The sequence below is a fragment of the Eublepharis macularius genome, chromosome 17, assembly GCF_028583425.1.
Source record: "Eublepharis macularius isolate TG4126 chromosome 17, MPM_Emac_v1.0, whole genome shotgun sequence".
Lineage (NCBI taxonomy): Eukaryota > Metazoa > Chordata > Lepidosauria > Squamata > Eublepharidae > Eublepharis > Eublepharis macularius.
The window spans coordinates 13,692,748-13,833,656 of NC_072806.1; the positions used below are offsets into that span (position 1 = coordinate 13,692,748).

Below are 140,909 nucleotides of genomic sequence, written 5' to 3' on the forward strand. Positions count from 1 at the left end.
CATTAATATATTAATAGCAGTAATATAAACAATGTTGACAATATCAACAGTAATATATCAATACAATATTAACATAACATATTAATATAATATATAACTGTGTGTGTGTGTTTTGTGCTGTCAAGTCGCCTCCCACCTATGGCGACCTTATGAAGGAAACACCTCCAAAACATTCTACCATTAACGGACTTCCTCTTATTAATAACGTTAATAGATACTTGTGTACATATGGAGAAAGAGAAAAATGCCAGTTTTCTGCCCTGAGCATTTTTTGCTGTGGTTTCAGCCGCCGCAGCCATTAAACCGGGGCAGAATTGCTGTGAACCAAACAAACAAACCAATCAGTGTCGAGGCCACTAAAAACAAAAACATTGTGACGCTAAGCCTTGTGCGCATGCGCCTTTCACCCCTTCCCTCTCGCCCCCTCCCACGGCTCTTTCCCACCATGCCTCACGGCATTATGCCGCTCTATCCCCCTGCTTTTCGCCAGGCCGCGCGTCTCTGTGGTAAGAGGAGTCCTCCGCATAGCATAGGTTTCTTCCGGTCAAGGAAGGCGGGGCTTGGGTTGTTTCCCTTCACGTACGGGCTGGGCCGGAAGTGAGTGCTTCGCTGCGCCGTCTCTATGGTGACGGCGGCGAGGGGCGGGCCTCTAAGCCGGAAGTGGGGACCGGGGAGACTGGAGCAAACAGGGTGGGTATGGCGAGCCCTTCGTCAGCTGCTGAAGGGGAAGATGGCTGTCAAAGCGCTGCGAGCTGAGGGGGGAAGGAGGGAGCCTCCCCACGGCCAGGGGAAGGAGTGAAGGGGGGAAGGCGTGAACGGTACAAAACAGCTTCAGGGAGGCCTGTCTGCAGGGGATAGGGTTGCCAACCTCCAGGAGGAGACCTTGGAAGGGTGGGTTCCATGGCCTTATTACCCCACTGAGGCCCCCTTCTCCAAACCCTGTCCTCTCCAGCTTCCACCCCGAAAATCTCCACGAAATTTCCAACCTGGAGCTGGCAACCCTAGCAGGGGGGTATCCTTATGGCGAGAGGCATTTGCACAATAATACAGGAGGTACTTCCTTGGTGGAAACTGGCATGTTTGGGGGTGGGCTTACAGAGTTTTCCCCTTCCCCTTTTTTTTGCATGTGTTTGTAACAGGTTGAAGCCTGTCCATGAGAAGCTTGGGTGCTTTTGTGGAGAAGAGGTCATAACAGAGCCTCCTTCTGTGCCGGCAGTCTACTGCTGATTTCCTGGGGTTGTGTGATAAGTTTTCTTCCCCTCCTCTTTTGTGCCTGATTTCAGAGTCCTCTTAGCCGGCCCGACTTTTATAATTCAGACAGTACTTAGACTGCCTATGAAGATAGTTTCAGGCGGATAGCCATGTTGGTCTGCAGCAGAAGAGTGAGTTTTGGGTCCAGTAGCACCTTAAAGACAAACCAGATTTCCAGGGTATGAGCTTTCGAGAGTCAGAGCTCTTTTCTTCACATACTTCCAAAGGGAGCCGTGACTCTTAAAGGTTTATAGACTTTCTGTGGTGGTCTTGGTGTTCAGAGGATTTCCATTTAGTTATAACAGTTAGCTTTCTAATGGCCCTACAAGGTAGACTTGTGGTGTTATGTCTGTCTACAGACTAAGGGGGTGGAGCAGAGAGAAAGTGGACTTACCTATAGTCAACCTGTGAATTTGTACTTCATAGTTCTGATTTTTAGCCCTCACTAGGTTAAATGTGATCAGCTATGGGTTTTTTTAAGATAATGAGTTATGTGGATCTTAGGCTGAGACTGCAAGTTGATTCTCATATGTTTATTGTTCTGTTTTTCTGGTTTTGTGATGTGTGCATTCTCTGGCATAAAATACGCTGCATCTGGATTTTTTAAAATAGGTGAAATCAATTTAGATAATTGGGATTAGGCCAAGAGGTTGGCACACTGTCCTTGAAAGGCATCTCAACTTCCTGAATATTAAAATATGTTTGAATCTTTGTTCCTGTTCTGGCTGTTGTAGCCCTGCCCTATGGGAAATGGAGGAACAGCAATTACCCCACCTCAAAGGCAACTCAAAAAAAGAGGCTAGTTTGAGCCTATTGAGTATAGGAAAGACATGTTAGAGGTTTGTGACTTTTTCTCCCTCTCCCAGAATATTAACACTGAATGAAGCTTATGGGGGAAAGATTCAGGGTATCTGTGATACATATTTATTTTTAAAAGCTCGTGAGTGCAAGGTAGATTGATGGCCACTAGCTTATATGTCATTGAAAGGAAATTAAACGCATTCAGGGAGGGTCAGTCTCTCTGGCATGATGGCTTAACGGAACCTCTGTGTTAGCTGTCGGTATGCTGCTGAACATGGGATTGGGGACGATGACAGCAAGAGGAGCCAATTGCTTTCATGCCATGTTTGTGGGTTTCCTAGCTGCATCAAATTTAAAGCAGTCTAAAGCCATAAAAGCATTAATGGAAACAGCCGTCAGCCGAAAGCAGCCTTTTAGATTTCTAAATTCTATTTAAAAACAGTCATCAATAAAGTACATCTAATTAATATGTTAATGCTAACCAGGGATGTATCAGCTTAACTGCTTGAGTCAGCAGTTTAAAACTGCTTGCAAACCGAAGGCTATCCTGGAAGAAAACAGTTTTTGGCAAGCATTAGGAAAATATTAGAATCTGGGCCTGGCAGACATCCCTGGAAGGATGTTCCAGAATTGCATAGTAATAGTGAAATGTACCACAAAAAATTGCATTTCTTGCCACAGTGTTTTGTCTTTGAGAAAGTTTAAAATAATTGAAACACATATAGATAGAAGCTTGCATATTGTGTATTTCTGATGCTGAATTTAAAAATGGAAACCATCCCCTGGTGAGCTGGTTTGAAACCAGGCAGATTGCCATGTGTTCCTATTCATGACTAACATAGAAGGTACTGAGGCCATGTAGAGTGACTGTGTCCGTTACATTTTTATTCACTTTTGGTTGAAGTTGTTGGTTCCAAAGCACTATTTTTCAAACTGGTTTGGGAAACTGTGCAGCTCCTCTAAAGCTTATCAGGGTTCCTCAATGAGAGATCAGCAAAGTGGTGGAGCAGCTGGCTTGACCATTACCAGTTGCCCACCTAACCTACAGCTTCAGCACGGTTTTGTTTCCAGTAGCAATGTGTGTTAATGTGGGGCAAATATAAAGCCCTATGTGCTTGGCCAATGTACCCTGTGGACTGAGTGTGTACATTAAAGCATACATCAGAAACCTCAGAGCTCCATAGTAGATATTCAAGGATTTCTCGGTGGCTGAAAAGGTTGCCTAAAAAGACTGAAACTTCTGAAGAAGGGAGCTTTGATTCTGGAAATCTTACACCCTGAAAATCTTTTAAAACTAGCTACTGAATTCAGATCTTGCTCTTCTACTGCAGACCAACACAGCTACCCACCTAAAGATTGAACATTTTTATTCTAAAACATGTATCTCTGGCTAAATTCCATAGTGTATGCAAATAATTGACCAGCAGTGTTTGACGGACAGATGCCTATCCGAGGTATCCTTCCTAGGCAATATCTAGAATCGAGGGTTTAATGTTACCTTTTTTCGTATGTTTCTTGCTGTTCAGGTGGCTTGGCAGCAGGATGCCTATGTAGAGCTTTCTGTCTCGCTTCTCTACAGTGCTTGGCATAATTCCCCCCCCCCTCCCTGATTTTGTATGTACTTTTCTGTGTAGATGTGTACTTTACCTTATCTTGAGCATCTTTACACCACCCTTGAAATAGAAACTCCAGAAATAAGCTGATTTGATCACCTCCTGCTTCTCCTTTCAGATGAAGAATAGGGGAAGGTGGTGAATAGTGGCAAAAAATGAATATTTTTATGCATCTAAAGCATATATCAGACGCCTAAAATACTTTCTCACCTTACTTGGCCTGTAGGAGTAGAGCAAGATCGTTCCATCATGAGGTGATTGAGAGCAGTGTAGTGGTTTGAACATCAGACTGGAGGGACCTATGTTTGAGCTGTCACCCGGCCGTAGAGTTCACCAGGTGCCCTTTGTTCAGGTATTATCTCTTGGCCCAGCCTACCTCACAGGGTTCTTGTGAGGATAAAATGGAGATAAACTTCAGACACTGCTCTGAGCTCCTCGGAGGAATAGAGGGATAAGAATATCAGCAGAAAAAAAATGGACCACATAATTTTAGATTACACATGGAAGATCACATTTTTATTCTCCCTATAACAGCAAGCATATAAAGGCTAGCTACAGCCTTTCTCGTGCAAGCTTTCTTCTTTTCAGGGAGTCCCCACCCCCCGCAATCTGGAAGAACGTTCTCACATGGTACGCCCTACCTGTAGTAATATAACTCATTCTCTCACCTTACTCCATCTGTACCATTTTTATTTTTGAATGAGGAGCAGGATCTCAGGGCAGCATATGTGAATCTCTCACACTCCCACTATATCACAGCAACCCTCTGAGGAAGAATAGGGTGGGGAGTGTGTGGGTGACTGGCCTGCAGTTACCCATTGAGCTTCATGTGTGAGTGAGGACTTTAATCTTGGTCTCCCCAGTCCTTATATGATGCTCTAATCACTACTCCAAACTGGCTGTCCCTTAATTTTTCTGCCTCTGTAGACCCAGCCGGACACACACATTTTTAGACTATGAGACATCCAAGGCTTCTAGTTGCTGTTGTTTGAAAATGTGTGGTTTGCACCTAGGAATCCAAAATGGTCCTTCATCCTGTCCTCTCAGGGTTTATGGGTTGGCTGCTATAAGAATCAAAATGTCCTTCTTCTCTCCCCACCCTGAGTTTTCTGGAAATTCCTGTCTTACATTTCTGCATTTGTGACATTTGAGCACAATGGTTATTCAGCAGTAGTGTCTCTTCCGTGTCCCCCTGGCTATACATGTATTTGTCTTTGAGTTTGGAATATCTGCAACTTCCTTGTCAGCCTCCCAGTTATGTTCTTAATTTCATTTATATTTTGATTAAAAAGACTGTTCTAGTTTTGCACACAGTTTGTTAATAACAGAAGTTAGTTTAGGTTTCTCTAGTGGTACCACCTGTTGCTGTGTTCATTGGATTTCTTTCTTTTTCACTTTTTCTTTGGGTTTCCTTTCACTGACCAGCAGCTTTTCATACAAATGTTCTCCTCTGCCTTGGCCTCCTTACAGAAGTGCTGTTTCCAGAAGCACCCCCACAATATTGTCCTCTGTTTGTCCTGTTTTCATGTTTTCCCCTGTTTTGCAGAGATTGTCCTCAAACCTAGTTTTGGTGCAATCTTTTTGGAGAGATTGCAGTCAGAGCCCCTTTGGTCGCTGTGTGCATGGGAAGATGTGCATGTAGTGGGTTCTGCCCACACAGGCACCATTTCCTTATGTTAGTTCCTGCAGCTGCTATTCTTCTCTCTTCTCCTGGAGGACTTTGGGCAGGAGGGTTTCTTAAAAATTAGAGATGGGCATGAACCAGGAAAAAAAACATGCAGTTCGTGGTTCGTCACGTTTCACAAACCACAAACTTTCATGAACCTGCTCTGGTTCATGAATTGGCTCGTTTTAGTTCGTGAAAATGTCACTTCCTGGCCAGCAAATCACCGCTTCCGGGTCAGCACAAGGTCACTTCTGGGTCAGTACAAGGTCTGCAGGAAGTCCATCCCCTGTTGCCTAGGAAACATATTGATCAGCGCTAGGCTGTCTGCAGTGATGAACTGAAAAACAAACCAAACAAACCAGCCTAAAGTTTGTGGTGGTTCATCAGAAATGGGATCTGACGAACCGCTGGTTCACGAACCACAAACCGGCTTGGTTCGTCACGAATTTTGGTTCGTATTTCGGTTTGTGCCCACCTCTATTAAAATGTAATAGCTAGGTTGTTTTAGCATAACAACATAACAATCTATTGCAACAGTATTTTAATCTGGATCAGCCTGAAGGTCTCTCTAGCCCACAATCCCATATGCTTTGGAAGTTCTCGAGGCTGAAGCCCTTCCCTTGTCCCCTGCAGCTGGTATTCAATTACACAGCATCTGTACGTGAAGGTTCTATTTATGCATCGTGACTAAGCAGCCATTGATGGAGCTGCCCTCTGAATGTGTCTCCTTTTAAAGCTGCCTAAGATAGCATCTGTTGCTAAACTCCTATGGGCAAAAGGAAAGTTGTGACCAAGATTGTGGGTGGGGGGAGCTGTAGGGTGCCCAGGACCGTGACTGCCATACTTCTCCACCTGCAGTCCCTACTGCCTACCCTTGCCCATTAATCCTGTGGAAATCTTCTTTGCAGGTCCTGTGAAGAAAGCAACATGGAAATGAAAAGGTTGAGCATCTCCTTGGTTGCATTTCTGTTTCTCGTCCTGGTCTTGCAGATTTTGTCCGCTGTTGACTTTGACCCATATCGAACCCTGGGAGTCAGTAGGACGGCCAGCCAGGCAGACATTAAAAAAGCGTATAAGAAGCTGGCCCGGGAATGGTATGTGAATCAAGAAATGCATTTTGATCTCACTTCTAGGCCAAAAGCTGGTGACCTGTTGCCTGCGAGGCCTCTCGTCCTTCACTGTCTTATGTTCTTGCACAGTAGTGGAAAATGTGCTTTGATTGTGAGGAGATAACCTAATGTAAGGTCAGGAGGGGCTTTGGGAGGAGACGGGGCAGAAAAAAAAAGCAAGACTGTCTATGAATAACAGTCGGAACGAGTCTTCCACTAAATCAGATTTTTTTTTTTCTTTTGCTAGTGCAGTTAGCATAAGGTCCAATTAGTTTAGGAAATATTGGGTTGGATCCAGACTGAACAGGCAGAATTCATTCATTCATTCTTTATTTATGGTCATTTGACCAGTCCTATTACACACTAAAAACAAAAAGGCATACAATAGAACAAATAAAACAATTTGAAATTAAGATCTAGTTACAGTACAGTATAATTTCCAAGACCTGAATATCACCAAACAGTATCTGGCTATTTGTTAGGTAATCTTGGCATTCTTATCAGATAGGAGATAATCAAGTCTAGCTTTTTCAGTGCGACCAGAGATTTTACCTAATAGCAGTGTGATCATCTCATCCCGTGCTTCCTTATAATATGGGCAGCTAAAAAACACGTGCTCTATAGTTTCTACCTCTCTTGACGGACAGGAGCAAAGCCTTTCCAGATTGGAGATTTTATTGTATCTGCCTTCCAATACTGCAGAAGGAAGGGCCAAGCACCTGACTAAACAGGCAGTTTCCATTGATTCCTTGTTCCTTAGGGTCTCTTTGTCCCCCAGAAGCACCATTTTGTGAAGGTCAGTTGGTCGCAGTAGGAGGGATCATAGCCATAATAGGAAAGTTCCACTCTGTGGATAGAAAATTTAGTCCACAGTTAATGAATAATGTGTGTTGGGATTGGACTTTACAGATGGCTAAAAGTGAATTATAGTTGGCTGCCAAGCCCAGTCACCAGTCGTGGAGCCCTGGTAGGGAGTATAAGTGCTGGTGTGCTAGCAGAGAGGGTGAGAGCATGAGATCATATGAACACATGAAGCTGTCTTATACTGAATCATACCATTGGCCCATCGTGGTCAGTACTGTCTACTCAGACTGGCAGTGTCTTTCCAGGGTCTCAAGCAGAGGTCCTTCACATCAGTTACTACCAGATCTTTTAACTGGAAGTGCCAGGGAAACTAGGGGTGTGACGGGCAGAGGGATCAGGGCCAATAGGGAAGCCCAGAGAGTGAGAGTGCCAGGAAGGAGGGTGGCTTAGGAGAAAAGGCCAAAAAATGCCGAGGGACCAGCTGTGGCAAGGTAAGAGCCCTTAGGCATTAGAGAGGCGGAGTGGAATTTTGGAGGAAGGGTAGGGAGAGATAACAAAGCTTAGAGGGGCTGATCCAAGAAATGGAGGATGTATGTTTGAATGTCATGTATTATTTCCAAGTTACCAGTCAAAGATATTTGGCCACAGGTGCCGTTTTTTTAAAATACAATACTCATTTTGGCCACAAAACCTTTAGGACATCTTGTAATGTTTTCACAGCATCTGTGTGCAACAAACATCCTATGCACAAAAACACGCATTTCAAAATTGACCCCCCCCCCATGAGTCTCATTTGGTGGAATAGATCCAGAGGAGTTAGCCGTGTTAGTCTGTAGTAGCAAAATCAAAAAGAGTCCAGTAGCACCTTTAAGACTAACCAATTTTATTGTAGCATAAGCTTTCGAGAATCACAGTTCTCTTCGTCAGATGCATGGAGGGCAGAAAGAAACTGGTCTAACAGCAAACTCCTTTGAACCTTTACACAAGCAAACTGATCCCCACATCAAAAGGAGCTGTCTGCATCTCCATATCAAAGGAGTTGTTTACATCCCTCCTCTCCTCCTCCCCTCCCCTCCTCTATATTTGACCAGTTTCTTTCTGCCCTCCATGCATCTGACGAAGAGAACTGTGATTCTCGAAAGCTTATGCTACAATAAAATTGGTTAGTCTTAAAGGTGCTACTGGACTCTTTTTGATTTGGTGGAATGGGTCTCTTCTGGGCATTGGACTGGCTGGTCCTCAGTTGGCAGAAATGTGGCGCTTTTGCCAGTTTTGCCCCAGTTGTGCTGTAGGAGCATCTCTTGCTGTGATTGTGTCATGCTTCATGTTGTCTGCTGACCCTTCATTTTGAAGCAGATACGTATTCAGGTGGAGGTACCTGTGTGTGCGTGTGTATTACTAACTCTTACAGTTGTCTACATACAGGGCTTTTTTTCTGGGAAAAGAGGTGGTGGAACTCAGTGGGTTGCCCTCAGAGAAAATGGTCATATGGCTGGTGGCCCCGCCCCCTGATCTCCAGACAGAGGGGAGTTTAGATTGCCCTCCACGCTGCTGCGTGGAGGGCAATCTAAACTCCCCTCTGTCTGGAGATCAGGGGGCGGGGCCACCAGCCATGTGACCATTTTCAAGAGGTTCCGGAACTCCGTTCCCCCTCGTTCCCCCTGAAAAAAAGCCCTGTCTACATACAAGATTATTCCAGTTCTTCTGTCTCACTCCCCGGACAGTCCCTTCATAGAATGCCTTGCCTGGTATCACAGTTGAATGGGGTTTTGAACTGGCATCTCCCAAGCCCCATACTTACTCTTTCTATAGGTCCACTACAGTGGACTGTATGTGAAATAAAAGGCTGAAAGTCTCACAGGGAGGCGCTATGGTTCAGTGGTACAGTGGTGCATTGCACGCAGAAGGCACTGGGCCCAGTCCTTGTTTTCTCCAGTGAAAGAACCTCAGATAGCAAGTGCTGGGGGAAAGGCCTCTCTCTCTCTCTCAAAAAGCCACTAGTCAGAATGGACAATTCTGAGCAAGATGGACTGATGCTCTGATCTGGCATGATTTTTTAACACAGCATTTGGCCTTTATGGGGTGTTCAAACATGGTGTGGTTCTAACCCATGTAGCTGTCAACAGCCACCTGGAAATGTGTGGGCAGAGTCTGTTCAAGTCTCAGAAACAATAAGGGAGCTATGCAAGGCTTTCTTTCGCTAAGAGCTCTAATTCCTTGTCTCCGTTTCCTGCCTCCATTCACCCATTTGCGTATGAAATGAACTCTACTCGGATAGGGTTGATTTCTCCCCCCCCTTTGCGCAGGAAATAAGCCCATTCAAATGTCAAATGGATTAAGCTTTGCATAATGTTTCTTCTGTCTTTGTTGCCCCCGCAGCTCCTGAGCTTAGAGCTGGCAGCCTCGGATCAAACCACTGACTCTCATTTTGTACTGTCATTCTAGGCATCCTGATAAAAACAAGGACCCTGGAGCGGAAGATAAATTCATACAAATCAGCAAGGCCTACGAGGTATTAAATGCTGAGATGGATGGGGGGTGGGCCTGTTTCAGACAAAAATAAGCAAGAGTCCGGCAGCACCTTAACAGACAAAAATAAAAAGATTTATTCTGATGGAAGCTTTCATGGAATAGAAAAAAACCACTTCCTCAGAGGCTGTGCAGCAGGTCCTCATTCGGTAGACCTCTTATGTAGGAAGAGTGGAAGAAATAAACAGCAGGGCCATGGGGGCCGGGAAAAGTACAGAGTAAAATGTGATTGTGTAAAACTCACATCCGTTCATGAAAAGTACGCAGACCATTCACCAGTTTTGCGTAATGCCTTGCATTAGAGAAGAGTGGCAGGGGATGTGGTGTCAAGTCACAGCCACCTCCAAAAGGTTTTCAAGGCAAGAGGCAAACAGAGGTGGTTTGCCATTGCCTGCCTCTGTATAGCAACCCTGGACTTCCTTGATGGTCTCCCATCCAAGTGCTAACTAGGGCTAACCCTGCCTGCGCTCTGATGAGCTTGGATCGGGCTATTGTAGGCCTATGCTGAGTAATAAATCCGAAGCCTTTATCCATTGCAGGGCTGGGGGGTGGGTGGGATGTTATGTTGTCAGGATGGACAATGTCTCCCTATTTTTCTTTACTCCTCTGGAGACCTAGTCTTGTAGCTGCTTTTGTTTTACTCTGTATGCTACAGGCATGACTTTCTAAGCATTACTAGGAAGGGAGTGGTTAACAAGGAAGAGCCAGTTCCTTTTGTGGCACCTCTTGGAAAGTTAGGGACATTACACAGAGTACAAACTAAATTAACTCTTGAATTAGGATGCCTAGTCTACCAACTGCAAGATGACTCATTGCCCCAGCTAACTGTGCTCTTAACTTCTTGGAATCTGTCAGCCAAACTGGACAAAACGTAGGGAGGTCTGTGGACTGGTTACCAGAGGGGTTGGTTGTTAAAAGTAGCCGGTGGAAAGGGGTGGTTGGGGATCAGATCAGAAGATACAATGGGAAAAGCCAGGATAAGTTGGTGGAGTTGCTTCCCTATGCAAGCTGACGAGGGGCAAGCCCTGTGCTTTATCTCTCCCACCTGGCCATCCTCAGACACTCAGGTATCCACTTGGAAAGTGTAACTTCCAGACAGGGCCTATCCAGTTGAACATCTGCAGGTTCAGATTGTGCGGTTGGTTTTGGGGAAATTGCTGGTGCAAAACAGGCTCCCTCTCTGCATATGCTCAAGGTCTATTTGTGTACTTCACAGCCTTTGTTTAGATGCCTGCTGGTGTCAGAGGCAGGGTGTGGGCATGCTTGATGAATGTGGAAGTAAGGCAAACTCTTGCTGCCCAGCATACACAAGGAACTGGTGTGTTTTGTGAACGTTAGGCTGTTAAAAGTGTACTTTTGTAGGTATTGCTTAAACCCTGGATTTATGATTGGGAACTTAGCCTTGGTGGTTCTGTTTTAAACAAATTGAAAATAGAGATGGATCAAGATGAGTAGCCATGTTAGTCTGTCTATAGCAGTAGAAAAGAGCAAGAGTCCAGTAGCACCTATAAGATGCTATGACTCACAAAAGGTCATATCCTACCACAAACACAGAGAGCCAGTTTGGTGTAGTGGTTATGAGCGCGGGACTCTAATCTGGAGAACCGAATTTGATTCCCCACTCCTCCACTTGTAGCCAGCTGAGTGACCTTGGATCAGTCACGGCTTCTAGGAGCTCTCTCAGCCCCACCCACCTCACAGGGTGATTGTTGTGGGGATAATAATAACATACTTTGTAAACCGCTCTGAGTGCGTGTTAAGTCATCCTGAAGGGTAGTATATAAATCTGTTGTTGTTGTTATTAGTCTTATAGGTTCTACTGGACTCCTGCTGTTTTCTACTGAAAATAAATACAAACTCATGTTTAGCCTCACTTAATGCAGAGTCTTTACCAGAGAAACATGATATAAAGTTCCTGTTTTTTAACCCTTACCAGATCCTTTCCAACGAGGAAAAGAGATTAAATTTTGATCGCTATGGTGATGTAGGGGAGAACCAAGGCTATCCCCAACAGCAACAGCACCAACAGCGCCAGTTCCACCACTTCCATGAAAGTTTTTACTTCGATGAATCGTTTTTTCACTTCCCGTTTAATTCGGACCGCCGGGACTCCTCGGACGAAAAGTACTTGCTGCATTTCTCGCACTATGTCAACGAGATCATGCCGGATAGCTTCAAAAAGCCCTACCTCATTAAAATCACATCAGACTGGTGCTTCAGCTGTATCCACATCGAGCCTGTATGGAAGGAGGTGGTTCAGGAACTGGAAGTGCTGGGTAAGAAAAGAACAAGCGGCAGATCACTTAAGAGGGCTTAACGCTTGTCCCAACCCAAGGGCAGGTAACATGCAGTTTCCCGACTTCATAGAATCGTGGAAGGGGGTCTTACAGACCATCTAGTCCAACCCCCTACCCAGTGAAGGAACAGGCAGAATCATCCCCAACGAGTATTCATCCAGCCGCTCCTTGCAGACTGCCAATGAGGGGAAACCCACCCAATCCCCAGAGAGCTGATTCCACTGTTGAATTACTCTTAACTTGAAGAAGCTTTTCCTAATATCCAACTGGTACCTTCCCTCCTGTAGTTTAAACCCATTATTGCGAGTCCTACCCTCTGTTGCCAAGAGGAACAGCTCCCTTCCCTCTTCTAAGTGACAGCCTTTTAGATACTTAGAAAGAGCAATCACGTCTCTCCTCAGCTGTCTCTTCTCCAAACTGAACATTCCCAAGTCCCTTAGTCTTTCCTCGTTGGGCTTGGTCTCCAGGCCCCTGATCATCCTGGTTGCTCTCCTCTGCACCCGTTCCAATTTGTCCCCATCCTATTTGAAGTGAGGCCTCCAGAACTGCTTACAATACTCCAGGTGGGGGTCTGACCAACATGGTATATAGTGGGACAATGATTTCCTGGGATGCGCATCATGATTTTGGAGGATGCCTTTGTTGATACACCGCAAGATTGCATTTGCCTTTTTTGCTGCTGCATCACATTGACTGCTCATATTTAGCTTCCCATCCACCTGCACCCTTATCCCTGCCTACTGAAACCTCTTTTGTTGCTACCAGAAGATGCACAAGCTCCGGCTCTGCTCAGTCTCCGAAGGAGGAGAATCTGAGGAGCTGCCGCTGAAAATGTCTCTTTATGAACCTTTGCAAAACATGTTATTGGTTGCTCTTAAAGCTCTTGGTGAGTTGCAGCAGCGGAGGTGGTCTTTCACGGTTTTTGTTAGCTTATCGCCAGCATGTTGAATTGAACCAGGAAAGCAACAGGAATGTTTTTTCACCTAATTGACTCTGGGTCCATTTTCAAAAAGGGAGGGGGGGGGCTGCATCTTCCCTAGGCTGGCCCTGTATAATTCCACAACTGTGCTGAGACCACTGGTGTGCTGTTCTTGGGAATAAAATTAATTGAGTAATGAAAGACTCCTGTGAGCTTCAAGAACCCACCCACAGAGAAGCCTGTGTGATTCATTGTTCTAGCCGTCCTCATTGGGTTTTGCTGGGAGCAAAGCTGATTCTCTGAATCAGACGCAGTTGGGTCGTTCAGTTTCTCCTGATGATGGAGGCACAGCAGAATAAACCCTCCTCAGAGAAGAGGCAGCCTGCCATAGCTTTGCTCTGGGCTTGCCTCTGTTGAATCAGGAGATGTAGGCCCAAGGCAGTGGCTTGTGCAAGGAAATGCCTGGCGGTGGTGGCTAGGAGGGGAGTTCCTACTCGAAGAAGGGTGCCTTCCATTTTAATCCTGAGAAAACAGATGCTTTGCCACCTCCATCAGAACTGGGAAATGCTGCTGGCGCTACAGTTCTGAGCTCCAAGCAGTCCCCTGGCACGGTCTCCATTGGCTCCAGTGCCATTGGCAAAGGGAAGATTTGTAGCTACAAGTATTTTACTGCCAAGAATCAGAGGCATTTAGCAGTTCTGCTTCAGGGAGAGTTGCAGCCATAAGGGGGCTCTTGTGGCCAGTTGCCAGGCTTCTGAGATGCCACAGCATTCCTTGTTTGGTTCCTCACCAAACCCCCAGAGGGATACAAAGGCCTGAAAAAAATGCAAATGGGAAGCGTTTCCTTGTTGGTGTAGCTGAATTTATCTAAAGCAGAGAGATGGGTGATGTCCATGCAGTCGCTGCAATCTCTGAGTTGCAGCCGTGGTTCATGCAGTAAACCTTTCCTTGCAGTCCCGCTGTGAGCCAAGCTACAAGTGACTTTTTTCACGTGGAGAACACTTGATTGTTCTTGCAAGGTTACCTGGGAAGTGAAGTCCGAGTGTCCTTCCCTTCTCTGTTAGAATCGCTGCCTGAAGAGCCAGAGAAAGCTGGTGGCAGCAGCAGCTTTTGCAAATGGTTTCTCCAATCATAATCCTGCTGGACAAGAGGGCTCCCAATGAGTGTTTGGGGGCGGGCAACTGCTACTTTCTTCCTGGGGGTCCTGCTCCTGGGGAGCTGCTCTGGAGAAAGCCGCCGCATCGGTGAAGCTCCAGCCGCAGCGACAGTGGAAGAAACTGCTGCTGCTCTAACATGCCCTCATTCCAGTTTTTCTCCAGGAGCTCAGGAGCAGGGGAAGGGCATGTTAGAGCAGCAGCAGATTCTTCCGCTGTCGCTGCGGCTGGAACTTCACCGACGCAGTGGCTTTCTCCAGAGCAGCTCCCCGGGAGCAGGACACCCAGGGAAAAAGTAGCAGCTGCCCACCCCCAAAGATCGTTGAGTGCAGGCTTGTGACTGGAGGAACGATTTGCAAAAGCTGCTGCTGCCGCCGGCTTTCTCTGGCTCTTCAGGCAGCGATTCTCACAGAGAGGGGAAGGACACTCGGACTTCAGTTCCCAGGAAAACTTGCGAAAATAATCAAGTGTTCTCCACGTGAAAAAAGTCACTTGTAGCTTGGCTCTGTGCCTGCCTGATTCTGCAACATAAGGTGCAATCACAGCTTTCTAGTGGTTTTCCCTCCCTGTGGTGCCCTGTGTCCGAGCTTAGCAGAGAAGACAAATCTGCTTTGCTTTTGCTAGGATGTCTTTCATTACTAGCCTCTCGCCTCTTTCAGGAGTAGGAATCGGCGTTGTTCATGCTGGTTACGAGAGACGCCTGGCACATCACCTAGGAGCACACAGCACCCCCTCAATCCTGGGACTTATCAACGGGAGAATAACCTTTTTCCACAACGCAGTTGTTCGCGAGAATCTGCGTCAGTTTGTAGAGAGCCTTCTTCCTGGGAACCTCGTTGAGAAGGTAACTTGCTTTAAGTGATTTTTTCTCTTTGAGGTCAGTTTTCTCCCAAAGGTCAGTTGAGCCCAGCTGCTGGTTTTCTCCAGATGCCAATCAGGCATCTCAGGGAAGCTGGGAATGAGGGCAACAGCCTCCCAGAATTTGCTCTCTCCCAGAATTTGCTGATTAGAGGTACACTGCTTCTGAACAGGGAGGTTCCATTTATTCGTGGATGGACTTATCCTCCATGGATTTGTTTTGTTCCTTTCCAAAACCATCTGAGCTAGTGGCAATGAGTTCCTTAGGTTTAATTAAGCCTTGTGAGAAGTGCATCCTCCTTTGAAGCTGCCTTATGCTGAGCTAGACCATTGGTCCATTGGCGTCAGTATCGTCTACTCAGACTGGCGGTTGGCTCTCCAGGGGTCTCAGGTAGTGGTGGCCCTTCACATCAGGTACTGCCTGGTCTTTTTAAATGGAGATGTTGGAGATTGAACCTGGGACCTTCTGCATGCGAAGCAGAGACTTTTCCACTGAGCCAGAGCCCCCAAGTCAACATTCTGTCTATTAAACTTTATTGAGTGAGAAGATCCCATAATAGTGAAAAGTCTGCTGGGTTTCACGCAAAGTGCAACTTTTTTGCAAGGGAAAATTGAACTGGGGAGAGCCCGGTGGCAAAAACCTTTGTGCTATTTTTTCACCCAAATATACCCCTGCTTCTTCTGCTGCATAAAACCTGTCACATGCAACAGCTGTAAACATGGAATGCCTTTGAAATACAGTTTTAAACCTGCATCTACGTCTGCCACGTAGTTTCCCTCCCAGCGTTTAGAAACTGAAAGCGATTATTTCTGTTTTACTTTGAAGATTACAGATAAAAACTATGTCAAGTTCCTGTCCAACTGGAAGAAGGAGAATAAGCCGCACGTGCTTCTGTTTGATCACATGCCTCTCGTCCCTCTGCTATACAAGGTAAAGGTTGCTTCGCTGTGCAGCAGAGCTTCATAATGCCATCTTCCTAGGTCAAGAGAGGCTTCCTTAATATAAAGCAGTGGAGATCTTCTGGCTTACTTTCTGAAGGGCCGTGATCTTCAGAGTCTCCTTGAAAACTCCCTGTACCAAAGTTGCCATGGATCCCAAAGAAGCCTTCCCTAACAGTGTCATGGGCTGGGAAATTTGTTGGAGATGAGTAGGGCTTTGGGAACAAGTAAGACCTGGGTGAGTGGGGAGAAGACTGGAAAGCCGTTCAGCAGAATGAGGAGATGAGAACCAACTGGCTTGGTGAAAATGCAGAGCAGGGAGAGGGTGAAACCAGACAGAGACAGCAGGATTTGAGTCCGACGGCACCTTAGAGAGCAACAAGATTGTCGGGGTATAAGGTTTTGAGAGTCAAAGCTCCCTTCTTCAGATACCTTCTTCCTGGGCAAAGACAGGAGGTGTGAACTGCAGAGGCTGTGTTTGGCTAGTGGGATCCCATACCTAGGTGCATGTCAGAGTGTGAAACAGGGTGTAGGACACACTGTGCTGCATTGGGAATATGTCACAATCTAGAGTGCTACATCCAGTTTGCCTCCTTTCATCACAAATAATGCCATTTGAATTTTTTTTTTACAGTCCTTGCAGTTTCTAAATTGTGTTTGGTGGTGGGGTCGGGGTGGGGCTCCCTGCCCTTTCTGAGTCAAGCTGCGTAAGAGCGGCAAGTGCAATTCTGTGCTACCCACCCCTTTGCCCAGGCTATAGTGGGACAGCAAAATATTCTGTATTAACCTCACTGTGTGTGGATGTCTTCCAGCTGACTGCTTTTGCATATAGAGACTATTTATCCTTCGGGTACGTGTACGTTGGTCTCCGAGGGACAGAAGAGCTGTCCAGCCAATATAACATCAATGTCTACATGCCCACCATGATGGTCTTCAAAGAACACGTCGACAAGCCTGCTGATGTCATCCAGGTATGCAACTGCCATGAGAGGCTGCCTGGAGACTCTAGCGCTATGCGAGTTGTGTTGCTCAATAATGTCCATCAGAGGCTCTTGTGGTTCTTGGTGGTGGAAAGTGCCCTTAAGTCATAGTTGACTTATGGTGACCCCTGGTGGGGTTTTCAAGACAAGACTAATAGAGGTGGTTTGCCATTTCCTGCCTCTGCAACCCTGATCTTTGTTGGAGGTTTCCCATCCAAGTCCTAACCAAGACCGACCCTACTTAGCTTCTGAGATCTGATGAGATCAGGCTCACCTGGGCTATGCAGGTCAGGGCCTTGGGGCTCTTAAAAGCTCTGCATTTACTGCAGTGGATGCTTTCAGGAGGCAAACGTGATGTTCATTGAATTAGCAGATACATAGAAGAACACACACACCCCCGCCAAATAAACAGTGGGGTTATAAGGTAATGAAATGCAGGAGGTATGGACTGTGACACTGCTGGGTAAAGCACGATTGTGTACATGCAGTGACTATTCACAAAAACAGCAAAGCAATAGATACACATCTTCCTTAGGTATGCTTAGCTACTTTGCCTTTGTGTTTGCATATTCCATAGATGTGTGTTGCCCATATTTATTTATTTATTTACCTGCCATTCTTCCCAATACAGATCCAAAGCAGCTTTCTTCTTCATATCTAGTCTGTTGCCTGGCCGTTTCATTCTCCCTTTTTAGTCGCTGCTGCTACAGGGCAATTATTTTTCTTTCTGACAACTGTTTAATAGCTTTTCCTCCTCTTGAACTGTAAATTTAGCTCACTGTGCCTTCAGTGTTTTAAAAAAGAACACTCTTTGGGGTTTTGGGAATCTGTAGACATAGGGAAACCCATTAAAAGGCACAACTGAAGTTCTGCAATTGGTTACCGACACTCACGTTTAGGCTTCACTGGTGTTTACCTGTTTTCCTTTCTTCTAGGCCCGGGGTATGAAGAAACAGCTTATCGATGACTTCCTTTCCCAGAACAAGTTCCTGATGGCATCCCGGCTCACCAGCCAGAAGCTTTTCCAGGAGTTGTGTCCAGCGAAAAAGTCTCACAGGCAGCGCAAGTAAGGCATGCAACAGAGACAGCTCCATACTGCCGGTTTATGAGGCTCCCACCTTTGATTATAGGCTTTACTTGTGTTAATTTTGATCAAAGGGAGAGGGCTGTTCTTAAGAACTTCACCAGTCAGGACTGGTTTTCCAAGCTCATGTTGTGCTTTCCTCAGATCTTCCCATAATTGAGTGATTCTTTGTCATAGTAATCCAGCATTGAGAGTAGGATTTGCCTGGCTCTTAAGGGTGTCCATTGATGTCATCCCATACCCATGGAGAAGCTGACGAAAAGGCCCAAAAACATCGGCTCACAGCTTCCCCCAAGCTCTGCTGATGGAGAGACCTTGCCCGACCTGTAGAGCTAACAAAAGAGGCTGCCCTGGGTTGCTTGAAGAGGGGCTTGATAGTGAAGGGGGTTGTGGCTCCGTGGTAGAGAATCTCCTTTCCATGAAGAGGTCCCAGATTCAATTCCTGGCATCTCCAATTGAAAAAAGAATCAAGGCAGTGGGTGATACGAAAGCCCTGGAAATAAGACTCTGGGGAGCTTCTGCCAGTCAGAGCAGTCAATACTGACCTCACCGGACAATAGTCTGACTCAGCCTGTAAGGCAGCTTCATGTGTAGTTCTGCTTCCAAGCCCAATCTGGTCGCTCGTGGAGGAGATCGAGCCTCCCTTGACATATGCCTGCCCCTGACATGGTTCCACAAGGACACTGGTCTTCTTCGTTTCTCAGGAGATCTTGAATTCTCTCTCCTTGGTGGCGGTCTAGGTATTGTGTGGTTTTGATTACCGGCGAAGGAGACAAGTTTGCTGCTAGCTACGAAGCATTTCTGGCCTTTGCCATGGCCAACACCAAAGACACTGTGAGGTTTGTCCATGTCTACGGGAGCAGCCAGAGGGAGTTTGTCCATATGTTACTGACAGACGACGACAAGTTTTGGGGGAAGTCTGCTGTGAGTATTCTGTCTTCCCAAGCCGGATCTCTCTAGCTCTTCTATTTGGTTTTTAAATGTTTAGTTTAACTCACCCCATATCTTTCAGGATAGGTCTGTTAAAGAAAGAGTTTATAAATAACCTCAAGCTGAAATGGGACAACCCATTGTGCTTCATAAAAAGAATGTTGCTGGAACCAGTAATAGTTAATCAATCATCAATGCCAGCGATTCATTATATTGAACAGATGAGACTTAACCTTCTGTGAGAGTAGGGGAGATTCAGGTTAAAGTCCCCTCTCAGCCAATAAAGCAAATGGGGTATCCATGGGTCAGTCATGCACTCTCAGCTCGACCTACCTCACAGGGTTGTGGTGATGCTAAAATAGTGCTACTAAGATGGGATTTCAGGAATGAGTCTTGAGTTATTCCGGCAGCCACAACAGGCCCAAGGTATCATTTCTCCTCTTCTGTCTTGTGACTAAGGATTCCTGCAAACTCATGTTCCAGGCACTGGGATCAATGAACACTCCAATATATGAGGGACCCCTCCCCCCCAAAAAAATCTTAAGGAAGTTACTTTTGATGCTTTGGTTTGATGGTGGACTGATAACAAGTGTCTGCTTTGCCCGTGACTGTTATTAAAGAACTTTTCAAAGCTTGTGGCCTTCCCCACCAAATTGCTGTCCGTTCCTTTGTCTCTGGTCCAGGTGGTCATCTTGGAGAGGCGAAACAACGTGGGGCGAGTGGTCTATAAAGCTTTGGAAGAACCCTGGAGTGGTCGCAAAGAAGACAACTTCATCCTGCTGGATATTTTGGACCAGCTGAGGACAAACCCCGAAGTTCTGTCTTCTGATACCATCTTGGCAGACTTGAACGATGAGCTTGCTCCTGTATGTAATGTTGACAGTTCTAATATGCATCTATGAATGTTATTGGGAGAGGTCAGTTGGTGGGGAGGGGACGGTGGTCCTATTAATTTAGCTCCCCAAAGCTCTAGATTCTGCAACCAAGGGTGGGTTAACGGGATCACAGCCCCATCTGTGGCATATTTGCTCTGCTAACAAAACCTGTGTAAGAGCTGCTGCTGCTAAGCCCTTGCCCTCGAGGTTGTGTAACCAAAAGTGTTTTGTCGCTGTGTGCGCAGAAAGGAGGGTGTGCTTTGCAGTGCTGCTTTGTGATGCTAACCACACCTCTTCTCTTCTGCCACAGGTTTTCTTTCTCCGCTGGATCTATTCTGCTGCTGACTATCTCTCAGAATGCTGGGACACCCTCTTCCATAGCAATTGGTATGGGTTTCTGGATTCAAAACCCCCCAGTGCTGTCGAATTTGCATTTTTGTGTCTTGGTTGCGCAGTCCGTAAAATAACTCATGATATTTAAGCCTCTTGAGAGGCCTTAAGGAAAAATTGGCTGGAGTAGAGGAACCAAGCATCCCTGTCCCTCGAGAAGTTTCCTTAGTTAAGGATTGCCTTGGTCAGTCAGCCCAAGAACTCCAGCTTTTTGGATCACAACCTTGCTATGTTACCACAATTGCAAATTCTGAATTTTGCAGAATTAGAAGTATTTGGGAGGGGGGGGTCTCAAGTCTTTAGGGTACAGACATTTAATCCCTCCGCCGGAGGAACCACCATTTTTTGGGTTCCTGAGACACTTATAGGCAATAATTATTTCTATAGCACTTGCTACAAGTTGTCAGCAGGAGGGCATCTTTCACCCCACCTCTTCCAACCCTCTGGCCTACTTACTAGTTTGGTTTAGATGGGGGAAACCTGGGAAGACTGGTTAGGAAGCCCTTGCTGCGCAGGCATCTTCTTCCATCTCTGTCCTCCCTTGCAAAGAGCAGCCATGTTAGGAAAGGAGGCGGGCAAGAGTGGGAAGTAGGCAGCCTGTGCCCAAGAAGCAAACAGGACGAGCCGTCAAGGTGGAGGCGCAAGGCACTCCTAGGAGATCAAGGAAAGGAAGCGGACACATTTGAGGTGTTATGAGAAAAATGGGGAGGCGGTGGCTGCAGAGAGACAAAAGGAGGCTGACCCCTGAGTCAGCTCAGTTTCACCCTCGTGTGGAAGCTTGATTGTTCTGCAGGTAGGAAGCTCCCGGACCAAGCAGAGGCAGGCTTTGGGTGCTATTCTGGGGCTGGCCTTCACTTGTGGCATTTCTTGCAGGCGAGAAATGATGCCCCTCTTGTCGTTGATCTTCTCTGCCCTCTTCATTCTTTTTGGGACTGTTATTATTCAAGCATTCTGGTAAGTGGCCCCCTTCCCCTCTTCTTTGTTTGCATTTTGATCCCGAGTTCCAAATCGATGTTGACTGTCACTTTTCATTGTTGTTTTTTTCTTTCAGCGACTCAGGCGATGAGAGAGATTCGCCTCCTCCCAAGAAAGACGAAGTCCCCTCAAAGAGCGAGAAAAACGACACAGGCTTCACAAAAGATAACAGGTTCCTCTGCATATTTCTTCCAGTTTCTCTTGAACCGAGGCAGGGAGGCCCTAGAGGGCGCTAGGCAAAAAACAGGCAAGAAGAGACGAGCACAAGAAGCGCAGGTCCTTGGCGTTTCTAACCAGCCCAGTGTTGTCTAGCTGGGCTGCCTCTCCTGGGTCTTTTTCATACAAGAGATACTTATATTTGCAAATGACAGGATTTGAATCCGGGACTCCGTAGGCAAAGCATGTTCACCACCACCAAACAGTGGCCCTTCATCACTGGGATGTGAGTGTATCTTCAGTGACAATGAATATTTAGACCATAGGTCCTTAACTGCAGTCAGCCTCTAGCCAACTCCTGCCGTCTTCCCAAGGGCTGCTACCAGAGATTCCTAAACTCAGTGTCCTTTTGGCTGACTTGAAGCAATGCTCTAACACATTTAACCTACCCACAATGTGGTGTGGAAGATGACTGTCCCCTCTAATGACCAGTCCTTAAACAAGTCTCTGTCTCTTGACCGAAGAGAGCAAAAGCTTGTTTGTTTGTTCCAGTTTTATGATGAAAACCTTGTAACCCCAGCCAGAAATCACTCTATTTTAATTAAAGCGTTTGTTTAAAATAAATCTGATGATGATAATTGAAACGATTAAAATAAAAAAATGTACAGAAGACGTAGGCCAGGGAGATTAAAAGTAGCTAGGCATACATTTCTTATTCTACCTGACTTGAATTTAAAATTAATTGTAATAATTAAGATTCATCCCAAAGCCTTCGTACTTCTGAATTATCGTCACCCATAACCCCATAAATTGTCTCTGATTCCCACCCACCCCTCAGGATTCCAAAGAAGGGTTTTGTTGAAGTGACTGAACTAACGGACATCACCTACATGAGCAACTTGGTGCGCCTGAGGCCTGGACACATGAACGTGGTGCTGATCCTTTCCAACCCCACAAAAACGCCCCTGCTTCAGAAGTTTGCCCTGGAAGTTTACACCTTCACCGGGTGGGTACAGGATGCCTTCTCAGCTGTGTGTTAATTCCCCGCTGCGGAGAAGACAGAATCATGTTCTTTTCAGGCCTGGAAGGAAAGAGCGATGGACAGCATGAGTATTGAGTGCATGCCTGCAAGATGCGGCCCACAGAGTTATGTGCTTGCACTTAGGGAGGGCTGTTTTCCCCCCTGCCAAATAAGAGCATGACTGCTGGGGGCGGGGGGGGGGGGCGGCGGCATTTTTTCCTCCTGTTTTGATCATGGAGCAGAATTCCTTTCCATTCCTTGCCCTTTTCAAGGCCAGCCTCTTCAAAGCTTTCAAGTGAGGTTGGTTGCTCTTGTTTTTCATCCTGTGGATAGAAAATTAAAGCTGAGAAAAAAATGACTGGAACCCAGTTCCAATTTTATGAATTTTAAAAATTAGGGTGTTTTTTTTGTTAGTGGTGGTTTATTTTCGGGTTCCTTTGTCCTGTGCAATAATCCAGAAGGTTAAGGATGATCGGGCCAGTCAAAATTGGTCTGAATCCTGTGTCGTCATAATGCCAGCTTTCAAAAATGTTGCTGCTGGTTCTTGCTTGTACAGGATTGAGCCACCATTGGGGCAATCATTTCCAGCAGGGAAAGGAAAGTGGGTGGCAAAGTGCTGACTTGAAGGGGGGGACCCCAAGGCATACGTAGCACTGAAGTGTTCGGGTACCTTTTGGGCATGCTGCTTTCCTGCACTTACGACTAAAACTTTTGTGATAGCCAGATGGCCTTGGAGAACTGGACACCTGTCTTGGGTTGGGAGGTAGACCCGTTTCAGAGTTGATGATGCCTCACCCCTTCGTGGCTGGCTTGGGCAGTTCTTTGGTGCTCCACAAATCGGAGCTCTGCTCCATTGGCTTTTGTAGGGTATACTCGCAAGCCAAACAGGACAGTGGGTGGAGGACATTATTTCAGTTGCTTACAGTCCTGCTTTCTGGGGCCGCTTGCACTTTCTCTCCCACCCCCTTTATACTCACAACAGCCCTATCAAATAGATTGGGCAGAGTTTACTGACAGAACCCAAGGTCGCTTAGCGAGTTTTGTGGCTCAGCAGGGACCTGAAATTGGTCAGATCTGAAAAGTCTTAAGTGCAACTCCCTGACCTCTAAATTGCACCGAGAGTTGCAGATGACTTTACCCCACTTTCATACAGTTCTTTTAGCTCATTTTTGTACTTCCTTTCTGTGAAGGCACTCAAGCAGGCTACAGTGTAGAAAAAGAAAATAACCCAATGAAAGGTGAAAAAAGCCAAAATGATAAACCAACAGAGCACCTTTGAGGAGGAGACCTGCCTTTCCCTGCAGCTGTGAACACCATCTGAGACCACGAGTCATTCCAAGTGCATTTTCCAACACCTTTCTGCATGTTCTCTCTGTGTTTCTTTTTAAGGCTTCGTACATTTTTGCTCTCCCTCTTCCAGTCAACCCCTTCTTCTCCTGTTTTCCCTCTAGGAGCAGCTGTCTTCATTTCTCCTTCCTCAGTCTGGACAAGCACCGGGAATGGCTAGAGTACGTGCTAGAGTTTGCACAGGATGTGGCCCCCATCCCAAATCAATATGACAAACACTTCCTGGAACGTGACTACACGGGCTACGTCCTGGCCCTGAACGGCCACAAAAAGTACTTCTGCCTCTTCAAGCCTCACAGATCGGACGGGGACATGGATGCCCTGGGGCACTGTGATGATTCCGACCTGGCGGAAACCCGAGGGAAATCCTCCTCTTCCAGTCCCCGGGCCAGGTCGGTCAAAAGCAAACTCGACAAGCTATCCTTGTGGATGGAGAGACTCTTGGAAGGTTCCTTACAGCGGTTTTATATCCCATCGTGGCCTGCACTAGACTGAAAAAAAAATGGGGATGTTGACAAAGAATCTTATCACTGCTGCAGACTCTGAAAGAGGACAACCATAAACACCTTGTTTCCGGGAATTACGTTGTGTCGACTAGAGGGTAGCTTTTTAGAGAAAATTCTCCTAGGCCCAGTGAATTAGAAGCGTCTTTCCCATGTTTTTCAACCTAGGAGCAATGGAAATAAAAATGCACTGACTTCCACTCTGGTACCAAATGGTTCTAACGTTCTGGAGCTACGCAACCGAAGACCGACAGTAGCCAGTGACGGACTCTCTTTCCTGCTTTCCCGGCCTCCTTCGTTTCTGCCGTTGGGTTTTTCTCCGATGTCGGTAGAAACTTCCGGCCTTGCTGCTATGGGAGCTCATTTTGTGTACTGATTTTTTTAATTATTATTATTGTTTGGTTTTTCATTTTTACTTAAGTGAACCTTGTTCAAAAGCAGTTTGGGCCACGCTGCTGCTCCTCTTCCCATGCTTAGGCTGTGGCGCATCCTACCGGGCCCATTCTGCAGAGAGCTCGCTGCGTCTTGTATCAAGAGTTTTTACCTTGTGGCTTCCCCCACCCCCCCAATGAAAAATTATTTGGGATGCGTTTGGGGGTATCTCCCTTTTGTAGCAAAAGACTAAGGGGGTAGGAAAAGGCAGTGGGAGGTAATGTACTGTCTGCATGCTCTCCAGGCTCCTGTGCAATAAACCTACGTACGGAATTCACCAGCTAAGCCATCATGAAGGGAGGAAAGGGGGGGGGGGATATCTCAGCCATAAGTATGTCTGAGACAAGGAGCCATTTCAAGTATACGTTCTGTTGCCTTCTTGAGCGTTTTCTGTTCATTCTTAAGACTTGTACAGCCATACCGCTAAAACCATGTTTTTAGATTGCAAGATTATCTCCTGGTCTCAGGCAACAGGTGAAAGAGATTGCGAGTCACTCGCCAGGCACCATTTTCAAAACAGCATTGGTTCATCTCTAGGACAGTAAATAATTACCCTTCCATTGTGTCGAGGAACTTCAAAAAGTCTGTTGCCTCTGTCCAGTTAGGTTTAACGTGCTTTCAAAAGTTTTCAGCTACAAGAGAAATTTTATTTGGGGGGGGGAGTGGGGGATTCCTCCATCCCCAGCTTGTTCAGTTTCAGCCTCTTTGAAACCAGTCTTAAGTTTAGGTTTTATTTGAATTTTTATTTGAACTGCAAGGTGGTGTCTCTGCCCCACCCACCCCTTTTCAAAAATGCACCATTCAGGATAATTCAGAATCAGTCTCCTTCAGCTAATTTGGGACTGAGAATCCATGCATCTGTTCCACAGCTAGTGGTAGTGGAATTCTGGACAAGAACCGCAGATTGCCCTGAACACTCCTCTGTATTAAAAAAATGGGGGAAGGAATCACTCCCCATACAGGAGAGAGAGAAAAGGCAATGTAGCCCTGCCCCTGGGGTGTGTGATCACCCCAGAATGGAGTTTTGTTTTTAATGTGGGAGCCATTCAAGCGCCTCCTTCCTGTTGCTTGGAGTGGTTCAGCCCAGAATTCTACCTCTTCGTTCTTTGCAAGCTGTAGATAGGCTGTATATACGTTCTTTGCAAGCTGTAGATAGATAGCTGTAGACAGCCCTGGATTGGCCCACCCATCCAGCAAAGGTGGGGGGCAGGGGAGAATGAGCTTGAGAGAGTAGACTGTGTTGAAGGGTGGGGAAGACAGCATTTCTGAATGCTTTTCCATGCAAAAATTAAAAAAAAAAACTCCTGAAGACTAGCACAGTAGGAAACTTTCTCTCTGGTATGCTAGTTCTTGTAATTAGCAGGGGTGTTTTTTTTTTACTTAAAAAAAAGCTAGTTTTGGTCTACAGTCCAAAATTCTATCACCTCATTTTCTTGAAGGTGTAAACTGGTTTTTAATGACATGGCAGGTACCTGGAAGGAGGGATGGCTGCTTTCCACTTCCATATATTTTGTAAAATAATAATGTGCTGCTTTTCAGCATCTATGCAGTTAGCACCCAAAGAGGCGTGGTGGTATCTGCCACATCTGTAAAGCTGGCTTGGTGGACTCTGCCCAGCCCCTGTTCAGAATGTAGTTGCTCCCTGGTTATCCAGGGACATGGGAAATCCTGGCTTTTTACAGTGGGGTAAGGCTGTTCCCAACACATACGCCTGTGGTTTGGTGGCTTTCTTCCTGTATAATTCTTCAGTTTTTAACACACACACAGTTCTGGAACAGCTGCTGTAGCAGCAGCGACTGTCCTTGTCCGGTCCCACTACAATGGCCAAACTTGAGAGCAAGAAGACGACTTTCAGGGAGGGAGGGATGCTTTGAAGCATCAGTCTGTGAGATCACTCCAGCAATACTCGTCTATTCTGGCTCCATAAAGAGGCCAATAAACAGAGCCATGTAGGAGTTAGAGAGAAGTGATTGAACTATGTGCTCCAAGGCAGTAAAGCTGACCGCTTTGCTGTCCTGGGGTTGAGGAACTCGTGTGCCTCAGTCGTGGAGCGCACTGCCAGCAAAGGAAGGATCTCGTAGCGCACAGCACTGCAATAATGATATAGTCTGCCAGGATCAAATAATAGGCAAAGCTCCTGGATGCATTCAGTTTTCATAGGAATGCATTTCAGGCTTCCTAGAAGAGGGACCTCAAAGATCTAAGAGCAGCGTCCTGCAGAAAGATCGAAAAAGTTCCCCAATGCTGAAAGTCAAGGAAGCCGCTATCACGGATGTTTGGTACAGAGCCAGCATGTGACCTACCATGGGGGGGTGGGGACAGACTGCCTACCCGCCTGCTGACAGGTGGTGGTTTTCAGTAAGGGGAGAGGCCCCTGACCAAAGCAGCATCGGGAAACGGAGGTTCTTGCAGCCCCACTGCAAACATTACTTACGGTGCTGCTTATCTTTGCATAGTGGAGCAGGCTCTCCTCCCCCACTGCATATCTCCCAGGGCCAGGTTCAGGTTTTCAGGGACTTCAGTCCTCCTGTGGGTTGCCCCCCGCCCCCGCTTCCGCAGGCTCTGCCTTGTACAGTAGACCTTCCTGCCTGCAGCAGCTGCTACCGCCATTGCTACTGGCTCCTTAGCAGTGGGACAAGGCTGGGCTGCAGCCGCCAGTGGCTCACCCGTGTGGGGGCACTGAAGCCCAAAGGATTTTGCAAAAGAAACGTGTGTCCTGCCCTGACATTGACCTGACACCCTATCAAATATCTCACATATATAGCTGCTCCGACTTTTTTGGCTGTGAGTGGGGAGATACTAGGGAGGAATCAGGCACCCAATTTGGAACGCCCCGTTTGAATGCATGTGTGGCTGCGAGAGGAAGTGGGGGGGGGGGGGTGCTCTTCCTCCACTTTACACACTAGAGCCCCACTGTCGGTATCTTTAGGAACTCTGGCCTGCTTGCCTTTTGCCAAAAGGTCTGTACCTTCTGCCAATGTTAGCGAACCCATTCATAGAAATTCGTGTTGGTCTGGAATGAACTGATACTTTCCCCCCCTGCTCTGTCATCGTATCCCATGTTCTAAAGAACAACGTGCTTCCACTGCCTGGGTCCCAAACATAAAACCCCTGGAATCTGAAGTGAAGCCTCTTCAAAAGGCAGAAGGAGGGGGTTGTTTAGCGCCCAACTCCACAGGCGCCGTTTGCTTTTCCTTTGACGTAGATGTGATAATCCCCGTAGCTGCCTTTTGACATCCATTTTGTCTTCTCCTTTCTGTAAAAGGTTGCCAGGAACTAGTTTGAATCAGCCCAAGTGGGATTGGTTTGAGAAGGCGAAACATTTTGCACTTTTGATACTTGGGGGTGGGGGGTGGGGATAAATAATTTATTGGGCAAAACTGTCTCTTTTTTTTTTGGTATTGTGAACAAGCACTGATTTTTTTTGTTTTTGCTTTTTAAGACTTAACAGATTCGCAACTGAAATAAACTATTTTAATGTGTGATTGCATGGCGGTTTGGATTTTTGCATGATTCTGGCTATCTTGGCAGTTGGGTACATGATACTGTTAGTGGGTGTTGTACAGCTTACAATCTAAATTTCCTAGAGGGGGGAGTGAGCCTCTTAGTAGAGTTGCAACAGCGAGATACTTCCGAACTTCCCTGATCCCTTTTGGAGTAATGGTTTTCTCTGCCCCTTCTTGCATATCCCACAGTCCAAATAAATTATGCAATTTAACAATCCTGATTTGTATGCAGTCCCACATTTGCTTTTTGTGCAAAATATTACATTCTCGGTCGAGGAGGGGACTTGGTTGGCTCTGTAACTGGCCCTACGTTTGGGATGAATGTTGGGTGTCCAATGCAATAGATCTCCCAAACTTGGTTAAGCAAGGCCAACTGCTCACAATTTTTTCTCTGTAGCAGCGAGAATGAGAAACAGTCATATTTGGGAAAACAGAAATTGTCAGCAGAAGGAGAGGTACAAGGATTGGGTGAAGGGCTACAGGCAGCTTCCATGTTAGGTGTCTTCCTGGATGCTAGCAGCATCTTCTGCTTGGAACAGCTCATGTTGTCTTCACTCCAGGGAGAACACACAACATTTCAAACAGCAGATTGGCTCCTAGGAGAGCTGTGTTACCTAGAAGGAGAAGGAGAAGCGGGGGGAGGGAAATCCCATAAACTTGGACTTGAGCATTTCACTACTTATTTACAGAAGCAAAGTGGCATTACAAAATGCCAGCAGTAGTTTTATGGGTAGGTCAGGGGACCATCAGTGGGGGATCATATCCCTTTCAAGATCTTGTTCATTGGGTTGACCACATCCTTGGTGCTAGACCCCGGAGTTTGTGGGAAGGGGGAGATGGGGGCAGTGGCTCGACATTGTACATGTATCTGTGCTGGCAGAAGTTGGAAGTATGTGGTGGATCCACTCACCAGAAAGGTCATACATGGGGGCCACTTCAACAAGGTCACAACCGACGATATTAAGCCCTTGGCAGCCGTGAATGATCTCCAATGCCTATTTTGAGAGCAACAGAGAGGAAGTTATCCAATGGGGTGGTTGTCTAGCCTTAGAACCAACAAGGCAGTCTCAACAATACCTGTAGACCAAGCTCAGCCCCTTGAGATATACCTCGAATATACAAAGGAAGCCTCGCTTCTAAATCTGCAGTGGCAGTCTTACCTGGGAAGGAGTGAGACCAGCAATTTCTGGTGTCCCAGTGCCTGGAGCATAGGCAGGGTCTATTCCATCAATATCGAAGCTGATATAGACAGGCCTGTCTCCCATTTGCTTTCTCACTTCAGCCATCAAAGGCACGAGTGACTTCATCCAGCAATCTTCTGCTAAGACCACTCGGAAGCCCTGTTGGAAACGAGAAAGTGCAATCTTTCGAAGTGAGACTCCTGGCCCATCTCGCATATCGCCATCTTAGTGACGAGGTCTCAAGTCTCTTCTCTTGCATATATGAATCATCTCTCCTGCCCGGAGCAGCTGAGATTTGGCACATGATCCCTGCCCAAAAGGATATGTGTTAATGCGCATGTGTTAGGGAATCTAAGCTTTCTCTCTGTCTTGGATTGCTGATCATTCTTGCAAGAAAGGAGACTCTTGGGAGAACACTCTAAGCCCAAACTGGGTCAGGCAGTCTTGGTTGCTGTCATGTTGGAAGAAACACGCCATTGACCTTCCTCTCCAACCCTAGTGCTATGGGGCTTACCTGATCCCAGCAATATTGATAAGGATCTCTTGTGTAGGAGGAACCTCGGATCCCAATTTGAGCAACCCGTTTGCAGTCCAAGAGCCCTTCGTCCACGCAACGCCGGAATGGTGTCCCGTGGTAGATCTTCTCCCCTAATGCTTTGTCTCCTGTGTCCGTGTGGGCATCCACGTGTACCAGCCCCACAGGGCCGTGCCTAAGGGAAGACAAAACAGACCTATATATGCCACTAAATGCACTTGATCGATCAATCGAGAGAGATCTCCAAGGCTTTTGGGTTGACATTTCTGAGGGATACCTCATCTTGGATCTCAGGAAGGACTTGCCAGCCCCCCCCAAAAAATGTGGCAGGATTGAGCCCCAGAACCTTTCCCCCTTTCAATGCAGCACAGTGCATCTCAAGCCCACAGCTACCAAATGGATGCCCCTCGTGACTCACTTTTCTGCAATGGCCTGCAGGATGGGGTATGTTATTGTGTGGTCTCCACCTGCAATGGAAAAGATGGCATGAAAATTCTTGGTCTTGCAAGCAGAGCTTCTCTCCCTTCTCAGCTTATGCCAGGCATTTGTTTTTCTGGCAGTGTTGTCAACCGCCTGGTAAGGCCCAGAAAACTCTTCAGAATTACAATTTCTCTCCAGATAACAGAGATCATTCCTCTGGTGCAAATGGCTTCTTTGGAAGGTGGACTCCACTGAGGTTCCTCCCCTCCCCACGATCCACCCTCCCCACATTTCACTCCCAAAATCTCCAAGAATTTCCCAGCCTGGATCTGGCAACCCAAAACTACGTAAATAACTAAATATCAGGAGTCCCAAATTCAACATGATATTGTTATGAAGCACAGCATACAGTGCAGGGGAAACGAAATTTTAATTTGTCCAAAACCATCAAGAATACAATCTGCTGGAGGCAGGTGATGGTGACCCAGCGACCCATTTGTTAGAAAACAATGTCAGATATGGAAATGTGTATCCTATTACTCAAAACATAGCTGTGCTACTTTTCACAAGCAATCTTTACTCTTCCCTGAAACAAACCACATCTGGCATTGAATGGAGACCTTTCGATTCGGACAGTTCTGTTCCAAAGGAATCTGGACTGCGGTCTGATCAGTTTCCAGCCTGCATCCTTACCCATTGTGAGGGGGATGCAACCACCCACCACGATTGTTCGGAAGGCTTCTCGGATTAGCCTGCAACTGTCCTTTAAGTCATACAGGTTGACATTCACGTCCCCGATATCAGCAACCATGAGGGAATTGTAAGGATCTGCTCCGGTGCTTGGGTTGAATCTCCTCACCATTGCTGATTCGGCTCGAATGTGGCGAGGGCCAAACCTGAAAGATAAACAGCTGCCAGTGCCTGTGATATCCATCTCTTTAGTCTCACTGGAAGCATCCAGTTACAGAACTGATGCCACAGATTTGGTCTTCCTGGCCATTTCCTCCATCATACAGTAGATGCCAAGAACAGCCTGGAAGCATAGTGGAAGCTACCATGCTGAGATGCATAGGTGCAGATTTGGACTGCAACGCACAGAAGGAGGAAGTTTAAGTTTTTCTCCTACACCATTTTCCTGACCTGAAATGAACCCACAGAGCCGTTGACTATCCCTGTGGAAAATTCTAGGTCTAAGCCATCAATAAGTTTGTTCAGTGGGGTAACAAGTGGTTCCCTAGTTGTCAGGCTGCAGCCAGCAACCCTGGGAACAAAAAGGGGATTGGGGCCTGGCACACCGGTGTGACAGCAGTGCTCCAATGTCACTTCCAGTGAAAACCAGAAATGATGTCACTGTAAGATTTTCAAAACATCTGTGGTAAAACCAAACCCCCGTTTTCTCCCACAGGCATTTCAGGTGTCAGCAGGCAAGGCAGAGGCAAGCCTAAGTCTGGCCCATAGTTAGGCATTCCTGTCGAGCCAATCAAGAGCTATATGTGGTAACTTTCTACCACATAAACCTCATTTCCCTCTGGGGCCTACCATTCAAAGCTGGTCCCTTCTTTACATCCAACCAGAGACCGTCCCTATTTTCTAGTTTCCGGCAAATTGCTAGTAACATCTAGCATCTATATGAGTTCAAAAGTAAGTCATAATTACCAAAGTAACTGCAAAGCTATTTCTTATTGAGATGGGGTTGTCAGATGGGATCCGGAACAATACTTGACCCCGGGGAAAGGGGAGGGGGCAGCACTAACCTGTTTGTTTCTTTTGAGTGCTCAGCACGCATGCACTCCTGGTGTGTCTGGTGTCCCCCAAAATACTGGACTGTCCAGGTGAATTCCAGACACCTAGCAACCCTATGTGAGGATTTGGCCACCATTTTAGTTGTAGTGATAAAATGGTGGCCAACTCTCATGAGACGGTGGAATCTCACAATGAGAGCTTGCGAATATGCACCTGCAGTTTGCCATGCTACTTTTGGAGCCTGCTCCCAGCTGTGTTATTTTGAAAGAGAAGTGGGGTAGAAGAGAGATAAAAGAGCGTTCTCCCCTCTGGATTCTGGGGATGGTGGCAGCAGGGGCAAGAGAGCAAAAGAGCAGAACAGCTCAACAAATAAATCATTAGCAGAATTGGAAAGTATACCACTTCCCACTACTGAGAGTTGACATGTTGATTTCTAATCCATAAAACATCTGCACTAGTTATTGCGAATTCTTTATTAAAACTGGCACACACAAGATCTCACAGCATGTGATATACAGAGGAGTACACAGTGCGATGGTTTTAGAGCACTGGCATCAACCTGCACATAGTTCACACTCGGATTACTGGCAACTGTTCACCTCTCTCATTTCTTTTTATAAAGTCTCTCTAAGAATCCCTTTAGTCCTCTAAAAAACTTTACCTACCATTCCTTTCACATACTGGTTATCCCAGCGTCCCACCTACTTCTCCAATATGCCTTCCCTCAAAGATTTCATTTTTTTCCCCCAAGAGCCGTATTTGGTTCTGTGCTGTGCCAGATTTGGCGCAGAAGCCATCAATTGCAGACCTTTGGTCTTGGCGCAAGAAGTAGCTCAGTAGGGGAATGAGCTGTTCCAGCCATATTAAACTTTGCATCCTGCTAATCTGGAGAGGGCCACACAGCACAGTTGCAAACCCACATCAACTGCACACATGAAAGCATGCAACTCCACCTTGCAGGATTCAAGCATTGGTTTACAAATTGTGTTCTCCTGTGGGTTCAGCAGCTGAGCCGAGATTGCAACCTGGGATTTCATAGCTCTCTGAGCAACATTAGCGCCCTGCTACCCAAAACACTCCCCCATGCTTACCTGGCCCCAGGACGGTTGGAGGTGCCAGTGTCAAGAGGGACTCCCACAAAAGCAGCATCGAGACCTTCTGATGACGTCCGGATGGGCAGCTTGAACAGAGAACATACCCCCACTGGCCGAGCCACAAACTCAGCACTGGGGGGCATGTTGAATTCGGAGAAAAACCGTGGTGGGGTGAACTTTTCGAAGAAGGCATTTTTCCAATAGGATCCACTGCGAGCTCTAGGAAGGGAGCCAGGCCAGGCCGAACCAGCTGCCGTCCTAACTTGCTGGCTAGTTTGGCTGTAGCGAGACTCAAGCCTGCCTGCCAAGGTCATTCCCGAGAGTTTCCGAGTGCCAAGAAAAAAGCTCTTTTTGCAAACCATCATCCGAAACTGGGCTTTGCTCCCCCCAAAATAGAGGACCTCCATTCTGCAGGTGGGAAGTAGAATTAGGTAATAGAGTAGTGGCTACAGTTTTAAAGGCACAGATGTCGCACTCAGGACGAAAACACTACCCGCCCACCTCCCGCCTATTCTTGCTTGCCTCCTCTTCGGTACGTTCAAAGGGCAAAACCATTGTACACAGAATTCTTTTATACTAGAACTCCAACACCAGGACTTGCAACTTTTAAGTGCAAATCATTTTTTCTCTTTTGCTCTTTTTGGCAATTCTCTTTTGAAACAAAGCTGCTCACGCTCCTCCAAATATATTCTATTTTCCAGGTTCCAAGTGGGAGATTTATTAATTTATTTACTTATTAGATTTATATTCCGCTTGCCCTGCAAGCAGGCTTGGAGCGGATTACAACAAAAAGATATGAAATCAACAGGTTGCATAAAGTTATAAAAACATCAATAACATTCATTTAAATAGCAGCACACACATTGCACAGCCCTCCAGTATCAACAAATCTGTGGGTGCAGGGTGGCCGACTGATAAGGCAGCAAAACCAGAGGGGGCATACGCCCCTCCCCTTATATACGGATGTGAGAGTTTACCTCTGAAGAAAGCCAACAGGAAGAAAGTTGACTCATATGAAATGTGGTTCTGGAGGAGAGTTTTATGGGTACAGCGGACAGTCAAAAAGACAAATAAGTGGGTTCTAGATCAAATCAAGCCTCCATTCTTCCTAGAAGCTAAAATGATGTGAGGCTATTGTAATTCAGTCACCACATGAGAAGACTCTCTGGAAAAGTCAATAATGCTAGGAAAAGTGGAAGGCAGTAGGAGGGAGACCTAAAATGGGATGGCTTGGCCCACTAAAGGAAGCCACAGTCTTGCGTTTGCAATACCTGAGCAAGGCTGTTCATGACAGGATGTTTGGGAGGTCTTTCATTCATTTCATTTCATCTCATTTCTTTTATTTAGGGTCATAGCGTCACCATAAATCAAAGCGTGTGTGCACCAACACACACACACCGAAGTGGAATAAAAAATAGGCACCTGAAGGAGCTTCAGTTCAAACGCTGAATGCGCCCCTACTGAGTGCAAAGTATACCACTTCTGAACGTGGAGGTTCCTTTTTGCCATCACGGCCTCTACGAACTTGTCTCTTTTCCTTGCTGGTCGCCATCACCTCACCTTCTGGTTTTGAATTCCGCAAATTCATTATGTTCTGCTGGTGCAAATAAGTTTTTTTTCTTTTTGCATGTCCTGAATCTGACCTCGTGCTGGTGTTACAGAAGGTGGGGTCCCGCACATTGTGCAATGTAGGAATGTTCAAGCATCCACCGGTTCAGCTCACAGCCCTCTCACCCATCCCAAGCAGGGAGCTTTTGGTTCAGTAGACAGTTAAGGTGGTTGTGAACAGTTCAAGCCCGCTCACCATGTTGCTTTTTGTGCAGTCATACAGTGTGTATTAACCTCTCACCGTGCCACACTACATCAGTTGTTTAAATGAAGAATGAACAGTCATATACTTTTGATAAATTGTTTATTTTTAATATATTTTTTTTAAAGTCTTATGTGGTACTCTACTGTGTCCCTGTTAGGAGCCATCAGTTGGTCTGGATCAGCAGCACATGAGCATTTTGGCAGAGCACTGTAGGAATTGTCAGATTCTATCATTGCCGTCATTTAATTAGTATGCTATTTGTAGAACTGGCGGGCAGGGGGGATCTGTAAGGATTTGCGAAATCCCGTTTCCCTCCATACCAGCATCGAATCCCTCCCCTGTTGTTCTGCCTCTTTCCAATCCACCCAATTGCCTGGTTCCCCCCACCCATCCCAGGCAATACTGGCTAGGTTTTTTTTTTTTGCATGATAGCTTGCATTTAATTACCTGATCCAAGCATCCATGATCATAGGAGCGAATCCATTTCACCTACTGTGCAGGTGCAAAAGGGCACGTGTCTGGTGCCAAACTGTAAAGGCAAGATGGGTTCAACTTAATAATAATAAATAGTAACATTCGATTTATATACCGCCCTTCAGGACAACTTAACACCCACTCAGAGCTGTTTACAAAGTATGTTGTTATTATCCTCACAACAATAATCACCCTGTGAGATGGGTGGGGCTGAGAGAGCTCCTAGAAGCTGTGACTTACCCAAAGACACCCAGCTGGCTTCAAGTGAAGGAGTGGGGAATCAAACCCGGCTCTCCAGATTAGAGCCCCGTGCTCTTTAACCACTACACCAAACTGGTTCTAAGACTTAAGACATGGATCACAAGTGACAATCATGGCCAAACGTGATTGAAGGTTTCAATTTCCTTAACATAACCACCACATTTTGTTAATGAAAGGACAACTATGTTTTTTGCAGTATCCTTGGCTTTTGTAGGGACCTAAATGTCTGCTATTCTTTTTGTTCTACTTCCTTGAAACCAGTTATACCAGCTGCATGGGACATGTTGCAGAGGCTTTTATCAGCATGGAATGAATCACACGCCCTCCCCTCTTTTTTATCTGATTTTAGAGTCCAGTAAGACAAATTGTTCTGGATAACTCAAAAGCGCACACAACAGTTTTGTGACATTTTAGTGGAGCCTAATAAAAGGTATTGCACGGCCCCTGATTTAGGACCTTTCTGCAAACCAACCTGCAATCCGTATAATCGTTCCTCACATGCAGAAACTGTAGTTTTGGATTTTATAAAGTGGCTTTCCCAACATATAGGAAGAATTATTTGTGTTTCTGAGAAGTAAAAAAGGAAATCCATGTTTACATCCAGGGAAAACAGTCAACTTGATTTACCAGGTACAGTTAGCCAGGGTCATGTATATTCATTTTTAAGTACCAAAAATAAAATAATCTGAATTCTGCCATGTGTATGACCCATGTAACGTAGACAAAGAAAACTTCAAAAATCTGCTAAGTTTATCTTCCTTTTGCTACCCTTGGGAAGGGACAAAGATCCCTTCCCATGGGTAGCAAAACTACCATAAAGATTCTGCAATGCCCCTTCCTTCTCACAAAGCACACGCTTTTGTTTTTTGACTTTATAACTTGATTTTAAATGAAAGTTGAGATTCTCTGGCAGCTGAATTCTGTCCCCAGTACAGAAGTGTGTGTGTGTGTGTGTGTGTGTGTGTGTTCATACTATATATAGCCATGCAATGAAGCATCTGCACAGAAACCCCAAAACACCCCCCCTACCTGAAGCATAAGGTCACAGCCTGGGTGGGACTGGTGGATTGACTGTCCCACCTGGAGTACTGGTTTCCTTACTTAAGTCTCTTTTTTTTAAAAAGGCTTTTAAATTTGTGACACTGCAGCTGCCAATTAAAAAATTGGAGCTGATTTTAGAACATTATTTTTTTTAAAAAGCTGGGGTGTCAGGTATTTCCCGCCCCCGCCCCAAAAGTGGAAGGGCTAGTTCCAAACTCTGTCCCCCAACTAACCTCTTGGTTCAGGAGAAATTTGTCAATGTTTAAATGATTCTGGAAAAAAAACCCTCTCATTACTATTCCTAAAGCACTACGGCATTATTTAAGGAAGTTATTTATTTAAGGACGGTGCTCTTAAACGGGCAAAAGGTTCTGAATTAAACCAAAACAACATTTGAATAAACAAAGCAAAGGAAAATAAGTGGCCACATTCAACTCCCGTACTTCTGACGGTAACAAATCAGACAGGAAAACACAGAGGTTTGCCATAAGGTTCTAGAACTTTGTGTCAGGGTGTCCCAGAATTCCCAGTCTTTTCTTTGATGTACCCACTAAAACATGGTAACCCTCTCATCTATTGAGGAAGGCTGTCTATGTTCAAGAGAAGCAGAGGTGGGACTCAGCCTGGGGTGTGCCCCAGAATCTGCCCTCCTTCAGGGCATGAAGTTCTAATTGCAAAACAGAACGCTGAAATCCTCTCAAGCGCAAGAGAATGGGACGTTTTATTGAGCCAAAAGGCTGAAATAATTAACTTCTCCAACAACTGGCAATAAAACACTTTACAGTTCATGAACTATAAGTTCTACTTTAACAAGACCATAAACAGAAGCAAGACTCTAAAGTCAGTCATCTGTAGAACAACACCTCGATATCCTCTCAGGATGAGAAATTATTCTGTAAACCTGGCACAATGCCCAAGTTTAGCAGAATATTCTCTACTCAACGCTGGCTTTCCCATTTCTTTCTTCTGATCTCTTCTCTTCTATCCTTTCCTGAAGACCTGAGCATCCAATCATGCCATCAGCTGAAGTGAGAAGGATCCCAAGGGTAAATGTGCCCAACTCTCCTGGCACATGGCACCACCAGGCTACCAAGTGGCAGCTGCAGTCATCACATGAACTGACTTCCCAAGTAGGTATGGCAGAAAAATGGTCAGCGTTGCAACCCAGAAATCAATTGGGCAGAGCAGTTTTGGGATTTCTGACGCCGCTCAACTTTCCTCTTATTATTTCAAAGCAGTTCTGAAACGCTGTTGTGATAACATCTCTTGGGGGTTCCATGAAGAAATATAAATTTAAATACCTACATTAACCACTGAATAAGGGCATACATTCAACAGTTTGTTTTTTCAGAGGCAAGGAGAGACAGATCAGTTCGCCCTCCTCAGCCAGAAAGCCTTCTCCTTCGCACCTGCAAAAAGCAGAATAATGAGTAAACAGCCCCGTCTGTCTCATGAGAAGGAAGAACCTTACTCATGAGTTGATCAGCTGGCTGCAGCCACCCACTTGGATGAAATCCCCTCCAAATGGCAGATCTTATTTTCTTTTCAGGGTGCAAACCAGCTAATTAGGAAAGGCCCTATTTCAAGTGTGAGGGTGGAAAGAATCTTCCTAGTCAGCGATCTACTTATGAGCCAGAACTGGAATGCAGCGCCTACTCATAAGCAGGTGGGCTGGTAAGGATCTCTTCTAAGCCAGTCGATCCACCCTTTTGGACGGGGTCTGCTCTTGGGAAAGCGAGATTCCTTTTTCAAAAGGAACGACTTTGTAAACAGCATTGATCAAATCCGTGCAGGATTCAGTACTTCAGAAATGAATCCTGGGAAAAACAATGGTATGTGAATGCACCAAAACGGATAGACAATATTCAGATGCCTAAGTGAGATTTTTGATTTCTTTCTGTTTGTGGAAACAAATTCATCTTTAGAATAAAGCACAACTGCACAGTTTTGTTATCATCACTGCTCCACAGACACTCTTGAACTATGACTTCCATTCAAAAAGAAAATAAAGAGACTCTGGTTTAAAAGCAGCAACAGCAAACAAATCACCCCGTTTCTTTGAAAGCTAACAGTAGCAGAGATGGTGACGATTTCTGCAGATAAACCTAACCTGCTCCTTACCTAACCTGCACCTAAAATACTTCACTTCTTGGAAGCTGCTTTTCGCCTAAAGTATGTCTAGGCTTGCAAAAGAAAGGGAGCTGTGTCTAGCTAAGTGCTTTTAGTGGAACATCAAGAAAGTACACCGAAGGCTCAAGAGAAGCAGATGGCAGCTCGTCCTGTCCCAACTTTTCTCCAGGAGTGAAGCAAGGCAGCTGCCTCCCAGAGATCTTCGTACTCCAGGTTCGCCAAGAAGCATTTCTTCAGCTTGGTTTCGACCCGGTTTCCGTCTCCAAGTCCATCCATCAACAAGGTGGCCGCTGATTGGTGAAGAAGCCAGCCAATCATCTTGTCGAGTCTCAGGTCCTTGAGGCTGAGAATACCTTCACCCCACAGGCTCAGATGAAATATGTTGGCCGCAACTCTGGCCGAGAGTCTCTGGAAGAGGAAGAGAAATGGAGCATGAATGGGCTGAACTGAAATTGCGGGAGTAGTGGATAGGGTTGCTGGACTGCAATCGGGGAGACCCAGAATCAAGTTCCCCACTTGGTCATCAGGCTCACTGGGTAACTTTGGGCCAGTCCCTCTCTTTCAGTCTAACCTACCTCACAGGGGCGGTTGCTGGGAGGATAACGAGGAGGAGAACAATGCATGCTGCACTGAGCTGGGGGGGGGGTGGGGGGCGGCGAGAAAGGGAGGAATAAAAATCTCTAACATTTTTCAGGCAGGCATCTGTGCTATGCTGTTTTCTGGCCTCTGACTGCAAATGCACTCCATTTGGGAATGTTAAGGGGGAAATTTCTTTAAAAGTACTCTGCGTTCAGATTACATTTCCCAACAGCTGTCACTCACAAGTAATCAATTTACAAAAATAGTGATCCATAAAGATTAATGAGTTTTATTTACAATAAAACCCAGATGCAGTGCCATGTTCCGACACATGCATAAATATCAGCCATAGCAGAGAATCTTATATACTTTCCAAAGTTAACTGTTTACAGAAAAGAGATAAAAAATGTTATACAAAACTAGATACAATTCTTCAGGATCAAATTCTTCAAGAGACATGACACAAAACAAGTCTGATTGACAAGACAGTAAACTCTCTCTGTAGTATAAACATGCTCCATGTCTGGTGCCACACAGGAATTTGGGGTGTCTTCCCGAGAGGGTGCTGCTTATCCAAGCTAAATTCTTGAGTACAAAGTCAAAACAAGAGCGATACTGTCCTTACAATAGGGCTTTCTAACCTTACTTAACCGCAGTGTCAGAAGGAATCTGCTTACAAATAATAACTTTTGCCTTCTGTGCAACAGGTCAACTCCAATAAATGCTCATACATAGGTCTTTTAGAATAGGAGTCATAGAAATTCCCTAACAGAGAACACTGCTGGAGATCACTATGAAGGACCAGTTTCAGAGATGCATGCTTATCACGTGGGGCACCGCAACATACATCTGATGGCCCAGCCTGCTCCAAAGACTATTACAAACTATTGCTATAGTTTGTATTAAAAGGGCTCTACAATACAGAACGGTCATGGGAGCAAATCTCTAGCCCAGGGATCCCTAATCTTGTTGAGCCTGTGGGCCCTTCTGGATTTTTAGAAGTGGATGCCATCATAAATTGGCTGCCAAGGTGTGTGTGGGCTTGTGGTTACACACAAAATGGCTGCCAGGTGGCTGGGTTGATCACAAATGGCCGGGAGGTTCAAAGATAAGCATCCTCCTATGATGGAGGCAGCAGTTTCTGAATGGGTGATCTCTACAGATGCAAAGGGGTCATTTGAATCACCTTCTGTTGAAGTGAGGTGGAGGAAAGCCAGGACTTTCCTTTGGGGGAGAAGCAAGCAGGCGCCAGGCTCTAGCCCCTTATGCTATCTGGGGATCAGAGTGCTTCTGGATTGGTGCAACCCTTGCTGAGAATGGGGGCACCTGGAAGTGCTCCAAGAAAGCATTCTCACCTTCTTGGGGTCTCGGCAAAGCAGCGCCCTGACAACCTTCCTAACTTCAAGGGGCGTCCTCTCTGGCAAGGGCGGCAGCTCCTCCTCACGGTAGCTCCTGCTTTCAAGGGATGATTCCCCGTTGCCGTAGAAAGGGTTACGTGCCCCAAGGATTTCGTATGCGATCGCTCCAACTGCCCAGACGTCTGTTTTGGTGTAATCGATCACAACGCCTGGACCGGGGGAAGCTGTGAGCACCTGCAGAGGGAAAAGGCAAAGGGAGGGAATGTACAAATGGAACGAAGAACAGAAACTCAGTTCTGATGTAACCTGGGATCTGTCTGAACCCAACTAATGACCCAGACTCAAAGAGGACATTGTCATGTCCCAGGAGGAAATGGAATCAGGGACCTCTCAGGGTCTCATGAGCTCCTAATCTCCACGTGGGGATGATGGACTCCAGCATGGAAGGAACTCCCCTATCCAAGGAGGACCAAGCAACCAGCAGTCAAGACCGCCATCATCCCATTGTCAACCTGAGCCCCCGAAGCTTCCCCGATTTGCCAGTCTTTATTTATTTACACCACTTTTCTCCCCCATGGAGTCCCAAAGCGGCTTATGACATCCTCCTCCTCTCCTCCATTTTATCCTCTCCACTACCCTTAAGCTGAGAGAGCACGGCCAGCCCAAGATCAGCCAGCAAGCTACTGTGGCAATGCGGGGATTTGAACTGGGGGCTCACAGATCCAAGGACAACACCGCAACCACTACATGGCACACTGTCTCTCCCTTGCCTCCAACTCAGAGTGCAGCTTCTTTAAGAGAGCCTCATTAGGCGACGGAGGGGTGGGGCATTGAGGCAGCCTTGAATCTCACCCCCCCCCCCAAGAACATAAGACATGCCCTGCTGGATTGGACCAGTTGTCCATCTAGTCCAGCATCCTGTCTCACACAGTGGCCAACCAGTTCCTCTGGAGGGCAAATAATAGGCCATAGAGGTCAAGACCAACCTCCCGGCACTGGTATTTAGAGGTTGCCTGCCTCTGAATGTGGAGGTTCCCTTTAATCATCACTGCTAGGTGCCACTGATAGACCTCTCCTCCACAACTCTGTCTGTAATGATTTCAAGTAAATGTGTGCATGTATCTTTAAATGCTTGGTGTGAGGTATGTGAAGAGTGGGGGTTGAAAGAGAGGGATGAGTGAGTGATATGACTGGTTGATGACTGAGAGTGTGGGCGGAGTGAAGGCAGTTTAGACTGAGAGTGAGGAAAGCAAGGTTGGAGTCAGAAGAAAGCAGGCTAGCTGTGTGCTGCCTGAGTATGTGGAAGTGTTTATGAGAGAAATATAACCTGTGTGGAACCTGATCTGAGCATGTTTGTGAAAGGACACTCAGTCAGGGAAAGAGAGGCCAGCCGTGTGCTGCCTGAGCAGGTTTAATATTTCTGTGATAGGAGTTAGAGAAAGAGAGGCTGGCTGTGTGCTGCCTGAGGAGTTTTAAGCATTTCCGTGGTAGAAATGTTGAGTCAGAGAAAGAGGCTAACTGTGTGTGAAGCCGTAGAAGAGATCTGTATGAATGAGTTTAAATGAAGTAAATTTAAGAACTGAGAACTACTTTTATGAAACCGATACGCTTCTTGACCAAATAAAAGTTTATTTTGTTTTGTTATATCCCAGAGTAGCTGTCATTGCTATATCCTATTCCTATCCTCACGGCCACATAGAACCACGAAGGAGCCTGACGCTTAGGCACGTTACAAAAAGGAAAACTTAAATAAAATATCTTGGAATATAATATTCCTGGTGGCAGCAAACTACCCAGAGGGTGTTAAGGGAAAGATTAAAGGCAAAATCTACCCAAAAGAAAGTAAAGGTCGTAACACTGTCCAATCCCCTTTTAAAGCTGCCTATGCCTGTGGCTGTCACTGCATCCTTTGGCAGCTAATTCTACATCTGAATCACTCTTCCCTTTTGTCCGTCCTGGATCTACTGCCCATCAGCTTCATTGGATACCCTCGAGTTCTAGTACTTGGGGAGAGGGGAACATCCTCTCTGTCCACTCTCTCTACCGCATGCATAATATCATAAACCTAAGGCCAGGCGGTTGGTGAAATAAGTCACCTGCCTGGCAGGCATTCAAGTCCAGCAGCTCCTGTGGCTAACCAACATCCTTCTTGCCCCTTGTTGTCCTTCTCATACCAGCTCTAGCATGGACCTTCAGCTTCAGTCTCTGCTGCCTCCACACATTGCCCTGAAGGTATCCAACAGCCAAGGAAGGACACCAGCTATCTCTGAAGCTTCCAATTTACTTACTTGCTTCAGCCTGTGTCTGTGTCACCCATCAAGCCCCATTCCGTTCCTAGAAGCCTACACTGCAGCATGGTGTGCAGAGGTGCTGGGTCCCCATAAGCAGCCCCGAAGAGAGGAAGAATTTACCTCCGGTGCCATGAGGCAGCTGTTGCCACCACGATCCACGTACCAGCTGGTAAAAGGCAATTTCAAACCAATTTTGTCATCAGCCAAACAGCAGCCGAAATCTGTGATCACCAGCCACGGACATCCCGCTGCAAGCAATGGAAAGAGAACAGAACTGATTTCCAGGCAGGCGCACAGGGCAGCTGGGCACACAGATTTTGCCTTAGAATAATAATAATAATAATAATATTTGATTTATATACCGCCCTTCAGGACAACTTAATGCCCACTCAGAGCAGTTTACAAAGTTTGTCATTATTATCCCCACAACAAAACACCCTGTGAGGTGGGTGGGGCTGAGAGAGCTCCAGAGTGCTGTGACTAGCCCAAGGTCACCCAGTGACCTTGGGCTTCAAGTGGAGGAGTGAGGAATCAAACCTGGCTCTCCAGATTAGAGTTCTGCACTTTTAACCACTACACCAAACTGGCTCTCAGGGCACTCCCTCTGGAAACCGGTTTCCCATGCAAGTCCCACTAAGATTTTTGGGAGCAACGCAGGAGCACATGAGTTCAGTGGAGGCTGTGGAGGAGTCTTTAACAGAACACTGCTCTCCAAATGTTTGCTTACCAATGATGACATATGGTCGTGTGTGTGTTACATGCCATCAAACTGCTTCCGACTTAAAGGAAACCCTTGAAATTAATGACCACCAAACATACTATCATTGACAGACTTGCTCAGGTCTTGCAAATTATAGGCCATGGCCGCCTGTATTGAATCAACACATCTCATGTTAGGTCTTCCTAACAATAATACATATTTGATTTCCATTCTTCTCTACAAGAATACGCAAGCTTTTGAACCGCACAGAATTCTTGCACAGACCATTTCATAGATAAACAGAGTTCCCTGCCCCCTTTGCTGGTCCCTGAGAGATTAAAAAATCAGGGTGTGCCCCATCTTGCCTCAAGTAAAGTAAAGTAGGCATGCCAGCCACAAAAACTCCACTGCCTGAAGGCCGGACCCTTTTTTCGGCACAGCAATCCAGGTAGACTGGGCCATCATGTTATGAATGAGGGTTAAAAACTTGGATTACGTGGCAGTCACTGTCAGGAATCCAAACCCTTCATAGAATAAAGGCAGGCAACCTGCCTTGGTTATCATTTGTGGTGTTGATAATCAATGCCTATATCAGGGGAACCAAAACTTCTCCCCCCCCTCCCCCCAAGCCAAATTCTGTAATTGAACCCTGTCTGTCTATTTTGGCATCATTTATTTCTATGACTGTTAAACACCCAGAGAGCCTACAAGGTACCAAGCTTCTTTCTGTAACCACATGGACTAGAAACTTGCTTGAAAAAAAAAGAAAGAGGAACACTGAGATTCTTGGGGCGCTGAATTCTGCAACAAAACCCCACACTTGTACAGTGCTGTCAGGGATATGTAGAAGAAAGCCCGAGTTAGAATCTTTTCTAGTGGCTTTCATCATCACACTAAAGAGCATTTTTTAAAAGAAGCAGGGCCAATTGGGGCCACCATCTGCGGGGCTGTTAATTACTTACCCCTGACTGCTCTTCCTTGTTGCCTGTCCATTCGAGTCTCCGTCAGGCTGAGAGATGACTCTGGTAATTAAAACCTCACTTACTGAGGCTGGCAGCCGAAAATAACACGGCCAAAAGTGCTTTGGGCTTTAACAGACTGTTTCTTTTGCACTGGTTATCGCTTAATGCTTAATAACCCTGAAGCTCTGAGTTATTGGCCTATTTGCACTGCAGGACTTCTAAGACAGCTGCTGTGCAGCTAGGGAAACCGCAGCTAGCAGAGATTAGGGGCTGGAAGAAAATACAGCTTCAAATCTGACACCGTTGGGGGCTGAAATAAGAGGTCAGATCGAGAGGTCAGGCCGGTCGGGTCTTCTCTACTATTGCTTGTCTGTATTTGAATCCTGGAGTGGTGGAGAGTGCCCTCAAGTCAGAGTTGACTTATGGCGACCCCTGGTGGGGTTTTTATGGCAAGAGACTAACAGAGGTGGTTTGCCATCGCCTGCCTCTGCAACCCTGGTCTTCGTTGGAGGTCTCCCATCCAATTACTGACCAAGGCCAACCCTGCTTAGCAGCCAGTTTGGTGTAGTGGTTAAGAGCACGGGACTCTAATCTGGAGAGCCGGGTTTGATTCCCCACTCCTCCACTTGAAGCCACCTGGGTGACCTTGGACGAGTCACAGCTCTCTCAGAGCTCTCTCAGCCCCACCCACCTCACAGGGTGATTGTTGTGGGGTAATAATAACATACTTTGTAAACCGCTCTGAGTGGGCATTAAGTTGTCCTGAAGGGTGGTATATAAATCAAATGTTATTATTATTATTATTATTCTGAGATCTGACGAGATCAGGCTCACCTGGGCTATCCAGGTCAGGGTGTATTCAAATCCTACAATTTCCACAAAGACCACCAGCCCAATCCATCCCTAAGACACATCCCATCCCATATCTGCATGGCCCGCCCAAGGCATTATGGTGAAAATCCCCCTCCACAGTTTTTGTGCTCCTGGTGGGCTCTAGTTCAATCAGCATTGTTCATTAAAGGAAGTTTGGGTCTGTTGCCTCCCTATCTTATCAAAGCCTGAAACATCTTGCTCTCTCACCCTCTTTTTCGCAAAATCCAACCTGATGAAGAGTTCTGGAGAACTCAGAAGCTTGCATACCATTTTGTTATATAGCGTTGGTCGATCACAATAAAAGGTATTCCGTGGCTTTTGTGTTTGGCTTTTGCTTTGGATCAAGGCAGCTAACTGAAATCTTCCCTGCTCTGCCACCCTTAAAATTTAATGACCATTATGTTAACTGTGCTTATATGCCACTTTTCTAGACAGATTAGTGCCCCACTCAGAGCTGTGAACAAAGCCTGTGTTGTTATTATCCCCGCAGTACAGCTGGGGAGCCGGGCCTAAGAGAAGAGGCTCACCCAAAGCCACCTACTGCGATCATGGTAGAAGTGGGATTCGAACTAGCCGAGTGCTGATTCGCAGCTCAACCACTTAACCACTATGCTACAGCAGCTCTCTTTGCACTCAAATTTGCATGCAAAATCCACAGCCTGCAGAAGCTGGCTTACCCAGCCTCATTTCTGGGCAGCCTCAAATGCCCTGAAAAGAGTCCTGATGCTAAGCTAAAAACCGGGCATCAAGGGGGAAGCCTGTCTGCTTTGCTAGGTTTCATGACTGACCTGGAAAAACGCGTGCTCTCTCTAACTATTTACTCTCAGACTTGAGGCCTGCTATTATAGCTCTGAGAGATCTTGGGAAAATGAAAACCTATGGCAAACGTATTTGCCAGGGTTTGGGGCTTTGTTTGACTTCCAAGATTATACCACCCCAGCAGTATATGTGATGTTGGAGGAGGAAGACTAATGCTGTCCCCTTTTCAGGTTTTAGAGGGGGACAAACCAGAAAGTTAGAATTACAGCGAGGACATGGATCTGTTTACTCTTTGTAATTTACTACTCGGGCTATATCCTTTTTTTAAAAAAAATATATTTTATTTTAAACAACAGTTCAATACCCTGGCTATATCCTTTGACGTGTGGATTGCTATTCTCAGGACTTCCTCCTCATGACATCTCATATTCAAGTCTCTCTCACCTTGGTGTGTGTTGGTCAAGTATAGGGAGAAGCATTGTTAGCCGGAAAGCATAGTTTTAAGAGACAGAGCCAGCGGAGATCACTCCTCAGAGGGTTAGTTAATTTCATGTTTGCCTCCCCTAAGGCTCTGTTAATTTCACCTCTCTAGTCTAAAACTGTGTGGGATCACAATCAGAGGGCAGCAAGGAATGGAAATGGGCTGGAGCTGCCTTCCAGAGTTGGGCTTGGACCTGGAGAGGTTGTAATAGGCTGAAGTTTCACAGCCCCTTCACACAGCTCCAGTGTATAGAAAAGTGTTTGCCCTGCTGCCAGCTCTGTCTTTTTAAACCACCCTTCCTGGCTACTATTGCATCTCCCAACACATGTTCTTCACGTTTCAGATGTCTTGTGTAGAGAGACCGTCCCTCTCTTTATCACAATCTCCTTCTCTCCTCACTATTTATTTATTTATTTGTTTATTTATTTATGTCATTTATATTCCACCTTTCTCACTGAGACTCAAGACGGATTACCATCTTGCACGATGGATGAGGACTCATCCTACCATCCAGTGCCATCCTTAAGATTAGACAGAAAGATAATCTATCCTCTTTCCTATCAAGTATGGAGTTCCTACAATAAAGAACTCTCATTTCTTTTCTAAACCGTAACTAAGCAAGTGTAAGTTTTGTTATCTTCTCTCTCATGCACACCAGCCAAGCAAAGCTCCTACACCCACACACTCTTCCTTGTAAACACTGCAACTCTGCTAATACATTGTACAGACAGGCTCTTGCCCCAAGAAGCTTCCAATGTGAAACAAACAGTGAGGAGAACAAGAGATGCAGGAGAATGAAAGGCATGGAGAGGGAGGAGTTCATGTGAGCAAAGAGACTGAGGAACTATGGCAGAAAACTCTATGGAAAAGGTGGGCTTAAAGGAGGGATTTGCAAGAAGCTTTGCTGCACTCAGATGTTCCAGAAGGGAGCTGCCCAGATAGGGGGCAGCAAAGGTGAATGGGTGGAGTTGTTTCAGGGAGCAGGAAACAGGAACGTACCAGGATCAAATTCGATAAGGATGTTGTCGGACTTCAAATCCCTGTGAGCCACTCCTTGTCGCACGAGGTGGTCTACCCCTTCCAGTAACTGCAGGATCATCATAGTGCTCAGGCGGACGTCAGGATTCCTCTCGCGGAGATACTGGCGCAGAGTATAGGGATAGCTGAACAGGAAAAGTGAGAAGGAAGATCACTGCAGATGAAAACCCAAGCCTGGCTGAATGGGAAGACGTTTCTATCTCACCTCACTTTTGGACGCTGTCCTTACACCCTGACCTCCGAAACTGGGAAATCAGGAATAAGCACATGTATCTCTGCCCAGAGAATGATGGAAGGTGCTCAGTGGGGAGGGGGGGGCAGATTTCCTGAAGCACAGGGTTGCGGGGAGGATACAACATGTTGGATATGGCATCTGTGTGTATGTCCTTACAAGAGTAAAGGCAGGGGGGAAACAGCACTGCACTAGCTCCTACTTGAAGGTAGGTCTCAGTGCAGCCCGACACAATCCAGATTCACTCTTCATGGAAGCACAGGCTCAACTGTTCTTCAAAATCATGACGGCTAGAAGCTTGGTGCCCTTACAGACATGCTGAACACACACCACCTTGCTCTCTTCTTGACTTACTTTTTCATCACCAGGAAGAGTGTGCGGCTGTGTCCGATTCCAGAGGGATTCAGAGTGGCAGGGAGAACATCTGGGTAGTCTACCGTTGCGCCAGGGAGCAGTGGGACGCGAGATGTGAAGGCTCGGAGCACCTGGATGATGTTTGGATGGGGCTCCAGCAGCTTCTTACCAAAGCCAGGTTTCCTGTTTCAAGATGATTCATTTATCACCGGGACAGCATTTTTTTTTTCTATTTGCAAACCCCGATGGGTTGGCATGCCTGAGAACCCTCCAAGGCCCACAACCTCCCAGGGCTAAGCTACAGGATACATTTGTTTACGAGTAGCCTCCAGGTTACCACTTTAATCAGATCATTTCAGGTGGGTGGCTGTGTTGGTCTGTAGTAGAAAAGCAAGATCTGAGTCCAGTAGCTCCTGAGAGTTTCTCTACACAAGACAACTTACACTGGGACGCTCAAGTGATTTACTTTCTGTGTTGTCTCATATTCTGCCTTCCTAGCAGTGCACGTGTATCCACAACAGGAGATCTTTCACTTGAGCATTCCTGTGTAAGATGTCTTGTGTAGAGAGACTCTTAGAGACCAACTCGATTTTTAAGGTCTGAGAGCCAAAGTTCCCTTCCTCAGACGAATCAGAGTCACACATCAATCACAAAACTGTCACTTTATAAGTCAGAGAAGCTTACTTTGCTGACAGGGCAACATAGGAAGAGGAAGGCGGGTCCTGCTTCCTCTCTCTCTGCCTTTTCCCTGAGCCTAAAGAATCCCCATTGGGAAGTTATTTGCATAACTTTGCAGCTGCAGCTCTGAAACCATGCAAATAACTTCCCTCTGGGAATTGACCCAGTCCTGAACTAGAACACTTCTTGCCTCCTAGAAGGCAAACCAGTAAGTCACCCATTCCAGAATAACTGCAGGGAGAAGATACAAAACCTTTCTCCAATCTCCTTTGGTGCTGGGATGAGTGGGGGAGGACTGTAACTGTTTCAAGATGGTACAGCTGCAGAAGCCATGACACCCCCCCACACACACCTCTTTCTAGTTCTTGAAGATTACCTTTTGGGAGTCATGAATCTTTTTGAGAAAAAAATCCAGAACTAGCTCATTGAGAGCAGCTGTCGACATTTCCTTAGTACCATTTTGTTTCCCTCAATGCAGAACTTAAATGATTTGGGGTATAAGTTGACTATTGTTCAATCCTACCTGGGGCATGTGACAGCTCCGAATTCTCCAGACAACGCAGAGCCCCGGGCCGGAACGAGCTCCTGTGACATGGTGCGGAGGATGGCTTCGCTTGAGGAACCAGCCTAGGCAAGCAAGAATGGAACGGAAGGAACTTGTTTCTTTGGGTTCAGATTCAATCTATCCTAAGCTAAATCCCTTCTACTATACATAGGCTGAGCCCTCGCTCCAAACCCCCTCCCCTCTTCAAGCATCTTTCTTTATTTGGATCAAGACTTGCATTGATTTTTAATTGCCTTAAGTGGCTTTGGGAGCTATTTTGGGGACCGGAAGTGGGATAAAATTTAGTGTTATGTTCTGTCAAGTCAGAGCCAGTTTGGTGTAATGGTTAAGAGCGCGGGACTCTAATATGGAGAAACGGGTTTGATTCCTCACTCCTCCACTTGAAGCCAGCTGGGTGACCTTGGGCCAGTCACAGCTCTTTCAGAGCTCTCTCAGCCCCACCCACCTCACAGGGTGATTGTTGTTGTGGGGCTAATAATAACATACTTTGTAAACGGCTCTGAGTGGGTGTTAAGTCATGCTGAAGGGCGGTATATAAATCGAATATTATTACTATATTATTATTCCAACTTATGGCAACCCTGTGACCCTGTGAATGAAAGACCTCCCAAATGACCTATTGTTAACAGACTTGCTCAGCTCTTGCAAACTTTGCAGGACATGGACAACCAGAATTCTGTAGAGGCTCATCGCAAGGACATCGCAAACAAATCCTAATTTGTTCACACCGGCTGAGCCTCAAATGTGTTCAAAGTGAATGCACTTCACACCATGCGCAAGCTGCCTTCCTTCCTCCTCCCCTTGCACATGGATCCATGACTGAAGACTTCCTTATTTAGGAAGCTTTCATTCCAGCTGCAATTTGTTAGGATGTCTAAATGTGGCGAGCCTTAACTACGGATACTTTCTCAGTAACCGGGTTTCTAAACCAGGATTTAAATGTGGTTGAGAATCTGGGCTTGCAGGCAAGTAAACCACCCCCAAATCTCTTAAAATTCAGTTATCACCACAAATCGTAACCAGGAACTGATCAAAGAAATTCCACACTAGAAGAAGAGGAATGGAGAGAACAAGCTCTCTTTGGAAGAAGGCACCCCATTTTGACCCCCAAAGAGAGATTTCATTCTCTCTTGTGTGAATCAAACCCACAATTCTTGATTTATGCACCATTTAGTATCCCCGCCCCCACCAACCAACACAAAAAACATGAGCATAAGAAGAAACTAAATGAAGAACATTAACTTATGAATTTTAAGGGTCTGGAATCAGATTCTCTGTGCACTGTAGCAAATCCCACTTTGCCATGCAAGCTTGTTCGGTGGCCTTGGGCCATCACTCTCTGCTTAATCTACTCTGCAAGGTTGGTGTGAGAAGACAGAGGAGGTGAGAAACACGTTGGAAGCTGCTTTGGATTCCCACTGGGGAGAACAGCAAGGTACAGTATCTAAATAAATAAAGTGGAATAATTCGTTAGCCACTGACTCTAATTTTCCAGATATTCTTTTTGGGTTCACAGTAGGTGATGAATCAGTTACATAAGACTATTGCTCTGTTCCCTATCTATTTACTTCACTTCTACCCTGCCTTTCTCCCCAATGGTGACCCAAAGCAGCTGACATCATTCTCCACTCCAGCAGTTTATCTTTACAACAACCCTGTGAGGTAGGTTAGCAGAGAGTGACTGGCCCAAGGTCACCCACTGAGCTACTGTGGCAGAGTGGGAATTCGAACCTGGGTCTCTCAGATCTTAGTCCAACATTCTAATCACTACACCACATCAAGTTGCTCTTTATATTTTCTTCTCTCCAGATCATCCCAAACCATCACAGAAAAAACACACATCCTAGCAGCAACACTGGGCTGGCTTCCCTAGGATGCGTTTTAGATAGGCCTTAACTAATGCATAATTTGACTTATCTCCAGTTTTTTTCCTACTTTCTACCTTTTTTAAAAGCAGAGATTTCTGAAGTAAACTTTCCATTCAAAGACTTTCCTAAGAAGCAAACCCAAGGCCAGATCCTCACCGAAATGTTCCACATCATCTTGATAGCCAGTGGGAAGCCAGCTCTCCAGTAGCGAGCTTGGCGAGCATCCAGGGCCTGGATGCCTGAACCATCACGACAATCACAATCTTCAGAGTTTTGTTCCTCGTTTGCTTTGTCACAGGCGGAGAAAGGAATTGTTGCTTCGTACACGGCAGCACTGCAGCCTTTACCAATGGGTTGGCCTATAGAGTACTCTTCCAGTTTGAAACCCTGCCGGCGGAATAAGCCCAAGGGGTCTTTCTTGGTCCCGTTCCTCCGGATAAATATCGTCTGGGGGGTGGGGAAGCGACAACAGATGATGCAGGTTAAATAAATTATGCTTATAGTATTTTTTTCCCCATGAACTCTCTGCTGGTGCCAAAAAGCTGATGCCAAAGGGGAAGGCCTGTCCCATCACAATCTTCCTTGCCATAACTTACAGGCAGAAAGTATCAAGATGGACCCAGGCCAGGGTGATACATCCCACCCAGCCAGATATTTCAGGGATATCCACAAGCTGGACATGAAAACAAGAGCCCTCCTGTTATTGCTTGTCCAACTTACGTTCAGAGATACACTGCCTCTGAACATGGAGGTTCTATCTACTTATTATGCAAAACAGCCATCGAGCACTCTACTGTCCGTTAATTTTTCCAGTCCCCTTCCCAAACCCATCTGAAACAGCGGCCATCTCTGTAGCTTGTGTAGTGGATTCCATAAGTCAATTATGTGCTTTCTGAAGTATTTGACGGAGGTAGGTGACACAGGCAAAAAGAAGCTAAGCCTAGGCCTAAGGATCCAACATCTGGGGCTCAGAGGTATGCTGCCTCTGAAGACGGAGGCTCCACTGAGCTATCTCATATAACAGCTAGGTCTAATCTTTACTATATTCTTTCTAAAAAAAAAAAACCCTGGTATCTGTAACCATATCTGGTGTCAGCCAGTTCCTTAAGCAGTGTGAAAAAGTTCTTCCTTCTAAAGCCATCTAAGAAATTGGTCTCCATTGCCACCAATGTAGCAGAGAGTTCCATAAATTCATTACATGTTAGGCTAAGTTTTTTCCTCTTTTTTCATGGAGGATTCAAACCTGGGTCTGATTCTCTAGCCATTACACCATACTATGTATGGCTTTCAGTTTTCAAAGCACTTCATGCACATTAACTTTCTGTCCTTACAATTCTGTAAGTTATACCAGCATTATCATACCCATTTTGCAGGGGGTGGGTGCATGGCTTGTGTAAGGGCACATAGGGAGTGTGTGGTGGAGGTGGGACCTTCCAGAATACAGCTAATTCTCTTAGCTGCTTCATATAACACCAATTCCCCATGGCACCAAATGGTTAAATGGATCCTCCATGTTTGAAGGCAGTATACCTCTGAATACCAGCTGTTGGGGGGAGCAGTAACACTGCATGTATTGAATAAATAAACAGAGTCCCTTTTTATGATTTGTCAACTCAAATGTTCCAAAAATATTAACTACAGGAGTTGGGGGATCAAAAGCTGTTCACCATGAGAGAAGTGGAGCCTTCATGTTTGGAGGCGGTCTACCTCCAACTACCCAAATGCTAGGGATAAACAGCCAAGTAGGGCTGTTGACTTCAAGCCTTGCTTATTTATTTTTTATTTATGTTATTTATAGTCTGCCTTTCTCACTGAGATTCAAGGCGGATTACATACTGTGAGTTAGCACAGTCAAATTCCAGGACATTTCAATAAACAGTGTAATAGGATCTATAAATCTGCAAAGATTTAAAACCAGTAGAAATCTAATTATGGTCTTCCCTTGGGTAGCTGCTTTGGGAAACAGGGTGCAACCTATCAATTGGTTTATTTTGAAAGATTGGATGGCCCCTAGCCTGGGATACCTTGATTCTGCAGGGCTTTTAAAATTATTATTCCCCTACCCTTTGGCCATAGGAAACGTGTGCCAATTAATACTGGGGGGACCTTTCCCGAGGAGGAAGGTTTCCAGTAAATGCCCCAACTATGATTGCCAACTCTGGGTTTGGAAATTCCAGGAAAATTGGAATGGAGTCTACGGGAGGATGAGGTTTGTGGAAAGGAAGGAGCGCAACATGCGATGTAATGTACGGTTGCCAACTCTGGGACTGGAAAATCCACGAGATTTGAGGCATGGAGCCTAGAGAGGACAGGGTTTGGTGGGACCTCAGTGGGGTATAATGCCATACAGCCCACCCTCCAAAGCAATCAGTTTCTCTGGGGCAAATTGTCTCTAATCTGATCATCTGTAATTCCAAAAGATCTCCAGGCCTAGAGATCTTGGCAGCCCTAGGAAGGTCTTCAGTGGGTATAATGCCGCAGTGGCAGAAAGCGTTGCCAGCCTCCAGGTGGTAGCTGGAGCTCTCCTGGAATTACAACCGATCCCCAGGCCACAGAGATCAGTTCCCATGGAGAAAATGGCTGCTTTGGAGGGTGGACTCTATGGAATTATACTATGCTGAGGTCCTTTCCCTCCCCAACCCCTGCTTTCTCCAGGTTTCACTCCCCAAATCTCCAGGAATTTCCCAACTTGGAGCTGGCAACCCTAGTGGCAAAGTCCACCCTCCAAAGCTGCCATTTTGTCCAGGGAAACTGATTTATGTCGCCTGGAGATCACTTGTAATTCCGGGAGATCACCAAGCCCCACCTGGAGGTTGGCAACGACAGCCCACTCTCCTACAGGCCCCAAACTCCCCCCGTCGCCATGGCAACGCGGCCTCGTCCGCTCTCCCGCACCTGGATGTCCTTGCAGGCCTCGTCCGCCTGCCGCTGCTCAGCCAGCGCCGGCTCCAGCAACGCCAGCCCGAGGCTCAAGGCTAAGCCGAGGCGTCGGCGGTGGTGAGGGCCAGCGGAGAGGCGGACGGCCGCTTGCCGCAACGGCATCCGCCGGAGGCCGAGGCGATCCGCGGCCTCGCGTAGAAAGCCCGGCGCGCGGGCGGGCGGCAGAGGCGCCTGCTGGCGGAGGAGAACGGCCCGAGGCGGCGGCGGAGCCGGAATGGGAGGCCCCCCGCCGAGCCAGCGCGACAGCAGCCCCCGGCCCAGCCGCAGCCCCTTGCCCAGCGTTTGCCGCAGCGCCATCGCGGAAGGTCAGCCGCGCTCCGGGCCTGGCCCGGCTTGTCAGTCAGTCGGCCGCCGCCTCCCCGCCGGCGCTTCTGGCTGTCGGCCGCGGCTCGGCTCGTTGTGACGCCGGACAGCCGGGCGAGGCGGGGCAGAGGCTGGCTGGGGAGCGGGTGGCGCTCTCGGGAGGCCAAGCCGCCTCGGAGGTTTTCGCCCTGGCCGTGCCAGAGTGCCCTTGACCATGTGCAGAGTTCCCACTCAGTAGCCTGACTGTATCGGTTAGGACAGTTATAATTTGAGGTTGCCCTCTTCTTTATATTCATACCTTGATTAATAAAACTATATAATATTGTTATAGAATAATATTTAGATTAAAATATCAATTATCGAATATAATATATGTTAATAATATGTTATTTTATATATATTCTATAATTTCTATATTCCACAATATACATTCTGTTATCTATATTCTATTATTGAATAATATATAGATTATAGAATAACAACAGTGTGCTTATATAGTGCCCTTCCGGACAGATTTGTGCCACAGATTGCCCTTCGTTATCATTATAAAATAATATAAAAAGTCCAATAATATGAGATTGCCCTTTATTGTTGTTATAAAAATGTATATCCATTGCAGGCATCAAAGCAGCTTAGAAAACACAAGGCATCATAAATATATACCCCTGCACAGATCCTCAGTTGTTATAACCCCTCCGCGCAAACCATGGGATCGTGCTGCGGCAACTTAACCCTAAGCAACTCTATTCAGAATTAGGACCCTTTTTATTCAATGGCACTTCCTCCCAGTCTTAGGACTACAGCCTTATTCTAGAAAGTAGCTAGTGCAGCAGTTTACTCTGTGTGTGAGTGTACTGAATTTGTATATTTATCAGCTTGTTTGCAAAAATATATATAATGAGAGATTGTCCTTACTGTTATTTTTAAAATGTATATTCAGCTGGCAGTTGGCAGCTTAGAGACAGCAAGACGTTATAAACAATTTAAAAATGAAAACATCACTCAATAGTGAATCCTTCCAAGCAATAATCGAAACCAAGTTAAATTCAATAAGCCCGTTTTTAAAAATTGACAGCTGGTGTTCTCTGCTGGACACAGCCCAGTTAGAAGCTATAAAATCTTCATGAGTGCACAATTGCAAAATATACCACAGATGTCCTCTTAATGATAACACTTGTTCATCAAGTTTAGACAGACAGTCCATGATGATGCACAGTCCATGGTTGCCGCCCAGCGCTGGAATTCTCTCCCACTGCATACTCGAGAGTCCAAACTTGAGTATAAAACAGGATCAGATATGTATACTTCACAATGTAAGTCATTTATACAGATAGATATATGTATGTGTGTCAGCCTTAACAGAAAAAAAATCAATGCAGAAACAACAGAAAATGACGTGAAAGAATCGTGGGTTTGTTTTGCACAAGGGAGAAGCAAAATAGAAACAGGATTTCTTAAGTCAATAGGGAGAAGAAATAGGAACTCACTTTTGAATTAACAGGATCAGATAAAGATCATAGAAAATCCAGTAAAAGAAACATCAATCCATCCTAAGATTAAAAAACAAAGTCTTAAGCTGGTGCCAAAATTAAAACAATGAGGGGCTGTGTGAATCCGAGGACGGGAGCCACCACTTCAAAGGCCACTTTCAGTGGTTGTCATTCACCTCACCTTGGACAGTGGGGGCACTGAAGTGTACCATCAATCTAAAATAGTAAAGCCCAGTGCATGATAGGTCTTTTTTTATTCTGCTCCTCCTTTAATGTTGTGTATGGGGAATGTGGAGGTTAAGCTCAAGTTTGAAAATGGAATGATATGGAATATGCGTGCCAGTTTCATCTCAGACTCCAAAACACATAACACATTACAATTTATTTTGAATTTTTTCTCTCCCTTCCTGAAAATAAGTGTGGAGGTCATGCACACTTGTGCCTTACTTTGCCTTTCATTACTGTCTGTTATGATAATTTACTGATGTTTTGCAGGATCGTGAGTTAGTAAGCATCATGGAGTTAGTAGTTCCATAGCCTCGTAGTTCTGATCACAGTCAATTCAGGAGTTCAGATCCGGGCCTTCCCAGCCGATTTCATTCAGCAGGGAAAGGATTTAGGGGAGAAAAAGTTCCACAAACTGTCTTTGCATGATTTGCTGAAGTCCCTGATCTGATGGAGGCATTTGCCACGGGATGAATTTCTCTGGTACAAATGTTAAACTCATCCCTAGCCTAACAGGAGCAAGAATCAATCATTTGTATTCTCTTTTGGTTGAAACTGAACGATGGAACTAAGGCATCGTTAATAACAAACATGTAACTAGCAATCTTTAATTATCGGGAAATTAGCTTGTTATGTGGTCCTGGATGACATTTCATTGAGTTAGTGATCATAATGAGAATGTTGCGCTTGGGACTGATAATGCAGCACACCTTCCTTCCCATATGCAAGAAACAGAAACAAATAAAGCCTGAGTGAGAGAAGGCAGGAGCTAGCTAAAGCAATCACCCTGCCTACCCATCTGCACTGCCTGCTTTGCCTCCACTGCTGCTGGATGTCCACATGGGAATGCAATGTTTAAATAGGTCACACGTGGTGTAGAGGCAGTGTTATGCAGTGGGTAGAGTGTTAAACTAGGATGGGGGGTGGGTTTCAAACTCCACTTGACTGTGAAGCTCACTCCAGGACTTTGGGCCAGAGCCACACTTTCTGCCTAACTTACCTCGCAGGGTTGTTGTCAGGATCAATAGAGGAAGGAAGAACTGTGTTTCTTGCCCAAAGTAGATAAAATATGATTGGAAGCTCATAGGCCATTCTGGATAGTGATTATACAGTCAAGAGAGGCACAGGTTGAATTGTATATGTGTAATACCATATTTGAATGGCTCGTATGGCTGTGAGGAGTTGGGCGGGGAGATCAGTACACTTGGTCCTCCTTGCCCTCCATTACACGTAGGAAAGCAATCAAGGGAAGGATCCCTTATTCAATTTGGCCCAGTGGCTACAGAATGAATTTGAAATACTGGGCTGGAGATAAATCTCGGAGGCTCTCTAATATGCTTCTTCTCCCTCACCCTCCTCAGGACATTTGCAGATCTTCTGGTCCAAACGAGTAAGGCAGAAGTTCTTCTAAAGTCTTCACTATGTACGTCCCATCGGATTTGGTCAAATAGAGGTCCCAGTGTTTGCCAAACTAGAAGAGAATCACGTGAGAAAAGTGTCTTAAAACTTGCATTTGCAGCAGGAATGTAAGTGGGGGGGGGGGGAGAATCACTGCTGTGTGAATTGTCAGAGGAAGAGTTTGTACAGGATTGCAGCATATGAAAGCATCTGGGGAGCTGGATTTGTTTCCTAGGGTTGCCAGCTCCAGGTTGGGAAATTCCTGAAGATTTGGGGCTGGAGCCTGGAGGGCAGGGTGTGGATAATGGAGCTCAGTGGGGTCTAATGTCTTAGAGTCTGCCCTTCAAACATCTATTTTCTCCAGGGGAACTGATCTGTCCATAGCTCCAGAACCCGTGTTTGGATCAGCACCAGCACGTGTCATCTTGTAGGGGACAGTCTCTGGAGTTCAGGACTGTGGTTTTTGGGATGATCCAAAGAAAGTTTTGGAGCGCAGAGGGCTTAAATCTTTCCCAGTTCCTTAGTCACAGCTGTTTCCAATACAAGCTTCTGGGAGACAGTCCAAATAGGAGGTCATAGCTCCAGAACCAGTCTGTGAATCAGCAACAGCACATGTCTTCTTGTAGGAGACAGTCTCTGGAGTTCAAGGCTGTGTGATTTGGGGTGATCCAAGCATTTTTTTCGGGTGCAGCTACCCCCCTTTCTGCTTATTGATTTGTTCTGGGGGCACCCTACATTGAAACTGTTAACTCAAGAACTGGGCTTTGTAGGAGGACCCAGTATATGTCCACTTAGAGGGCAGAGTCTGCTGAATATAGCAGTGTATGATATGTGCTGCTACAAAATTTATTTTGGGGAGCAGAGCTTTCCAGTTTCCCCCAATATCTGTTTTTGGCTTTGCAAATAAGGAACTAGGAACTGGGAACCAACTTCAGCTTCGTTATCTGGACATCAGTTGTAATTCCTGGAGATTTTCAGTCCCCACCTGGACGCTGGCAATCCTATTTTTCACCAGTGCTTTAGATTCCCATTATTGGAATTCGATCAGATATTTACAATACTCTCAGTATCTTTCAAATGCATCCGTTTTAATGCGCTCCTACTGTTTTAGTTCTCTTTTAAATCGCAAATAACAAAAATATAAATTAATAGGACTCCCTGTTGCTGTTAATGCTGTTACACTTGAGGGTCTGATGGATATTTTGACACCGTTTATCATATGCTTGCCTGCATGTAATGGGAATGTTAAGCTGCCAACCACACCAGATATAAATATTTTAAACATTCAAATAATTGATGAAACTTTAAATGCAATCCTAAGCAGAGTTACACCCTTCTACACTCATTGATGTCTGCTAAGGATTCTCTCCTTAGGATTGCATTGTTAGCACCACACACACACAAATTGCCACCCATTAAACTGTAACCACCTGGTAAATCAGTGAAAACTCACCGATGTAACCTTTGCACAGCAGTAAAGAACCTCCAATGAACCATGCTGGATCAGACCAAAGGTCAAATGAACACATCAAGGTCAGTATTGTCTACTCTGACCGGCAGTGGCTCTCCTGAGAGGCAAGCTAGAAGTGACAAATTACACTTGAATGGCATGTGAACACTCATATGCATTCCTCCCTGTTCTCTTGCGCTCCACTCGATCACATAGCTCTCCATCCCGTGTCTGTGCTTGAACTGGTTCTATGTGATCACGTGGAGCTCAAGTGAACAGGAAGGGATACATGTGAGTCTGTTCATGTGTCATTCAAGTGTAATTCGTCACTTGTAGCTTGGCTCTGAGTCTCACACTGAGATCTTTTGCATCATCTGCTACCTGATCCTTTTAACTAGAGATGCTGGGGATTGAACCTGGGCCCTTCTGTGTGCCAAGCAGATGCTCTACAGCCCCTCCCCCAGTTCCTCTAGTCCAACATCTCGCTTACAGGCCAGCTTCTGGGACAGCCCCAAGGAAGGCACGGAGGCAACAGCCTTCCTATTGTAAGTCCCCAGCAACTGGCATTTAAAGTATGCAGCCTCTGAATATGGAGATTCAGCTTTCATAGCCAATACTGGGCCTCTCCTCCGCCATGAATCTGTCTAATCCCCTTTTAAAAGCCCTCTTAAGCCGGTGGTTATCATCCTGTTTTGCAGCAGTGAATTCTCTAAATGAATTACAAGCTCGTTGAAGAAATATTACTTTGGTCTGTCTTGCAGTAGCAAAAGGCTGTATCTGTGATTACCTAATGGTAAACTTAATTTTCTTAAAAAAAAGAAAAGAAAAAAAAAGCATAGAGCACATAGACAAACTTCCTGTCATTCCCGTCTAGCTGTGGGTGTTACGTTCTGTCAAGTCACTTCTGACCTATGTTGACCCTATGAATGAAAGACCTCCAGAACGTCCTACCATTAACAGACTTGCTCAGATCCTGCAAACTGGAGGACGGGGCTTCTTTTAGTGAGTCAAGCCATCTCGTTTTAGGTCTTCCTCTTTTCCTACCATCTTCCACTTTTCCTAGCACTTTTCCCATCTAGTTACATTTCATGAAAATTGTTCAGTTTTATTTTTAAAAATTATTTCGGGCTTCTAAGAGTTTGCAACGCATGCCTCGGTTGGGAGAACAGACAGAGATTAATCACAAGTAATGTTGCTCGGGTTTTGCAATGAAAGAAAGAAAAGACAAGACAAAAAGGGAAGAAAAGAAAAAACCTGTTTACCTCTCGGAGCACTTGCCTGCAGGCCCCGCAGGGCACGATGCATGTTTCTTGCTTATTGCTGTTGGGACAGAATAACAAGTCAGAGTTCAGGAGCCTGTCTACAAAATACGCTAATGCAATGAGTCAAAAAAAAAGGCAGCAAACCAACAAACGGGCTGGACATTGTATTCTGCGGGTCAGCAATAGGATTCTGCACATCGGGTGCTTAAAGGGGGATCCACAGAGCGGCTCTGGGAAGGGCCTATCACCACTTTGGGAGTTGGGATGGAGCAAAGGAGGGGCTCAGAGTAGGGTTGCCGGCCTCCAGGTGGTGGCTGGAGATCTCTCGGAATTATAACTGATTTCCAGGCAATAAAGATCCATTCCCCTGGAGAAAATGGCTGCTTTGGAGGGTGGATTCTTTGGCATTATAACTAGCTGAGGTCCTTGCCCTCCCTAAACCCCACCCTCTCCAGGCTTCACCTCCAAAATCTCCAGGAATTCCCAGCCTGGAGCTGGCATCCTTAAGCGGCTCAGGGAGACCCAGCAGAATAGGGGAAAGTGGGGGAGGGGGCAGCAGCAGGCAGCATAGGACCGGGGATATTCCGACCATTCCTGCCTGTTTCCTCTCTACCTGACCATGTGATTTTTAGCCTATGCCTGACATTCATTGTAATATAATTGGGTAGTGTGTTTGGTATGGCACTTGGCGGGGGGGGGGGCACGTTCAAATCCCCATTTTGCCATTTTCACCAGGCGACTCTTTGTGAGATGCTGTCTCTTGTAACTTATTTTGCAGGGCTATTGTATGGACAAGAGGTGAAAAGCCTATGTGAACTCCTGAGAGGAAAGATGGTATAAAAATGTGATTAATAAAATAATATTTAGGTTGAAGCCTGTCATGCAATGACTTTGAAGTAAGTCAGCAAACTGGAACAGGATCAGGCTGCTCATTTCCATAGGGCAGGGGTGGGCAAATTGCGGCCCGAGGGCCACGTGCGGCCCGCTGTAGAGTTTTTTGTGGCCCGCCAAGACAGTCAGAAAAATCCGCCTTGAACCGAGATTTGCAGCTATAGATGATATGAAATTAGCACAATAAATAAATTGAATAAAACTACCACTATTTTATTTAATTTATATTTATTGATTTTTATGATACAATTTATACCTTTTCTGAAATGCAAAGTTGACTAATGAATGCAATCATTTTAAAAGGTGCGGCCCTCCGCTAACCTCCGCTCCCACAAAGTGGCCCCCGAGCCAAAACAATTGCCCACCGGCTGCCATAGGGCACTATAAAAATCTGGGATTGGCTACAAATTGTATTAGTTAGTCTCTCCTCTGGGTTTTAATAACTGGAAGGAAGGGCTTGACCTCCCTTGGTAGCATATGAAGTTGCTTATCCAATGTGAAAATAGGATGCGTACCCACCTAGAAATGGCAATAGCTCGAAATTTTCTATATCCTTCTGACACTGCCTTCTGGATGGCTGTACGCTCAGCACATATACCCATGGGATAGCTTGCATTTTCAATGTTGCAACCTGAAAAAAAACTAGGTCATGTTCAGGTCAGTTCTCACCTGGCCAAACCTTAGAATCCCTATCACTGTTGACAGCGAAGCCTCCCACACTGATTGGCTAAGCTGCTGTGATGTCATAGAATGTGCAGTTGCTTACAGCACTAAGGAGTTTGTAGGCCAGCTTCTGTGAGGGTGGGAAAGTTGTCAGGTTAACTAGGATTGAAATCTCACTGGGACCTACTGAGGACTGTAAAGAGCATTATAAAATTCCAAACAATTAATAAATAAATCAAAGTTTTCACATTAAGATATCAGAATTCTTTCTTTTTTTTCTTCCTCCTTTGAAGATTTAATGCTCAGCCCCAACAGGCTACACTTACAATGCTTTGGATGTAAATATATTTATTTAAACAATAAACAGTAAACATAAATGATAAGAAAAGACACAACAATCTAAAAACCAAACTAACAGTACATATAAACATGAAAAAACAAACAGGAAAAGCAACTAAAAATAATAATAAAAAGAAGATACAAAATAGAAAGGTAGAAAAACAAAAAAACCCTAAACTACAAGTAGAGTTCCAATTTTCTCCATGACAAATATATATCATTTTCAAAGTCTCACTTATTCTTTGTTAAAAATATGAGCCCTCTTTTTTTCTATTGTTCCTGATTCTTAATCCATAAATTCAGATATCATCAAATCATTGTTATCTATTTCATATAAAAAGTCTATAAACCATTTCCATTCAACCATAAATGTAGATACCGTCCTTTCTCTAATTGGTGAAGTAAGTTTTGCCAGTCACGCAAACTCCCTACATTTACAGTGCTTTGGGAAAGTTCTCATGCTCAGACTTCGGTGAGTCTCCAGGATGAGATTGTTTTACATTTTTATGAATCTGTGACCATCTCTGCAATTTGGGAGAGGCAAAGAGGAAAGAATCAAGTTGAACAAAAATAAGAGAGTCCCAAAATTTGGGGAGCTTATTCATTCGTTAGTTTTGTATTTGTTAAAACAGGAGTGGGGAAAGGGACCAAACAGGACGTGGGGAGCTAAAATGGAAGATCGCGCAAAGTGCTGGATGAAAATGATGTTAATTCACATTCCCAGGACACTAGGCCGAGGCCTTGGACAGCTTCCCAAGCAAATCTCAGTTCTTAACAAACACGAGGAAGAAAAAGGCTCTCAGAAACTTTTAGGTGGGCAGTTCCTTTATATGTGAGGGCTGGCCTTTCCTCAGGTCAGCTTTCGTACTGTCCAAAGTCCAATCAATATTTTTAACTGCTTAATGGTTATATGGGGGCAGGGGGCAGATGGGGGAAACCGGCAGATCTTTCTTCATCTTCAACCCTTCCCCTCATGACTCTTGATTTTGCCCCCTCCCTCCCCGATCCCAGGGCTGGCTTTATTTCCCATTTTGGAGACAGCAGATAGAAAAATGAGGATGAAAAATGGCAGGAGGAAAGGGAGCCGTGGGGAGAATTTGCAAGCAGGGGAAGAATTAAGTTCTCCATTCCTGTACATTCCTTCCTCCTCCAGATCGCTCACCCATCCCCAGTGCCTGCATCAGCTTTCCAAGGCAAGCAAAATTAGGAACTAACTAGTTTTTTGGTTGTTGTGGGTTTTCCAGGCTGTATTGCCGTGGTCTTGGCATTGTAGTTCCTGACGTTTCGCCAGCAGCTGTGGCTGGCATCTTCAGAGGTGTAGCACCAAAAGACTCTTTTGGTGCTACACTCTTTTGGTGCTACACCTCTGAAGATGCCAGCCACAGCTGCTGGCGAAACGTCAGGAACTACAATGCTAAGACCACGGCAATACAGCCTGGAAAACCCACAACAACCATCGTTCTCCGGCTGTGAAAGCCTTCGACAATACAACTAGTTTTTTGTCCTTGGCTGCCACCATGCCCCCTCCACATATGTGGCTCAAGTTTTTCAAGTCTGAAGCGTGAGCCGTCATCTGTGGCTCAGTTTTTAGTAGACTTGGCATCGTCCAGGCGGGGCCTGGCGTTGTCCCAGAATTACAGCGGATCACCAGGCCACAGAGACCGGTTCCCCCGAGGGCAACGGCAGCTTCATAGGGTAGATTCTTTAGACTCGTACCCCTGCTGATCTTGCGAACTCTCCCCAAATTCTGCCTTCTTCAGGCTCTGGCCCCATATCTCCAGGCATAACCCAAGCCAGAGTTGGCAACCTTAGTTGTTAGAGGTTATGAACAGGTGAGAGAGCTGGGCTTCAGCAGCGGGGAAGGTTACGCCTTCACTTACCCAAGAAGATCTTGCCATCCCAAGTCAGGAGAGCGGCCCCCACGGGGAAGTTGCTGTAAGGGCAATATGCAAACTTCTTTGCTTCTTTGCATGAGTCCAAGAGGAGCCGGACCTGATCAGGTTGAACTGCTGAGCTGGCTCTGGTCGGATGAGTATCCGGAGAGGGTCTGTGTTGCTCTTGAGCCATTCTAGGACTTGGGTGTGTTCTCACATCGCCTCTTAGCCCGGAGCTAGAAGGAGAAGAGCTTACTCAGAAAAGACTGCCGTCACATCCTTCGGTATTTCTATGTGGCACTACACTTGAGAAGCATGTGCTTCTGTGACCCTCTTCCCTAACATGGACAGAGACTAGGCAACAGTATGTGTGTACCTGCAAGTGGGACAGAGCCCATCCAGGTTCGTAAAAATCCTAGTTAATTTTCCCCGAGTGAAGTGCTCTGATCTTTGATCTTGAGCCGTCTGTATGGCCCATCTACAGACAGGGTGTAAGGCCTCTTTTGCTCCCTCTGTGATTGCTCTCCCAGGGAATAAAATCACCGATGTTTTGGCCTGCCAAGAAGTGTGGACAGCTTGTCCCCACGTGCTCCGTCTTTTCCCTTGTGCGCCTCTGCCCTTCTCCTCTCTGCATCTGTGGCAATATTTGTTGCTGCGGAGAGAACAGAATCCAGGGAGTGGCGAGTCCGTTGGCCGCTGGTTCTGGAACTCTGACCGACCGGGGAACAAGGTTATGCTTTCAATTACTCCGGCTATTTTTGCTGGCCACGTTCTCAACAATGTGATGTAAGGAAGCCCAACCTCCCATCTCCTTTTCAACTCAATGCCAAAGAGAAGTTTGGAGATTCCAGAGCAGCCGAGTTTGGTGGTGACCGGGAATTTGAATAAGGCCTTTTTAGAATGCTGATCATAAGCATTCTTGGAAGAACAGGTCTGCAGTGTGTGAGTGTGTTATAATGGCAAATAACACCCTCCCCGTTAGATGCATGGCAAATTGGGGGGGGGGGGCATTGACCCACTATAGTTGTGGGCCCACAAATATCTGCAACAATCCCTAGCGCTACGTATATATATATAAATGAAGATAGAGATTGCTGCAAACAGTGAACGTTGTATTCACTGTCTGAATGTGTAAAGAAAGCTGAACTAATGGGAGGGGCTGTGGTACAGTGTTACAGCCTTGGCTTTGCATGCCGAAGGCCCCAGGTTCAATCCTTGGCATCTCCAGTTAAAAAGGCCAGGCAGTAGGTGATATCAAAGACCTCTTCCTGAGGCCCTGGAAAGCTGCTGCCAGCCTGTATAGGCAATACTAACCTTGATGACTCCATAAAAAATGGTGGAAAAGATCCCGTAGTTACCGCCTCTCACATGGCCGTCTTCCTTGCTGCTAATTCCCCCCACAATTCTCTTATTCGCAAGGAGACCAATTCAGGTAACAGATGGCCCGAGCTTCATGACTTTCACAATTATCTTGGAGTGCTGAGCTGGGAAGAGGGTTATTATTTGAGCAACATGGGGAAAGGAGGCACAGTCTTGCAGTGGTAGAATGGACTATATCCCAATTTTGAACCTTCCATTGCATTTTTTTTTTTAAAAACCCTCACTGCAAAGAGAAACAGACAGCACAGGGAGAAAAATTCTACCACCTACGGATTCTCTATTGCGAAAAGGGTTCGGGCTTGGTTTTTTTTTTTTTTTTACACAAAAGAGAACATCCCAAATATGACCTACCGCTTGCTATCTGAAGTGGAACAGAACATTCTATCATTTCAAGTCTTTTCAAACTTATTTCTCTGCAGGGTCTTCAAAGCAGATCCACTGAGACGAATATATTCTCCCGGTTCCTTTGGAAGGCGATTCGCATTGAATATGATGTTAGTTTATCTCCTGCTATTTCTTGTCGGTAACATATTAGGCAACCTGCTTCTTAATACATACTTGCGTGTTGTTAACGGATTCTTTAATGTGTAACAGATGGCCCTTTGGCATACTGTAGATTCCAGAGCCTAACAAAGAAATCATTCAATCACAGCCTCTGAATGCTCCCTCTTCTTCCTTGCGCAAGGAGTATTGCACACCTGAGAATTCTCTGGATCTTCACACTTCATTATTTTCCATGTTTGTTTTTTCCTAATATATTTATACTCTGCCTATCCAGATTACATCCAAGATGATTCAGAGCAAAAAATAGGACATGGGGGGAAGAAAGTGACATAAAAAAACAAAGGCTAAAACCGGAGTAATTCAGCAATATGACAACGAACAACTTAAAAAGCCTATTGAAGCCTAATTTGTCTAGGAAGTTTTTCTCCTGCCTTTCTACCAAGGAACTCAGGGTAAACCCTCCTCGTCTCCATTTTGGCCTTGCAACAGCCCGGTGAGGGAGGAGTTAAGTCAGGACCACCCAGCAAGCTTGTAGTCTGGGATTGGATTCCAGGCCTCTCAAATAATAGCCTTACACCTAAATCAAGGCCTCAGAAGAAGATCTCAGTGGATGAGTAAAGTCATAAGTGGACCGTCCCTGGTCCCTGTCAAAACTTTAGGACATGCCACATGGTCTTTGGCCTGAGCTGGTCTAGTGCTGTGGTGCCGGGGGAATGGAAGCATAACCCACATGGTTTCCCCTGTAGAAATCACACACATTCCAGTGCTAGAGAAAAGACTGGTGGCCGTTACAAACCTGTCATTTTCCCCTGTAACAGCTAGGGTTGCCAATAGACTTGGAGAAAAATGTCCCTTTAATAGAAACTTAATGTGTGGAAATGGGCAGAGGAAGCTTTTCAGAGCATGGGGATAAAGAACATCACCTGATAAATAACCATTAAATCTCTGTTAAAGGGGCAGGACTTTTTTTCCTCCAGGCAGTTGGCAACTCTACTCCCACCTATTTTATCCTCGAAACAACTCCATGAAGTAGATTAGGCTGAGATTGAATGACTTGTCCAAGGTCACCTGGTGAGTGTCCTCATGGAGTCTTTCTACACGAGACACCTCAGCACATGTTTGTCAAGTGTAGGGAGATGCAATGTTAACCGGAAAGTGTAGTTTAAAAATAGAGCCAGCAGAGATCACTCCTCAGAGGGTTTGTTAATTTCATTGTTGCCTCCCAGAAGGTTCTGTCAATTTCACTTCTCCAGTCTAAAACTGTGTGGGATCACAGTAAGAGGGCAGCGAGGAATGGAAATGGGTTGGAGCTGGCTTCCAGAGCCAGGCTTGGATGTGGAGAGGTTATAACGGGCTGAAGTTTCCCTTCTGGCATTTCACAGCCTCTTCCCATAGCTCCAGTGTATATCAAAGCCTTTGCCATGCTGACAGCTCTGTCTTTTCAAACTACCCTGCCTGGCTAACTTTGCATCCCCTAACACATGTCCGTCATGTGTCAGACTTCTTGTGTAGAAAGTCTCTGAGTGGTGATTTGGACCCTGTTCTCTCCTGTCAATATATCTATGGCCCCATCTGTGGATACATAGAACTAGAGACTTGTGACCATGGACAGACAATACCTATCTTCCTACAAACCTGAGAAAAGCCAGGTTTGCAGAAAAATTTGAAATCCAATTAAAAATAGACTGGGAGTTAACCCCCCCCCTCTCAAGATAAAAGTAGTGTCTGTAGCTTTAAGAATGCCTTCTGTGGCTGTTACTAGGCAACCACAACAGTATTGCCTATTGAAGCCTTAAGAAAAGGCAAGGGGCAGGGCCCTTACCAGGCCTCTTTTGGCCTTTGAGGGAGGACTCATTGGGCCAGATCTGCCCAGTGACTTGATAATGTATATTTTGCATGACTCACTCAGGCCCAGATGCTTGCTACTGTTCCAGAGCAGCTAATCCACAAAAGCCAGTGTGGTGTAGTGGTTAGAGTTTCAGACTAGGATCTGGGAGACCAAGGTTTGAAACCCAGCTCTGCCACGAAAGAGTGACCTTGGACCAGTCACTCACCCAGTGTAGCCTACTTCTCAGGGTTGTTGTGAGGATAAAATGGAGAAGATAAGAATGATGTTAAGCTGCTTTTGGTACTTTTGTGGAGGGTATAAATGAAATAATTATAGCTGAAGATGGGAGGGCAGATAAAAGGTAGGTTCATTGGTGAGTGGGAAGGAGAAAAGAAAGCAAGGAAAGGTTGCCGGGGGGTGGGGAGAGGAAATATGTGGCAAGTAGGATATAGGGGAAAGGGAGGTGCCCCCAGCAAGTCTTTGTGGGTTCCCCACCGAACAACTGGGCCCAGCCCAATAGTGGGCACTGCACAACGGGTAGAGGCTACCAAAGGGAGGAAAGGAAAGTAAGAAAGCTGAAGACCGAAGAGGACAGATAAAAGTAGGTTGTCTGGTGGGTGGGAAGGTGAGCAGGAAAAGGGGAGAGGCTATGGGGACTTTCAGGAAAGGAAAAGAGGAAATAGTGAGGGAGGGGATCCTTGTGGGTTCCCCCACTTGTCACATTCTAATTGCTACTAGCTCGTGTGCGGAAGCGCTGTAAGACCCAGGTCAGATCTTTGCCTGAAAAAGCGTTGCATCTATCCTGTAAATTGTGGCAACAGCAGCACCCGAAGAACCTACAAGGAGACACCAGCTCACATCTATGAACTCCACCAGGTTCTGTGTGTTCCAGCATCATCACATGGTGCCACCGGTGAACCCATGGGGGCCACCAAGCATCTGATGAGAGCTGATGTTAAGAAACAATGTAAGGTGCAGAGTCCAGGTGAACCACCAGGTGGCGCGTTTGAGTAACTTTTTACTTAAGCCTGCGTTGTGATTGATAGATGCATTGTCTGACTGGCTGAGGTGGAAAATCTGTGGCATGTCTTAGCAGCAGATTCACATGGTCAGTTTCCCCAGCTGTGATCATTCTATAAAGGGCACTATCAGCTGTATTCCTGTGATTGCAGACAATGATGGGAAAAGTGTTGGGACAAGAGAGGGACATGATATATGGATGGCTCAATCCAACAGAATGGTGCAAGCAAATTTTGCATTAATATGTTAAACAAGTTCAACAGCTGAACATGTCCGCACGAAGTTTGCAGCATCTCTAATGCGATGATCTGACGTGAGCTGATCATTGGTTCTGTTCGGTTTGCCATCGAATGACTGAAACGCCTGCCAGACAGGTTTACATCAGGGTTTTTTTGCCAAACGCTGCACGCTTGAAAACACTCAGAGTCCAAACAGATTGGTAGCCATTAACGTCCACTAAGAACGGCTAAGTAAGATAATCACTGATCGGTAGGAGTTTTTTTTAACTTGACTGGTTTATATGCCGATGTCACCTCCAGTTTAAACCAGAAGTGTCAAGGGACGTTCTAGCACTTCTCAAAGACTCTATGGTAAAACGATAGAGTTTTTGGTAAAACTGTAGAGTTTTTGAGAAATGCCATAGCACCCCCCAGTGATGTGTTAACATCGTTTCCAGGTTCAGGGGGAATGACGTCAGGGTGTCACCGGCAATGTCAACACATTTCTGGCGCTGTTGGGAAGTCAACAGTCTCCACAGCAGGCCTCCCACTGGTTGCAAGGTGGGACCTGGCAGCCCTGTCTATTGCATATGCATAATTTCAGCCATATTTACCCCAGAAGGAAGTCCATCTTTTGGGTCAAGAGCTTTGGTAGTTCAGGAGGAGACTGAAACGGAGTGACTGGGACAGGCCTGAAGCCACACTGTGGGACAATCTGAATGGAGGACTTCCAGCACAGACAATATAACCAGCTTCCTCCCTTTACAGCACCGTTGGCTTTGCTAAGGGACTTGGAGTGGAAGGCTAAAGCCTGATTGTGTGTGCCTGCATTTTCTGCTCATGCCAATGGCCCTTTATGGATCAAGACTGGCTTCTTTTGGCCTGCCTAGAAAGGAACAAAAGTGCCCTTCATTATCAAGCCAGGTTTGGATTCCTGCCACGACACCACTCAACAAGCCAGGATGGATAACGCTCCCTGTGCACGGCTGGATGTTCGGACAGAGAAGACGAGCTGACACAGCGCCAGAAATATGAGAGTCTGCAGGTGTGCTTAGGTTACCCAGAAGGAAGGCCTACAATGAATTCCCGCAGGCATTTGGGTTCTTCCTGCGGCTGGCTGGCTTGTGATTGATGCCTGTTCTGACAAGCCGGAGTCTTTGAGGCTGGTCTGTAGGGGTGTGTAAAAGTCCCCCGTTTTGTTCCTTTTATATATTCATGTGTAGTTCTTTATGTTCAGTTTTCTGCTTTCCACTATTGGTTTTGCAGATTTAAAAAATACTGTATAATACCTTACATGGTTTTTATATTGATATTACAGTTCCAGAGTGTTTGACAATGCCGTCTTCCTTGCTGCCCTCCTCCCCTGCACTGCAGAAGCAGGCACCGTCCCCAGGCCCTGCAGCGCCGCCTGTGTTGGTACAATGGCTGAAGGACCTCCACTGAGCCCCAGGCTGCCTTTTCCATCAGAAAGGCACCTATGCCCACTCCTGGGCAATGACCGCCCCCCTCCGGCCTGGCAGCCAACTCACCTTTCTGCAGTGGCACAGGCAGTTCAACTTCAACCAGGCTCAAAGGAGGTCTTGGCAATCCGGGCGGGATGAATGTAGAAACCAAGCTGCTGAGGAAGCCACTGGAGAAGTTTCGGAAGCAGCAGGGGCGAGCCAGGCAGAGAGCAGAGACAACGCCCTGCCTTGGGCTGAGATAGAGCGGGTATAGATGGGAGATTGCAGAGTCTTCCCAGCCCGCCCATCAGATAGGCTGGGGAAAGGGCCACTCAGGAAGGCTGGGTGGGAACTGGGACAAAACCCAAGGAGGTGGGAAAGAGGAATTGTTTAAGAGTAGGTTCCTGTGAGGGATGAGGAGGAAGCCCAGGGAGAGGCAGCTGGGGCATGCTGTCACTTGATGGGCAGGAGAAGGAACAAGGTGGTCCCTTCCTTGCCTGAGGCCTGTGGATGCCTGTCTTGGGAAGCTGGCAGGACAGAAGATGATCAACAAGGGCGCCCGTGAGGGAGCAGCCTCACACAGCAGTGGAGAATGCAGGCATGGGTTCCACCATGAGGCAACCCTCTCCACAGCCACTCACCCTGTCTGGGAGGACTAGAGGGTGACTACTACTCCACCCACCACAGTTAGTGCCTCTGGTGCCTATACTTTCTCCAATAGCCATGACTCACAAGGAGACCACAACTCGTGAGGAGAGAACGACCAGCCCATTGCCTGCCACAGATTTTGCCCAGTTTGGACACTGGCTGGGGCAGCTCTGGTCATGGACCTTGGTCAGGCTTTGGAGGGTGGCCTGGCCACCCCCTCACACTGAGTCAGTTGGGCCACTCCACTGGACACCACGGCCAGATCATCTCGGAGACGCTGGTTCTCCTTGACCAAGCTACAACTGAACGACAACATCAGTGAGTTCCTAGAAACATTCGAGAGGACAGTGAAAGTCAAAAGAGCAGCGGGCCTTTACCTTAGGGCCCTACTTGTAAGGAGAGACCCAGGCAGCCCTCAAAGCACTCCCCAAAACTGAGGGAACACATTACAGCACATTGAAAACTGCCATTTTGGACCAATATGAATCCTCCCCTGAGACCTACTGGCAGAAGTTCAAGTCCATCTCTTACCAGAAGGGAAAACAGCCACAAACCTGTGCTCTGGCCTGCGTTCTGCAGGTTATAGAATCATAGAGTTGGAAGGGGCCATACAGACCATCTAGTCCAACCCCCTGCCCAGAGCAGGATCGGCCTAAAACATCTCTGACAAGTATTCATCCAGCCTCTTCTTGAAAACTGCCAGTGAGGGGGAGTTCACCACCTCCCTAGGCAGCTGATTCCACTTTTGAACTACTCTGACCGTGAAAAAGTTTTTCCTAATATCCAGCCTTTGTGCATGTAATTTAAGCCCATTGCTTCGCGTCCTACCCTCTGCTGACAACTGGAACAGCTCCTTGCCCTCCTCCAAATGACAGCCTTTCAAATATTTAAAGAGAGCAATCATGTCCCCCCTCAACCTCCTATTCTCCAAACTAAACATTCCCAAGGCCCTCAGCCTTTCCTCGTAGGGCTCAGTCTCCAGACCCCTGATCATTCTTGTCGCTCTCCTCTGCACCCTCTCGATTTTGTCCACATCCTTTTTGAAGTGAGGCCTCCAGAACTGCACACAATACTCCAGGTGTGGCCTGACCAAGGCAGTATAGAGAGGGGCTATGATCTCCTGCGATTTCGACACTATGGCCCCTTTGATACAACCCAAGATTGAATAACCTTTTTTGCCACCGCATCACACTGACTGCTCATATTTAGTTTACAGTCCACTCTTACCCCAAGATCCCTTTCACATATACTACTGCCCAGAAGTGTATCCCCCATCCAGTATGTAATACTGTGCACTTGTCTTTGTTGAATTGCATCCTATTCACAGCTGCCCACTTCTCCAGAGTATTCAGGTCTTGTTGAATTTTAATTCTATCTTCTTGGGTGTTTGCTACCCCTCCCAATTTGGTATCATCAGCAAATTTAATGAGCAGCCCTTCCACTCCTTCATCTAGATCATTGATAAAAATATTGAAAAGTACCGGGCCCAAAACTGAGCCCTGTGGCACCCCACTGGACACCTCCCTCCAATCTGATGAAACGCCGTTGACCACCACTCTTTGAGTGCGGTCCTCCAATCAGTTCCCTATCCACCGAACTGTCCTATAGTCCACTCCACAGTCTTCCAGTTGGCCCATCAGAATGTCATGGGGGACCTTATCAAAAGCTTTACTGAAATCCAGATAAATCATGTCAGAGTTCCCCTGATCCAGTAAGCTGGTCACTCGATCAAAGAAGGAAACCAGGTTGGTCTGGCAAGATCTGTTAAGAACAAAACCATGCTGACTTCCCCGGATCACTGAGCGGTCCTTCAGATGCTTACAGATTGATCCCTTTAAAATCTGTTCTAATATCTTCCCAGCAACAGAAGTCAGACTGACCGGCCTGTAGTTTCCCGGGTCATCCTTCTTCCCTTTCTTAAAGATTGGGATAACATTCGCTCTTCTCCAATCTTGTGGCACATCCCCAGTCCTCCAGGAGGCCTTGAAGATGATGGACAGGGGTTCTGCAAGTTCTCTAAAAAGTTCTTTCAGCACTCTTGGGTGCACCCCATCCGGCCCAGGGGATTTGTATTCATCCAGATGCCTCTCCACAACCTCTCTGTCAATGTTAATTAGCCACTCAGGTGTCCTGCCACATTTTCTATTATCTCTAGATGTGCCTGAGTTCTTCAGGGAGAAAACAGAGGCAAAAAGGTCATTAAGCCTGTCTGCTTTTTCTCTGTCCTGCATCAGAGTTTCTCCATCTACTCCCAACAGCGGTCCAATTGCCTCTTTTACCTTGTGTTTGCTTCTCACGTATCTGTAGAAGTTTTCCTTATTGTAGCGAGCCCTCCTGGCCAGACCCAGCTCGTACTGAGCTTTGGCCTCTCTGATGGCTGATCTGCAGTACCTAGTAACCCTCATATACTCCTCTTTAGAGGTCTGTCCTTCTCTCCATTTCCTTTTTCTCCCTTAGCTTATTCTGGAGCTCTCTGTACATCCACATTGGTTTCTTGGAGCCCTTACCATGTTTCTGTCTTGCTGGGATAGTGAGGGCTTGAGCTTGCAAAAGCTCATGTTTGAGAAGGGCCCACCCTTCACTCGCTCCTTTCCCTTCCAGCACACTCCCCCACGGAATTACTCTTATCAAGCCTCTGAGTTCATCGAAGTTGGCCCTACGAAAATCTAACCTACGAGTCGGGCTATGAACTTCCTTGGCCCCCCACAGCAACTGGAATTCAAGGAGGACATGGTCACTTCCCCCTAAGGTCCCCGCCACCTTCATCTCATCTACCAATTCTTCCCTGTTGGTTAATATCAAGTCTAGTATGGCTGAGCCCCTTGTAGCCTCCTCCACCTTTTGAAAAAGGAAGTTATCAGCCAGGCAGGTCAGGAAATTGCGTGATTCATGACGCTTTGCTGAGCCTATCTCCCAGCACACATCGGGGAAGTTGAAGTCACCCATAATTACAAGGTTCTGATGTCTGGATACTCTACCAATCTGTTCAAAGAGGGCAGCATCCATTTCCTCTCGCTGGTCAGGTGGTCTGTAGCAGACTCCAACAATAATACCCTTTGTCCTTCCTCCCCTTATTTCTACCCATATACTTTCCACTGGGCTGTCCGCCCCATTCTCCATAACTTCTTAACAATCAAGCCCTCTCCTCACATACAACGCCACTCCACCTCCTCTTCTACCCTTCCGGTTTTTCTTGAACAACTCATACCCATCCACTAGCACATTCCAGTCACGGGAATCATCCCACCAAGTCTCAGTAATTCCTACTATATCGTAGCCCTCTGTTTGCAATAGAAGCTCAAGCTCTTCTTTCTTATTGCCCATACTTTGGGCATTGGTATATAGACACTTGTAGCCTTGTACCTTTCTTTGACCTTTCCTACCCAGGTGGGTCCCCACTGTTTTCACTTCGTCATTGAAATCGCCATTTCAATCGTCCCCTTCCCCTTGCGGCATCAGTTTAAAGGTCTCCTGATGAAGTTCTTCAGGTTCGTTCCAAACGTTGTCTTCCCTGCCCTTGAGAGGTGAAGCCCATCATGTGCTAGAAGGCCTTCTCTAAGAAAACCTATCCCATGGTCCTAAAACCCAAAGCACTCCTGCCGGCACCACCAACTCAGCCAATGATTCACCTCAAGTATGGTCTGCTCCCTGCGTGCTCCTCTTCCTGTGACTGGAAGGATAGAAGAGAATACCACCTGAGCCCCCAATGTCTTCAACTGCCTTCCAAGAGCTTCATAATCCTCTTTAATTCTTGCAACAGTATTCGCAGCCGTGTCGTTCGTTCCCACATGAATCAGCACAAACGGGTACTTATCAGCAGGCTTGATGAGTTTCGGCAGCCGGTCGGTAATATCCTGAATTCTGGCCCCCGGCAAGCAACACATCTCTTGGAATAGGGGATCTGGCCCTGAGACATGGCGTTCCATACCCCTGAGCAAAGAGTCGCTGACGACTACCACCTTCCATTTTTTCCCACTTCCATGTGGCCCCATGTCCTCTGCACACCCTCTTCCAGATCTTTGCAGTTCTCCTTCCACTCTCATCTCTGTCACCATCTCTAGCACTTCAAAACGATTCTTGAGCTCAAGTGGACCAGAGCATCTTCTTCGTTGACGTCTTCGGGTTCGTACCGTAGATCTGAGAGGAGGCTCAGAAGGGAGATCGACTCTTTCTTCTCCTCCTTGACTTTCCTCTTCTTGGCTGTGCGGAGCCCCCAGGCTGTTGTCAATAAAATCCTCTCCCTCCTTGATCTCCTGAAGGGTGGTGATCCTCTCCTCCAGGCTCTGAACCTTTTCTTCCAAAACTCTGACCAGCTTACACTTCTGGCAAGTGAACTCTGTCTTCTCTTCTGGGAGGAAAACAAACATGGCACACTCCATGCAGGTGGCTGCGAAGGGGGCTTCAGTAGACATGATTGCTGTCCAAATATATATCCAGAGTACCAGCAGAACCAGTATACCAGCAGAGTTTCAGGTCTCCCAGGCAGATCCCAGCCGAAGAGCCACAGGCCAAGAGCCCTTTAGCTCTCGCCCTTCGGCTCGCACCTCTGGCGAAGAGGAGCCTTTTGTTTCAAAAGGTCCCTTCCTGCCTAGGCCAGCAGGGCCCCAGGACACTAGGGGGCGGGGCTTGTAACCAAGAGCAACAGCAACCAGTAGCAAACAACAGCAATTCACTCAGCCCCCAACAGCCCCATACGGAACTTAACCAGAACCACTCTCTAGCAAGCTACCAGAACCACTCACCCTCAGCTTCTCACACAATAGCTAGGAAAGGCCAAGGGCAGAAGGCAGAAAGACAACAACCCCTTACCTTCTAGCAGCAGCTCTCCACCATGTGCTTTTGCCTTAGCCCAGGTGCTTCCACTCTGCCTCTGGCGAGGAGGAGCCTTTTGTTTCAAAAGGTCCCTTCCTGCCTAGCCCAGCAGGGCCCCAGGACACTAGGGGGCGGGGCTTGTAACCAAGAGCAACAGCAACCAGTAGCAAACAACAGCAATTCACTCAGCCCCCAACAGCCCCATACAGAACTTAACCAGAACCACTCTCTAGCAAGCTACACAGAACTCACTCACCCTCAGCTTCTCACATAGTAGCTAGGAAAGGCAAAGGGCAGAAGGCAGAAAGACAACAACCCCTTATCTGCTGGTCTGGGCTTCTTTGGAGGAAGGCTGTCAGCTGGGTCAGCTGGATTGGGAAGCATGGAGTGGCAGGAAGCTGGGGATTTGGACCAGCAGCAAGGTTGGAGCGGGACTGCAGGACTTACGCCTAATGGACTGGTTGATCCAGCAGTGCAGCTCCCTCAGGCCTCGGCCTAAATAGGCTGAGGGCTAATCAGGTTCAGCTGCACTTGCTGGCAGATGCTAGAGCTCAGGCGGCTGTGCTGGGCTCTGGCCAGGACCCTGCGAGGAAGTATCACAATGTTTTGGTCTGAGTCTGCAGGGAAGTGACGTGCTGCCAGCCTTAGACTTCGCCTCCCTTGCGCTACTTTCAACTGGGCCTTTTGCCGCTGCCCTTCCTGCAGCGTAGAAGAGGATCTTGAGGGGCTATGGGCCCAGGTTCATGTCCTGCCTGATGGGGGGCCTAGTGGGGGATCTCTGAGGTAGGCAGCAAGGACTCGCAGGCTCTGGCAGAGCGGTCTCTGGCGCTGCTGTTGCATGGTCCACTGGTGCCTTTGCAGCCTCAGTTCCTCCTTGGGCTCCCTTCCTCTCAGGTCCTCCTTCCTCAGGCGTCTCCTCTAAGCCATTCAGGTCAGAGCCACTGAGCTGGATGCATGACACCTGGATAATGGGGGAGGTTAACTCTGCTATTTACCTTATAACCCCCCACATGCTCCAGGTTACTCTTAGCCCTGGTACGAATGCAGGCCATATAGCACAGAGGTTAAATGGCTGGGTTTTGAATCAGCACTCTGCTGGTTCGAAACCCACGACTGCCATGAGGTCAGCAGGTCGCCTTGGATCAGCCACTCCTCTCAGTCCCAACTCTGTTGAGGGGATAATGATAACAAGGACTGGTCACTGCTCTGAGGGGGCACTAAACTGTCTAGATGAACGATACATAAGTGCACTTGTTGTTATTGCCTCTCTTTGTATGCACATGGAGCACCAAGACTGCAGAAGATTAATTTGGGATAGGGGGTCATTTCTTCTGAAAAAGAAGAAATGAAAATCACCCCCTTTTCGTTAGTAGAAATTGACTGTGGAATTCAACCTCCGGTGCCTTCTCTTCCAGTCACCTGCCTGTTATGTGGCTCAGATAGCCTTGCTTGCAGGTCAGTGCGTCCCATGCTGCCCCCTGGGGGGGTCAAAGGTGTGTCCTGCACCTGGAAAGGTTGAAGAACTCTGCTCTAATATAGTAATCTTTAGACTTGTGCATTTCTTTTGTTATTAACTACAATAATTACAAAAATGGTGTATTTTGTAATTATAGTAATTAATATGAAAACAAAAAAATAGTTCAAAAATGGAATCAGCTGCCTAGGGAGGTGGTGAGCTCCCCTTCACTGGCAGTTTTCAAGAAGAGGCTGGGCGAATATTTGTCAGAGATGCTTTAGGCTGATCCTGCACTGGGCAGGGGGTTGGACTAGATGGTCTGTATGACCCCTTCCAACTCTATGATTCAATGATTCCTTACATAATCAGCCTATAACAAAATAAAGCCATGATTTTCTTTCATTTTAACAGCTTTCCCTTATTCCAAGAGGAAGTTTCTGTTTCTCTCTTTCTGGGCTGTTTTCTCTTAATAAGGGCATATAAAGCTGTGTTTCTTGGAGTGAGAGGCAAGCCTCTGGGTTTCCTTGATTGATTGCAGATGGCAGCCACTAAGATTACACATATGTGTGGGGTAGTCCAATCCTGAAGCATATGGGGTGGGACTTTGAATCAGATGAGCGTTGGCTTCACATACTGCAGCTTGTCTGTTTGTCGGAAAGAAGCCTTTGCAAGTTTTCTTATGCCAAAGTACAGTGTACTATTTATACTATATTATTCCTTTCTTTCTTACCTTACTTCTCAAACAATTTGTGTGTGTTTTCTAATTCTTTCTGAAGCTTTTTTTTGTTTTTATTTGAGGCTTGCCCTCCTTCCCTGCCTTATTATTTGATTTGTGGCAGACTTTCTGGCTTCCTTCAGCCAATTCCGGCTCTTTGGAGCCCAGTTTTTTTTTTTATTTAACTCCTCCTCGGTCTTATCTGCTTTATTAGCCCTTTGTGACTTGCTGTGATGGTATGTCAACTCAAAGAGTTTTTCCTCCTATTAAACCCTTTTTGATTTTTAATGGTCTCCCTCCTCCCCGCCAAAGCGGCTGTGCTTCTTTTGGAATTAGAGTTAATTTGAGATTTTATCTGTCTTGTGTAACTTCGTCTGTGATGTATGTCTGGGTGTCCCAGCTATAACCCAACCACAACGTTTTATTTATTTATCGTATCAGACATGTACAGTAATAAAATTACATACATTTCATACATACATTGTAGAGTCTTATCTGACATTGCGTCGTGGCTGGCAGGGGATCTTGTGTTTTTGGTGGGAAGAATGTGCAGTATGGTGAAGTCAGAACGGGGAGAGGAAGGGGTGATTTAAAAAAAAAAAAACAGGCAACAGTAGTAGCAGTTTACCTGGCTCTGGAAGTCCCCTCAAAGGCTCAAGCTACTGTTCTTCAAGCTACATTGCTGCCGTGCCAGTTCCTCAAACTACTTTATGGATTGCTGTTACCCAGGGCTTTTTTTCAGCAGGAATGCAGTGGAACAGAGTTCCAGCACCTCTTGAAAATGGTCACATGGCTGATGGCCCCGCCCCCTGATCTCCAGACAGAGGGGAGTTTAGATTGCCCTCCGCGTCGCTCCAGCAGCGCAGAGGGCACTCTAAACTCGCCTCTGTCTGGAGATCAGGGAGCGGGGCCTCCAGCTGTGACCATTTTTGCCGAGGATGATTTAAACTTTAAAAAACTCCCCTCTTGTTCCAGCTAACCCAAAGTGACGTCATTGTGCGGTCCTGAGTTCCACCACCTCTTTTCCCAGAAAAAAAGCCCTGCTGTTCCCTATTCCTAACAATTCTCCCATAGATTTTAATGTTAAACATGGGCACCTTTCATTGCCTCAAAAAGGGGACCCCTTTATTCTATCTGTCTGATATTTGGCATCTTAGATGTCCCAGTGGAGTACTGCAACCCCCTGAACTTTGTCTTGTTCAGATAGAAAAACAGGAAGGCACAGACCCAAGAAAAGGGGGGGGATACTTCCATAGAAACTAGAATTATGAAAATGAAACAATTGTAACAAAAGAAGCAATAATGGAACAAAACCATATGACACAATCCAATGAGGTAACAGTCCCTTTGGGAATAAAAAATAAAAACAAAAGAAACGACACAAACACCCATGCACAAGTCTAGTAATTATTCACCTTCTAGATTTTCTTGTCCACTCAAGAAAAGCAGGAGGTAAAAAGGTATGACAGTGCAATAGTCAGCAATGTGAGAACAAAGTCATACAGATTCTGTGAGACTCAAAAATTTGCTCCCTTTTTGGTGGCCATTTGGTTTGTTCTATTCAGAGTTATTCTATTTCTAGACATTTCTCCCTCAATTCATATTCATTCTCTCTTTCATTCGTCTAAAACCAGGGGCACAGGATGAATCAAGATCCCCCCTCCTCAGCTGTGATATGGTTTGCTTCTTCCTGAAGAGGATTTATTGATCGAGCAACCAGCCGATATTTTACTTACAGCCATAAAAAGGCTCTTCCTAAATTAAATTGGAACTAGAGACATCCACAGCTTGGAGATTTGTCAGGGCTCCTTAGCATTTAATGGCTGTGTTCAGTGAGGGGAATGTTAAACACGAGCCCTTTGGCAGCCCCAAGGTTGAATCAAACATTTTTCATATCTGAATTATGAGGCCTACCACCTAGGCCATAGGTGTCAACTCTGAGTTGGGAAATTCCTGGAGATTTGGGGGGCAGAGCCTAGAGAAGATGGAGTTCGAGAAGAGGAGGGAGCTCGGCAGGGGTATTATTCCATAGAGTCTATGCTCTGAAATTGCTATTTCCTCTAGGGGGACGGCTCTCTGTGGCCTGGAAGTAATTTGTAATTCTGGGAGAACTCCAGGCCCCACCTGGAGGATGGCAACACTAGTTATAGGTGGGAGGGGATCCATGCCCCAGGAACAGGGCAACTGCTTTGCATGCAGAAGGAACTAGATCCAATCCTTTCCAAGCCCGTGGACTTCAATCACTTTAGAAGGGCATAACTCTACTTAGGGTGGCACTGATTGTATTGGGTTCAATGAACCATTTTCACAGAAGTCTATTTCATATGTTGTCATTTATCAGAAATGATGCTCCATTATTGGGAGAGGCAGGGCTCATTTTGAGGGGGAACACGCAGGAACGCAGTTCCGGCGGTTCCCCAAAGAGGTCACATGACAGGTGGCCCCACCCACCTGACTCTCGGCCATTTTGAGCCCATTTCAGCCTGGATTGGGGCCGAAACAGCCCGGATTGGGCCTCTGACGAGTGGTAGGTCATTCTCCCGCTCAGCAGCGGCCCAATCCTGACCATTTTGGGCCCCTTTTCAGCCATTTTCAGCCCCTTTTTGCCATTTTGGGCCCAATTTCGGCCCTGAATGGCCAGGATTGGGTCCAAAACAGCCATGATAGGTGATGTCAGGGGTGTGTGGCGTATGCAAATCAGTTATGCTAATGACACACTTCTGGTGCTGACAAGGGGTGTGGCATATGCGAATGAGTTATGCTAATGAGTTCCTCCAGCTCTTTTTCTACGAAATGATCTCTGGGGTAATAGGTAAGCGGCAGTGTACCTCTTGCCTATGCATGGAAGACTCCCTAGCATTCCATATGAATGCATGAAGCTGCCTTATACCAGGCCAGAACCTTGGTCTAGCAAGATCAGTATTGTCTACTCAGACTGGCAGCAGATTCTTAGGTCTTTCACATCACCTATGAACTGCATCCTTATAATGGGAAATGCCAGGGAACGAACCTGGGACCTTCTGCGGGCAAAGCAGATGCTCTGCCTTTGAGCCATGCTGCCACCCCATAAGTGTGAGCATGCTCAGATCCTTTTAAGGGAAGCTGCTAGAACTGGACCTAGGCCTGGATGACTCCCCTGTAAGAGGGAAACTGACTTGATTTCTTAATAGAATTCATGCTAATTCCAATATGAAATAATCTAATTTAAGTTTTTAAAATGACAAATGACCTGACTCTCTTAGAGTATTTTTTTTTCTTGGCACAGCCTGAAAATCTATGTGCAATCAATGCATGTAGGAGGGGGCCCCTAGGATCAGCCTAGTCCATACCCTTGACCTTCATGGGTCCGTTGCATTTTGTGCCCAGATTCTCCGCTTGCAAAATAGACTCTGTGCAGAACAGCTAATCCATGAAGCTGGCAAGAGGAATGGCCAGCAAAGGCAAGCCCGACATCCATGTTCCCCCCTCCCTTTGAATATGCCCCCCTTCCTTCTTCCTTCGCAATACTGTTGACAGTGAATCAAACTCTTGAGTCATTTGTCCTGCAACCTCCCCAATGCGGTAAGCATGCCAACTGCTTTTTTATTTTGGTTTTTAAAACTCTGTGAGCAATAATAATAATAATAATAATATTTGATTTATATACTGCCCTTCAGGACAACTTAACATCCACTCAGAGTGGTTTACAAAGTATGCTATTATTATCACTACAACAATCACTGTGTGTGGGTGGGACTGAGAGCTCTGAGAAGCTGGTGACTGACCCAAGGTCACCCAGCTGGCTTCAAGCAGAGGAGTGGGGAATCAAACCCGGTTCTCCAGATTAGAGTCCCGCCCTCTTAACCACTACACCAAACGGGCTCCCCTGGCAAGTTTATACAATTGTTCAGTGTAGGGTTGCCAGGTTCCCTGGAGCCCAAACCAGGGGGACAGAGGGGTTGCGAGGGGGCATGTGCAGTGAGTCCTTTTCATCAAATCAGCCCTTCACAGGAGCCTTCCCTTCCTTGTTGCTCTGGGAATGTCCTCGTTCCCGGCGTGATAAGGAAGAGCTTTGGAGCTCCTGGGCCCATTTCCTGAGCTTTCTCCCTCCCCTGCACTGGCTAGGTGAATGGTGGCTGGGGGTAGAGGCTGGGAGTGAGGGATCCCCCACTCCCACCAGGGGACTGGTAACCCTAGTTCAGCGTGCCTTGTGTTTTAACTACTGCAATGGTGGTTATGTGGGTGGGGGAGCCAAATTCATAACAAATTAAGGCAGCTGCAAAAAATGCTTTCTGCAACGTCTCCCTAGCCTGAAAAATGGCTTCTTACCTCGACCGAGCTGGCCAACTGGATCCATGCTATGGTAACATCAAGACTTGACTATTGTAATGTACTATACATAGGTCTCCCATCTAAACTAACTAGGAGACTCCAATTGGTGCAAACCACTGTGGCTTGACTGTTATCAGGAGTGAGCAGGAGTATGAACATCACTCCCGTCCTGCAGTCACTCCATTGCCTACCTGTTAGTTACCATGCTCAGTTCAAGGTATTAGTTATCACTTACAAAGCTCTTCACGGCCTTGGTCTGGCATACCTATGGGACTGCCTCCCTCCCTATGCTCCTCCATGGTAGCTTCGCTCTTCTGAACAGGGTCTCCTGCAGGTGCCACCCTGCACATCGGCAAAATTGGCAGCAGCTCGCACACAGGCTTTCTCTGTGGTAGCCCCTATCCTGTGGAACGGCCTGCCTGAGGAGGTCAGGAGAGCCCCCACTCTCCTGGCTTTCCGCAAACGATGCAAAACCAAATGATCCAAAAAGGCTTTTTACTCAGATAGGAGGGCTGTATTATAGGGAGGGGTCTCCGATGATCCGCTAATGAGTTAGGATAGGAACCACAGACCTCACCGCTATGTTGTATTGGGTTCCTGTTAATGCTATGTCTTTGTGAACTTGTATCTATTTACCCTATGGCATTGTTTATGGAAATGTTCCTGATACTGATTGCACTAATCTCACATTGTATAATCCACCTTGAGTCTCAGTGAGAAAAGCGGAGGTATAAATGGCATACATACATACATGTCACATGTAATGGCCAATTAATGCAGTGAGCAGTTGGAGTGTGTGCAAGAGAATAGGAGAGGGAACATGGCTCAGTGGTAGAGCGTCTGCTTTGTATGCAGAAGGTCACAGGTTTGATCCCCACATCTTCCATTAATAGGATCATCTCACAGGTGATGTGAAAGACCTCTACCTGAAGCCCTGGAGAACCACTGCCTGTCAAAGCAAACAATACCAGCCTTGATAGACCAATGGTCTGATTCAGTCGAAGGCAACATCATGTGTGCCAATAAGGAGCAGCCTTGCCCAGATGCTAGAAATGTAACGAACCTGTTGGACCAGCCGTGCTAAGGCCATGTTAGCAAAGAGTGCTTTTTCTTTGGGGATTGTCCTGACCGTTTGACTTGGCTTCTGTGTTGTGGAGCTGGAGCCTTCAGAGGCTACGAATGATCTGCTCAGGCAACCTGCCCAGTTGGGGCCTTTTGCTCCCTGAATGATGCCCTGCACAGGGCGGTGAGAGACAGGGCCCCTTTGGGAAGACGTTCATGCTGTTGGCCCGCAGAAGCTGCCAAGAAACTCGAGAGGCTGCCATCCAAGCTTGTGAAAGGCGGCGGTTATGCCCCTCGAACCGTCCTGATGTGGAAGTTGAGAACATAAGGTGAAGTGGAAGCCGTCAGGCACCGGTGTCCTGAAGGACCTCTGTGAATAACTGACTGTTCTCTCTGGGGTTTGGGTTGTCATAGCAACAGAAAGAAGAACCAGGAGACCCAGGCATGAGGGGAGAAGACGATTCAGCAAACCTCCATCCCAAGGGTAGTTATCCTTCTATTGGAGCCCTGAGCAATAGAAAACAAACAAATACAGGATGAAATATCGCAGCCCAAAACTTCTGATTATTCTACATCTCCTTCCCATGACTGGTGAGTATCTAACCCCTAATGGTTTGTCCATCGGCTTCCAGCCCATGAAGCAAATTTGAAATATATAACTTTCAAATAAAACGAGGTCTTGTTTGATATTTTCACCATGACTCCATTTACATAAATTATTGCAGAATTTGTGTTTGTAGGCCCCAGAATGGGGAATTCTTGGGCATGAAATATTTATGCAGTCTAGGGGTGAGCAAATATTCCTGATTTTATTCCCTTTTGTGTTTGCTTATACTTTTCTTGGCAGCTATATCAGTTCTCCACTTTGAACTGTTGCTTTTCTAGCTCCGTTTGTATTTGTGCATGCACACCGTACGGTTTTTAGACACAGTTTAATTATACATGCAATATATGTCATTTATATATATGATATATGCATAATCCTGATTTATTGAAAAAGGGTGAATATTCGTACATTGTATGAAGAGCATTTGATGGGGGAGGAAACTCAAAGCATCGGGAGGTTGATTTACACAAAAGATGAGAAACGAAAGGAAAATGGAAAGGAGATGTATGGAATCTTTGCTGAATACAAGGATGGACTAGCCATTTAACTTACTGGGAAATTTCCTGGTGGGATGCTTATAGGGCCACTGGAGGTTAGGAACAAACAAAGCCAAGCCCCCAGCAACTTTGCCAGTGGCTCAGGGGTCACTACGATGGTTCAGTGGCAATTTTGATCAGTATCAACTCACCAAGTGCCTCCTCCTGTACTGCCCTCAGTTTGTGGGGAGCTGTTGTCTGTTCTGCTAAGCCGAGTGGCCCCTAAGGCTCTAGCTAGTAGCGCCAGAAAGGCACTACCTACCTTGCTTCTAGGGCCATTTGAACTTTCCAGGTTGCCACCGGTGAACAAGGACTTGCTTTTGCATCACCCACTGCCTGATCCTTGTAGCTTTAGATACTGGGGATCGAACCTGAATGCCACTCAGCTTGCTTGGGAGAAGTCAGGAGCACTGAAGACAGGGCCTTTGTCCTCCTTCTTAACTAGCGGGGAGGACTGATTTGAAGCAGGCCGTCCTTCGGGTCTTGATCAGAAATGTGAATATCTTCCTGGATTGCATTCTTCAAATGGCATCAAAGAAGAAGGTAGAGGTGCCAAGGCTCAGACTGGGATGGAAACCCTGCAAGGAAGCATTGTGTTTGCATCTGAGAACAAACCACAGGAACAGGCCATTATCATCCTAATGCCCCAGAAGTACAGGGGGCAACTCCTGGCAGGAGGTAGTTCCCCTGGTACCACATGCGCATGCACAAAGTGTGCGCATGTTCCTGGAACTGCACAATGACGTCACTTTGGGTCAGCTGGAACGGGGGGGGGGTGTTTTTTAAAGTTTAAATCGTCCTCAGCAGAAATGGTCACATGGCCGGTGGCCCCGCCCCCTGATCTCCAGGCAGAGGGTAGTTTAGATCGCCCTCTGCGCCTGTTCCACCGTGTTCTGGCTGAAAAAAAAGCCCTGCTGTCCTTCCATCAGGGTAGCCAACTTTTTCATCAGCCCCTGCAGATGTGCCCTTCGACAGCAACATGATCCGCAGAAATGAGCAAATGACAAGCGCTCCATTCCAGCTGATTTCTGCAGCTCTGCTAGGGTTGCCAGATCCAGGCTGGGAAATTCCTGGACCCTGGGTAGAGCACAGTTTGGCAAGGTCAGGGACCTCAGCCCGGTATAATGCCCTAGAGTTCACCCTCCAAAGCAGCCATTTCTCAAGGGGAATGGATCTCTGTTGCCTGGAGGTCAGTTGTCAATCTGGGAGATCTCCAGCCATTGCCTGGAGGTTGGCAACCCTAACAGGACTAGTCTGGGTTTATCCCCCTGGCTATCTGGCACCCCTAATATATGTGGAGCACAGTACTGCTTCCTGCTCTCAGGCGCTTGCAATTTAATTTTACAGGAAGGGGTGAATGTCCAAGCAAAGGAAAGGGTTTCATGGCCATGGGGTAGGGCGGGCTAGTACTTTGGACTCCAGTAAGCTAGGGGGATAACCAAACTGACCTCCATATACTTTGCAGCCACTATAATTCTATGGCTTATTGTCCCCTTGCTCTGCCTTCAAGTAATTAAAATCCCCGTGAAAAACAATTAGATTTTCTATTGCTCATTCCTTTACTGCCTCTGGAGAAATCATGGCTATAGCTCCATGAATAATCTATGACTCGCATCCTGGTAATGTCAGGGAGAAGATGATAATAGAGTATCAGATCAATTAGAGCCTGTCCCTGAAGACCCATCCACTACCGCTTCCCTACCCCTTGCTGCGCAGCGGAGGTAGGGGGGGGGGCGATGCTTAAAGAGTGTTTACACTAACAGCAGGGAAGAAGGCAGATGGAATCCTCCCCTTTCTTTTCAGTTCCCAACAGGTGACGTAAAGGAAGCCCAGAATTTATGACAAAGCACAAAGGCTAAGGGCCAAGCTAGAAGTGACGAGTTACACTTGAATGGCAAGTGAACAGACTCTCGTGTATTCCTCCCTGTTCACTTGCAAGTTGTCACTTCTAGCTTGGCCCTAAGAAGAATGCCATGTTCCAAACTTTGTTATGGGGTGAAGGGGCAGAATTCTGCTCCAAGGTAACCCAGATTCTTTGCCGAGGAACTCTGGATTTTGCAACCTGGATATCGACCAGCCTGGATATTAAATTCTTCACCTGAGTTTATTGAACTGTTGTGTACGGACACAAGGAGTATGGCAGGGCCTTCTCTGCAGGGTCACCTTGCTTGGGGAACTCTCTGCCACTTTATCCGTGGCACCTTTGTTCAATCTCCGTGACCAAGTAAAAACATTTCTAAAGACATTTCTATCTTCCCTGTATTTTAGTGCTCGGGTTTTTATTTGGTTTGCGGCTGGTACTGTTCCCTCGCTTAAAGCACCACTGACAATAATTTCATGTCGATTCATAACCTGTTCATTTTATCTAGAGGCTGTTCTGCCCATGCTCACAAACACTTGTTATGATTGCTTACAAGTTTTGAGGAAGGGCCCTGGCATTTAAAACAAGGCTTCTAACCGGATCCTTGTTCCTAATTAAATCTTAACCAGGAGACTACAAACCCAGGTCTTTCGTTCACAAACTCAGCCACTCGCTCTCTGTCTCACAGCAGACCTGCCTCACAGGGGTGTTGTGAAGATAAAACGAAGGTGAATCCAAAGATCATCCAGGGAGCTGCATCGTGGAGTGAGAATTTGAACATGGGGGTTTCCAGTCCTGGCTAACACTGTCTCAGCAGTGCTGCTTCTATTACTTCTATCAGAGGACAAGTACGAGGACAGCTCTCATCCGCACTGTCTTAAAAGAGCAAGCAAACTGAGGATTGCAAGTCATACTGAACATTACAGAAATACTTTTAAAAAAACACACAATTTCTTTCTGAAGAAAATGGCTCTGCATAATAGAATACTTATCCGCACTTAAGGGAACATTAATTTGCTTGTTCTTGACTCTTGTCAGCTACCGTTGGCAATTTCCCGTCATTTTTCTTGGAAAATGGTTCTAAAAATATGCAAAAGTCTTTGAAAAAGGCATGCATCTTCAGCTTGGAAACATGAGAAGGCTAGAAGAGCAGTTCCAGTGTCAGCCAAGGTTTGGCTGATTTGAGTTCATGCTCAGGGCCAAACGGATGCTGGAAAGTTTGTGACCAGGTCTTGCCAATGTCTTCTTCAAGGGCAGGAGCAGTTCAGCACGTCCCCAATTTAGATCAGTGCTGCAATGCAGAAAAAGGGTGTGTGTGTGTTTTTTGTGTAGTCATGGAATAACCATTCATGTGTATGTGTGTGTGTTAGAGAAGGGCACAAACCGAAATACAAACCAAAGTTCATCACAAACCGGGCTGGTTCGTGGTCTGCAAATCAGCAGTTCACCAGAGCCCGTTTCTGATGAACCGCCACAAACTTTAGGCTGGTTCGTTTGGTTCGTTTTTCAGTTTGTCACGGCAGACAGCCTGGCGCCGATCAATCAGTTTCCTAGGCAACAGGGGGGAGGCTTTCTGCAGACCTTCTGCTGCTCCGGAAGTGACGTTTTACCAAGTGAACCGGTTCACAAACTGGGGCAAGTTTGTGAAAGTTAATGGTTTCCCCAGTTCATGCCCATCTCGAGTGTGTGTGTTAGGATTCAGTCAGCAAAAAATGCAGGGTTGAATTCTTCTCCCCTGCACTGCAGTCCAGATCTGAAATGGGCTCCTGAGCTGCTTCTATTGCCCTTTTAAAAAAACACTGGGAAGACCTGCTGTCAAGTTCATTTGGTGACTCTAGGCCAGTCATATTCTCCCTCTTTCTCTCAGCCTAACCTACCTTACAGGGTTGTTGTATTGATTAAAAGGGTTGAGCTGTCCTGCGATCTTTGGGAAAAGAGTGAGAGGGAAATGTGACATTCTTTATTAAGATATTTGTGCCCCACCTTTTCCCCCAATAGGGACCCAACACAGCTTCCAGCATCATTCACTTCTACTCAGTTGTATCCTCCTAACAACGTTGTGTTGAGAGTGTATGACTGGCCCAAGATTGCCCAAACAGCTTCTATGGAAGAGAGGGGATTTGAACTTGGGTCTCCCAGATCCTAGTCCGGCACTTTAACCCCTACACTATAATAACTTTGTGCTTATATACCGTTCTTCTGGATTGATTAGTGCCACACTCAGAGCAGTTTACACAGTCAGATACCCTGTGAGGTGGGTGGGGCTGAGAGAGCTCTGAAAGAGCTGTGACTGGCCCAAGGTCACCCAGCTGGCTTCAAGCGGATGAATGGGGAATCAAATCCGGTTCTCCAGATTAGAGTCCTGCTGCTCTTAACCACTACACCACCAAACTGGTTCTCTGCTGCACGTAAGCCACATGTTCCTTCTTAAAGCAAATAGCATCTGCATGAGGGAAGGTTCAAGAGACAGCACAGATATGGGATCCAGATCAAGGTGAGAGACAAGACAAAGAGAAGGGTTGAGCTCCCCTCCTCATACTCTGCTCCCTGACCTTTCCCTTGCCGAAGCAGCTTTGGATATAAAATAAAAAAAACGGGAAGCCTGATGACGGAATTTCTGCTGTCCTGACTCTTTTGGTCTTCAAATACATGAAGTCTTTTAAAAGAAATAACTTAGTGAAAAGGGCAAAAGCATTTATGAGAGGCGACAGAAGTCTAATCAGAATCCAGTTCTGAACATGCAGCCTTTATTAAGCAAGAAATGATAATAATAAAAGTGTACTCATATACCACTTTTCTAGGCAGATTAGTGCCTGACACAAAGAGCATAATTTTGCAGGCAGACGACTAAAATTGGTCCTAGTTTAGTAACTGTCCTAAGCAGCGAAACAGACAGGCATTTTCATTTAATGTTCGAGGCTCCAGAGCAAAGAAAGAAAAAGGAGCAGGCCAAATTTCTAAGCTAAACATCGGTTGCTGCCTAGCCCCCTTGGCCAAAGGTGCAACATGGAATCCAGGGGCCTCCAACTCTAGGCTGAAGGACTCTGCTAAAAGAGTTGTCTGTTTTATTAGGGGAGTATGTAGGCTGTGCGCTAGTCTGGGGTGGGGTGAGGTAAGTAAATGACTTCACACAGTACATAACTGTAGACCAAGCAAGTTCAGTCAAGCCCAGAGGAATTGTTTTAATAAAAGGCTTGTCAGAAACAAAGGGCAGCTGTCCAATGCACATAAAGGACGATTGGCTAGTATCCAGAGCGTCAGCAAAGAATGTGAGGCTTGGCCCTTTGGAAATGCAGGTTAGCCCATGGAGATGCCACCAGCTTAATGGAGAATTATATTTCACTTAGACATCTTGACATCTCATATTTCTAATTCTCATGATCGTAGTAGGAAAGAACAGTGAGTGCTTGTGCTGAGATTGCCTCCTTTTACACTCCATTGTAGGGTTGCCAGCTCTGGGTTGGGAAATTCCTGGAGATTTGGAGGTGGAGCCTGGGGGACGGTGAGGTTTGGGGAGGGCAGGCAGCGGGGTATAGTGCCAAAGAGTCAACCCTTCAAAGTACCTATTTTCTCCAGGAGAACTGATCTCTGGAGATCAGTTGTAATTCTGGGAGATCAACATGCCCGGCCAGGAAATTGGAAATCCTAGTCACTATAAGTCTCTCTACACAAGACATCTTACACAGGGACGCTCAAGTGAAAGATCTTACAGTTTTTCTCCCATTGTGGATACACATGAACTGCTAGGGAAACACAGTACACTTGAATATAAGACCACACAGAAACTAAGAGTCTCTCTACATGAGATGACTCAGCGCATGTTTGTCTAGTGTTGGGAAATGCAATGTTAGCCGGGAAGTGTAGTTTAAAAAGACAGAGCAGGCAGAGATCACTCCTCAGAGGGTTTGTTAATTTCATCTTTGCCTCTCTGAAGGCTCTGTCAATTTCACCTCTCCTTCCTAGGAGAAGATGAAATTAACAGACCTTCTGAGGAGCAATCTCCACTAGCTCTGTCTTTTTAAATTACCCTCCTGTAGAGAGGTGAAATTGACAGAGCCTTTGGCTCTGTTTTTTAAACTATGCTTCCTGGCTAACATTGCATCTCTCTACACTTGAGCATCCCCGTGTAAGATGTCTCATCTAGAGAGATTCTAAAATGTCTTGTGTTGAGAGACTCTACATTATCCCAGATTCCCCCAGGAGCTTTTCTCTCTAAAGACAGTGAAAGCAGATGTCTAATAATAATTGTGCCACCCGCAAAATCTCTGTGTTCCAGTGCTCAACCAGGACTTCAACAGCAGTGTTGGGAAACCCCCTGAAGGCCACCAGGAAATCTTCAGGATCCATCAAACTTCAGGGATCGACTCTCCTAACTCACCCTCTTCCTCTGCAGAGGCTCTGAGCTCCTGTAAGTCTAAAACTTGTAAGGGAGTCACCTGTTTGACAAAGGAACTGTTGATATCCCCCCATTCTCATACCACAGTTATCCCTTTGGTGTCGTCTCTTTGTTGGGGACCAAGGAAAATAGGAAATAAGTTAGGTTTGCGCAGTGTTCACTTGTCTGACATGTGAGATGATGTTCTTGGCTGGCCCTGATCTGGTATGTGGTGTTTTGCCCTTGCTAAACCAATGGCAGTTCTATGGCAATTCTATATGTACTTTGCAGATGGAGATGACAGTTCTATATGTACTTTGCAGATGGAGAGAGCGATGTTCAGCGCATCATTGGGGGATACATTGTTCCACCCCATTCTTCCAAGTACCTAGTGTCTCTTAAGAGGAATACCGGTTACCATTTCTGTGGGGGAGCGTTGGTCAGTCGCAGATGGGTCTTGACTGCAGCGCACTGCAAAACCGGGTAAGGCCCCAGAGGAGGTTCCAAAACATCTGGGAATAATCCAGGTTCCTCGGAATACTTTAAATGGAAATGGAAATGGGACTGCTGGCAGGAAACTTTGGAGAGATTAAAAATTGTGAGAAATGTTTGCTTATGTTTGATTCCTGACTTTCCTCATAAATACGCTTAAGGGTGTTTGACACCCATTTCTATAAAATTACAGTGAAAAATCACACCATAAAACCAAGACTCCCTCAAGCACCAGGAGCCCTAAATCAAACCCTCATTCAAAATCCTGGCACACATCACTGCCCCACAGCTCCTTCTAAACTCTTGAAGAGAAGATAATCCTTCTACCTCCTCTGATAACCCACTCCACAGTGTGGGTGCAACCAAAGAAACAGTGTGGATTCTAGCGAAAGTCAAACCAGTAAACTGAAGCAGAGGATAAGGAGGAGGTGATCTGAGGGCAGGGCACAACTAGTGAATGGAATTTTATGGGGAGGGTAGGTCCAAGATGCAGGGCCATGATGGAAGGGCTTTCGAAGGAAGAACCAGAGGTGTAATCGTTAGAAGGTTGGAATTGGATCTGGGAGACCCAGGTTTGAACGTGCCCTTGGCCATGAATTTTCGCTGGCCGTGAATTTTCGCTGGCCGTGAATTTTCACTGGCCGTGAATTTTCACTGGCCATGAATTTGGTGTGTGACTCTCACACAGTCACACACCTAACCTATCCCACAGGGTTGTTGTGAAGATACAGTGGAGGAGGGGAGAATGTTGTGCTCCACCCTAAGCTCTTTGGAGGAAAGGCGGGATAAAAATGTACTAAGCAAGCATGGACAAAAAGATTAACAATAATGTTCAGATTGTGATGATGGATGTCCAGCCCACCCCCATCAAGTCACCAGTTACCACCTTGGTGCAGGAAAGAAAAGCAAGGAGAAGCTCTTTTTCATTTGTAGGGGGTCTCATAATCTCGGACAGGCCCTTAATGGTGATGGTAGCCATGAAGTCCAATCCTTGACCTAGTTTAGGTGAATAGCTGTGTTGGTCTTCAGTACAACAGCAGGATTTGACCTGGCAAAGCAGCCTTTGCATGGATGTTAGCCTTCAGGATTTTCATCACCAGGTTCAAGACTACCTCCACCAGCTTGGCCAAAGGATTTTTTCCTGCGACGTGAGCTTCCGCAGATGATTTTGAAAAGTGAAGATCTGGAAAATATTCCACGCAGTCCATTCCTATATAGCTGAGTATTGCAGCCATGAGAAAATCCCACCAAAACGATGAATATATTTCTTCTCGGTAGAAGCCAATAAAATATTGCATTCTTAGTCATTTTTTGCAAAGCGCCTTAGGCAATTCTATTTAAAATGATTTAAATACATACATAAATATTTCAAGTTTTTAAAGTCGACTTGCTGTACTATGGTCGCCTGACTAGCATGAATATCTGAACTGAGCCACAAAGGACAAAGCTGGGGGAAGGCCAACATTCCTCGCCCCCCCCCCCCAATGATGTAATTTCTGGTCTCAAGAAAAAAGCTAGACTTGGTTACCTTCTTTCTGATAAGAATACCAAGATTACCTATAAAGTAGCCAGATATTGTTTGATGATATTCAGGTCTCGGAAATCAAATTGTACTGTAACTAGATCTTAACTCCAAATTGTTTTATTTGTTCTATTCTATGCTTTGAACTTTCTTTTTGGTGCAATAGTGTTATATGATTGGTCAAATGACTGTAAATAAAGAAATGAATGGACTTGAACTGATTGGCCAGTTTGTTGTAGTGGTTAAGAGCAGCAGGACTCTAATCTGGAGAGGCAGGTTTGATTCCCCACTCCTCCACTTGAAGCCAGCTGGGTGACCTTGGGTCAGTCACAGCTCTCTCAGAGCTCTCTCAGCCCCACCTACCTCACAGGTTGATTGTCGTGAGGATAATAATAATATACTTTGTAAACCACTCTGAGTAGGCATAAGTTGTCCTGAAGGGCAATATATATAAATTGAATATTGTTGTTGTTATTATTCCGCTTGAAGCCAACTGACCTTGGGTCAATCACAGCTCTTTCAGAGCTTTCTCAGCCCCACCAACTCACAGGGTGATTGTTGTGGGGATAAAATAACACACTTTGTATATCGCTCTGAGTGGGCGTTAAGTTGTCCTGAAGGGCGGTATATAAATCAAATGTTGTTGCTGTTGTTATGTTGCAGGCTTCAAGCTGTCCCTTCTACTTCAAGGGAACCTGAACTGTCAACAGTTTTTTACTAATTTGCCACTTGCTAATACCACATTCTGTGTCCTTAGGATACTCCCTCCAACCAGATAGCCTTTAATCAAGCTACTGCTCCAGCTGAGGACTCCCTCTACCCATCAACTCACGGTTCTGGATATTACTACAGTCCCCAGCTGTAGTAACCTCCAATACGCATGAGCAGTTTTATTACTCTAGCAGACGTCCCTGTCCAATCAAAGCCTCACATCTTCTCTTGCACTTTTTTTCAGGATCAACCAAATGTTGATCGTTGCTGGGGAGTATTCTCTCTCCACTTTAGAAGGCACAGAACAGATATTCCGGCCTGTCCGCATGGTGGTCCATCCAGATTACAGCGCCATGTCCAAAAATGCAGATATCATGCTCATTAAGGTAATAAAGCTGTCCTTTCTTGGAGGGCGCAGGGATTCAAGAAGATTCAAAGGAAGTGGTCTGGATTACCAAGGATGTGCTCGGAATGGCTTCTTGGGTCAAAGATGTTGCCAAAGAAAGGAGTATAGAAGAAGCCATCAAACCGGCACTTCTTAATATGGTGCTTCTATTTGTTCTGTGTTTGTCAACCTTTCCTTTACCTAACTTGTCATTTTTTTTTGTCATTTCAGGCTGTAAACACTGTCTTTCTGCTGCATGTGTTTATAACTAAAAAGACCTGTAATTGTCTCCAAGATGAAGGATACAGACTGTGGGCTTTATCAGCTTTCCAGCTTTCCTCCTCTAATCTGTTCCTTTTCCAACTGATTAATGTACACTATGGTCTTTGAGATGCAGGACTGGAATCCTTCCCCTTATTGGTTGTGTTGGAGAGCACCATCAAGTCATAGCTGACTGGCTGACCCTGGCAGGGTTTTCATGGCAAGAGACTAGCAGAGGTGGTTTGCCATTGCCTGCCTCTGCAACTCTGTTCTTCATTGAAGGCCTCCCATCCAATTATTAACCAAGGCCAACCCTGCTTAGCTTCTGAGATCTGATGAGATCAGGCTCACCTGGGCTACCCAGGTCAGGACCTTCCCATTATTAATCCTGGGTAAATCAGAGCCAAAGAACAGCAGTGTTACTCAAGTGTTTTTACAAAAGGTCATTGAGTATATACATTGCAACAGAGAAAAATGCAACAGATGGCAGACATCTCTCAATCCAGTGTGTGAAGGGCAATGAGAAAGGACATCTCCATCACAAGATCAGAGATTTTCTAATGAAGCTCTGACCCAACTAACACCCATTCATAAATATGGCAAACGCTCTGTGAAAGGGGATTTAATTTTTAGTACTCTGTGTTTTATTCATACCTCCCTTTCAGCCAATAATTTCCACACATAATCAAGACACCAAAAGCAGTGATCTATGAAGAAATATGGGTTAATTGTTTACATAATAAGCCCATGACACATTCCAGCATTCAGGGCACAAATGTGTAAGGACCAGTAGCATTGGAGGGCTTTATATACTCTCAGTGCAGTTTGTTTACAGGACAATTGTTATTTGTTTACAGAATAAAGGATCAGAAGGTTAGTATTAACAGTTCTTCAGAATTGCATTCTCCAGGATACATGGCACCAAGCAAGCTTGATTGACAGGACAATTAGACCTCACTGTAATATAAACATGTTAAATGTTGGAGCCATACTTCTGTTACGGCTTAAAACTCTCTGGGTAACTGCTTTTCCAAGGCTATTGCTTAGTTGCGAAGTGAAAACAAAAGAAAATGTTTACAATTGAAAAGAACATTCTTCTTTCAATGTTGACCTGCAGCTTAATCTCCTAAAATGTGGGAGAAGGAATCTGCTTATCAAGGCAAACTTTGCCTTCTGTGTGTTTAGCTTCAATGATGCTCACATAGAAAAAAAATCCCTTTACACTCTGAGTTCAACCAGATCTCCAGCACTCAGGAGCAATCAGAAGCCTTCCCAGTCTGGTAGTTATTCTGGCTCCTCGCTGTCTGGTTTTCATTTTCCAAGGCAATTGGAACCAGGAAGTGAAACAGTCATGAAAATCTGTGCATTTTATAAAGGAAAAAAACCCTGTGATGGAACAGGAAAAGGCACAAAAACAAAGGATCCTGGGTTCAATGAGGAGCAAAAATTGAAACGTTTAAATTCCCGGAAACAGACATTCTTAATCATTCTTGCTATATGGGCAGATTTTGCTATCAACAGAAGCCTCTGGAATCTTAGCTCTGCCAAAAAGAAATTATAGTAGATGTTGGAAAGATCTGGCTAAGAGAGGCTGACTGTGGAAGGAATGCTGCAAATGCCTTTGATTTTACTGATCAAACCTGTCCCACCTCTCTTGCTTTCCCTAAACAGTTGAACAAGCCAGTATCATACAGTGCCTCCGTCTCCATTGTGCCTCTTCCTCATCAAGGATCTACAGTAAGAGATGGCCGCTTCTGCCAAGTCTCCGGATGGGGCTACACCACCCCTATTGGGGGAAGGACATCTGACACCCTGCGCAGTGTCTACCTCCCCATCATCGCAACTTGGAAGTGTAACAGCTCGGCTTCATATGCCGGATACATCACAAAGAATATGATATGCGCCGGGTTCAGCACTGGCGGCAAAGATGCATGCCAGGTATATTCTGGCCTCTTAACAGAGGCAGAGAACTATTTTAAGTCAAAAACGTTTGCAATTATTTTTATAAAGACAAAAGACGTAAAGTTACATGCTTCCCATTTTCCTGAGCTGGGGCATGTTTGCAGGAGAAGGTTGCTCCATTTGGTTTCCTTTGGAGGAGAGATTTTTTTGGGTAATATTTGTTTTATTTACAAGTATGCCAGCAAAGCACAGGCATAGAGGCCAAAGAATGCTGGGAGCCATGAGATAGGCACAAACTGGAAAAAAACTCGAACCATGTGGTTCGTGGTTCATCAAATTTCACAAACCATGAACTTTCATGAACCTGCCCCTGGTTCGTGAACCAGTTCGTTCGGTTTGTGAAAACGTCACATCCAGGTCAGAAAATTGTCACTTCTGGGCCAGCAGAAGTTCATTTCCAGGTCAGCAGAAGGTGTGCAGGAAGTCCATCCCCTGTTGCCGAGGAAACTGATTGATTGACACCAGGCTATCTGCAGTGACGAACCAAAAAATGAACCAAACAAACCAGCCTAAAAGTTTGTGACGGTTCATCAGAAATGGGATCTGACGAACTGTGGTTCGCGAACCATGAACTGGCCTGGTCCATGCTTAATTTTAGTTCATATTTTGGTTCGTGCCCATCTCTAGCCATGATATATTTCCAGGTATCCAGTGGCAGATGGTGCCATGACAAGCAGATGCTGTGATTGAGCAAGGAGAGCATTCAGCTACATTCCTGAAGGCTGCAGTTTTGAACATTGGGGCTGAGTAACTAGTGTAGGAGTAAAATAGCTGAATTATGTAAGGCAACAGAATTTCTAAATTGGAGCGATAACAGCATGGGTTATTGGTGGCAGGGGGGAATGGCTTGCCATTGGCACGTTCAACTTGGTACAGTATCATGTTTCTTTAGAAGGTAGAGAGAAAACCAGAGCTTTGCTTGGGAACAGGCTATAGAGTGAGTCTCCTCGGCGATGTTCGTCAAGTGTAGGGAGACACATTGTTAGCTAGGAAGCATAGTTTAAAAAGACAGAGCTAGTGGAGATCACTTCTTGGAGGGTTTGTCAATTTCATCTTCACTTCCCCAAAGGCTCTATCAATTTCACCTCTCCAGTCTAAAACTATGTGGGAACACAACCAGAGGGCGGTGAGGAATGGAAATGGGCTGGAGCTGCCTTCCAGAACCGTGCTTGGACCTGGAGTGGTTATAATGGGCTGAAATTTCCCTTCTGGCATTTCACAGCTCCTTCACACAGCTCCAATGTATAGCAAAGCATTTGCCCTGCCATCAGCTCTGTCTTTTTAAACTACCCTTCCCGGCTAACATTACATCTCCCAACACGTGTTCTTCAAATGTCAGATGTGTTGTGTAGAGAGACTCTCAGTTCAGGGGCAGCCTTTGTGATTCTGGGGCTCTGGGCAAAAGGACAGATTGGGCCCCCAGAATCACTACCCCCCCACACACACCATCCCTCCCACCAGGGCAAGCAAAGTGTGATTCTCACTCTATGCAAGGCTGGTGGAAGCCCCTCCCCCTGCTGGAAGCTGGCTGGTCAAGCCCTAGTTGAGGCTAGGTTGCCAACTCTCAGTTGGAGATTCTTGGAGATTTGGGGGGGGGGGGGTGGAACCTAGGGCTGGCAGGGTTTGGGAAGAGAAGGGAGCTCAAAAGGGTATAATGCCATACGGCCCACCCTCCAAAGCAGCCATTTCCTCCAGGAGAACAGATCTCTGCAGTCTGGAGATCAGAAGTAATTCCAGGAGATCTTCAGGCCCCACCTGAAGGTTGGCAACCCTAGGTGAGGTGGGCAGATGTGATTGCAGAAGCTGCAATAGACTGTTCTTTGTGGGGGGGGGCAGATGTGACTGCTTGGGGGCCCTCGCCCAGTGTGTCATCCAGGGCAGCTGTTCTGGTTGCCCATTGGCTAAGATCACCCCTGAGTCAGTCATTTTTCCAGAGCTGAAGATAATTTGAAGGAGGTGTCATTTCTTGCAGTGTGTTTGCTCATCCCACCACGGGCGCTGTGGTTTTTTGGGGTGTTTCAAATGGCTTTTGATCAGATAGGACAGTGCGGAAAAGGCAGTTATAAATAGTACCTTCTCACCCTCTAATTAAATCTGCATTGGGGAGGAACAGAATTTTCTCTTTCTTACGGCATAACCTTCTTGTAGAGGTAAAGGAAGGCACCTCTTTGGCCAGGTTCCACTGAAGCCGTAAAACCTTCCTTTTAAAACATGCCTTTATCTTTTAATGGGGTGAGTGAGTTATTTTACGGCATGGGTTTTAATTCTGAGCTGTAACATTTTATTAATTGCTACACCGTTATAAATTTCACCATGTTGTTTATATGTTTTTTAACCAATGGAGGACTGGGTTTTGGATTTCTCGCTAGCTTTTCTAAGCTTCCTGCTTGTCTGCATCCAACCAAAGGGATCTTGCCAGAGACCTATCCATCTGTGGATAACTTTTGGAATTGGCTTTGCCTTGACCGCCAATCCCATGAGCCTCAGCCCAGAGCTGGGCATTACAGCTTCCTTTTCCTGTTCGTTATCGCCATGAAAGCACCATGCAGCCACGTAAGCAATGGGAGTGATGCGTTTTCCTCAGTTTTGAGGCAAGGAGCTTATGAGGTAGCTAATTTCCAAACACAAGGAGAATGTGGCAACAGAACATATCTAGCTAGTTGCTGTAGCAATCAGCAGTGTCACATTCAGAGATATGGTACAGGCAGATGTATGTTAAAAAGAGAAGTGGAAGTACATTCACTGTGAGTCGCTTTTTAACGCAAGCCCGAGTGCAGCCCTAAACCATTCTAGAACACGCCACCATTCTTACTTCGCTGTGCATTGCAGGTAGGCATGCCAACTCCAGCCGGGGACGTTCCTGGAGATTTGGGAGTGGAGCATGTGGAGGAGAGAATCTGGGGAAGGATTTCACCTAGAATCTATGGTATGCCATAGAGTTTGTCCTCTGAAGTTGCCATTTTCTCCAGGGGAACTGATTTCTGTAGGCTGGAGATCGATAGTAATTCAGGGGGGGGGGGAACAGGCTCCACCTGGAGGTTGGCAACCCTAATGACAAGGAAAGGTCTTTTGAGGATGACTTTACAACGTCACCCTTTCCTGAACCACACATCTTACTACTGGCTGCTGATTTTGCTACTGCAGCATTTTATTAATAACTGCTTTTATTAGCTCTTAAAAAAACTAGTTTTGCTGTTTTTTGCTGCAATTTTTTCTCTCTGAGGCTTCTGGCAGGTTGCTGTTTAAGATTTTGATTTTAGATTATGTAATGTATCCTTAAATTCTAATCGCCTTTATCACTTTTTTGCAGTTTGATCCCACTTTTTGCAGCCACCTTGGGCATTATTTATTATAGAAAGGAAGACTACCAGTCTTCCTAATAAATAAATAAGATGGGTTGTGGCGGGGAAGCTGTCACTCAGGGAATCTTGCCTGCCTTTACTGAGAGCCAAACTACAAGTGACACCTGACACAGGTTGGACACTTGTCAGCTTCCCTCAAGTTTTGATGGGAAATGTAGGCATCCTGGTCTTACAGCTTGGCTCTCTATTACAGCTATAAGACCAGGATGCCTACATTTCCCATCAAAACTTGAGGGAAGCTGACAAGTGTCCAACCTGTGTCAGGCATCACTTGTAGCTTGGCTCTGAGAGCCAGGGTGGCTTAGTGGTTAGAGTGTCAGACTGGGATAATCCCCAGTCTGGCATGGAAACTCACAGGGTGACTTTGGGCCAGTCACAATAGCTCAGCCTAACCAACCTCACCAGGTTGTTGTGAGCAGGGCTCATTTTGAGGGGGAACGCGCCGGAACACAGTTCCGGCAGTTCCCCAAAGAGGTCACATGTCAGGTGGCCCCACCCACCTGACTCTCAGACATTTGGGTCCTGTTTTAGCCTGGATTGGGGCTGAAACAGCCCGGATCAGGCCTCTGAGGGGCGGTGGATCACTCTCCCGCTAGGCAGTGGCCCGATCCAGACCATTTTGGACCACTTTTTGGCCATTTTCAGTCCCTTTCTGGGCTCAATTTTGGCCCTGAATGGCCAGGATTGGATCCAAAACAGCCAGGATAGGTGATGTCAGGGGTGTGACATATGCAAATCAGTTACGCTAATGACATACTTCCTGTGATGCCTAGGGACGTGACATATGCTAATAAGTTATGCTAATTAGTTATGCTAATGAGTTCCTCCAGCTCTTTTTCTACGAAATGACCCCTGGCTGTGAGGATAAAAATGGAGGAGAGAAAAATAATGTAAGCCACTTGGGGTCCCCATTGGAGAGTAAGGCAGGGTATAAATGAAGTAAGTCAGTAAGTAAACTGATCTTAGCAAGTGTTTGATGATGAACCCAAGACAGAACTTCCAGCTCTCTAGGGCTGCCAACAGGCTCGGAGAAAAATGTCATGTCGTGAAATTGGCTAACCTGGCAGACAATAAACGCTGATCTCTCTAGGCCTTTAATAGAAGTTTAATGTGTGGAAATGGGCAGTTGAAGCTTTTCATAGTGTAGAGGTAAATCATATCACCTGGCAAATGATATCTCATTAAACTTCTGTTACCTATACATCACCTATGTGGCAAATTGGCTCGACAACGAATTTCCACAAGCTTCTAACCTGGAAACATTTTGTTTACGCTTACTCCGTGAGAAAGGAAGGGGATTTTTTCAGCTCCCAATACTGCCATTTCCTTTGATTTTCTAGAAAAGATAGCGAGAGGTTCTCTGAGTCACCCCTGCTTTTTAAACATAGATCTTCCTCCCCCACCTTTCTTCTACACTTCACACATCCAGCTGTGATTCATCTTCATTCAGGAAGGGCATTAATTTCATAGGAAGTAGGATCCGACATGCGGAAGCTTGTGAGAAAGGCCATTGTTTCCCAGCCTGTCAGAACCGGGTCACGAAGCCTCTGAAAGTGGGTCGCAAGCCAGTCTTCCCCAATGGCCACCCCTGTCCTTTGCACTGATCTCTCCTCTTCCTCCATATCAGCTTTTCGCTTTCTTGCTTCCCCCTTTCTATGTTTCTGCAGGGAAATCAGCATGTGTGAAGCTGCTCTTTTAAGAACCAGTTTCAGTGCTTAATTTGAGGCAAGGCTTTGATCTGTATTTTGGAAATGAAAATGACCCTGGAAATCGTATTTTCCATGTCATTCATGAGTTGGCATTTTTTTCTTCACTGCACATACACATTGATTGATAAAGAATCAAGTAAAATGAGTCCTCCTGACTCCTGACGGTTACCATAGTGAATTTCTTAGAATCTTAAGGGGAATTCGAGTGAATAATGGAGAAGAAGAAGGTGATCAAAGGCTGTAGCCTTCCTACGCAAAGGCTGTGTAGCTTGGAATGCCACCTGCCTGCAGCTCATAGCAAGATGGGACGTTTGTTGGGTTCTCAAAAACATCTGGTTGGTCGCTGTAGAAGATGGAATGTTGGACTAGATGGGCACCAAGATCATACTTTCCCTAGGGAGCTAGAAAACCTTGGGACAACCCAGGATGGGTCCTGGTACCAACTAAATTTGGACTTGTGGGTCACCATATCCAAAAGGTTGGGAACCACTGAGGTAGGCTAACTGAACAAACCACGACTAATTTAAGTTCTTTGTGGCTGATCTCTCTAGTTCAAGTTTCATACTCTCTAATCTACCACACTGGCTTGGGTGGGGTTGGCAGTCACATTGCAAGTGGGTGCACCAATCTTACCACTTTAAAATGAAGGAGAGCAGGAGGCCTTAAGAGTCTAATAACCCTGGCCAAAATTCTAGAAGATGGAAAATGAAATAGTGGATACCTGCTGACCGCTTATGAAACGTATTGATGTGACCCAAGCATCAGTTCTCACTTTTCTTTTTCCTTCCTTCCTTCCTTCCTCTGCCACATCCCAGGGAGACTCAGGGGGACCGCTGGTCTGCGAAGGACGTGTATTCGGAATAGTTTCCTGGGGACACAGCTGTGCCAGCCCCCGATATCCAGGTGTCTACACAGCAGTCGCCAGCTTTCAGAAATGGATTTACAAGACCATCTTCAAGCAATAGTCCATTTCCTGATAGGCATCTTTTTCACACACAAAAATAACAACATGATGCCGTCTCTATGTCCTTGTTTTGCTGAGTGATTCATTTTTCTTGGGAGACGCTGGGTTAAAAATTGCATTTGGGGGTTCCTGTTTTAAGTTTTTTTAAAAAAAGTGTCCATTTGCACGTCACTCCAGAAAGCTGCTGTAGCATAGTGGTCAAGTGGTTGGGTTGCAAATCGGTGCTCTGCTGGTTCGAATCCCACTACTGCCATGAACTCAGCAGGTGGCCTTGGGAAAGCCACGCCTCTCCGCCCCAGCTCCCCTGCTGTATTGCAGGAATAATAATGCGCTACAAGAGCTGCTGTAGCATAGTGGTTAAGTGGTTGGGCTGCAAATCAGCGCTCTGCTGGTTTGAATCCCATTACTACCATGAGCCCAGCAGGTGGCCTTGGGGAAGCCACTCCTCTCCGCCCCAGCTCCCCTGCTGTATTGCAGGAATAATAATGTGCTATGAGAGCTGCTGTAGCATAGTGGTTAACTGGTTGGGCTACAAATCAACACTCTGCTAGTTCAGATCCCAGTACTGAGCTCTGCAGGTGGCCTTGGGTAAGCCACTCCTCTCAGCCCCAGCTGTATTATGATAATCAGGGCTCATTTCGAGGGGGAACACACAGGAATGCAGTTCCGGCAGTTCCCCTAAGAGGTCATGTGTCAGGTGGCCCTGCCCACGTGACTCTCAGCCATTTTGGGCCTGTTTCAGCCTGGATTGGGGCCGAAACGGCCCGGATCGGGCCTCTGACGGATGGTGGATCACTCAGCAACGGCCTGATCCTGAAAATTTTGGGCCCCTTTTCAGCCATTTTCAGCCTCTTTTTGCCATTTTGGGCCCAATTTCGGCCCTGAATGGCCAGGATTGGGTCCAAAACAGCCAGAATAGGAGATGTCAGGGGGTGTGGCATACACAAATCAGTTATGCTAATAACACACTTCCAGTGATGGCAAGTGGTGTGGCATATGCTAATGAGTTCCTCCAGCTCTTTTTCTATGAAATGACCCCTGATGATGATGATAATAAAACTGAATTTGTTCACTACTCTGAGTGGGGCACTAATCCATCTCGAAGAGCAGAATAGAAGCATAGTTATTATTTAAGGGCCAAAAATACATAAAAGAGGTGCTCTCATGTGTGATTTTCTCATCCCAAACAACCAGCTCTTTCAAAAGGAAACGGGGGCTGGGCGGTGAGGAGTCTCGTTTCACGCCCTCCATCTTTTCCTTTCCTGCTCCAAAGCCGATTGGCACAATTTTGGCTTGCTTTCAAGGGCTGTGGACATGCTGCTCCTCCTGCTGCGGGCAAGCACTTTTGCGCCAGGGCCTTGCAGTAGAAATGCCCGTCCCTTGTGGATTTCTTTTGGAGAAGCACTCAGCCGCTTGGAAAGGAGCCAGCCCAATTATCCGAAAGCATGTGGAAAGTGACTGTTGTTTAAGAACCAAGCAGGTACCAGAATTAATGGGACCGATTTGAACGCCGTTAAAAGCCAGCCGATAGGTGGTGGTGAAGGGAGCGGGAGAAGCGGCATGAAATAAAGCCATCGATCTGCTCCAGTGACGGGAGAGGAAGAAAGATCCATCTTGTGAGAACAGAATGTTCCCGGCGTCAGAAACAACTGAAAGCCATTTCCCATGGCAAGGCAAGGCAAGGTATGTCCCAGTGGTTTGCAGAAACTGGCGCCTTGGCTTGACAGACGGCGAGGAGAATTTTAGCATCTCGTTGTCCTGTTCACTGCCTTTTGAGCACCGTCTGTATCAGACTGCTTGAATTGTCAAGAAGCTTTTTTCATAGGTAGGGGTGACGCACAGCTTTGGCCAAAGTGCTGCAGCGTCATGTACAGAGGAGTGTGCGTGTGAGTGCTGAACGCAGCCACCAAACACCCCCTCCAGCGTTTCAGAGATGACCGTGGGGAGATGCTTGTAATCCCTCCCATTCTCATGCTGAGGAACACCAGGGCTTTTTTTCAGCAGGAACGCAGTGGAACGGAGTTCCGGCACCTCTTGAAAATGGTCACATGTCCGGTGGCCCCACCCCCTGGGTTTAGATTGCGCTCCTCGCTATGCGGCAATCTAAACCCCCCTCTGTCTGGAGATCAGGGGGCGGGGCCACCGGCCATGTGACCATTTTCACCGAGGGCGATTTAAACTTTAAAAAACTCCTCCCTTGTTCCAGCTGACCCAAAGTGACATCATTGTGCAGTCCTGAGCTCCACCACTGAGGTCCACCACCTCTTTTCCCAGAAAAAAAGGCCTGAGGAACACAATGCAAGCTCCCCCCTCCCCCTGTGCATTATATGTTGCAGAGTGTTCTGTCTGTTGAGTTTATTTGCTCCACTGTTTTAAAAGCTTAGGGAAAGGGGAAGTAAAGATACATTGGGGGTGGAAAATGCTGTCAAGTCATAGCTGACTTATGGTGACCCCTGCTGGGGCTTTCAAGGCAAAAGACTAAAAGAGGTCGTTTGCCATTGCCTGCCTCTGCACGACAACCCTGGTCATCTTTGGAGGTCTCCCATCTAACCAAGGCTGACCCTGTTTAGCTTCTGAGATCTGATGAGACCACCCTTGCCTGGGCTATCCAGGCCGGAGATAGATTCATTAGGTCAACATCACTGTCTTAAAATCTTTTATCAAAGTGTTCAAAATGACTGCCTCACCAGCATGAGAAACAGGAGGCAATGTACTCCATGGCATCATAACAGCCATGGGCACACAAATGCATGCATGTCCAACAGAGGCAAACTACAACTGCTCACCCACAGTGAAGTTTAATTACTAGAGATCTTGGGTGTGGGGTGTGTGTGTATTTTTAAAAAGGGCACCTTGAGAGCTAAGAGCATTTTTAAACAGGGCCGTTTCCAGACGTCTTACCTGCCTGCGGAACATCGTGCAAAAGACCCGGAAGACAGTGTCTTCTTGTGCGAAATTGTGCCATAAAGACGCAGTTATCTGGGAGTTTTCCAGATAACATCACGCAAAACTCCTGGATAACAGCGTATTCCTGGCGCAATTTCATGCGAGAAGACGCTGTCTTATGGGTCTTTCGCACAATGTTTCGTAGGCAGGTAAGACGTGTGGAAACGGCCCAGGGCGCATACAGCCAGTGTGGCTAGAGTTCTGGCATTTGAACAGAAAGGGGAAATTAAAATCTGTATCCATCTATGGTGCTCATTGGATATCCTTGGACCTCAGCCTACGCTACATCACAGAGTTGTCGTAAGGAAGAAGGGAAGGAGAGATGTACATCAGTCTGAGCTCCTTAGAAGACAAAGAAGATTTCAAAAAAATAAGAAAAGGAGGTTCCTTGTTCACATGAAGCTGATTTACTCCAAATCATACACTTGGCCCATCAAAGTCCGTATTGTCTACTCAGCCTGGCAGCGGTTCTCTAAGGTCTTGGGCAGAGGTCTTTCGCATCACCTCCTGCCTGGTCCTTTTAACTGGAGATGCCAGGATTGAACCTGGGACCTTTTGCATGCCAACCAGATGTTCTGTCATTGCACCACACGCTGCTAATGGCATCTCTCTTGAAAAGGATTCCATTTAGCACACTTGGAATGATCCCATTGTAAGAATGGCTGCCAATCGGAGTATAAATTCTGGGCTTAGATAGACCAATAGCCTGACCCAAGATAAGGCAGTGTCACATGTGCTCTCTCACATACTTAGTTTCCCAAACTGTAAAATGGGAACAGCTGCAGTCTACCAGAGATGCTGAGGATATATGTAAAGTACGGACTTCGGGAAGTGTTCATCTGAAAATTCAGGCCCAATAAGCGTTTGCTTCATAGTAGAAATCATTACGCTTGCAAGCCTAATTAGAACCGGGAGGGAGGGGGGTGAGAAATGGTTGAATTGACTTTCAAATAAAACGCCATCTGTCCAGTCCTGGAATTTGTACTCTAGATTGCATAATTGTCCAGAAAACGCAGTTAGATGAGTTTTTGCAGTTTTTGAGAGTCTACCATAAATCCTGTTTGCAGTTGTAAGAGTTTTGGATACATACAGTGTGTTTTAAATGAACAGATGTTTTGAAATGTATCTGCTAAAGACTGAAAAGGGGAATAAAATGGTGCCGGCTTCAGCCTGCACAGATTAGGAAACACCTTTAATGTCTATGTTCCACTTGAGACCCGCTTTTAATCTGTTTTAATTAAATACCTATGATAAATTACATGAAGTTGGAACTATTTGCCTTGTGCTTCTCCAAGAACATGGGAAGAGGGGAGACGTTTCCAACAAGCCTGTTTCTGTAGTCAAAGGTAGACAGTTTTGGAAACTTGGAGGCCTCTGCGTTGCGGGGAATTCTTGTGGACAAGATGGGAGAAAGGTGGTCCTTTTCCTTTTCTCATCAGACTGGCGCACTGCTTGCCTCTTTCTTTCCTCTTCTTTTAAAACATTTTTAAAGGTAAAAGGAAATAAAACCTGTGTTTCTAGTACAATGGTCTTGGGTGGAGTTTTCGACTTCCATCCCATTAGCCAATGACATTTGGGACAACAGATAGAATATTAGAGCTAGGCCTGAGAGACTAGTTCAAATTTCACTCATCTTTAAGACCACCGAGAAACCTGGCCTAGCTGATTACTGTGCCTCAGGCCAGCCAGTTTACCTCACAGGGTTGTTGTAAGGATCACATGAATAATATCCCATGTATCCTGCGCCGAGAAGCTTCACGGCACATTTCTCAGTGATCTTCCAGTGTTGAAAGGCAGAGAATTAAGGAGTAATACGAAAGGCAAGAAGTTTGAAGGCAGTCGTGAAAACAACTCAAGCGCATAAACTCCAGCAAACAGATCAAAATTTGAATTCAAACTTACTTGACAACCATGAGCTATCCCGAGCCTCGCAAAAGAGGAAAATTATACATTGCATCATCTAATTTGTCAGGACCCAAAAACAGTTTTGAAAAACTCTCTCTCTGAATCTTCACGCAAATCGTTTTTTGGGTTTGCTCTCCTCCCTCCTCCAGGGTTTCTGGCTGCTCCCTTACCCTTCACCAGTTCTCAGTGCCACTAAATAGCCCAAGCCAAAAGACCGTTTTCATTATCTCATCCCCTATAGTCCCTTGTGGGGGAACGTATACCTGTTTTCTTCCTTGTTCGACTCATAGGTGCAACACTAATAAAGAAGGGAGAAGGAAGATCTCTTCACTGGGATTTGAGATTCAGGTTGGGAGAGGCCACCGGCTTCCGTGCTGAGACTAGGGTTGCCAGCTCCACGTTGGGAAATTCCTGGAGATCTAGGGGGTGAAACCTGGAGAAAGTGTGTTTTGGGGAGGGAAAGGACCTTGGCATGGTATAATTCCACAGAGCCCACCCCCCAAAGTAGCCATTTTCTCCAGGTGAACTGATCTCTGTGGCCTGGAGACCAGTTGTAATTCCAGGAGATCTCCAGCCACTACCTGGAGGCTGGCAACCCTAGCTGAGACCCAATACCCTTTTTGGTCATTCCTTTTCTGCAATTGGTTGCTAGCAAAATTAACAACAACAACAACAACTCCCTTCTGTACATATTAGTGCCCATGCAGAGTGGTGAACAAGTTACTGTTATTATCCCCATAATACAGCTGGGGAGCTGAGCCTGAGAGGATTGGCTTAGACAAGGCCATCTACTGAGTTCAGGCAGCAGTGGAATTCAAACCAGCAGAGTGCCGATTCATAGCCCAGCCATGAAACCACAATTGCAAACCTGCATCCAACCATTCAGAAGTGACGTTGTCAAGGATGTTGTGGTCTCAAGACAAATAAGGATGGTTTCTTTGCTTTTTACCTGTTAAGCATTGACACACCCCTCAATGTCCTCCTAAGAGTGACCCAGAGAGAGCGTGAGCTGTCATTTGTGACTACAGCAACTCTGGGTTAGGTTTGGGGAGTTTTTAGTGTGGCAAGGCGTTCTTGTCATCTCTGTATGGTTTCCTTCTCCCCAGAGAGTTGTGAAGGGATGATAGAACCTCGCAAGCAAGCAATAAACTCAGCACAGCCGTTACAAAAGTTGACAAATTTATTGCCGAGGCTTAGAGCTTTATTGCCAGGAGAGAAAAACAGCCAAGTTGTGTTTTATTAGCTGAGCTCGAGTTGAGCATGCAAGAGACTGCAGGGGAAATGCAGAACACCGCTAGTGTGTCCCAAGGATGGAACCGATTGGCATCTTGCTGGGCAAGGGCCATGGGGAAACATAGACGGGGAAGCTACATTATTAAGCAACTATACATGTGTCTGAGATTGTGGGCTTGTTATTGGAACTCAGTGTGGGGCACTACTCACTGCTGATTGATACTTTTATTAGAAGCTGCTGTTTATTAGGACTATAAGTTGTTTATTAAGAATATTGGTACTTTTATTAGAAGTTGTTGTTTATTAGGAGTATTAGTTGTTGTTTATTAGGAGCATTGAGACTTTTATTAGAAATTGTTGTTTATTAGGAGTATTAGAGTTTAGTAGAAGGTAGTAGAAGGGAGCTCTAACTCTTGAAAGTTTACACCCTGAAAATTTTGTTGGTCTCTAAGGTTCCTCTCGACTCAAATCCTGCTGTTCTACAAGGTAGTAAGGTTTACTAGGGCCGATTCCAGATGACTAACCTTAAGTCGCTTCATGCCGCCCTCTTCCGGATCGCGACGGGGAAAATGCGAAATATTGCGTTTCCTCGCGCGAGTTTTGCGCGACGACGTGCAAAACTCGCACGAGGAAACGCGATATTTCGCATTTTCCCCGTCGCGATCCGGAAGAGGGCGGCATGAAGCGACTTAAGGTTAGTCATCTGGAATCGGTCTAGGTGTTGCTTACTAGGAGTAGTAGAAGAGCTAGATTTGAGTCCAGTAGCACCTTAAAGACCAACAAGATTTTCCAGAGTATAAGCTTTTGACAGTCCCCTCATCAGATTGGTATGTGACAAAGGGAAATTGATACTCGAAAACTCATACCTGGAAAATCTTTTTGGCTTTTAAGGTGCTACTGGACTTGAATGTTGCTTTTCTCCTGCAGACCAGCACAGCTACTCACCTGAAACTAGTAGCAGTAGAGTTTACTAGGAATGCAGCCTTTACTAGGAGCAGCTGTTTACTAGCAGCAGTGAAGTTTACTGGGAGTTGTTTACAGGGATAGTAGAGTTTATTAGAGGACACTGTTTGTTTGGGGTAGAAGTGTTTACTAGAAGTAGCTGTTTAGAAGGGGTAGTAGAGTTTTTTTTTTAAGAAATAATGTGCTGGAATTGCTGCCTTTATTACAGAAAGAGAAATTGTTGTGCAAACCCTTCCATCTGAGCAAGTGATCATGTAGTGACACCCCTTGGATGACCTTCCTTGCTCACGCATTGGGCTCATGGTGTTGAGCATGAGCACCCAAACTGTCATCATATCTACCACAAAAACCTTACACAACAACAGCCTGCACCCTTGTAAACTCACCCCCAGTCTCCATCTATCTGGTATTTCTTTCTGGCAAACCCTATTTACAATTGGCTCCTCATTTGTGAGCCCGTGTGACACACCCGTCCTGCTCTCAACACCCTGCTTGATACTCCAAAATGCTGGCAAGTCAAAGGTAAAGAGGAAATTGTTGGAGGAAAAAAGTTCTCCCCTCCCAGAGCAGGAAGTCTTGAAGAAATGAAGAATAGTAAAGAGTCCAGTAGTATCTTTAAGACTAACCAACTTTATTGTAGCATATTGTACCATGTTTGGGCCATTAGCAGTCTATCGTAGGTAAATTCTGTTTTAAAAGCAAGTGGCCGACAATCCCTGTACAGGACCAAGAGGATCAATGAATCCCACAGAGGATGCATGAATTAGGTCATCTGCCAAAATTTGACATCCCCAGTTCCAGTCGTCAGTCCCTTGGGAAGCCAGAGTATAAAACTGGTCTGTCTGTGTGTGTCTTCTCTCAACAAACCTCCTTGAGCACACCAGCAGTCCCCCCCCCTTCCTTTTCTTCCAGTCACCCTCCTTTCCGTGTGACCGCCTCAGGTCCTTTAGGCCTTTGATTTCATTGGCACGCCGTACTGACTTCAGCCTTAAATCACCTCTTTTTTCCTGAGCCCCGAGAGCTACGCCTGGCTGCTCTCACTCCATAACTCACAGCCCCATAACCCTACATCACTTTCATGGCAACTTCTCCAGCGTAGCAACATCCCGTCTTAGAAAGCAGATGGTGGGATGGAGAAAGGGGATTTTTGGTGTGACATCTAGATGTCCTCAGTCCACAGTGGTTTCTCATTGCTAATCAGAACGGATCGCTGGCTGGAGACCCCTGAGGATTGCCAGAATCAATTTTTAATAATAATAATAATAATACCAAAAGCAACAACAACGGTGTGTTTATATACCACGCTTCTAGACAGATTAGTGCCCCACTTAGAGTGGTGAACAAAGTCAGTGTTGTCATTATCCCCACAAAATAGCTGGGGAGCTGAGACTAAGAAGACTGATTTACCCAAGGCCACCTACTGAGTCCATGGCAGTAGTGGGATCTGAACCAGCAGAGTGCTGATTCGCAGCCCAACCACTTGACCACTACGCTACAGCACATAATACAGATAGTTTCCTATTACAGAGTACACAGGCGAAAGAGAACTGTGTAGGCTCATCGGTTCCCAAAAGGCCAAACAGCCTCTTGAACAGTTGCAGATTGGGGAAATGGCATGGCGGGGGGGGGGGGGGATCTGAAGCACCTTTTCCACACATGCTAAAGTTGCCATCTGAATCAGGCAGGAGGATTTAGGGGAATCCATAATTTAGGTACGACTGACACAGGGTGGGAACTCCAGGCCCAGCCTATGTGCGCCATAATGTGAAAAGGAGTGACCGGATCCTCAGCCGCAGGTCAGATGCAGCGATTGCTTCCAGCAGGCAACTGAGTGGGGGCCCAGCTGGAAGTGACGAATTACACTTGAATGGCAAGTGAACAGACTCACATGCAGGGCTTTTTTTCAGCGGGAACGCGGTGGAACGGAGTTCCGGAACCTCTTGAAAATGGTCACATGGCTGGTGGCCCCGCCCCCTGATCTCCAGACAGAGGGGAGTTTAGATTTCCCTCTGCGCCGCTCAGCGGTGCGGAAAGCAATCTCAACTCCCCTCTGTCTGGAGATCAGGGGGCGGGGCCACCAGCCACATGACCATTTTCTCCGAGGGCAACGCACTGAGTTCCACCACCTCTTTTCCCAGAAAAAAAGCCCTGCTCAGATGTATTCCCCGTTCACTTGCACTCCACTATGTGATTGAGTGGAGCGCAAGTGAACAGGGAGGAATACATGTGAGTCTGTTCACTTACCATTCAAGTGTAATTCGTCACTTCCCGCTTGGCCCGCAGCCTGCCATGATTTATACACTGGTAAACAGCAATGCTTTCTCAGTTGTTTGCAATGATAAAAATATAAGAGGCCACCCAAAGCACAAAACTTTCTGCAGTGGCACAATCCACACTATACAAATCAGGAGAACAAAAAACAGCAGGAGAGGTTATGTCCCATGTTTTGGTCACATGTGAGATGTAGTTCTCTTCCGTTCCTGTGCATGCCGTGCCAGATTCGAATCATGATTGTGGCATGTGTGGCGGACAAGCTTTGGCCTTCCCTCTCCGGCACATTTTTCTGACCTAAAACAATCTTTGCGTGGTGCTCTTTGGTTTACTTGGGAAACTCACACATGGATTTTCCTAGGGGGCTGAAAGCACATCCCCAGGACTGGTCCAGGTTGGGGAAAGGGTGCCGGAGGAAAGCAGAAACCAGTTCATTCCCCATACCACAGTCATGATCTCAACTGCTCGCTCAGAAATTGAGGAAAACCTACAACTCATGTGTGACAAAGAGTAGAGACCTTGAACCAAAGTTATGTTTTCCATAATGTGTGAACTGACATAATGTGTGAGCTTCCCCTTGCGCTTCCTTGTTTTCTTCCAGTCACTGCCTGTCAATCTCCCTCTCACTCCAAGCTTTGGTTTGGTTCCATTCTACTGCCAGGCTTGGCTCCAGCATCCTGCGTCCCAGTGGCTGCCCATGATCCAGCAAAGAGAAGAGCGCTAATATCTAGAGTGGGTTACTGCATTAGCTGCTGTGGCATTCTCTGTAGAGCTGAAAACTGATTTGATCAACCACAGTATGTGCCACAAGACGGCCTGGGCAGTAGCATTCATGCCAGACTTCTTGGTAGAAAACTCCCATAGCTTTTGTCCTAGGAACAGGGTGGACAGGAGGCACTTGACGTTCTTCAAGTGGATGGACTGGAACCTGGAGAACAAAGTTTTAGCAGCAGAGGTTGCCATTGCTGTGCCTTGAATCTTGTTCCTTTCACATCCACTATGTGTTCAGGGAAAGATTCGGATCCGGTAGCTCCATAGAGACCAACTAGATTTCCAGGGTGTGAGCTTTTGAGAGTCACACCCTGGAAATCTAGTTGGTTTCTAAGGTTCTACAGGACCTGATTCTTGCTCTTCTACTGCACACTAACACAAGTGCCCACCTGAAACTATGAGTCTCTCTACACGAGACGCCTCAGTGCATGTTTGTCAAGTGTAGGGAGACGCAGTGTTAACCCGGAAGCATAATTTTAAAAGGCTGCGCGGCAGAGATCACTCCTCAGAGGGTTTGTTAATTTCATCTTTGTCTCCTGGAAAGCTCTGTCAATTTCACCTCTCCAGTCTAAAACTGGGTAGATTGCAACCAGAGGGCAGCGAGAAATGGAAATGGGCTGGAGCTGCCTTCCAGAGCCGGGCTTGGACCTGGAGAGGTTCTAATGGGCTGAAGTTTCCCTTCTGGCATTTCACAGCCCCTTCACACAGCTCCAGCGTATAGCAAAGCCTTTGCCCTGCTGCCAGCTCTGTCTCTTTAAACTACCCTTCCTGGCTAACATTGCATCTCCCAACCCATGAAGAACACGTGTCAGATGTCTCGTGTAATGAGACTGTGTTCAGGGGCACTGTTAAAAATCTTGCTGGCTTTGGAACGAGAAAGAGGAACTTCAGGAAGGGCTTGGGTTGTGGGTGGGCAGCACTAGCAATCTCTCCTGCTGCAGCAGTACATTGAAAAGTAAAAATAGATCTCTGGGTAGCAACCTGTTCTTGCTCCCCGGGAACAGTCTGCCCAGCCTCACATACCTTTGTGGGAGGAGATCAGAAAAGGGCATCTCGAGACATGCAGTAATTCTGTTACAACTGATAAAGGGTGCTGTCTCTTCTATGTGATGCCTCTTGCGGCTTGAGGGACGACAGTCTTAATCATCTTCAAGGGGAACATGCATTAGTTAGATCGAGATGACAGGGCTCGCTTTGGCTTGATGAATAACCGCAACCCATCAATGTCTCAGCGGAGCCGAAGGGCCAGGCCTGGGTGGCTGCTGGAGAGAAAGGGGAAAGGGTGGGGGGCGGGGGGAGAGTCTGGATCTTTGAGAAGCCAAAGGACATGCAGGGTGGCTTGATGTGCCTAAAAAGCCAGGAAAGTAGAAATACTGAAATCCTTGCCAGATCAACATCTCCTGTAGCACTGCAGAGTTGCATCAATGGCAGAATCTTATTTGGTGTGGCTTTGCCCATCATAGGCTAATAAAGACTAGAGAGAGGCACGAACCAAAACACGAACCAAAGTTCGTGACGAACCAGGCCGGTTCATGGTTCGCGAACCGGTGGTCCGTCAGAGCCCATTTCTGATGAACCGCTATGAACTTTAAGTTGGTTCGTTTGGTTAGGTTTTTTGGTTTGTCACTGCAGACAGTCTGGCGCTGATCAATCAGTTTCCTAGGCAACAGAGGATGGACTTCCTGCAGACCTTCTGCTGGCCCGGAAGTGACAATTTGCAGACCTTGATGTGGCATTTTCACGAACCAAACGAACTGGTTCATGAACTGGGGCAGGCTCATAAAAGTTCATGGTTTCTGGTTCGTGCCTATCTCTAAATCCATTCCCATGGCAAGAGGCCGATTTCATGCTCCACTCGCCTCAACCATTGTATGCCTGGTGGAACTTCTCGGTCTTACAGGCCTGGCAGAAAGATAACACTGGGCCTGGGTCTCCACAGACAGAGTTCTACCAGGTGCAGAAAGTTCCACAAGGCAGGAGCCAGGGCTGAATGTGGCATTGGATGTTAAATTTACGCTTTTTTTTTGTGGCTGCTCTTTTTAAAAGAAAGTTTCTATTCCTTATGGCAGCAAAGATGTGCTTGGAGGTCTGAGGGTAATGTTTTATGGGCTATTGGGAGCTAGAGAGGAGGCCAAAAAAGATTCCCAGAGGTCTGGGGGTGGGTCTTCAGCCACCTGGTTCTCTCCTGGTTCTTTCCTATGTTGAACAGCGTCAGAATAAATTATGCAAAACAGCAAAAATGTTGCAGAATAAATCATGCTAAGCGAGAGAACATGTAAATCTGCTCGATTTATACAGCTCACAGATGGTCTAGAATTTTTGCTCCCCGGTGCAGTGTAAAAGCAGTCTTGCAGTTAGGGCTGAGTGCATTATTTTCTTCCTTTCTTAGAAGAAAGAACAGTGCGCTCCAAACTATGTGGCTGCAGAAGCCAAATTGTCACTCTTATAGTGCCACCATTGCTTTGAGAACTTGGATGACTTGCAGGGGCACTGACTGAGCAGCCCCCTTGAAATGGCTAGGAAAATGGCATAACAAAGCATGCTGTGAAACCAGAAAACTTGCATTCCTAGTTAAGTTGGTCCAATAGAAGCAATTGTAAGAACAGAGCCACTTACCAGCTGCTGGAGGGGGTCCTCCTTCCATTGATGTTCTCCCCCTGGCACCACTTAAGGGAGTGGCAGCTAGTGCTGGTGGAGCAGGGGGGAGCTGTCACACAACACGTCAACATCACTTCCAGGCAAAGATCCAGAAATATATTATTATGACTGTGATTGTGATTGTTGTTGTACTTGTTGTTATTCATTACATTTATAGTCCACCCTCCCCACAAGTGGGCTCACGGTGGATTACAGCATACAAATAAATACAATAAATAAAACAGTAAAATCACAGAATCACAAGATCCAAGATCAGCGGCATAAAACATAGCTCCACAACATAAATTCCCAGTGTTCCAGGACGAGATTCCCTTCACTCTTCCCTGCAACCTTTATAAAGAGAAGAGAGGGGGTGGAGATATGAGTTGTTGCTCAGTTGGTCACTACTTGTACGTGGAGCGCAGATGGTCATATCCCCCCCCCCCACACACACACACACACTCACACTGGTAGGAGACCGGCAGGGAGGCTGATTTAGTGGATCTAAATGCTGGCATCAACCAAATGCCTGGCAGAACATCTCTGTCTTGCAGGCCCGCCAAAAGGATACAAGGTCTTGGCGTGCCTGAGTGTCTTCTGACAGAGAGTTCCACCACACAAGGCAATGCTCTAGAAATCTCCTAAATCTCTATGCTTATGGGATTCCTAGAGTCCTGCCATGGTGTGGTGACATCACTTCCAGGTCTTCATCCGGAAGTGATGTCACCATGTTGCCACACTGGCCACACACCACCCCTCAAAGAGGTTGCTGGCAGAGGCCTGGCACCCTACTTGTCAGGATAGATTGTCAGGCTTCGGCTAGCAAGACCTAGGTTTAAATCCCTACTTGGTGGAGCACCTTTAAGCTAGTCACTCTCTCTCAGTCTAGCCTATTTTGTGACAATAATTGGGCCTAGTTTACAAGAGAGACCAGATGCAGCCTTCTCGATGGAACCGAGTTTAATAATGCTTTAACCTTGTCTGAAACAGTCTGGTATTTCCTGCAGAGCATGGAGGGCAGGCTAGAAATCGAAGAATAAAATAAAAATAAAATAAAAAATAAGTAAGAATCCTTAGGTTACCAAAGAGAAACAAATGGAAGAGAAGAGAATCAAGCCTATCACCCTGAGCTAGGGGTACCCGCTCTGGCTTGGAAAATTCATGGAGACTTGTGGGGCAGAGATCAGGGAGAAAGAGAGCTCAGCAGGGAAAGGAAGTCATTCTAGGACTGCAGTTTCTCCTAGACTCTATAGTATACCATAGAATCCATTCCCCAAAGCTGCCATTTCCTCCAGAGGAATTAACCTCTGTAGTCTGGAGATCAGTTGTAATTCCAGAAGAACTCCAGACCCCACAGAGAAGTTGGCAACTCTGCCCTAAGCTGCTTGGAGGGAGAGCAGCATGAAAAATGTATAGATTGCTTCTTGGTCCTAAGCAACATTCCTCTTCTTTCAATTTGCCTTACAGGTCTCCCTTGTTACCTTCTCTCCTCCAGCTTTCCATTCTGGCTGCCCTAGGCCTTCTTAGTCCTAGTCACTCCTTCACCAACCCCTGTCCTCCTTCCTTGGGTGTTCCTGCCTCCTCTGTACGGTTGCCATCTCCAGGATGGGAAATTCCTGGAGATTTGAGGGAGGAGCCTGGAGAGGGCAGGGAGAGGGAAAGAAGCTCAGCAGTGTATAATGCCATAGAGTCCGTCCTCCAAAGCAGCCATGTACTCCAGGGGAACTGACATCTGGAATTTAATTGTAATTTTGGGAGATCGCCAGGCCCCGCCTGGAGGTTGGCAACCCTACCACCCTGTCCCTTTCAAGGGTCAGCTGATAGCAAACTTAGATCCTTCTGCCTGCTTTGCCCTTTTGTGCCAACTTCAAAAAAAAACTGAAGTAGCCGGTGCCAGCATTGGCAAGATCTGCTTATCCTGAGATTTTAAAGCCATAATTCTTCGTTAATGGAAGTGCTGAAGCCAGGTAATTATAGGTGCATCAGCGTATTGCTTTTTTGTCTGAAACTGGGTCCCAGATGGAGTTTGCTCCGTTAAGCGTTTGAGTTGTGCTGATGTCATTTTCCTTTGCTGTTTGCATCAATTTTTCTTTATGATTCCTTCGGCCCGAGGGGGTGTATGTGAAAGAGATGCAGCTGATTGGAAGTCTTACAAAAACCAGCTCACTGCGCTGCTTTGGAGGCTTTCCAGGTATCCTTCTCTGCTCTGTGTGTTTATGCGTGTTGGGAGAAAAGCAGAATGACGGGCCTTCTGAACATAAAATATAAAACATTTATGAAACAAGCTACTAGATCTAGGCAAGACTTAGAAGGTGGAGCAAATTTGTTTGTTTTATCAATTTAGTACTTTTTCATTCTCCTTCCCCCTCTTCTCCGGTGCTCAGGATGGACTACATCATTCTCCTCTATCCTCACAACAACCTTGTGAGGGAGATGAGGCTAAGAGAGAATTGCTGTCTTAAGGTTATAATAATAACAGCAGGACTCTAATCTGATTTGATTTATTTACAGCCCTTCAGGACAACTTAATGATTTGATTTACATACAGCCCTTCAGGACAACTTAAGGCCCACTCAGAGCGGTTTATAAAGTATGTTATTACTGTGACACTGAGAGATCTCTGTCTTTTGGTGCTACACCTCTGGAGATGTCAGTCACAGCTGCTGGCGAAACATCAGGAACTACAATGCCAAGACCACAGCTATACAGCCCGGAAAATCCACAACAACCATATGTTATTATTATTCCCACAACAATCACCCTGTGAGGTGGGTGGGGCTGGAGAGAGCTCTGAGAGAGCTGTGACTGACCCAAGGTCACCCAGCTGACTTCAGGCGGAGGAGTGGGGAATCAAACCTGCCTCTACAGATTAGAGTCCTGCCACTCTTAACCACTACAACAAACTGGCTCTCAGTTACTCAGTGAGCCTAATGGAAGATTTGGACCTTAGCCCCCAAGATCCTGGTCCAACACTTTGCCTGCCACACAACATACATCCATATAATTTGGAGTCTAGCATGCCCCATTTTGGTTGTACTTTGGTCACATTATGAGAAGACAAGATTCTCTGGAAAAATCAATAATGATAGGAAAAGTAGTAGGAAAAGAGGAAGACCTAAAATGAGATGGCTTGATTCAATAAAAGAAGCCACGGCCTCCAGTTTGCAACATCTGAGCAAGTCTGCTAACAATAGGAAATTCTGGAAGTCTTTCATTCATAGGGTTGCCATAGGTCGAAGGCGACTTGATGGCACATAACACACACACACGCACACACACAGCATGCCCCAGATCCTGGCAGATGATCATAGCAAAAGCTCAGTATCAGAGGCAAAGTCTTCATCAGGCAGAGCCGGTTCATTGCACGAGTGAGCCAAGCAGCCACTTAGGGCGCCACAGTTTAAGGTGTGTTGTGACATGAGCAAAGGCGACAGGCCTGGCATGTGCCTGCCGTTGTCTCCCAGACCTGCCCTGATGCTGCCCGAGTCCGAGGCAAGATCCAATGGAGCTGGCAGCACTGGTGGGGCTTGCCTTCTTTTCTTTCCTGGGTCAGGCCAGCAGAGGTGAAAGAAGAAGAGCTGCCTGTTGACTCGCCAACCCACACCTCCACTGCTCAAGAACACTGCTGGGGCTTGCCTTCTCCTTGAGAGGAGGAGATGGGCAACCCATAGGGAGGGACCGTGGCACAGCAGTAGAGCATCTGCTTAGTATGCAGAAGGTCCCAGTTTCAATTCCCATCATCATCATCATCATCATCATCACCACCACCACCACATTCTATTTATATTTCACCCTTCAGGATGACTTAACACCCACTCAGAGTGGTTTACAAAGTATGTCATTATTATCCCCACAACAACAATCACCGTGTGAGGTGGGTGGGGCTGAGAGAGCTTTGAGAGAGCTGTGACTGACCCAAGGTCACCCAGCTGGCTTCAAGTGGAGGAGTGGGGAATCAAACCCGGTTCTCCAGATTAGAGGCCCGCACTCCTAACCACTACACCAAACTGGCATCTCCATTTTTTTTAAAAAAGGATCAGGTTGTAGATGATACGGGGAGGGAAGGCAGCATGGTATAGTCCGGTTGATAAATAAATCATATGTTGGCCCCAGAAACCTAATTAAAGGATTCCATAGTATGGCCATTAGCAGAGACTATCATTTGCAGTGAAAGTGTGATTATAGGTGGCATGAGGTGGTTATGCTGGCTGGTGTAAGTGTAGGAGAGAAAATAACAAAGCATATACTTGTTTATATTTAGAAAGGAAATAAGAGTTCTTTATTGTCACAATAGACCAATATCAAAATTCTAGAAAAAATGGAAAGATTTCTTTGATTATTTAGGTTAAAACTAAGATAAATTAAGGGTTTAGAGATTTTAGAGATAACATATAGAAGAGATGACTGATTAAAAGTCACTGATATTAAAAATTGGGTATAAACTATTAAGGAGAGCGGAAGAGAGCTATTATATAATCTAGTTGTGCTGTTATATATTATGAATATATTTTTGTTGTAGTTTAAATCTAATTCAAATATAGTGCTTTGTATAAGTTTCTATGCACTTTCTACTGTCATTTTAAAATAAAACCTTTACTGAAAAAAAGAGTTCTTTATTGTAGAAACTCTTATTACAGGAAAGGAGGAAAGATAGATCCTATCTACCTATCTAATCTAAGGATGGCATGGATGGCCGGGCAAGGCCTGCATCCACGGCTGCAAGATGGAGAGAAGAAAGGAAATGGTGGCTGGAACCAAGCCTGGAAGAGGAGAAGGAGGATGTCACGAGGAGGAAGTCCTGAGAACAGCAATTTATATATCAAAGGACAGTCAGAGCAGTAAACAGTAAACAGATGCCCTGACCTCTCTGTCTTTCTAACTCTTTGGTTCATCCCCCTCTGAAACCTGAGGAAAGGCCAGGGCCGGATCTAGGGTTCCCGGCGCCCGGGACAACCCAAGTACGGCTGCCCTCACATGCACGCGCAGTGTGTGCACACTCCCAGTGCTGTGTGATGACGTCACTTTGTGATGTCATCACACAGAGCGGGCATGTCTCCAGCAGTTGGGAGGACACCCGCGCCACTCGCCTTCCCTGCTGAGGGGCCAGCCAGCTTGCCGCGCGCTCCCTGTCCTGCGGGGCAGGTGAATGGCGCGGGTGGCCTCCCAGCGCTCCGTGCCATTCACCTACCTGGCTGAGGGGGCGGCCAGCTTGCCACGCGCTCCCTGTCCTGCTGGGCAGGCGAATGGTGCAGGCAGCCGCTCAGCTGCCCGCGCTGCCGCTGGCACGCTCCCAGCGGCTGGCAGCTGCGCCCAGCGCCCCCTCTTTGGTGGTGCCGAGGGCAGACTACCTCCCCTGCCCTCCTCAATCCAGCCCTGGGAAAGGCACAGCGCTCAGTACTCCTAACACTGACTTCATCAGTGTCAAACCACCTCTGCTTTCCATTTGCCTTGAAAGCCCCCATGGGGGTCGCCATAGGTCACTTGAGACTTGATGGTACACACTTGCATGCCCACACACACAGGAAGAGATATGCAAAGCCTCTGTCAGAGATCCTGGACAGTAACTGCCAGTCTGCATGGGCAATACTGACCGTGTTGGACCCACGGTCTGACTTGATATGAAGCAGCTTAAGGCGTTCACACACTCTTGAGACTCGCTTGGGGCAGCCAAAGGTTTGAGCTGGCCCTGTCCATCAGATGTTAAAACGAGAAGAGGGAACTAACAGGATGTTATAGTACCAAAAGAAGCAACTGGCAGAGAAAACTCACCTGGTAATAATAAAATAAACACTGAGAATAAGATTCCACTAGGACTGTTCAATATTGCACAAATGGTATGTGATTGCATCACGCGCCTGCGGTGTGCCCCCACTTTTGACAGGAGAAAGATTAAAGAACTGATGACACACATAAGCCTGTAAGAAACATTTTTATTAATTTATTATAACAATATCAATAGATTGTTTCCCCCTCTCTGCATGATGGGCTCAGGTTTAGGAATGTTGCCACCTAGTGACAGACGATTTCGGGAGAGTTTCTGTTGAACAGGAGGGAAAACAGAAGAGCTCTGGAGAATTGGGGGTGGGGTGAGGGGTTTCTGAGGAAGGGTTCTCATTCTTCTTCAAGAAAACTACAGTTGTTCTGGAGAAGATGACAGCTTGAGGAGCAGTTGAAAAGTTAGTTGGCTATAAGGGTAGGCTTACCAACCCTCCAGGTAGGGCCTGGAATTCTCCAGGAATTAAAATTGATCCCCAGATGACAGAGATCAGTTTCCCTGGAGAACTGATGGTTGCTTTGCGGGGTGGACTCCATAGCGTTATACCCTTCTGGGGTCCATCCCTTACCCACACCCTGCTTTCACCAGGCTCCACCACCAAATTGCCAGGAATTTCCCAACCTGAAGTTGACAACCCTACCCTGTGGAACGGCCTGTCTGAGGAGGTCAGGAAAGCCCCCACTCTCCTAGCTTTCCTCAAAGGATGCAAAACCAAATTATTCAAAACGGCTTTTGTATTGTAGGGAAGGGGTCTCAAATGCTTCACTAATGAGTTAAGGACCATAGACTTCACAACGATGTTGCCTTACGTACTATCTATTGCTTTAAATATGTGTTCCTATGAGCTACCTGTGTTTCATGTTGTCTAATGTCAGCTCTAGAATTGCTTATGTTCTGTTTCAGCATTTCTTCACCTCTGTATTGGATTCTTGCTAATGCGATGTAAACTTGTGTTTATTTACCTGATGACATGGTTTATGGAAATGTCCTTGAAATTAACTGTACTAATCTCATATCCACCTTGAGTCTCAAGAAAGGCAGACTATAAATGACATAAACAAACAAACAAACACGAGTAGTCATCTTTTTTGTTGTGGGCCCTTTTGTCCCTTTGCTCTTATGGAATGCTAATACTGTGAAGTTGGTCTCACAACTTTTAAAGAAGGAGACCTACATGAGCAAATCTCAGCTGTGGCTCTGCTGGGACATTTCCCACCTCCCTTTATACAGAGGAGAGTATCCAGATTCTTCTGAAGCTTCTGAACAGAACCCAGAGACTATTTTGAGTTGCAACCAGGGGCAGAAGTATTTGCAGCACAATTTCCACGTCGGCATCCATCTACAGCAAGGGCAATGCTTCTTACTTGGCACTGGCTTTGCAACTTTGCCATGTAGTCAGATCTGATTGGCTAGATGGCATCATGAAGTCCTCACATTCACAATGGGATCCCTGATTGGCTGGGATCAGTCCTAGGGCCCCTGATTGGCTGGGATCAGTCCTAGGCCGAGAAGAGGATCTAATTTACGCATCAGCATAGCATCTCTTCGTCAAGGCCTCCAAGGCAACACATGAGAAAAGCGAAATGCATGTTATAATAACATCAAAAATTAAAAAGAAAAGCAACTCAAACAGAAAGCAACAGTCATCAAAGCATTTAGCGTCCATACCCTCAGATAAAAATCCAGTCCCGAGGGCGTACATTAGATGGACGCTAATTGTTTCTCTGATGGGGTTATGAACTGGTTCAACACCCCTAATAGTCGGAGCATGGTAGTTGCTTCCCTTTTATTATATTGGCGTTGTCAATCTTTTCCTTTGCAGGTTTTTCTTTGATGTTATATGTTTTGTATGTTATATTTTTTTTAATAAAAAGTTTAATTAAAAAAATAATAAAAGATCAACAAAGCAAAGCCTAAGCAAACACAAACATTTTAAAAATAGACACGACTGCAAATAAGTCTGGGGAGGAAAATTAAAATTTAAACACTTAAGGGAAGGAGATCACAGTCCCGAAGCAATAGTCAAGATGGGATGAGGATGTCTGCAGACAGGTGCGAGAAAATTGGATATTGGTGGGTCTGAGAGAGCACTTCAGCCCCCCCCCCCCATGTTCACTGGAGAATCTTCAATGCAGCACACGATGTGAGCCAAACACAGTTCTGATAGGAAGCCCCTGCACTTGGCTGGTGCTTTCGCCGCAGCCCGCACTGATTTTTTAACTTGCTTGGAGATGTACAACTGCAGATGTTAGTATTCTGTGCCACTGCCAGACACTGCCGATAGCAATCTGCCTGGAGGCTAAGCTGTTCTCGGTGAAAGCAATGCCGCATGGGCTGGATAAGCCTTCATCCTGTTTTTCCAAAGAGGCAGATAGGTTGAAATCCTTGCTCAAGGTTCCACCATGCTTAGTTATAGGGGGAGGTATATGTAGGGGTGGGGCGGGAAGGGTGTCATTTCAAGGAGCCTATTTTTTAGAGGTCACATCTCTACTGGGTTAGCTTGACTGTGAATCAGTGGGTGTTAATTGTTTTGCAAAGGTGGCGCCATTTCCCCTTCTCCTGCCTCCCTTCTGTTTAAAAACTCACTTCTGTTGTGCAGATCTATTCGCTTGGTTTTCTGGCAGGCAGACCTTCTTCTCTAGACCTGATCCGGTCATGCCAAATCTGTTTTTACAAAATATACAGTCCTTTTATTCATCTCTGCTTGCAGCAAGTCTCTGGTTCAGTCCTTGACATTGTAGGTGATGGGAAAGACCTCTTGTTTGAGATCCTGGACAGCAGCTGCCAGTCAGAGCGGACAATACTGGTCTGAAGGGCCTGACTCAGTAGAAAGCAGGTTCAGGTGTTCAGGTGTGTAAAAGTGGAGCACATCCAATAACAGAACTGATATTTATCCCACAGCCAGCATTTATATCTCATGAAGCTGTAGGCAACTGACAAAATAGAAATAACATCACTTAGAATGACAGAGCCCCGTGGCGCAGAGTGGTAAGCTGCAGTACTGCAGTCCAAGCTCTGCTCATAAGTTTGATCCTGGCGGAAGCCGAATTCAGGTAACCGTCTCAAGGTTGGCTCAGCCTTCCATCCTTCCGAGGTTGGTAAAATGAGTCCCCAGTTTCCTGGGGGTAACGTGCAGATGACTGGGGAAGGCAATGGCAAACCACCCCGTAAAAAAGTCTGCCAAGAAAACATCATGATGTGACGTCCCCCCATGGGTCAGTAATGACTCGGTGCTTGCACAGGGGACTACCCCTACCTTTACAATGACAGAAACCAAAGCATTCCACCAATGAGCAACATCCAAGGTTATTAGGGGCGTCTAAAGATTGCACCAGGAGGGGAGGGGAGGCAGTATGGTATAGCCCCGTCTCATCAAATCTTGGATGCTAAGCAGAGTTGGTATTGGATTGGGGATCACCAAGGAAGCTGTGCAGAAGGCAGCAATGGCAACCCACCTCTGTGTCTCCCTTGCCTTGAAAGCTCCTTGCTAGGATGACTCGCCATAAGTCAGTTGCAACTTGATGGCATGTACCCATGCGTCAAGGTTATATCAGTTTAGTCTATACATTTTTTGAATTATTTTATTTATTGACATTATGTATAGACTACTTTTCTCACTGAGACTTAAGGCAGATTACATAGGGTATGTCCAATACAATCGGCAGGATGGGGAATCCAAGAAACAACGCAGTAGGGTTTCGACTGCAGAAATCTCAGATCTCAAAGAAAAGGCCAGACCTGAATGAAGGAAAAACAGGAAGGAGACAGGCACAGAACAACTCATCAAGGGGCGAATGGCTGCAATAAAAGGATTCAGAGGGATAGCTGAAAACATCCCCAAAAAGCAACTGGTTAGACTGAGCAAGGCCAGCATAAATGGATTGTACAGAACTGTTGTGGAGAGTGCCCTCAAGTCATAGATCCAGCAGAGTTAGCCGTTTTAGTCTGTAGTAGCAAAATAGGAAAGAGTCCAGTAGCACCTTTAAGACTAACCTACTTTACTGTAGCATAAGCTTTCGAGAACCACAGATGCATCTGACGAAGAGAACTGTGGTTCTCGAAAGCTTATGCTACAGTAAAGTTGGTTAGTCTTAAAGGTGCTACTGGACTCTTTCCTATTTTGCTCAAGTCATAGCCGAATTATGGTGACCCCTGGTGGGGTTTTCAAGGCAAGAGACAAACAGAGGTGGTTTGCCATTGCCTGCCTCTGCAACCTTGGTCTTCGTTGGAGGTCTCCCATCCAATTACAAACCAAGGATGGCTCTGCTCAGCTTCTGAGATCTGACAAGATCAGGCTCACCTGGGCTATCCAGGTCAGGGTTTGTACTGTACCGATGGACTAAAAATGAAGACCCAGAGAGTAGTAGTGGTTGGGTTGGGAGTGGACCAGGGAGACCTGAGTTCAAATCCCCACTCAGCCTTAAAGCTTTCTGAGTACCTTTGGGCTGATCAGCCTAATCTACCTCACAGGGGTGTTGGGCAGATGCAATGGGTGGGAGGTGTATACTGCCCTGAGTTCCTTGGAATAAGGGGAGGATTTTAAAAAGGGGACCAAAAGATGGTTTCTAAAAAGATTTTGTGCAAGGATCAAACTCGATGATACCCCGAAATGTTTCTAAAAGTGACAGCTACACATTCGACACTGGGTCCCCCTCCAAACGTTTAGCAGAACTCAGCAGTGTTCCGCCATTGCAGTGGCCTGCATTTTCCTTCTGTATGCATGGAACCAATTTTGAGAGGTGAAGACTCTCTGGCTTAGTAGATATTTGATATTCAAGATCCACAGTATATCATCAACTTAATATTTTGCAGCCGCAGTTAACATTTGAAAGCGCCTGACAGATGCCATGCAGTAGCAATGCTTTTTTTGGACAGTACAAGACTCAGAATGGTCTGGGATTCAACCAAAGCTGACAGATGATTGACAGCAAAGGTCAGCAATTTGACACTATCTGGCTGTCGCCAAGTAATAGAGTTTAGTAAAGCTTACACTAACTTCATACACTGAACAAAGCAAAACGGGGGATTTTGAACGTTGCTGTCGACACTGGAAATCTGTCAAGTCCAGAGGCCGGGTTTGGGGGCCAGATTCAAATTTCAGCATCAAATCTGAAATTTTCAAATGTGAAAATCTGCCTGTTTGTGATGACATTTTAGTTCTACTTAGGGGTAAGGGCATAACGTGACGACAGCCCAAACTTCATCTTGTGGATTCTTACACAGACTGGAGATTTATCAGTTACTGGTGGAGAGACCGTTTCTAGAACACTCCTTTGATTCCCCCAGAGAAAACCCATGCTAGAAAGGTCACAGATTTAAGAATGGGCCATCCCACTCCTCTTTCACTTAAAATTCTGCCAACGTGACTAAGTGAGCAATAAAATGGTGGATGAGATTAAATTGGGAAAAAAATCCGAGCTGCAGCTTAGGATAATAACAAAAAAAATCCCATTTCCGTACTTATGATAAAAGGTTCAGAAATGGCTGACAGGAAAGAGATATTAGGGGGTGCAGGTGGATAGCTCTGTGAAAAAAATATCTCAACTGTGATACCAACAACCATGATAATAGTATATGGGGCTGAAGAACACGCAGTTCTACCGTGGCATGCCAGGAGGAACTCCAGCGCAGCCAAGAAGCAGGGCTCATTTTGAGGGGAAACGCACAGGAACGTAGTTCCGGTAGCTCTCCAAAGAGGTCACATGTCAGGTGGCCCCGTCCACCTGATTTTCAGCCATTTTGGGCCCATTGCGGCCTGGATTGAGGCCCAAATGGCCAGGATTGGGGCCAAAACAGCCAGGATTGGTCCTGAAATTGCCCAGATCGGGCCTCTGATGGGTGGTGGATCACTCAGCAGCTCAGCAGCGGCCTGATCCTGACCATTTGGGGACCCTTTTTGGCCATTTTCAGCCCCTTTTTGCCATTTTGGGCCCAATTTTGGCCCTGAATGGCCAGGATTGGGTCCAAAACAGCCAGGATAGGTGATGTCAGGGGGTGTGGCATATGCAAACCAGTTATGCTAATGACACACTTCCAGCGCTGCCAAGGGGTGTGGCATATGCTAATGAGTTATGCTAATGAGTTCCTCCAACTCTTTTTCTACGAAATGACCCCTGCCAAGAAGTACAGAGAATGGAATGAACCCATATAGCTAGGAAGTACAGAGACCTAGTGAGAGTGGAGGTGGGAACTACCAGTACTGACCAGTGGCTCCCATGTCCACATTACTCATGCTAGGTTTGCCAGTCTCCAGGTGGTGCCTGGAAATCTCCTGAAATTAAAATTGACATCCAGACTAGAGAGATCAGTTCCCTTGGAGAAAATTGAAGCTTTGGAGGAGCTGCCTGGCATATCTGCTGAAGTCCCTTCCCTCCCTCACCTTGTCCTCCCCAGAAACCACCCCCAAATCTTCAGGCTCTTGTCTCCACCCAGCAGAGAATGAACTGGGCAGGCACACCCAAAGAGTGGTCTGAATTGTGCCATCTGATGCAGGAGATAAGGGGAGAGAACAGCACAATATAGCAAAGCATATTCCCAACCAACAAGACTGCTAGGCATTCTATGATTAGAGGCAGTTGACTTCTGATAGCTGGATGCTATGGGCAAATGTTGGGCTGTGGCCAGGGCTTTTTTTCAGCAGGAACATAGTGGAACGGAGTTCAGGCACCTCTTAAAAAGGTCACATGGCCGGTGACCCCGCCCCCTGATCTCCAGACAGAGGGGAGTTTAGATTGTCCTCCACGCCGCTCAGCGGCGTGGAGGGCAATCTAAACTCCCCTCTGTCTGGAGATCAGGGGGTGGGGCCACCGGCCATGTGACCATTTTTGTCGAGGGCAATTTAAACTTTAAAAAACTCCCCCCTTGTTCCAGATGACCCAAAGTGACATCATTGTGCAGACTTGAGTTCCACCACTGAGTTCCACCACCTCTTTTTCCAGAAAAAAAGCCCTGGCTGTGGCTATTACACCATATCTGCCTGTGAGCTTCCAATGCCATCTGGCTGCACGCTGTTGGAGGAAAGATCCTGGCTGAGATGGAATTTTAATCAGGTCCGGCTGGACAGTGTTGATTTTCTCACGTTCTTAATGTAGGCAAAGAGTAAATGGAGACAAGGACTGAATTTTGTTCTCTTTTTTTTCCCTCATGTTCTTGCCAAGGAAGAGGTCAAGAAGGGAATGGAAGTAATAAATATCTGCCCACCACCCATTGTACTGCAATGGCAACAAACCTGGCAGCTGAGCAAAGCATAAAACATATTAGTGGGGGGTATACGGGGGGGGGGTTAATTAATCATACAAATAAGAACCAGAAGGGGAGGTGGAACCACCTTTGATTGACAGGCAGAGCAGAGCGGGGTAGGGGGAATCTATCTAAATCTGGGAATCATCTTCCATTATGCAAAGTGGCTGTGAATAATTAAAGAGCTGGCAATAATTGTACCCATTTTTGTAATTGCTGCTGTGGCTAGGCGGGAGACAGCTGTGTGAGGGTCTGTGGCAGACATTCTCTCATTTTCGCACTGGGAGCTACCCCAAGGAGAAGAAATCACTCTCCTTCCCCCTGAGAAGACCCAGGCCTGATTCATGTATCATGAAGGAGGCAGAACGGCTGCATGCTGAGCTGACATTTTCATCGAGCTAGCCACCAGCACCCTTAGATCTGTTGTCTGCATAGCCACAGACCCCACAGGTGGCAGTGAGTTCCACAAACATTGGTGACAAAGCACTTTCTGACTTTCTGGATCAAGACTGGTCAAATGCTCAACTCCGAAAAGTGGGGCAATCTGTCTGCTGCAATTTCTGATTGGAAGGAAGCCAACCCGGAACAGTGAAGCAGAGTTGCATCAGGAAGCCAATCGTATAGATGGATCTGTGGAGCTCACAGGAGCTTTTTTCATTATTTTACATGGCATGCCAATACCTGTGGGGATCTGCTTTGGACCACTGCATGTTAGGCTGATATTCAACAGGTCCTGGTGAGGATCCATGTCTGCACACAATCTTAACAATGTGCATGTGTTGGGAGGGATAAAACAAAGCAGAAAACAGCCCCGGTGTCTTGTCTATTTAAATAATAAATTGTTATTTGGATGTACCGTTTCAAGCAATTACGCCAGAATGTTAATTTGCATTACTATTTATAAGATGTAAAGCTCTCCATTCATCCATGACAGAATTAGCTTGTTGCAAACTGATGTTTTCCATTATGCGTCAGACAATTTCAAATCCTTTGTGAGTTTGAAACTATCTCAGCCAGGAAAAAAAAATGTACCATGATTTCATGTTTTGAATAATGGGCTCTTCATTCTTATGGTTGATGAAGAAATTATTTTTGTTCATCAAAATTAGGGGAGGGTATATGATTGGTTTCCCATATTTCTGATGTCTGGCTATAACGATCCATTTCCCACTCTCCAATGATATTATTAATTCATCAGTCACTATATCCAATTTTCAGTGTAGCCAAATCTGAGGATACCGAAATCCAGAGACTGTAGGCATGAACAGACAAGACAGCACTTTCTACAAACCTGAGAAAAGCCCCAGGGTTAAAAAAACCCTTAAATCTAAAAAAAAACCCCAACATTTGTGCAGGGTTAAATCTCCAAAATAATAGAAGCAGCATCTGTAGCTTTAAGAAACAAAGGCCCTCAGTAGCTGTTGCTAGGCAACCATAGCAGTATTGCCAGCCTCCAAGCCTTGGTTTCTGTCAGTAAAAGGCAGGGGAAGGGGGACAGGGCCCTTTCCAAGGCTGTTTGGGCCTCTGAAGGTGGACTTACCAGGGCCAGGCCTGCCAGCAACCACCAGGCTACTTGCTCTCACCCAACTTGCATAACACCTAGACTGCTTGCTACTGATCAACATCAACTATCCCACAAAAGCAAGTGGTAAAATGGTCAGAGTTTCAGCCTAAGAGCTGGGAGACCCAGGTTCAAATTCCCACTCTACCAATCACACATGCTTGGCATAACCTACCTCACAGGTTTGCTGTGAGGATAAAATAAGGAGAGGGGAATGATGTAAGCCACTTTGGGTCTCCACCATGGAGGCAGATGGGATGTAAAAGGAATAAATACATATAGCTGAAGCTGAGGGGGCAGATAAAAGGTAAGTCGATAGGTGGGTGGGAAGGAGAAAAGGAGCAGGGCAAGGTGAGGATATAGAGCTTCCCGGGAGGTGGAAAAGAGGAAGTATCATGGGGAAGGAGATACAGAAGAAAGTGAAGTGCTCCCCCCCCCCAATTCGTTGTACTACTGTGCAACTGTGTCCAGTACCTGGCACTGTGCAACTGGGACAAGCCTGGCAGGTGGCAGAGAGCAACTGTGTCCGGACCAGGCTGGCAGCTGGAACTGCACAGAGAGGCTTCCGGGGGGAGAGAAGGAGGTAACACTGAAGATAGGTGTGGAGGCAAATAAAGGTAAGTTGACTAGCGGATGGGAAGGAGAGAAGGAAGTAGGAAAGGCAGAGAGGCTATAGCAGGGTTGCCAGCCCCCCTCCCCCCCTCCCGTTGAATGCAGAGAAATACTTTAAACCAGGGCTCATTTTGAGGGGGAACGCGCAGGAACACAGTTCCAGTAGTTCTCCAAAGAGGTCACATGTCAGGTGGCCCCGCCCACCTGATTTTTGGCCATTTGGGGCCCGTTTTGGCCTGGATCGGGCCCAAAATGGCCAGGATTGGGCCTAAAACAGCCAGGATTGGTCCCAACACGGCCAGGATTGGGCCTTTGACGGGTGGTGGATCACTCTCCCACTCAGCGGCGGCCTGATCCTGACCATTTTGGGCCCCTTTTCAGCCATTTTCAGCCCCGTTTTGCCATTTTGGGCCCAATTTCGGCCCTGAATGTCCAGGATTGGGTCCAAAACAGCCAGGATAGGCGAGGTCAGGGGGTGTGGCATATGCAAATCAGTTATGCTAATGACACACTTCCGGTAATGTCAAGGGGCATGGCATATGCTAATAAGTTATTCTAATGAGTTCCTGCAGCTCTTTTTCTACGAAATGACCCCTGCTTTAAACTGCCTAGAAATCTTCCATAAAATCCCAAAGGGCTGGTGGCAGTTGATAAGGAAAAGGCAGGCACTCTGCACATGCTTCCTAGAAATGTGTTCCTCGTATGCTCAAGGTAAATGCGAGCATGCAGCAGAGCTATCTCCAAATGCATCTTGCGAGCTAAGGATGAGGAAAGAATCAATTTGATATATCCTCCTTTTTCTTTTTTTAGAATGGTTATGGCAGAGGCCTAGTTGCCGAGCATCCTCCCCCTTGTTCCTTAGCAGGGCGAGGTGACAAATCAAACCCTGCTATAAAAAGGGTGCCATAAAAAGCTCCTTCCTATTCAAAGAGGCTGTGAAAATGAATTAATGAACATTTTGCAAAGAGCTTTGGAGGAGAGGAAGGGAGGGGTGGAAAAGAGGGAGGAAGAAATCCCCTTCCCTCAAGAATTTTGGATTTCTGAGCTGAATGTACACCAGGTTGGGCGATGCAGAAAATTATCGTCATCAAATGTGGCAAAACAGTGCAACTTTTGGAGTCCAGCGTCCACAACAATGTGGGTGTTCTTGTGGGTTGAATTACAGTTGCTGGATTTTTGGATAGCACTGGTCTACAACAGATTTTGTGCACCTGATGTGCAGAATCCAGCTCATACAGGGTTGCCAACCACCTGGATGGTTGACAACCACTCCCTGTGCCATTAAAAGCTTCAAATACCCAAAAGCTTTCATAGAAGCTTAATGTGTGCCCATTTCCACACATTAAGCTTCTAAGAAAGGGATAGGACATTTTTTTTCTCCAGGTTGTTGGCAATCCTGTACTTGAAAGATAGTCAAATAGCCCCCAACTTTCTGTTAGGGAAATTTTTATAATTATAGATTTTCTAGCAACAAGTTTTTTTCTTGCCTGGTTTCTTTTCCAGGGCACTACGCAAGTGAGGCTTAGCTGTCTCCTTCCTAAATTGCCCTTTTCCCTACTTTTACTGCTTCTTTCCAGAAATTGCAACCTAGGTAAAAGATAAGTAAAACAAAGAGGTGTTTAGAGTTTCAACAGGACATAGCATCCAAAATATTTAGATGCTATGGCTTTGATGTGCTAGTATTTTCTTTTCGATTCAGGGATGTGCCCCTCTTAAAGATAACCAGAGGCATTAGATGGGTGCCAAATGTCACCCATTTAGTCTATAGGACTTGCTAACTTTTTAGAAATACTCTAGAGGCTCCCCTGGGAGAAAACGCTAAACGCCAAAACCAAAGTTCTCCCTAATCAATGAATATCATAAATGCAATGATTCAATGGTTATATTCAAATAGTGTGAAAGTGCAATAGTGACTACAGTATTATAAATACAAACTATTCAATCATCTATATAAAAATGTATCGTACAATAAATAGAGATAAAATACAATCGGAAATTTTTTAAACAGTCTGCAATCTGCAAATACATCATAAACATTCAAGGTACAGTCCGTATAAATTCTATACGCGGGTTACAATAATTGTTAAAGGTGCAGTCCATATAAGCCTTATCACTCAATAAATGATAAGGCTTATATTTTTTATTACATGGCTTGTTATAAATATACGACTTATATGGTTTGTTAATTTCATCTTCGCCTGCCTGAAAGCTCTGTCAATTTCACCTCTCCTGTCTAAAACTGTGTGGGATCGCAACCAGAGGGCAGCAAGGAATAGACATGGGCTGGAGCTGCCTTCCAGAGCCGGGCTTGGACCTGGTGAGGTTATAATGGCAGAAGTTTCAACACTCTTTGAATATAACTATTGAATCATTGCATTTAAGATATTAATTGATTAGGGAGAACTTTGGTTTTGGCGTTTAACTTTTTAGAAATTACTGACTTAAGCTTATTTCTCTTCCGTAAACTATCTGGTTCTGTCAACAATTTCCTGATAACTTTGTTTGTAAGAAGGTATCAGAATGAGACATTTCTTTGTATGATATGCACTCTGTCAGATTTGTCTGAAGTGCATCCATTTATTTGAGTCTGTTTCCCTAATAAACTTTCCGTGCTTTTGGCAGTGCTTGCTGCCTTGGTCTAATGGGGATCCAAAGTCTTGGGCAGGGGAATCCCTCCATTGGGACATTCCTTTTGAATTATGTCACTGCTCTTGCCTTATGTTATTCCTCTTGAATTACATTACCCTTCTGTACAAATAAATTGTGCACCTCATACCTGTCATGTTTGAATGTGCCCATGCGTCCATGCCAGTATTAAGTGTATGGCCTGGAGCTGCCTTGGTGGTGTACCGGGTCTTATGTTGTAACTGATAAATGCATTCCTTAACTTGCAATAACCACTTTCGTTTCCTCAGTCTCCCAGAATAGCCAGCAACTGCGGACAATCTTTTCTATTGATATTGTTTAGAATGACCTTGAGTGTCTGGAGTGTTGCATTACTCAGTATCTGGTCTGTCTAGTGTGTGAACTTCAGAAATGTTTCCCATACTGATTCTGTACTTGTGATCTAGCGGGGAGGAGGCTGGGTGATTATACGGTCCTGTAGTAGCCTGAAACTTTATTCCTTTCAATGAATGATTCCACACACGTTCGATAATGCACTTCCAATCCTCTTTATAGATCATTTGGAATGGATTTTTTCATGTGCGGAACGAAAAATCCACTTCAAATGATTGATAAAGTGCATTGAAAGTGCATTATCCAACATGTGCAGAATCACTCAATGAGAAGTTACTAGGCGCATCTGCCTTTTACTTCATGTACTCCTATGGACATGTGTATATGTACAAGATTGAATTCCTGAATAAAGATCATTTAGCCAAGGGCACGTGTCATGCTGAAGTGATCCAGGGATCTATCTGCCATAACCTGATATCTGTAGTCTGACAGTACCGGTCACAAATGCCAACATAAGAAGAGAGAAGTTGTTTACAGCGAGGTTGGTCCAAACTATACAAAGAACATGAACATAGCCCATATAATACCTTTTGTAAGGGCCAGCCCAACAACACATAACAGATGATTCCTCGGCTGAGAAAAACAGTGTGACAGGGCATCTGATGTCTAGGGTGGGATGCTATGATCTCTGAGGGTCTCTCTACACGAGACGCCTCGGCGCGCATTCGTCAAGTGTAGGGAGACAAAAAGTTAGCCGGGAAGCGTAGTTTAACAAGACAGAGCCAGCTGTAATCGCTCCTCAGAGGGTTTGTTAATTTCATCTTCTCCTCCCTGAAGGCTCTGTCAATTTCACCTCTCCAGTTTAAAACTGTGTGGGATGGCAACCAAAGGGCAGCGAGGAATGAAAATGGGTTGGAGCTGCCTTCCAGAATGGGGCTTGGACCTGGAGGGGTTTTAATGGGCTGAAGCTTCCTTTCTGGCATTTCACAGTCCCTTCACACAGCTCCAGTGTATAGCAAAGCCTTTGCCCTGCCACTGGCTCTGTCTTTTAAAACTACCCTTCCTGGCTAGTATTGCATCTCCCAACACATGTTCTTCATGTGTCAGGTGTCTTGTGAAAAGAGACTGTGAGCCTTTTCAATGCTAGCATGAATCCATGCAGAAATTTCGCTCAGCAAGGTCTTCTGGTTGTACTGATTCCCAGAAGTCTTCATGCCACTGCTTTTTCTGCTCCAATTTTATAGAATAGGGGGACACTGGAAGCTCTCTTCTAGTTTGGGAGAGCTTGTAACACAGGACTCTTTAGGAGAGCCTTTAGCTTCCCCGGAGAATTGGTTTATGGATGTTTGAATTTTAAAGACAGTTTTAGGTAGGTAGCTGTGTTGGTCTGCAGTAGAACAGCAAGATTTGAGTCCAGTGGCACCTTAGAGACCCAACAATAACCTGAAAACCTTGTTGGTCTCTAAGGTGCCACTGAACTCAAATCTAACCTAGGTTCTCAGTGCAAGCTTTTTAGGTGGACAGAACTCTTCCATTAGGGTCAGCCGACAAAAGGGAGTGTTTTCTGTATATCTTAGAAGCTTACATATCACCATGTGAGCTTGGATGGGTCCTAATGATATTACTCTGTTCTTGTGAATTTCGTTCTAAAAGGCCAATACAGTTATCATGGCAAATATTTGCATATAAAAACTATGCAATGCAGATGCACAATACTAAAAACGTGCAAAACCAACAGTGAAGACCTCCAAATTATGAACAAAAATTTAAACTAACACAAAAAGAAATGAAATGAGAAATGCTTATGGCAACTAAAAATTCGTGGGAGTTTTTTTGGGGTTATTTTTACATCGACTTGAATTAATAGAGGAGGCGGGTTGCTCAACGGCCTCTGAAGGATTGGGGCTTTCATGTACATTTATTTTGATGATTATTGAGTTAAATCAGGCCACCCTATTTTTTTCCATCTTACTGGAGAGGTATGATTTAAGTTTCTAGATACACTGCAAGCCTTAAGCAACCCCTATCTATTTGATGTGGGCCTCTCCCCCTTCTCAGTGACCATAAATCTTATTGGATATAAGCAAATGCTTGTATGCAGAACTGGAAGAAAGCATATCCAAACCTCATTCATCTTTCAGACAAGACAAGAAGATCTAACCAGGCTTCTTATAAGTGATAATCTTGGGGAACATAACACAAACTCAGAGATTTTCTAAAGTGGGAGAAGACAAACAGTGCACACATTAATACTTGTTCTGTGATAATTTTCCTCCATGCTGGAGGTCGGATCCAGCCAGATTTCTTGCAAAATCTTACCTCCTTATTACATTCACCATCCCACATGGCTTCTGTCCACGCAGGTCCAATATTCCCCACCATAGCCTCTTTGCAGGGGACTCTGTCCTCCATTTTTCCACCAATGGCAAAGCTGGCTGGATCCAGCTCTAGTTTTTCTTCTCACTGTCCTTATACATGAATCAGAAAGAAGATTTTGTAAAAGAAGAACCAGGTGGAAGTCTGAGGGAATTATTTTAATGTAGAGCGGTCTTTTCAAATATTGCCCTCTTCAAAAGTGCCAGATGTGTGATGTAATGGTTAGAGCATTCTATTAGGATCTGAGATGGTTTCAGGTAGGTAGCCGTGTAGGTCTGCAGTAGAACAGCAGGATTTGAATCCAGGGGATTCAGTACAGATCAACAAGGTTTTCAGGCTATAAGTTTTTGAGAGTCAAAGCACTCTGAAGAAGGGAGCTCTGAGTCTTGGAAGCTTAGACCCTGAAAACCTTGTTGGTCTCTAAGGCGCTACTGGACTCAAATCCTAGGATCTGAGACTCCACTTCCAATCCCCCCTGTGCCACTCAGGGCTCATTTTGAGGGGGAAGGCACAGGAACGCAGTTCCAGAAGTTCCCCAAAGAGGTCACATGTCAGGTTGCCCTTCCCACCTGACTCTCGGCCATTTTGGGCCCATTTTGGCCTGGATTGGGGCCAAAACGGCCCAGATCAGGCCTCTGATGGGCGGTGGATCACTCTCCTGCTCAGCAGCGGCCCGATCCTGACCCCTTTGGGCCCCTTTTCAGCCATTTTCAGCCCCTTTTTGCCATTTTGGGCTCAATTTTGGCCCTGAATGGCCAGGATTGGGTCCAAAACAGCCAGGATAGGTGATGTCAGGGGGTGGGGGCATATGCAAATCAGTTATGCTAATGACACACTTCTGGTGATGCCATGGGGTGTGGCATATGCTAATGAGTTATGCTAATGAGTTATGCTAATAAGTTCCTCCAGGTCTTTTTCTATGAAATGACCCCTGGTGCCACATAAATTTGCCAGGGTGACCTTGGGTCAGTTACACATTTTCTCAGCCTAATCTACTTCATGGGGTATTGTAAGAATAAAATAAGAGGAGAGGAGCTGCTTTGGCAAAAAATGCAGAGTATAGATTTAGGGAATAATAATCAGCTGCTTGTGCATTCTCCATATTTTCCCCTCCTGGCAAGAACACCACCCTCACGCTTTGATTTCAAGGATAGCGTACAGCTCACTAGCTTGACAGCTCGCTATACCCTCTCAGGTATTCAGGGAGGAAAGCTGCGCTCCTGAATTGTACTGCAAGTTGCTCCATGGCCGGCAGCTGGCACTCCGTGCAGGTTCAGAGACAGTACTGACACTAGAGGAATGGTTCTCTAATAAGAGGGCGTGGCTAGGACATACAGGCGGGGCTTAACCGGCTAAGGGGCACTCCAAGATCGACCGGAGTCTGTATCGAGTGCGGGGGGGGGCTTGCCAACCTCCAGGTACTGGCTGGGGATCTCCCGGAATTAGAAACTATCTCCAGTCTACGGAAATCATTTCCCCTGGTGAAAATAGCTCTTTTGGAGGGTGGCTCGATGGCCTTATACCCCGCTGAAGCACCTCCCCTCCCTAAACCCCACCCTCCCCCAAATCTCCAGGAATTTCCCAAAGCGGAGTTAGCAACCGTTGCGAGCGGCTTCTTTCTGGCCATTGTAAACTTTGCGGCGTTCCGACGGTGCGCGCAGAGAACGCTGAGCGCGCCTCCCTCCCCACGTGCGCTTGTACACGTGTCGGGCGGAGGGCGTGCCGCCTTCCGCGCGTATACTGGAAGCCGGGCGTCCGCGCGGCCGGGGCGTGGCGGGGGCCGCGCCGCCTTCCACGCGTGCGGGGCCGGGGAGGGTCGGAGGGAGGCGGAGCCGGGCAGCGACGACGGCGGCGGCTGGCAGCGGAGCGCACGCCGAGCCGGCTCGCAGAGGAGGCTGCGGGAGGCGAGCGCAAGGTGGGCAGCAGGCGCGACCCAGCAACCGCGGGGAGAGTCCCGGGGAGGCGCCGGGGGGATCGGGCTCCCGGGGAGGGCGAGCGCGGCCGTCGAGCGCCGGGCCGGGCTCGGGAAGGCAGAGCGCCCGCATGGCCGCGATGCTGCCCTGGCGCCGGAGCAAGTTCGTGCTGGTGGAGGGCGAGCGCAAAGGCAAGGGCAAGAGCCTGGGGCCGGGGCTGAGCTACGCCTCGCTGCTGTCGGGCTTCGTGCACTCCTGCCCGCACCTGCTGCCCGAGTGCCCGTTGGGCCGCCTGGGCAGCGTCTTCCGCAGCAGGCGCCAGAAAGTGGAGCTCAACCAAGAGGACCCCACCTACACCGTCTGGTACCTGGGCAACGCCGTCACCCTCCAAGCCAAAGGCGAGGGCTGCACTCAGGAGGCCGTGGAGAAGATCTGGGCCAAGAGCGACTACGGGGCCGGCGGCACCAAGATGAAGCTCACCCTGGGCCCCCACGGCATCCGCATGAGCCCCTGCGAGAAGGGGCCCCGCCGGCCCGGCCATGCCTACCTTCTACATCGCATCACCTACTGCGTGGCCGACGGGGGCCACCCCAAGGTCTTCGCCTGGGTCTACCGGCACCAGGTCAAGAACAAAGCGGTGGTGCTGCGCTGCCACGCCGTGCTGGTCTCCAAGGCCGAGAAGGCCCACGCCATGGCTCTGCTCCTCTACCAGACCTCCCGCTCGGCCTTCAATGAGTTCAAGCGCCTCAAGAGGCAGAACGACTCCCGCCGCCTCCAGCAGCAGCTGCTGGGTGAAGCCATCGTGCCCTGGGTGCCCCTTCGGAAACTTCTCAACTGCAAATGCCCCTACCGGCCTCCCCCGGAAAGGAACCGCAGTGCCCCGCGACTGAGCGCCATCCGAGAGGAGGAAGAGGAGGACGAGAGCGGGGAGAAGGAGGGCAAAGGCGCCGGTGCTCCCTGTGGCCGGGCCTGTAGCTCCGCTTGCTGCATTGACCGGGTCGGGCCCGACTTGATCATCAGCAGTCGCCATGAGCACAGCACGGTGGGCATCCGCGTCTCCATCGGCAGCCCCGACGGCATGCCTCCGTGTGGCAAAACTGCCACCGGTCAGGTTTCCAAGATGGTCAAAGGCAGAGAGAGGTCAGAGGTGCTGATCTTGGCCCACCAGTTGAGGGTCTGCACTTTGAGAAGCCCCCTGCCCAGGGCAGACACACCTTCTTGGGAGACCACAGCAAAGCCATCTTGCCTGTCTTCTTAGGAACCCTGGAGCTATCATGGTTTATTTTTTTTTCCAGATTTTCTGGTAGAGGATTTGGAGGAGTGGGAGTATGGAACATATTGTTCCCTCTGCTTGCTCGCTTCCCTTCCGTGTTCCCTTGGCTGCCGTCTGTACGTCTCAGGTTGACAAACTGCGCAGGGCGGTCATTAATTCCTCGTCGATGGATGCGTGTCGTTGATGTGTGCCGATTCTACTCAGCCAAGCTTTTATGACTCTGATTCTCATTTTGACCAGAACAACGAGTCTGTTTGTTTTTCTTCCGTAGACAATGAAATGGTCAACCTAAGTAGTCTCTGAGAATTCTCGACTTGCTGTTCAGATGAAATGCCAAGCCGTGCCAATGTACAAAGACCGTCAGCACAGCAGTGGGTGATAGGCAGTTAGCTCTTGGGTGGAGATGTTGTTTTGGAGCTTTAGCATGTCCTCAGTAGGACAGAAGGAGAAGGAGCGCATGGATTTGATTTCCGTAGAGGGCCGAAGGCTACTCTGACTTAAACAGCTGTTCCTTATTTGTTCAAAATGGGGAAAAATGTCTTAAAAGAAGCTCTGTGTGTGTGTGTATATATATGTATGTAAAAAAACATTTTCCCTTTGCGTTTGCATCTGTTCTTGCATGAACTTCTTGGGGTGGGATGGGTGACACCGTATTGGGCATCTCAGTTCATCTCAGTTTAGGAAACCTGCTTTGGATTGGGGTCTGCAGGTTGCAAATCCTTATCGGCACGAGTGCAATGCAACATGTTTTTGTGGTTTTGGATTGAGTTTTATACCAGATTGGTTTTAATTTTTGTTGATGCAAGCCACCCTGAAAAGCAAGATTTAAAATATATATATATATATGTATATATATACAGGAAATAATTACTCTTGGGTAGTTCTTATCTTTCTGCACCAGAATGAAGGTGGAAATTATTTGTGTAAATATTTGTACCAGACAACTTGACTTCAGCTGGAGCCATGTCATTGGGCAGGGTCAGTTTTCAACCTAGATTTCTGAAAGACATTTAATTCAATTTATACTAGGTAAGATTGCTAGCTCTAATTAACAGGCCCGCGCTACTGCGCCCCAAAAGTGACACATTCTGTGTCCAGAAATGCCAGATGCTGGTTTTGCCTTAATAATTCAAAGTGGTCACATTTCAGAAATTATTTCTCACTTTTAATTCTGATGGAAAAACAGAGAATAGGGGCTGCCCAATAGCAGTCATCTCCATTCCTTGCTACATACAGGGCTTTTTTTCAGCTGGAACGCGGTGGAATGGAGTTCTGGCACCTCTTGAAAATGGTCACATGGCTGGTGGCCCCGCCCCTGATCTCCAGACAGAGGGGAGCTTAGATTGCCTTCTGCGCCATGGCGTGGAGGGCAATCGAAGCTCCCCTCTGTCTGAAGATTAGGGGTGGGGCCACCGGCCATGTGACCATTTTCACTGAGGGTGATTTAAACTTTTAAAAACTCCCCCCTTGTTCCAGTGGATCCAAAGTGACTTCATTGTGCGGTCCTGGAAGCATGTGCACACTTTGCGCATGCGCATGTGGACCAGGGGCACCATCTCCTGCCAGCAGTTGCCCTCTGTGCTGGCAACCCTCTGAGTTCCACCACCTCTTTTCCCAGAAAAAAGCCCTGGCTGTGTACATTGCCTTGCACTCATGCAAATAGAGGTTAGCTGGTTTATTACACCAGTGAGTTAGTTCAAAGTAGTTCTGTTCAGCCCCAAAGGCCTTAATATTCGGGCATTGCCCACATGAGTTTCATCACAGTGTTGTGATCTTATCATGTGTGTATGTGGGGGGGGGGGTGGAATTCCAAGTGGCACAGTCTGTTGGGAAGCCCCTTCCACTGCGTGATCCCCATTTTAGAATGGGAGTCTTTCATTTTAAAATGGTCATTTCACAAGTGCATTGTTGCAACCCCTTAATAGCGC

At 46.4% G+C, this 140,909-nt stretch overlaps 6 protein-coding genes and 1 long non-coding RNA gene across 14 annotated transcripts; 4 read left to right on the forward strand and 3 right to left on the reverse strand.

The window, feature by feature from the left end:
- Positions 1-670: 670 nt before the first annotated feature.
- DNAJC16 (DnaJ heat shock protein family (Hsp40) member C16) lies at positions 671-24,910 on the forward strand. Of its 3 annotated transcripts, none has more exons than XM_055002014.1 (15): positions 671-690; positions 6,240-6,425; positions 9,690-9,756; positions 11,710-12,049; positions 14,803-14,987; positions 15,828-15,932; positions 16,753-16,911; positions 17,856-17,986; positions 18,745-18,928; positions 19,618-19,800; positions 20,120-20,196; positions 21,073-21,153; positions 21,251-21,346; positions 22,169-22,336; positions 23,803-24,910. In XM_055002014.1, the coding sequence occupies exons 2-15, from the start codon at positions 6,259-6,261 to the stop codon at positions 24,191-24,193; spliced, it is 2,334 nt and encodes a 777-aa protein (XP_054857989.1). In that variant the 5' UTR covers positions 671-690; positions 6,240-6,258; the 3' UTR covers positions 24,194-24,910. The 3 variants fall into 3 exon arrangements, with proteins under 3 accessions (XP_054857989.1, XP_054857991.1, XP_054857990.1); XM_055002016.1 differs by lacking the exon at positions 671-690 and adding an exon at positions 826-891; XM_055002015.1 differs by lacking the exon at positions 671-690 and adding an exon at positions 2,960-4,017.
- A 3,183-nt stretch (positions 24,911-28,093) lies between these two features.
- AGMAT (agmatinase) lies at positions 28,094-33,578 on the reverse strand. The gene is made up of 7 exons (XM_055002025.1): positions 33,110-33,578; positions 30,969-31,171; positions 30,274-30,322; positions 29,835-30,030; positions 29,300-29,479; positions 29,050-29,134; positions 28,094-28,753 (listed from the first exon to the last, which is right to left on the reverse strand). The coding sequence occupies exons 1-7, from the start codon at positions 33,517-33,519 to the stop codon at positions 28,680-28,682; spliced, it is 1,197 nt and encodes a 398-aa protein (XP_054858000.1). The 5' UTR covers positions 33,520-33,578; the 3' UTR covers positions 28,094-28,679.
- A 3,820-nt stretch (positions 33,579-37,398) lies between these two features.
- PINK1 (PTEN induced kinase 1) lies at positions 37,399-54,914 on the reverse strand. The gene is made up of 8 exons (XM_055002019.1): positions 54,465-54,914; positions 51,726-52,016; positions 49,660-49,763; positions 48,459-48,641; positions 47,834-47,997; positions 43,180-43,307; positions 40,766-41,002; positions 37,399-39,239 (listed from the first exon to the last, which is right to left on the reverse strand). Exons 1-8 carry the CDS (start codon positions 54,804-54,806, stop codon positions 38,955-38,957), a joined length of 1,734 nt encoding a protein of 577 aa, XP_054857994.1. The 5' UTR covers positions 54,807-54,914; the 3' UTR covers positions 37,399-38,954.
- A 466-nt stretch (positions 54,915-55,380) lies between these two features.
- Positions 55,381-76,304, reverse strand: CDA (cytidine deaminase). Of its 5 annotated transcripts, XM_055002032.1 has the most exons (6): positions 70,884-71,556; positions 65,719-65,888; positions 64,411-64,640; positions 62,048-62,159; positions 60,638-60,695; positions 55,381-57,998 (listed from the first exon to the last, which is right to left on the reverse strand). In XM_055002032.1, exons 2-6 carry the CDS (start codon positions 65,730-65,732, stop codon positions 57,885-57,887), a joined length of 528 nt encoding a protein of 175 aa, XP_054858007.1. In that variant the 5' UTR covers positions 65,733-65,888; positions 70,884-71,556; the 3' UTR covers positions 55,381-57,884. The 5 variants fall into 5 exon arrangements, with proteins under 5 accessions (XP_054858007.1, XP_054858010.1, XP_054858009.1 ...); XM_055002035.1 differs by lacking the exons at positions 65,719-65,888; positions 70,884-71,556 and adding an exon at positions 76,254-76,304; XM_055002034.1 differs by lacking the exon at positions 65,719-65,888 and having other exon boundaries at positions 70,884-71,552.
- Positions 56,038-68,486, forward strand: LOC129345054 (uncharacterized). Of its 2 annotated transcripts, none has more exons than XR_008598430.1 (3): positions 56,038-56,125; positions 57,889-58,053; positions 66,204-68,486. It is a non-coding gene; the product is annotated as an uncharacterized LOC129345054 (long non-coding RNA). The 2 variants fall into 2 exon arrangements; XR_008598429.1 differs by having other exon boundaries at positions 57,889-58,013.
- Positions 76,305-84,336: 8,032 nt separating the features above from the next.
- LOC129345048 (trypsin-3-like) lies at positions 84,337-102,548 on the forward strand. The gene is made up of 6 exons (XM_055002026.1): positions 84,337-84,391; positions 91,081-91,212; positions 91,503-91,662; positions 94,149-94,290; positions 96,222-96,488; positions 102,399-102,548. The coding sequence occupies exons 1-6, from the start codon at positions 84,337-84,339 to the stop codon at positions 102,546-102,548; spliced, it is 906 nt and encodes a 301-aa protein (XP_054858001.1).
- A 35,290-nt stretch (positions 102,549-137,838) lies between these two features.
- On the forward strand, positions 137,839-139,589 carry FAM43B (family with sequence similarity 43 member B). Its single transcript, XM_055001804.1, has one exon. The coding sequence runs from the start codon at positions 137,839-137,841 to the stop codon at positions 138,964-138,966; it is 1,128 nt and encodes a 375-aa protein (XP_054857779.1). The 3' UTR covers positions 138,967-139,589.
- The last annotated feature ends 1,320 nt before the right edge of the window (positions 139,590-140,909 follow it).

Excerpts from the sequence above, each read along its gene's own strand:
- FAM43B (XM_055001804.1), top strand. The coding sequence starts at position 137,839 with ATGGCCGCGATGCTGCCCTGGCGCCGGAGCAAGTTCGTGCTGGTGGAG.
- PINK1 (XM_055002019.1), bottom strand. The coding sequence starts at position 54,806 with ATGGCGCTGCGGCAAACGCTGGGCAAGGGGCTGCGGCTGGGCCGGGGG. Across the intron at positions 49,764-51,725 it reads AGATGATGTGGAACATTTCG|GCTGGTTCCTCAAGCGAAGC; the intron begins GTGAGGATCTGG and ends TTGCTTGCCTAG. Across the intron at positions 48,642-49,659 it reads GGAGCTGTCACATGCCCCAG|GAAACCTGGCTTTGGTAAGA; the intron begins GTAGGATTGAAC and ends ATCTTGAAACAG.
- CDA (XM_055002031.1), bottom strand. The coding sequence starts at position 66,164 with ATGTTCTGTTCCACTTCAGATAGCAAGCG. Across the intron at positions 62,160-64,410 it reads GGATGGCAAGATCTTCTTGG|GTTGCAACATTGAAAATGCA; the intron begins GTAAGTGAAGGC and ends GTTTTTTTTCAG. Across the intron at positions 57,999-60,637 it reads GCAGGCAAGTGCTCCGAGAG|TTTGGCAAACACTGGGACCT; the intron begins GTAAACAGGTTT and ends ATTCTCTTCTAG.
- DNAJC16 (XM_055002014.1), top strand. The coding sequence starts at position 6,259 with ATGGAAATGAAAAGGTTGAGCATCTCCTTGGTTGCATTTCTGTTTCTC. Across the intron at positions 18,929-19,617 it reads AGTTTTGGGGGAAGTCTGCT|GTGGTCATCTTGGAGAGGCG; the intron begins GTGAGTATTCTG and ends TCTCTGGTCCAG. Across the intron at positions 21,154-21,250 it reads GTTATTATTCAAGCATTCTG|CGACTCAGGCGATGAGAGAG; the intron begins GTAAGTGGCCCC and ends TTTTTCTTTCAG.
- AGMAT (XM_055002025.1), bottom strand. The coding sequence starts at position 33,519 with ATGGAGGTCCTCTATTTTGGGGGGAGCAAAGCCCAGTTTCGGATGATG. Across the intron at positions 30,323-30,968 it reads TTGCATCCCCCTCACAATGG|GTGGAGACCACACAATAACA; the intron begins GTAAGGATGCAG and ends TTTCCATTGCAG. Across the intron at positions 29,135-29,299 it reads CTGGTCTCACTCCTTCCCAG|GCATTGGAGATCATTCACGG; the intron begins GTAAGACTGCCA and ends CTCTCAAAATAG.
- LOC129345048 (XM_055002026.1), top strand. The coding sequence starts at position 84,337 with ATGAAATATCGCAGCCCAAAACTTCTGATTATTCTACATCTCCTTCCC. Across the intron at positions 91,663-94,148 it reads GCAGCGCACTGCAAAACCGG|GATCAACCAAATGTTGATCG; the intron begins GTAAGGCCCCAG and ends ACTTTTTTTCAG. Across the intron at positions 94,291-96,221 it reads CAGATATCATGCTCATTAAG|TTGAACAAGCCAGTATCATA; the intron begins GTAATAAAGCTG and ends TTCCCTAAACAG.